The sequence below is a fragment of the Blennius ocellaris genome (assembly GCF_963422515.1).
Source record: "Blennius ocellaris genome assembly, chromosome: 3".
In the NCBI taxonomy this organism is placed as follows: domain Eukaryota; kingdom Metazoa; phylum Chordata; class Actinopteri; order Blenniiformes; family Blenniidae; genus Blennius; species Blennius ocellaris.
In genome coordinates, this window is record NC_137652.1 from 20,723,038 (window position 1) to 20,864,743 (window position 141,706).

Here is a 141,706-nt window from a genome sequence, read left to right on the forward strand (position 1 = left end):
TCCTTAGAGAGTTGAGCTCAGAGGTGAAGACTTTCTACTATTTTGGTTTTGGGTTAGGGGGATAGAGGAAAGAAAAGAGTAGGACGGGTCCACTTGCTGCAGACGGATCAGGGCAGGAACGTCCAGCAGCCAACAACGTTTGTCTCCAGAGTGTCATGACTCGTCAGTCCATAGTCTCTTTGGACTTGGTAGTTTTGTAGTTGACACTCGCCGTAATAACAATACAACTTGGTCATCTGTCCATATGAATGTCCTTGTGCCTCCATGATATTTATGGCATATTGTTCCCTGGACGAACGCACGTGTGTGTGGTTGCATTACAAAAAACAAACAACCGTATCAACTTGTGGTCCCACGTGGAAACTACGTCGTTTTGAACGTTTCTGCCGTTGTCGTGTGAACTGACTTCATTTTTCCCAAACTTTGCCGTGTAAACGCAAAACGTCTCTGAAACAAAAAAACAAAAAAGTGTTTTCCCCTTGAAACTTTGTCGCATGAACAAGACCTTTGGGTCTTTGTGCAGCTGTCCTGCGGCCGAATGACATCGAGACGAGCTGATGTGTTTCTGTTGATGTCAATGAAAGAAAAGACTCCCAGCACTCGAGCTTTCTATGCAGCGCTGCATGTTGCTGCGCTGGATAAGTCGCCCTGACCTCAGTTCCAAAAGTGAGTTTTAGCGATCACTGTGAAGTTTCGAGTGTTACCACAATAACAGACTCTCTCTCTCTATGTCTCACTCGGTCGCCCATCGGCATCAAATCCCAGCAGTGAATCATTCGCCACGTTTAACCTTTCTCTGAACTTGTTTGTGTTTGTTGTGCCCTTTTGTGACTAATCCCGTACAAATCAAGAGGTCCAGTTGAAATCAGCTGTTGGAGGAGATAACATGATTTTGATGAAAGAACGGAAAGGAAAAAAAACGTAAACATTACAAATAAATTCTTTGCAGTAATAATAAAAAAAAATTGCTGTGTGTTTCACATATTGAAGAAAAATGATTATCAGCTTAACATGTACTCACTGGCGGATAACATTTAGTTAACTCTTACTAAATAGAGCAATCATCAAATGTCTTTTTTTTTTTTCACATGTCATTGGAGTTGATGGAACAGAAGAAGTGTCTTGTTTTTAGAGCTCAGTCTGGGTCTGCTCTGTTCTCTCAACACTTTAATGTGTCTGTCAGCATTTGATGTGAAGTTTTGTCAAGTTGCTTGTCATTGATGAGGCCTACAGTCTTTCTCGGGGGGGGGGGGGTCTTGGAGGAAAGGGCGGGGGCTTTCTTCAAGAACATGCCACACAGACACATTTCACACAAGTCTCGCCGTTGGCCATCACAGGATCTGCTTATAGACTTAGAAACCAGCATGATGGGTGTTCGTACTTCGCCGTTAACTTGGGTATAGCGGTTGCTGAATCGAGCAAGATGTGCAAAAGACGTTTTACACGATGGAGATGTCTTTAATGTCAGTGACTGTCTTCGACTGGTACAAAGGTTTACCGCAGTATCTCAGCCTGTCATCGTAGAGCTAATGATAGTTGATTGAAGCAGCTGAAAGGCTGTTACTTAAATTGTGTTTGAGCGGTGATTGTCTGCCAGAACTCAAGAGATATTTTTACAAGTGCAGACGAGTATTGGTTCCTCTTCATGAAAATAATTCACATGTACGTCCTGGCACAGTGCAAACCACGGGTGAGAAGAAGAAAAAAGATCGGTTGAATGCTTAGAGGTGGGAGAGAGGATGTGAGGAGGCAAGAAAGTGTGGACGGGAGAGGCAGAATCGAAGAGGTTTGAGAGAACGGAAGTGAAGGAACGAGACAAAACGGGAGCACGGGCACCTTCATCAGGCTTCATCATTTATGCCGACTGGGGGTACGAAGGAAGGACGGAAGGAATGAAAAGAGGAAGTAAATAGTGAAGATTTGTAAGTGGCTGATGGAGAGAAGGAACCAGGAATGAGTGAAAGAGGCTAAGTGGAGGAAAGTGAGCGTGTTTGGGATTGTTGGAAGGAAGAAAGAATGGCAAAGGACCGTGAACAATTGGCGCTTTTAAGAAGGTAGTGTCAGGAGAGAGAGAGAGAGAGAGAACGGGTGATGAAGACAGAAATGAATGACGACGTTTAGGTTAAGGTCGTCCGTGAACGTCTGACAATGGATGGAGGAAGGACGGTGTTGATAGTGTGATGGAGGAGGAAAAAGAAGTGGTGGTGAAGAAAAGAAGGTCACCGCGTGGTAGGTGAAAGCTAAACTGAAGCAAGGTGGAGAGGCAGGGACAAAGGAAGCCAGGAAAAAAAGGTGAGGATGGAAGGCGTTAAGGAGACAGGAAGCGTGCGAAGGTGGTGAACAATAAGTGGCTGCTGCTGTGTGAAGGAAACTATCCACTGACCTGCTCTCTCTCTCTCTCTCCCCCTCCCTCTCCCTCTCTCACTCTCGCTCCCCTTCTCCCTGCCGGTTTCCTTCCAGGCTGACTCACCGCTGAAGCGCCTGAACACAGAAGGAGAAGAAGGAGAAGAAGAAGAAGAAGAGTGAAGGTCTCCGACAACAAGAGTCAGCAGTACTTTGAAAACAGGGAGCGAGAAGGAAGGTGGGCGGGAGAGAAAGAGAGAGAGAGAGAGAGGGGGGGGGAGAAAGGAGGAGAGAACAGCGGGGAGAAGGAGGTCAGGCCGGCAGGGCGAGAGGAGGGAAAAGAAAGTGATAGTAGGAAAGAGAGGGGGGGGGAGCTAAGGAAGACGCTTGGCGGGAAACGGGTGGAGCGGTCTGAGCTCAGGTGAGCGGCGGGCGCTGGTAGGTCGGAGGCCGAGCTGACGGAGCGTCGCGCGCACCCGCCGTCCCCGCTGCTCCTCCGACAGCTGCCCCTTCGCCGTCAGCACACTGGGAGAACCGGCGACGAGGAGAAGCCACCATGAGCGACCAGAACGTCGTCAAGGAAGGCTGGGTCCAGAAGAGAGGTGAGCTCGACGCCACGCGGAGCGGCGATTGGTTGATTCGCAGATCGACGATGTGTGTCGTTGTATATTTCTGGTGCCAAAAAAAAGTCACCCCATGTGATTCGAAAGAACAGCGATGTCACTTGGGGTGAAGGGTAAATATTGATGTTGGTGTAAATGAGGAGCGGATAACGGCATTCTGTCGTGACGAACAAGTCGCCCTTTCCCTCACTGCATCCGGGCAGGAAATGGTCACCGGTCGAAAAGGTGTTGAGATGCATGCTGCCGCCATCATCACGTTTACTTGTTGCTGAACGCTGTGCGGCGACCTGCAGCAGAGGAGCAAGGAAGGAGGATTGTGGTGACCCAGAGAAGGTCACTTTAAATGCAAAAGCTTTTACAATGAGTTTGTTGGGGGGTGGGGGGGAGGGGTCATCGTCCTCCCTCCTACTTCCATTATTCGGATCTGCGCCGTGCATCGCGTGAAACCCGTCTGTGGTCAGCTGCGCCTCGGGGTGGTGGGGCTCCAACCTTTTTTGCACCACAGACCGGCTTTAAACATCATTTTTCTGCGGACTCGCAGGACGGCGCATGAAAAGGCCTTAAACGAGGGTGTACCGACGATCAGAGCGCCAATGGAAGTGAAGTGTTTTCAAAATAAAACTCAGTGCAGACTCACGGAAATTAAAATTTTTTATTCCCTCTTTGCGGCCCGGTACCAAATTATCCACAGACCGGTTGTGGTCCGCAGCCTGGTGGTTGGGACACCCTGGTATAAACTATACATCTGAGAAAACACTGTATTGTACACATCTCAGTTCAAAACCAGTTCAGACGCAACGATATGAAATTGTGTCATATACTAAACTTGTGGCGAGATGCGTGTTCTAAATGGACGTAGAATTTGCTTTTAGATCTACAGTTTGAAGTTTTAACCAACCTTCAAACGGTATTATAATGCAATAGTGTGCCGCAACAATCGCTCCTAAAATCACCTCCAGAAACTTCCGGTGGTTTGTTTTTGGAACAGCGGAGACATGGCGGGAGATGGTACGCGGCACATTTCTTCACCTTCCTTGAGTTTATTCATGGGAATTTCAAGTGCGGCGTCTTTACGTATTGTCTTTGAATAAAGAGCGTCTGTTTTAAATTGAAAGATCTTCTGCAAAGAAAACAATGATAAAGTGGTTTTCAGTTTTCATTTCCTGAGTTTGGCACCCCGGTCTTGGAGGGAACCTCAGCTTTGATCGTAGGTATTTTTATGTGGAGTTTGCATTTTTTTTTTTGTTTAGACGTTCATATGACACCCAGACGTCATGTGATGTCCAGGAAAGACGTACAAAAAAAAATGAATTTAGAGAAAAAATCTCAGGGTATCTATTGCAGACATAAAAGCTACCAAAACAACTTTCCAAATTTACTTGAGTGACGCCAATATAAACATTTTTTTTTTTTTTTATATATATATTTAGAAAGAAATGTATTAATATGGTGGGAGATGTCAGGCTTTCATCTGGAACTACAAACTCTCCTTTCCGGGAGCGAAACTCCCCATTTCACCATCCACGTGTCAGATTTTGTGTTTGTCTCTCAATACTGCATCAAATCTGACCACGACTGCAACCGAAAGCCACTCAAAATTGTTTCCAACCTCTTTTAAAATCTCGAGGTGACTCGTGTGCCTTATTTTCAAACGTAAGGGTTCACCTCGATTTTTCTGAGGTTTGGTCGAATTACACTTTATATCCAAAGTGCTGGTTTGTTTTGGTTATCGCGGGGTGTGTGTGTGTGTGTGTGTGTGTGTGTGTGTGTGTGTGTGTGTGTGTGTGTGTGTGTGTGTGTGTGTGTGTGTGTGTGTGTGTGTGTGTGTGTGTGTGTGTGTGTGTGTGTGTGTGTGTGTGTGTGTGTGTGTGTGTGTGTGTGTGTGTGTGTGTGTGTGTGTGTGTGTGTGTGTGCGTGCGTGCGTGCGTGCGTGCGTGCGTGCGTGCGTGCGTGCGTGCGTGCGCGCAGCCGTCCTGACTGGATACGTGTGTTACATGTATTACGTCACCTTGGTATGACCCAAGTCACACTTTTAATTATTTTACATATTTCAACTCGTAACATTTTTAAAAATCTGATTCTACTTTGTTTTTCAGATACGATAATAGTTTGATACTCTAGTTTAAGTATTACAAATGTGATTCGACTTGTGCTTTATGTCACAATGTTGAAATGATGAAGTGAAATGTAATCCTCTGGCCACATCAAACAAGTGCATCCCTCCGTCTGATTGGTCAGATGGAGGGATGCACTGATAACAATACCAGTATTGGGCATCGGGTCCAATACTGCAGTGAGTTCTTGTACTCATGAAAGAAGCCGTGATGCAACCTGGGGAGAATTACGTGACGTCGCGCATCGCCAATGTCGCCCGCGGGTGCGAGAGAGACCACAAGTGGTTTTGAGAGTCTTCGAATGTTAATTAGAATTGTCGCTACTCGTACATTGGGTTTAGCTGGCCGAAGAAGGGAGTAATGGCCACAACAATGTGGCATAAATATTTGTTTTGTCTATTCCCTTCTTGATCGCTCGTGCTCTCTGACCACAGTCTGCTGCAGAACTTTACTATCTCCTTTAACGTCTTCATCATGGACACTTGCATGTTTAAGAGTGAGGAGGAATTGCTCTCTCGTGTGAAACCGCGAAACATCCATTCTGCAAATGTGTCCACCGACCCAAAAACCGCATAACATTTGGGTAAACTGGTATAAATTAGAGGAAGTGCAGTTATACGAATTAAGAAGTTGGTGTCTTTTCAGTGTCCTCAGAAAGCACAGTTTCCTTTCACGTCCCTCCTACACAGGGAGAGGGCAGATTAATTCACTGCTGAGAGAGGGGGGGGGGGGGGGGGGGGGGGACACCCATTTTCCTCCAGTTGAAAACACCACCCTCAGTCATAAGCGACATGTTTTTATCCGGCTCAGCGTGAATGCAGCCGGGGCCACCGGTGCCCGTCTGAAGAACTGCACCTCCAAACAATGGTTGTTTACCTGCCAGGCGGCGAGCGGAGAAGGGGAGCCTTGCAGGGCTGCAGCCTGGCCTGAGCTGCACTTTGGCTGGTGTGTTTTGTTTCCCACACTTGTGTTTTTTTGTGTGTGTGTGTGTGTGTGTGTGTGTGTGTGTGTGTGTGTGTGTGTGTGTGTGTGTGTGTGTGTGTGTGTGTGTGTGTGTGTGTGTGTGTGTGTGTGTGTGTGTAGCTGGCAGGCAGGCAGGGGGAAGTTTCTCTGTGGCACTATGAGCAGGGAGAGGATGACCTAACACTCCGGTTCCTTCCTCTCCGGCCCCCACAAGTCCCCGAATTGTTTATTGCACCTCCGTATGCTCTTGTAATTCAGCCTTTAACAGCCGTCGCAAGCTGTCTGTGGGGTTCACGCACAGTTCAGGACGGACAGGAAACTGTAATCCAAAAGATCGTAAAGGGCCTTTGCAAGAAATGTTTGCCTTCTGTCATCTTTTTTTTGTTGCTTTTCGAGTGAAATTTCAGCAAATATGTGAACATCATTTATAGTGTTTTTTTTGGTATAAATGTTACTGTCGTCATTATGACAATATGATTATTTTTAGGTTGTTTTTTGAAGTAAAATGTCCACTTCCTGATGGAGTAGGGATGGTATTTCTAACCTTCAGTCTGGATGAGTTCTCCTGCTCCTACTTTTAAATGCTGAGGTATTGCCAGAGGAGAAGGATGTCATTTCTCTCTCTCCTCTCAGATTTGTCGTCACACTGTTGTTCTGAAGTGAGTCATCATGTACCAGGACAGATTTGTCAAAGTTTTGAACTCGTACATCTATGTAAACATAAGTAAATAAGTATTGACCCGTGTGTCTATGCCTCGTCTGCGCTGATAGCATTATTGTGACTCTTCCACATCTCTCCTGAAAATATGTAGTTTAACGTTTGTTATATTCTAGACACAAACTGATGAGTCACTACTGCTGGGAATCAAGACGTCACGGCCGCTGAATAAGAATAATAAGCCCTTGTGTTCAGACAGTGTTCCTCATCAAAAACATGTCTGTGCACAAGCTTTTGGATCTTTTTTTTTCTTTTATTCCCAAGTTTTGGGAAGCTAAAATTAGAAGACAAGAGCTGGTAGTAATCAAGAATAAATCGTAGTCGAATGATTCATAGTTTCCTTATATAGTCTAAAATCTGCACGAGTTGTCAGAGACTACATGTTTAGTCTTTTTTTTTTTTTGGGGGGGGGGGGTTTAGTCTCCTGAGAAACTATCACAGCTTTTTTTTTTTTTTTATCCCTTTAGCATTAATTAAATTATTCATCTGAATCACTAAGGTGTTATCTAAATACAAACAGTACTACAAGTTTACAAGTTGAAATGTTGTTATTTCATGCCAAGAAAGACTGAATGGATTTATGATTTGAATCTGGATTTTTCTTCATAGATAAACATTTTTATCAGCCGACGTATTACTTTTGAAAAAAAATATTCTAAAGTTAATTTTGCTTAACTTAACTAAGCCATGACTCTAATATAACCCTAACCCTGAAGCTAACTGATCCAGGGATGGGCGACTCAGTTTCCCATGAAAATGTAGGAATACTATAGAAAATCAAGCTATACGTTCACTTTAAATTAGCTCAATTAAAAAGTATCTCCTGATTTTAAAAAGCAGCTTGTTACGTGACTTTAATGTCGTCAATTTGGACTCGTCAAAACCGAGCGTACGCACATCTGTACGCACTTTCCTTTCAGAGATCCCAGTCCACCCGGAAGGTCGCGCAGTGCGTATCCTCGTCCTCAAAGCGCCCAGTTGTTAACCATCAATGGTCTACGCAAAGATACAAGTCCAGTTTTATCCGTTTATCAAATGCATAAATTCAATATTTGAACGGGGACTTTGTGTTTTCTCCTGTCACGGTGGAGGTGGAGGCCGAGGGCGACGAGGAGGAGGAGGGGGAGGAGGTCGTTCCGTCTCCACCACCGGTGTTGGCGAGCTTTCATGGCAGCATCAGTTGATATTTTGAGCTCAGGTCTCGGTGTGTTGTGACGCGTCCGCTACTTTTTCTTATCAAAAATAGCATCTGTGTTCTAAGAAACGTTTGCCATTTGCTTGTTGGTTTTGACGGACCGGATTGGAGCCTCTGCGGGCTGGTTTTGGCACACGGGGCTTACGTTTGACGATTCTGCTCTGAATAAAACTGGACACCGTCAAAATGAGTGCGAAGCAGCCGTGTTGCATGAAAATTCTACAAGTTGAAGAAAAGACATTTTCGAACATTTGCACTAAATTTTAAATAAAAAAGCGGGGGGAAAAATTCTTCTATACTTTGATTTAATGAGACGCAGCTCTATTAATGTAACCCTTCCCCTAATATATCCTGAACACTAATAACTGTGTCTCTTCGCAGGCGAGTACATCAAGAACTGGCGACCGCGCTACTTTCTCCTGAAGTCAGACGGCTCCTTCATCGGGTACAAGGACAAACCGCAGGACTCTGACCTGGCCTACCCGCTCAACAACTTTTCTGTAGCAAGTAAGAGGCGAAACCAATTGTCGTGACGCGTGGCGGCGCACCGGGCAGTCACCCGCCCCGCTTCAAATCCGTCTCCCTGTTGCGCCCTCCAGAATGTCAGCTGATGAAGACGGAGCGGCCCAAGCCCAACACCTTCATCATCCGCTGCCTGCAGTGGACCACCGTAATCGAGAGGACTTTCCACGTGGACACTCCCGACGAGAGGTGCGCCTTCCTTCGCCTTCCTCCGGGGGTTTCGAGAAGTCTTCGGTGTCGTGGAGCATTAGGATAAAGTGTTTCCACAGCCTGTTGGGGGGGAAAACGTGGAAAGAATAGAGGTTGATGAGTTCAGAGTCCTTGGTTATCCATTATGGAGGTTATCCGTTATATAGGCAGTCGAAGGGATCCACAGTGTAAACATCTGTTTACATAACATTGTTCTCAAGTGAAAAGGACAAACTGCGGCTGTGTTTTCTCTGCTTCATTTATAACCACAGTTCTCGTTTCAGTCGGTGACCTATTGCAGGGTGAAAAAATCTAACCGAAACCAAAACTATGCTGCTTCCGATCATCCTTCGATTGTGAAATGATGACTTTTGTTGTTCTATTTAATGGAGAGATCAAGCAACATCGGAATGAGGTTTAATCTGATTCAAACTTATGAAATAATGTCACAGATGCAGCATGCGGACGATAAAAGAAGAGAAAAAGCGAAAATTTCTCCCAAGAATGCCCCAAAAATAGAGAAATAAAAGTTGTTGTTTTTTTTTTTGTAATGATGAAGACATAGTTTTAACTTGAGATCACTAACTTTAAGGACTGTGATGTGATGGTGCCAGCGGCGTCTGTACAAACCCACACACAGATCATCATTCACGTTGGGGTGTTTGTGATTAAAAAGGCTGCAGATTGAAGGCCGGATCACCGCGCTGGAATATAAAGTTGAGTGTCGGAGCGTGGCGGGTTAGGAAATCGGAGAAGTAACAGGTTTTTTTTACAAGACAGCAGTTGAGCCCTGCTGTGAGGTCTGGTTGGGACGCGGTGTCACCGTCTGAAAGACGAGGCCGAGCTGCAAGGAGTCGGAGGGGAAATGCTGAGGTGAGCGGCATGGATTATGGGTCGTACGTAAATGAACCGATCGCAGAGACTGCAGGTTCTTATGATTTGGACGTGTTCTGAGAGGAGAGATGTTGAATATATATATCGGGACAAAATATGATTCAGATGGAGCCGAGAGGACGAGGACGATGTATACAAAAATTTCTTCTCCTAAAAATAGCCAAGAATTTATATTCAAGCGAAGGTGATTTGAAACCTTCGTGGACTGTACTGGATTACAAATGCGAGTCAGCTTGCTCCCTCTGGAGGTTAACGTTTAGCGCGCAGAATCATGTTTTCAGGCTCAACATCTTCCATTAACTGCCTGCAGCCTTTAAACCTTCAACCAAGTAAAGTGGAAGTGAGATTGTTGATACTAAAGGAGCTTAAAGGAGGCCAAAGGGTGTCGCTGTCTTGCATTGCGACAAGCAGCCGTTGAGGTTCATATCGAAATGTTTGAGCTGTTTCATGGACTCCAATATGTGAAGTCAGGTTTTTCTTTTTTTGTTTTTGTTGTTGTTGTTGTTGCTAATATCACAGTAGAAAACATCGCTGTGTGAATGACGGGATGTCCTCTCACAAAACCAGCTGATGTCGTCCCCTTCATCTAAAAAAAAAAAAAAAATTTAAATAAAGAAGCATGTAGCTTGTGTTGAGCTGCGGCCAGCTGTGCTTGCTTCACTTCGCATCATTTATCCGGAGACGGTGTGATCCCCACCCATCGAAAGGTGAAAACGTTACAACAATAACCTCGCAATACCTGCTTCCAATTTCACTTCTCTGACGGCTACAGGAAGGTGAAATTCTTGAAAATGTAGAAATGATATATATACGCTATAATCTTATACCATCCCAAGGTTTTTCCTATTTTCCTCCCTAATACTGTGCTTCAATTTCATGCAGCAATAACTGACAATACTCCTGGAATGGTTTCTTACCAGAGATCCTTAAAGCACCCCGAGAGCAAGACTTTGACACAAGGCGGTGGAGGTCATGGAACTCAAGTGTTGCGTCACTGCAAAGTAAAAATGCTGTCCTTTGGAAGAAACAAATCATCCAATGAGTTCACAGATTGAGTTTGGGCAAAACTGTTGACAAAACAACACTGAAATTAACAGACGTGCACACAAAAGAACAAGCCCCTAGAGTGGTTTAATGTGTGTTTTCCTGAGTGGACCTGAACACAACATGGCACAGTCAACACAGGGAGAAGAAAGACAGGAAGCAGGGGTGTGGAACTGAGACTGGATGCCAAAGTTTGGAACACATTCAAAATGTGTACGTGAAGACCTGGTATCTGATACTGGGAGGTCTGTCGTGATCTCCGTTTAGATCATATCCACCACACCTAAAACAGGAGTGGGTTTTTATTAGATTTGGTGGCGGTAAAAACACAAATCGATGACTTTGGTGTCAGAAACGCTCGTATTGTGCTCACAGCAGGTCATGTAGGGTCAGTTTGATGGGACTCTCCCTCTGCATGGCACGGTTATTCACCACCAACATTGCAAACCATCAGTGGATGGGATTGCTATGAATGGACCGGCCACTTTTAAAAAGAACACCCCTAAAGCAAAGAGGGAGCGTGACGTCGGTCGGTGCAGGGTTTTCACCCGTATCTGGTCTGGATGCAGGGACGAGTGGGCCGAGGCCATCCAGACGGTAGCAGAGTCGCTGGCGAAGCAGGAGGAGGAGGGCATCCTGTGCAGCCCCACCTCTCAGATCGAAATAGTCAACGAGGAGGAGATGGACACCTCCATCAGCCACTACAAACGGAAGGTACGCCTCCGGAAATGGTCTTCTACTCCTCCGTCCCAGTTCAGGAGGATTAATGACGCTGTTTTTTTAAAGAATTTGTGTATTGATCATTTGTCCGAACTTTGAGATTCTGGAGCGCTAACGACCTTCTTCCCATCTCTCTCGCTCTCTCTCTCTCTCTCTCTCTCTCTCTCTCTCTCTCTCTCTCTCTCTCTCTCTCTCTCTCTCTCTCTCTCTCTCTCTCTCTCTCTCTCTCAGACAATGAATGACTTTGACTATCTGAAGCTTCTGGGCAAAGGCACTTTTGGGAAAGTCATTCTGGTGAGGGAGAAGGCGAGCGGCACCTACTACGCCATGAAGATCCTCAAGAAGGAAGTCATTATAGCCAAGGTCCTCCCGCTCATTCTCCGCCTTCGCACTTGTCATATTTACTTGAACCCACTAAGAAAAGGAACATGTTGATTATGTAATCTTAATTGTTTGGGGGTTTTTTTGGAAAGGTTTACCATGTCTCCCATGAGTGTTTACTCTGTTTTACTGTGTTACGACGCTCATCATTTACATCATCTCGGCCGCGGACTCATCTCTCCTCTCGTTCTCTTTGTGGTCGCAGGACGAAGTTGCTCACACGCTCACAGAAAGCAGGGTATTAAAAAACACTCGGCATCCATTCCTAACCGTAAGTACGGCTGTGCAGGCTGCACCAAACCTTACACGCGGACGATTCTGAGTAACAGCTGGAAGGTTGCGCTGGATTCAGAGCGCAAAGCTTCTGCATTGTTTGAAAACCATGGATAAGCACTGCCCGAGTTAAAAAAGGAAAACAAACCAACAACTATATTTATCTATTGCGTTGCAGTCTCTGAAGTACTCATTCCAGACGAAGGACCGGCTGTGCTTTGTAATGGAGTACGTCAATGGAGGAGAGGTAAGAGCCTTCGAAGAAACTTTACATGCTGAGAGATGTTTTATTCAACATGCGGATAATTTTCAAAGAGCAACAACGAGATGTTTTTGAAGGGCTCTGATGTCGAGCAGCCGTCCTTTTTAGTTTATTGATTTCCAGAAGAACTTAAGGGAATTTTGCACATTTTATTCCATGAAAATTCCTTTTAGATTAAAAAAAAAAAAAAAAAAGGAAATTCCACAAAGAATCTTTGGTTAATATTTCAAACCTCAGACAGTGGATATTTTATAGCGACAGAGAACAAAAGAAAAAAATAATACAGATTGGGTTTTGTTGTTAAATGCTGAAAAATAAAAGTGTGATTAAATTGATAAAATAAGTAAATAATCTCTCAGCTAATTCTCTGAATTTGGTGTATTTATGGGAAAACAAAAACAAAGTTCTAGTAATGAACCTCATCTTCTCTGATTGGCCAAAGTGTCAAAGTGAAATTTAATGGATGCGCCTAATTTCACCACTGTACAGACGCAGTAGGCTTCAGTTTACATTTTATAACAACATGTATAATTGCTACACCAGATTCTGACAAATGACTCAATAATAATACATGCAGAACAAATATAACAAGGCCCATGGAGTCGAGTTGTAAACTGTGTAAAACTCTGATCCTATTAGGAACTGTTGCTTCGAAAAGGAACAATTATTCACAATTGAATTCATAAAGAAATGGTGAAGAGAGAGAAAGCTACTGCCACGGTGTACAGTATAGCCTCCTTCCCTTGAAGGACAAGCACAAAAAGTACGATATTCATATCAAAACCTTGAATGATTTTCTGAACATCTTGATCCTTTTTGGAAATGAACTCGTCCTTTGTTCAATAAGAAAGTAGCATCTTCAGCACCTGCTGACTGTCTGAGGAGCAACGCTGAGCTCAGTAACTTGTTCCGTTTTCTAGACGTTTCAAACACGTCTTTTTCTTTTTTCTTTTCCTCTTTTCCAGCTGTTTTTTCACTTGTCAAGAGAACGAGTGTTTTCAGAGGACCGCACTCGTTTCTACGGCGCAGAGATCGTTTCTGCTTTAGACTACTTGCATTCTGCAAAGATCGTCTACCGTGATTTGAAGGTGAATCCATCTCTCTGGCCAGGGTCACACACACACACACACACACACACACACACACACACACACACACACACACACACACACACACACACACACACACACACACACACACACACGGTCTGCCAATGTCCTCCATCCCCTTCATTGTTTATGTGAAACGCGCCACAATGCACGAAGAAGTTTCCTGCCAACTTCATGCAAATGAGATGCATGGGATCGCAAAACTTTCATAAAAGGTCTAAACGAGCCGCGGTGGAACCAAAACGAGGCCAGATCCAGCAACTGCACAGCTTATTTCTCGCCTCAGACGCTTTCAGAAATACTTTTCGCCCAACTTTTGTTCAATAAAAGAGAAGGTTTGTGAGCGAGCCGCCATGCTGGCTTGGGTTTAACTCCAGGAGCAGACGGCCCTGAGTGGCACGTCTCCTCTCGCACAATGTCAACAAGTTAATCTGCAGTGGAAATGGAGCAACGGGGGTCACATTGATGTGTATCAATGTTTGTTTTGATGTTTTTAATGTATTCACTTGGTTGTTTTTTTGGGGGGGGGTCTGTTTGTTTACGTGAAATGGAACGCGATTAATATAGATTAGAAATTACTTTTTAATATAATCGTGATTAATCGTGAACCAAATTATATTTATTTTTTTCCCCTCAATTTCCAGCTGGAGAACCTCATGTTGGACAAAGACGGTCACATTAAGATCACAGACTTTGGGCTTTGCAAAGAAGGCATCACCGACACTGCCACCATGAAGACTTTCTGTGGGACACCGGAGTACCTGGCTCCAGAGGTCAGAGGTCACACACAAACACCTCGGGGGGGGGGGGGGGGGGGGGGTGCTTAGAAATGTTCCCCAAGCAAAGAGGAAAGAAATACTGTCTGTGTGAAACGAGATTCCACATCTGCGCCCGTCTTGCATTTTGTCTCGATGTGACGCAACGAGGAAACGAGTTTCCGTCAAGTTGCTTTCTGTCAACAAAACGTGTAACCGCCAGCTTCCAAAGTGGAAGTGTCTCCAAGAGGCTGTTCCTTCCGAGGAGACACTTCTTCCAACCGCACAGTAGAAGTGAGATTAGCCACTGACGTGCCGATCATGTGGATGCTTGTGGATCTTTTTTCATGAAGGGGGAAATGAAAGTAGATATTGAAATTCCAAAAATAGGAAGGAGTCTGATCTGTCTGTGGTCCGTCTGTCTTGTCAGGTGCTGGAGGACAACGACTACGGCCGGGCGGTGGACTGGTGGGGTCTGGGCGTGGTCACGTACGAGATGATGTGCGGCCGCCTGCCGTTCTACAACCAGGACCACGAGAAGCTGTTCGAGCTCATCCTGATGGAGGAGATCAAGTTCCCCCGGACCCTGTCGGCCGACGCCAAATCGCTGCTCTCGGGCCTGCTGATCAAAGACCCCAACAAACGGTACGCGCGGCGAAGCTACACGCTCACATTAGGGTTGTGCTTTACGTGCATTCACAACAAAAAGACGAAGCATGCAGGCTACATAACCCCGACAATCCCTTTGTGCTCTTTGTACAAGGCAAACGTGTGAGTGTGTGTGTGTGTGTGTGTGTGTGTGTGTGTGTGTGTGTGTGTGTGTGTGCGCGCGTGTGTGTGTGTGTGTCCACTCCACAGCCCAGGGTGCGATGAACCCATATAGACGATGGACGGATTAAATGATCCTAAATGAAAGTGCTCTCCTGCCAACCCGGCTGGCTGGCGGCTGCTGTTAATATTTCCCCGTCTCATTAAGTCGGAGGCGTTTTCTGCTCGTCGAGGCGTCAGAGCTTCACAGAGCGAACTCGTTCACCCCCCCCCCCCCCCCCCCACCCCCCCCTCCCCCGAGTTATTTTAGGATCAGTCGGCAGGTGGATATTCTGGTTCCATTGATGGAGACTTTGTACGAGCGTCATTTGATGTCTGACTTTGACATCTTCTTCTTCTTCTTGTTTCTCCTCTCGGCGTTTGACAGACTGGGCGGCGGACCCGATGATGCGAAGGAGATCATGCGGCACAGTTTCTTTGGCACAATCGACTGGCAGGACGTCTACGACAAGAAGGTGAGAAGCGGGATTTAGCGCGCGAGACGTCATCTTAACTTCAACCGCCCGCTTATTTCGACGGCGCATCTGAGATATTCTGGTATCAGGGTTACCTCGGTTTTTTTTGTGTGTTTTTTTTTTTTTTTTTTTCAAAAGCCGGGATGTAAAATCCAAAATAGAATCGCAATGAAAAGAATTACCTCATCTGTATGTCCATGAAGGCATCTGAACATCATCAGTTTGTTTTTTTTGTTTTTTCTCCCCAACCAGAGGAAGAATAAAAACATGGCGATCCTCTTGATTTACTGAGTCGGATTCAGGGGCAGTTTAACCTCAACTTTAACGTCCAGACCTCCACTGCCCCAGACAAATAAAAAAAACAAACATTACTCATATTATGTAGATCAGGGGTGTCAAACATAAGACCTGTGGGCCAAATCTGGACGGCAGGAGGCTCCAAGTCTGGCCTGCAAGGAGGAACGAGTTGACTTTATGTTGGAACTAATCATTTTCAGTCGTAATTGGTTGGTTTTGCCAACAAAAAAAAAAAGATCTATTCTCAACACCACAACAAAATTTAGTTTAAATTTAAAGCTTATTTTGTCATTATTTTCTCCACTCAAGATTAAATTGGTCTGCAATTGGCCCCTGACCTGCAATGTTTTTTTGTTTTGACACCCCTTGGTGTGGTTTTTGGGAGAATTTGGACCATTTGATCTTCCTCACTATGACACAAACGGTCAACAATTCCAAATAATAGTCAAACTTTTTGATCCACATTATTGTTGACATTAACTTTATTCTTTTATAACTGCTTCACATTTAAATGTATTTGTAATATTTATATAGTCATAGTAAATGTAGATAATTTGATTAAAAAGACACGTTATTGTCATTCAGACTGATGAAATCTGAAATGAGAACGTCCTGGTGTTCAGGTCTGATCCAGTTTCGTCCATGACGATTAACGCTGACTTTTACAAACATCCTCGCTTTGAAAAATACAGAAAGGGACTTTTTTTTTTTTTTTTTAAATAGTATAACTGGTGATAACTGTCATCTAAATTGAAATCAGCAAATAAGTTCATTGTGAACAGAACACTTTAGATACAACATGCAATGTTTTTTTTGTAAAACATTTGCAAACACGCTACAATAACCACACACAGTGTGTGTTGTTGTGATGTGGTTCACAGGTGTGTCTAATCTAATACTAATTGCATTTAATTTTTACATCAGGTTTACTTGTAGTGGGATAGATTTCAAGCAGCACAAACGATTTTGCCGTTTCTCAACTTTTAGTGGCTCACTGCTGTCGCCCAGAGGACAAAAATGTAATTACTTCAGTTTGGCAACAGCAACGCATCCATGTGATCGTTTGTTTCGACCTCCGTTCGTTCTCGTGTTGACACTTTATTTTGATCCCAACAGGGTGTTTTAACCCTCGAAACACAAGCTCACTCCCTTCACACTCCTCCTCTCAACTCCTTCACCCCCACCCCCCCACCCCTCCTTCCTGTGCTTCGTGTGTGTTGCAGCTGGTTCCTCCCTTCCAGCCGCAGGTCAGCTCTGAGACGGACACGCGCTACTTCGACGAAGAGTTCACAGCACAGACCATCACCATCACTCCGCCGGAGAAATGTGAGCAGCTCTCTGTTGTAGGCAGAAGGACGTCAGGCGTGTGTAAAACCAGGAGTGTCGAAAGCTGCAGTTCGACCGCACTTTCTGGTTTTTCGCTGTGGTGAACCCTCCTGTTGTTGTTGTTTACACGCGGCGCTTTGCGCTCGCCGGTTGCTTTGTTAACTGGGTCCGTCGATTGGTCGGCACGCGACACAACATGGCGGTCTTTTTAACGAGATGCAGCCTCTCGGGAACAGGAGGGAGGAGCTCGCCACTGCCGTTCGCCACGACAAAGTTTAAGCCGAGTCTCAGAGGACGACTCGGACGGCCGTCGGGCCGCTCCCGGGTTCTTCGCCGGACGCGTCTCCGAGCCGTTTTCACAACCCCGCCTACATTTTTACCGTATTTGCTGTGGCGGGACCGGAGGCAGAGTTGGGCCTGGGTGCTCTTTGCCATACCGTACACCTCCCGCTCTGCTATGTTTGTTCAGGGACCATCCTGAGTAAAATAGTAATTATAACCTTTCAATTTCAAGTTTCAAGCATATCTTTGTCGTGGCGCAGTTTACAGGATGAAAATGTCAATATTGAATCATCATTTACTTGCCAGTGTGTAATAATTCCCAGTGAAGACAGCAACGTGCCAGGAATCATTAGAAATGTGTCAATCGGTTGAAAACGCCTGGACTGACCTGCGCCTCCGTCTGTGTCCCTGTCCCTGTCCCTGTCCCTGTCCCTGTCCCTGTCCCTGTCCCTGTCCCTGTCCCTCCAGACGACGAGGACGGGATGGATGCGGCCGACAACGAGCGGCGGCCTCACTTCCCTCAGTTCTCGTACTCAGCCAGCGGGCGGGAGTGAGCTCCGGGGCCGCAGACCGCCGGTGTCGTCCCCATCCGTGGCCATCTCGAGGAAAACACGTAGCCATTTTAGAAAAAGAAGAAAAATACCAGTCTCCCCTCTTTTTCTCCTTCTCTGCCTCGTGGCAGCCCGGGGAGAAGTCTTTTTAGGGACTTTAAAAGAGGTTTTTGCACAGTGGGATAGACTCCAGCCGGTCTCCCCACACTAAAAAAAAAAAACAAAAACAAAAAACAAAACAAAACAAAAACGACAAACAAAAAAAAAAAACAAGTCTCCTACATTTTCAGCGCTATTTACTGCAGAAGGCAATGTTTTTGTTATTTATTTTTCTCTCTCCGTCAGTATTAAGTCGTCGTCCCAGGTTTGCGTTCATCTTTTACTCGTTTGTTTATTCTGCCCCCTTGATTTCTCTTCTGATTTTGACGTTTTGCACTTGGTTTGAAAGAGCCGTTTTAGGGAACAAAAAACCAAAAATGTTGCCTTACGTGTGCAGATGTTTCGTATCATACCGACAGGGTGTTTTTTTTTTTGTTTTTTTTTTGTTAAGTTTTTTTTGTTGTTGTTGTTGAGTTGTTTTCTTTCTGGGAGAGGGTGGGTGGGTTTTGGGCTTGCAAAGGGTGATTATAGTGGAGAATAAGTGCATGGCTCGTGGTTGACACATTTGAAAAAAAAAAAAAAAAAAAGACAAAACAAAACAAAAAAAAAAAGCAACCTCTTCCTCATGCATTAGCCATGGCAGCGCACATTCCCGACCCCATGGCGGTGAAGATCAGTCTGAAAACAGTGTGAATGAGTCTGTTGTTACCTCGTTGTCGCTGTGTGAAGATATAGCTTCTTATCTTGTCTGTGAGTGCCCCCACCACCCCACCACCCCGACCCCCACTCCCTCGCGCGCTTTGTTTTGAGGTTTTATTTTCCAAACAGGAAACACTAAAAACTGCCAGAAAACTGCACCGTTCACTCAGGCGCCACAGAGCACAACCGCATCGAAACTCAGCCGAGGCTCCAGCTCTCCACCGCCGGCAGGGGAACCCGGCCCTCCTCCCGTCCTGTCTCCTCTTAGCTGCACCGCCTGGATGGTCACAGGGAGGTGTGTGTGTGTGTGTGTGTGTGTGTGTGTGTGTGTGTGTGTGTGTGTGTGTGTGTGTGTGTGTGTGTGTGTGTGTGTGTGTGTGTGTGTGTGTGTGTGTGTGTGTGCGCGTGCCTATTGTTGTATAACAAACACATCAACTCCTTCCTGGTTCAGACTGCAGCCGCTGCTTTACTCCAAACCCGATCAGATCTCTCAGAAGAACTTCTCTCGTTTGTCGTTTCCCGTCATCCTCTGAGGGAAACGTCACGCCTGCCGCTGTGACCCGTGCTCCTGCAGTGAAGTATTCATTGACGCCTGGCCTCGTGTGCAAAAGTTGGAAACGACACATGATTCGGCCTCGCAGCGAAATCCACCATCGGCCTCTGATGTCATCTGGTGTTACGAAAGGTCTGTGTGGAGAAAAACATTTGACCCGTGACTAAATAAGCCGTTCAGCAAAAACGAAAGAGGTTTTCTAGCCTTTTTATTTACACTTTTCGAAAACGGTGACCGAGATCGTTACGAAATTATGACTAAAGAAGTTTAGCATAAGAATATAGGAAATCCGTGGCCACAAATTGAGTGCAGGCGTCTCTTGAGTCGTGTTTATCATGTCACAGTGGACGTCTTTAGCAAAGGTTGAACTGAAACTTTCAAAGTAAACGGGAACGGTACAGTAATGAGCTCGTTTCACCTTTATTCTCAATCGTGGAGCATTTTCTCGTGGGACCGTAAGGAAGGTGGACGTGCACCTCGTGTTGTGTCGTCCTTCGTTATTTTGACCCCCAGCCTCATTTGCTACGGATCAGCTCATAGGAATCCAACAATTGCAGATAAACGGGTGCACTCGAATCGAAACCACCTCACAGGAAGTGGAAGTAAAATTGCGGTTTCTGTGCAGAATCTGCCACTCGCCGGCACACGCTCATGTTTGGACTTCATGAAGAGAAGAAAAAAAAAAAAACCTCAACCCTTTGATGAGGAGAGAAACTGATCAAATGTGTTGAGTTTGCATCACAGATAGAAACTGGAGGCGTTTTTCGGCGGTTGATTTAAAACCCATGAGAACAGCCGGTCGGAATTTATTTTTTTTATTTGCCGAAGAGTCCCGACGCTTCGTGACGTGGAAAGACGATTTGATTCCTAGAAACAATTGTCGCGCCCAATAAGGATCTCTTGTGGTTACATGTGATGGAAGAGAAACATATCAGAGAGTGACGGAACCCTGAGAGCATTTCAGTCTGAATCCAGAGGAGAAACACACACACACACACACTCTCACTAAAGCAAACTGTATTTATCACAGACGCTATAGCCCAGGCTTCCACCCCCCCCCCCCCCCACCCCCACCCTGCTCATCCCATCAGCATCACGGGGGAAACGTCTCCCCCCACATTCCTGAAACCCACAACTATCAGCCAATCACGTCACAGATCGCAAGACAACTGAGCCGTGTGACCCACACTCGCGTGTGTGTGTGTGGAGACTGTGAGGACTGCCCAAGAAAAACAAAACAAAATGAGTCAAGTCGCCCCGAACTTCTTGATGTAAATATGCAAATGCCTTGTTTTGTCCTCTCGCTCCGGGTCTCTGCAGACGAATCGTTTGGTTTTCCTCCCGCGTGACCGTACTTCAAGTCCGCCGATGAGAATAGTGACCCAAAACAGAAGATTCTAAAAGGGGGGGGCGGGTGGGGAGGAAAAAAGATGGTGTCACAAACTGGACCCCCCCTCTCTGGTTTACTCTCACCCCTCTCTGAATCGACTCCATGGAGACAGACCCCCCCCCTCCCAGCCGCCCCCTACCGTGACAGGAAGTGACTGTCGATGTGGAGTCTGCACTGTCGTTTCCGTTTGCCCTTCACCCTGCTCCGAAAGTTAAAAAAAAAAAAAAAAATACTACAAGTGGGACCATGGTTGACCTTTGGTTGACCTTTTGTTTCTTCAGTGCTGGTTTCATCAGGTTGATCGTATCCCATCATGCCTCACTCCTCCCTTTTTTTTTTTTTTTGTATCATAGTGTTTGTTTTATTTATGTTTGTCATTCTAGGCAGTGTTACCTTGTATGTGGTTAAAAAAAAAAAAAAAGGCACCTCTTGAAAGTTACTGAAGGATGATTATGATGGAGACGACGGTGATGAAGATGATGATGGATGCGTTAACTGAATTCTCTTTTTGTTTTCGTTTTTTTTTTTCTTTTCTTTTCTTTTCTTCTTTATGGATCATTTTTGCTTGTTTGTTTTCTTACCAAAACATTAGGGCAAGAACCCAGTAGTGGACTTGCATTGCCGTGGTAGTATTTATTTTGAATTAAATTAAAAGAAATACATTTCAGGGTTTCTGCTGTTGTGTCTCTTCATTTAAGATCAATGATCAACTCCTAATTTTACACTTAAAGACCAGGGGTGTCGAACACCTTTCAGTTCAGGGCCCAATGTGCAGTCCAGTTTCATCTCGAGTGGGCTGGACCGGTAAACTGGCGCGATAATTACATTTAAATCCAAACCATTAAATTACTAGACGTGTCAACATATAGCCAATTTTTAAGTTCCAGGCTTATGCTTAGACACAGGCTGTGTGTCTGTCCGCCACTGTCTTGGGGAGAAGAGCTTTCCTGTGTTTCAGATTAAATGGTTCCCTTGGTAACTGGTGGCCCTTCAGCCTTTGTCACTTAGTGTGGTCGTATGTGTTGCTAAGAGCAAATACAAAATCATATTCTACAGAATTTATTCAGTATGTCGGTAAACTTGGCACATTTTAATCCCCCTGTGGGAAGGTCAAAGTGATCCTCTACCAGAGGGAGCGGCTATTTCCCCGTGTGATGTCATGAAAGGGAAATCTCGGCTTCTCCTGTATGAGCACACGTTTGCTAAAAAGTGGAGGGAGATGACGACACTTTCTTCACTTCTGCAGCCTCATACACAGGCTTCGGGGACACAGTACTGTTAGGAAACCATTAGCAAGTCAATTTTGCATGATATGGGAACGTCAAGTGAGGGACTTTGAACAAAAACAATCAATACCATTTATAGGCCTGATTATAAGAAACATCAAACATCAGCTTAACTCCACTTCTTTATTGAAGCCATAAACAAAGTTTATCACGTGATTAAACATACAAACTCGACATGGTTTTCACTGCTGCAACAAAAAGAAGTTCTCTATTTTATCCTTGATTTTAACCAAACAAGCAGCTTCTCCTGGTTTCTAAGACGTAATTCCTTAAAGTCGACACAAAGCGATTGAACTAAAAAGACCGTCGTGGTTCAGTTAAACACTGAATCGGCCCTGGTTTCACACAGTCGCACGGCGTGGCTTCACTTCTTGCTGTCTGCTCCTCCACGGGGGTGGGGGGGGGGGGGGGGGGGGTCACTCTGGAATCGCAGGGGGCCAGTCCACATCCACTGACTGAGAAGAGGAAACTCATTTAGTGTTAAAAACCCAAACTCCAGAGAGGTTGGAAGATAAACTGCAGGATGAGAAGAGAAAATGACGTGGCTCTCACCTCCACGTCCAGCTCCAGGATGTCGGTGTCGGTGCTCAGCAGCAGACACAGGTTCGGTGTGGTGCGGCCGAAGTCTCCGTGCACGAACTCTTTGATGTAACTGAGCAGTGAGCATTAAGGGAGGATTTTTTTTAATATATATTTCACACTTCCATCAAGAGACAAACATTCCACACACATTCATATTACATGTACTGTGTTCATTGTAGAAGTACAGTCCATGAAAACGCTTCAGAACAATATAGTAAAAGTTTATTTTGCTGCTTTAAGAATCTGTCTTAACATGTTTTCAACAAATAGAGTTGGTGTTATTACATGTTATCTGCTGTTATTACATGTAAAAATATGTTTGACGCTCCCTGACGTTTCTCCACACGTTTTATGTGTAAAATAATCTCACTTACTAATCAATTATTTCAAAAATGCATTAAAAAAAAAAATATTGACACTACAGAAATCGATGCTTTTTCTGTGTAGAAAACCAAGATCAAACCAATTGTTTTACTTCTATTGGACAAACAAATGGACAATATGATCAAATTCCACTTGTAAGCGGGGGTTTGGAGAGGATACGTCCCGGCCTGCGTCTTCAGTCCCAGGTAGAAATGGTGCGAGTCCCGGAAGCGCGTGTTCATGCTGTGGATGACCCGCTGTCGGACGGCCAGCGCCCGCCGGTGCAGGACCCTCAGGGGGGTCTTCTGGTCCAGAGTCAGGTCCTGGAGAGAGAGAGAGGGCGCCGTTCTCATTGATGACGACGAAACACAGTTTGTAAAATTATTCAAATCAGATTAAACACAACTTCACTGATCGCTTTGAGGAAAGAAAAAAAATACATCAACCCTTTAATAATGAACCTTTACTTCATTTAGAAGAAGTTGCTGCAAGAGCAGAAACTGGCTAATTTGATCTATATAATTCTATTGTTTGTAAGATGAGATACAAGTTTAAGTTTATATTTTCATTTTTCAGCATTTTTACAATGACCCAGGCGTCGATCTTTGAATGAAAGTGTGCAGAAGGAAGAATTTATCTGCTACTTTCACATCAATTCAAAACATCACCAGGCAACTTTACGCAACATTACATCATCAACATAAAGACACGCGATCACCCTTTTTTTTATCTATACAGTGATGCTATTAAGTGATGTAATATTGATATAACATCTTGGTTTTAAATGCAATGGTTGATTTGTTTCATCAGATTGTTTCGCACTGTGGCTCCTAATGCAGTCTTGGACAAGAAGGACGGTGGGACTGCTGGAGGACGAGATCTACAGTTGAAACCAGAAGTTTAAATTTTTCCACCGTCTGATGTTAAATCAGACAAAACTCCTGTTTCCTATCAGTTAGGATTCACAAAACTACTTCTAGTTGCAAGTCTGGAGCAACTTTGTTGTGTATTTGTGTTTGTATCATTTAAGCAAAAAAGCTGCAATGGGATTCTGTGGTTTTTTTTTTTTTTTAATCATATAATCTGTGGCTGTATGAAAGTTTAAATACATTTTGGACGTTATGAAAACGGGAGCGGCGCCGCTTCACAGACCTTGATGTCGTTGATGAAGGTGATGTCTTCCTCCTTGATGGTCTTCTGGGTCCAGACCAGCGCCGTGTAGGACTTGGTCTTCTCCTCCTCGCCCTCCTTCATGCGGCTCATCGCCTCCCTGCAGGTCGACAAGGAGTACTGCACCTCCAGCCCGCCTGCAAATCTGTGTGTGTGCGTGTCTTTTCAACATACCTGTTAACGACCTGCAGGTCTCGCACTTTGATTTTGTCAGACGACGCATTGATGGCCTGAAACGAGACAGACTGTTCATGTCAACTCGAGCTGCACAAACAAACAAACAGAGACAAGTTCTATTTATGGATTCAAGAAACACAAATGAGGGCGATTAGTGTAGAAATGTGTTCCAAACGAAGGATTTATTGATTTGACCTCCTGCAGCTGCTTCATCTGCACTCGGCTGATTCTGGATCTGTGAGGATTCAGTAGCTCCATCGCAAACGGACGACCTTTCAAACAGAAAAACCGTCTTCGGGGGTCAAAAATCACACCTGAACTCTAAAATGAGCTCTAAAATTGAAATTTTAAAAATCTCACCGTTTCCAAGAGTGCGGACGTCGACGTCCTCTCTGCCAGATGAGGAGAAATTAAAACCTGAAACAAAACAAAAGAGATGCTTCGTTTTGTAAAAAAGTGAATAATGTCGATGTATACTATAGATGATATATATATATATATAATATATATATAATATATATATATAATAATAATATAAATATAATAATCACATCAAATTAAATATACATATAGAAATAAACGTATTGCCAGATTTTATGACCTTTACCCAGTACAAGTTTTAGATCTTAAACGTTTATGAGACACGCGAGTCTGATCCGTTTCAACGCGTTCTCATATAAACGGCGTTCATTTTCAACTTCACGGCTTCAAGCCACTCTGGCTCGGAGCTCACCGTCGGCTCTGAAGCTGGACAGGATGGGAGCGGCGATCAGCTCCTCCACCGACGACTCCATCCTCCTCTCCCCGTCGATCAGCCAGGGCGTCTGCGGCAGGCTGCGGCAGAACTTGTTGTACCTGCCTGACCGTACGGCGCAGAGGAGAGGGGAAAGCGTCAGGCTCCCTGCCGGGATTCGCTCGGCCCGCCGACACAAACGGAGTGGGGGGAGGGGGGGGGGGGGGGGGGGGGGGGGATACCTGCTACAAACAGCGACGTGTGGAGACACTGGACGGCCCGACGGCTGCAGCTGCTGCTCGGCGGCGCCGGAGGACAAGGGTATTGCCTGAACACACACAAGACAACGACACCCTTTTAAACAGCACTTCATAGAAAACACCATGGGGGGGGGTTATAGTGAGATACTCGCCTCCGGAATGGGGCGTCAGTTATCTTTTCCAGGGCTTTAACGACGGCCATCCGGGTGAACACAGACTACAGAAACAAAACCACGACACATATTTTGATCCAACGACACAGAAACACTTATTTTAACACATTTCAGGAACGAGAAGAAACCAGAATGGGTTTTTTTTAACTGATGTTCTTCCATTGTCATTCTCATTTATGTCTTTTAAGCTTTCATTCAGTGTGGATTTTTAGGGAGAACGTATTGACTTTTTTTGTTATTTTTTTAGTACGGTTATTACGCTGTCATAGACATATGTGAAAAGAAGAAAGAAAGAAAAACAAGTCAGAGACTTTTACACAAGTCCTCTAGTTTTTGTTGAGTGCTCACCTGTTTGTTCTTGGTGGGCTTGAAGCAGTCAGGACATGTGGACGCTCTGACAAACAGGACAGAAGGTTCGAAAGAGGACGAGTCAGCCAAGAATCAGACGATCTTAATACCCGACAGGACCTGGCATGAATCACTCAGAAACTCTCCGAAAGCAGAGAAATGGGAGGTTTGTACACATACACTGATACATACACAGCTCCCCTTCGCAGTGCAAATTTACAAGATACTTAAAGTTTTCTTTTGAAATATGAGCCCATAAAATCTAAATAGGTTCAGGGTTTTTTTTATTAATCTATCATCACAGAGACGGGAGTTACTATTATCACATTCAAAATGAGGGAAATGGTCAAATGCTTCACCTTCGTTATCCCATGTCGTGTTGTGATCGCTTTTATTCGTAAGAATTGTGAATTCTTTCAGCCTCACAGTGCTGCAACTTTTGTAGAACTGAGGTGGTGCAGAGCGGTGCCAATATGACACGATAAGAATTAAATGTATCATATCTCATACATGCTGAATAATCTTTATGGAATTTGGGTTGCAAATATACTGATTGATGAATATTAGTGAACTGAAGTCTCACTATTGTTTCCGTTTTCAAAATCCTCATTTTAATAACATTAATTCCGAAACATTCAGACGGTTTCAGCATTGATCTCTATGAGAATTTGTAACGTGTGTGGACTGTTTTCTATACAGTAGATATTAAAAAAGTGTACTTTTAAACATTTAAAAGGCATTTTATTGGTAATAATTGAAATGTAAGCATTCTCCTCATATTTGCTTTGCATTTTGACGAGTTGAGGGACGATTTGGACTCACAGGAAGTGGCAGTCTGTGTCCGTGTCTGGGTGTGTGAACTCCACGCCCACCTCAAATGAACTCTGGAATTAAAACACACACCGTCAGAAACTGTTTATATGAGGAATTAAATGTTCACTGACCTGTGGGAAAACCTGTGTGCGTTTACCTTGGTCACCACGGCGACGCCCCCCAGCTCTTTCGCCACCAGGCCCTGCATGCTCCACTTGAAGGCCTCTTTCACCTGGATCACGTCGTCCTTATCGAGCGCCATGCCTTTCTCTCTGGGGGAACAAACAAGTCTTACATGTGGCTTGTTTGTGTGTTGGCAATATACAGCATGTGAACGACAAGTCCATTTTTTTTTTTACCTCACTTCTTTCTTCACATGCAGCCAACAGGAGTGCTGCAAGATTCAAAGAAACACGTTAAAAAAAAAAAACTTCAGCTTGCAGTGCATCCTCATCTGCTAATGATGTTTTTTATGAAAACACTGATTTAATAATGTCAGATCCTTTTGCTTCAGGGACCACATACTAACAATGGCATTTAAACTAATAATAACTACAATTGTAGGTATTAGTATATCACTAACTATCCTTTTACAACACATGACATATTTCTCTGTAAAGCTTTAATGTATTTCTTTTATGTCTTTGTAAAACACTGAATTGCTTTGTGTGGCCATGGTGCTCTATAAATACGTTTGTCCATCTGTGTAGTAATCCTGATCACGTGAACTGACTCAGCACGGAATACAAATTAAAGTGCTCCCCCTGGTGGTCAAATATATGTATTGCCTCTAAAGTCATCATCTCTCAGGGCTGGAAAGTTTCATCTCGCAGGTGGACTGGACTCTCTGGCGGTCAATACGTTTGACACCATTTCTTTACAGATTATAATGTAACCCTTATTCAGTTTTTGTAAGTTTTAAGTTTTTCAGGCGTCTTTTATTTACATTTCAGAAGGCACAACGGATTTCAGTGCGCCGCTGAGCCTCGGCGACCAAAAAATGAATCCTCTCGTGGTTTTAACATGAATAAGACTAAACTGAACCTGAGTTTGCTGCATGTGTGAACTGACACCGACCTCACGGACACACAGCTGAGCAGGCAGAGAGACGGAAAGCACCATCGTGTCAAACTCGTAGTTCTCCGACTTCACCGCTTCGGCTATCTGCGCAAGAAACACACCGGGAAACACCTTGGTGGCCGAACACTGTGATGGTCGGAGACACTTCCAAAAGACGCTCACCTTCGCGGCCTGGGCGGAGTCACACAGCTCCTGCAGCACTCCCAGACAAGCCACGCAGACGTGCGACCCTCCGTCCTTCAGCCCGGCAGCAGGAGGAACAGCAGCGTCGCCTTCAGACTGACCTGGAGACGCGCCGGGCTCCAGTTTGGCTCTTTTACGGGGCGGATCTTCGTGCGTCTCCAATCCGGCTGCAGTGAGCGACTCCGTCTCTGCACAGGTGGATTCTGCTGCTGCGGAGTCTTGGCTGTGAGTCATGTCGGAAATAAAAGCTCGGAGCTCCTTCAGTATTTCCTGTGTAGTAACAAAGAAAGGGACGCATGATTAATCGGGAGGACACGAGTGCACCACGATCAGAAGCTTGACAGAGATGATCTGTTATTCAGTGGAAGATGGTTTTTAAGAAGAACTCATTCTGTTCTATTCTATTCTATTGGGAGGAGAAGTGGAAAAAAAAAACTATTGAAATAATGACAGAAAATTTGGAAGATCAATAATGACATTTACATTGTTATTCACATAGAAGCAAATAAGGAGGCTGGATAAATGAGCAGCAGGAGCAGCAGGACTGCACCACTCCATCTGGGAACTGAAGGGATTTTAAACAGTGGCCTTTCTAAAGCTGCACAATTTTTTGGCTGCCCAGGAGGATTTTGCTGCTTGGAGCCCTAAAAGTTCAACTTGTACGACATTTCTAGACGCAATGAAGCCGGAGCTGTACCTCTCGCGGTTGCCGGTACGGTGCGTGGACGCTGACACAACAGAATCTGAGGACACAGCGAGCACAGCAGCCAGCCAACAGGAGCTTCTGGATGATGGGCTTGTCCTTCTCTTTGAGAGGCAGCATGACTGCAGGCTGCTGGAAGGAGATACAAACATTTAATCAGTCAGTCCAACTTACCTCATCCGCCTCCAGGAAAGAAGCTGATCAAGTTAAAAAAACAACAACTTCAGTGCCACCATTAGGGGTTCAGGATGTTGGAAGTGAGAGGAGCAGTAAATGTCTTTACTACACAAGAGACAAGACAAAAGATGCCGTCAACAATGCCTTCATACATTCTAATATTAAGAATAAAAGTAGCAAAACATCCATATAGCTATGTCAAACATGTGGCTCCCATGATAAAACGTGTCCACAATGTGGGGAAATAAAATCCATAGAATTGGTTTGTTGGTACTCCAGATACCCTTCCTGTCTGAATTTAAACAAAGTTCTTCCACACTCAACACCAAAAAAATAAATAAGACAACATTAGATTTTCAAATAAAAGGGAAATGAAAGAAACATCCGGTTTCTGTCAACATGAACCAACTCCTGATTTTTTATAAAATACTGTGTTGGACATAAAGGTAATTTCCATCAATTCTCTAGTACTTAGTGATCATTAATTCTTGTATTTTTTTTACTATGTACATCCTCAGAAATACACTTAAATATGATCCTCACATTTGCAATTTTTTCAAACACAAATTCGCAAAATCAACCTGCATCATCAACCACATCTCCAATATTTTTGCTTTTCTTATTAGCCACTGATGTCATACATGCTTTTCTTTAGCTTTATTTTGTATGTCCTAACCCAACGTGAGATGTAACACTGCAAACAGCCGCCCACGGTCTGATGGATGCTAAAGCTAAGCTAGCCAACATCCAACTTTTTATGCTTTGGTGAGCAGGTGAGCAAAAGCAACACAGTGAGCGGGAAATAAACACCTAAATCAGCCTACCTGATACAAGGTTGACTATCGGCAAGCATGTGTCGAATGAAAACAGAGCAGTGAGTGAATAAGGAGACCAGAAAGTGTTCAGGTTGTGGAGAGCATGTTCACCCGGAGCGCAGTGCAAAGCAGATACAGACACGGCTAATCAATCCAGCTCAGTGTAATGTGAAAACATTGACATTATTTCCACCAAGAAGAGGCAATATAAGACTTTTTTCATTTATGTATAAATACTATTTCTGACACAGACATTACTACACCTGCTTTAAGTGAAGAAATTGCCATAAATGAAGCCCGTTATCTCGTCAGTCCACTGCTCTGGTCTGGCTGCGTCATCAACATGCTCCTCGCGCGGTGACAGGCGGGTCCTTCTTCTTCCTGCAGCAGCCAGCGCTCTGGAAGCTTCTGTCAAGCTCAAGGCGGCCGAACCTTAATCTGAGTCCATCCGAGCCGGAACCGCCGCGTTTCATCCCCGCGGGTCGTCTCTCCCATCCCAAAGACCCTGAATAACATCATCCACCGATTATAAAGTTAAGATGCCCGAAGCGATGGCGGCTCCCAAAGTCTTAAGCAAAGGATACAAAGGAGGGGCGTATGTGGACCGCGACAAGCCGGCCCAGATCAGGTTCAGTAACATCTCCGCTGCCAAAGGTGAGAAAAAAACTAGATAAAATGTCAAAAACTGCAACTGTGTGTCTCAAAAATCTCCATCCAGTGAAGATCCTGTGTCTCAAACTGGGCTGGGCACCGTTATTCCTCTGTCGCGGCCAACACCTCACCCCGAGCCCCATCCCCAAACCCCGTTGAATAAATTCTCAAATTAACTTTTATCCACTGTTTTGAGCGTTTTCCCACACATTGATGGCAGAAAATAAAGTATTTTCGCCATTTAGCACGGAGGTTAATCTTTTCGGCCTGTAGCACTGCAGCGTCAAACTTATAAAAGTCGTAATATGTATTTGTTGGTGTACCAGTCTTATTGTCTCGAGCGTGGGGATCACACCGCGCAGTCTTTCTTAGAGATGTCTGCAAATCTGCTGGTGGAAATGGAGAATATGTTACACATTGTATAATACCAACATATTTCATTTACACGTGGAAGCATGGAAATGACGATAAAGACCCGGAAACCTTAAATATCTGTACAAATGTGAGTCAATCGTGCCAAATTTGAGTTTGTAAGATGTTCATGACTGGACAGAATCTCAGCATGAGCAAACTTAAAGTGCTGCACACTCTATGACGCTGGGCTCACTTCCTTGAAAATGATTAGTAAAAGTAAAATCCACAAGCCATGTTTAATTAATTCAGGGGAAACGATCTTAATTAGCGAGTATTAGTGATCCAAAGTTTTGCATGAGACTGCAACAGTTATATTGGAATGACAAGTTTTAATTTGAAAATAGTGCTTGTTTTTAGACAATGTGATAGTTGTTGTGAGAGTTTGGATTTTTTTCCACCACAATTCCCCAAAAAAAGCTTGAATGCAAGTATAGATGGTAAATAGAGGATCTTGTAGTTAATACATAGATAGCATGTCAGATGGTTGAGGTAAAAGATATTTTCTTCTACGAATATATCCTATTTTTTGGGAATGATTACAGTTTGCATCTCAGCAGTTTAGACACGACAATCCACTCTTGCGTGTGTAGGAAGTGAAAGCACTACTAACTGGTGTGTGATGCAGTATTTCAGATACTGCATAGTTCAGAGTTTCTTATTGATTTAATCCACTGATTGTTTTCTATCATTTGATAAAAAAAAAAAAGAATTGGCACAACACTTAGCAGAATTGAATTAAACAGGAAAGAACGAGATCAGGATCTTTTCAGTCTTCTATTAAAGTGATGATTCCGAGATAAAGTCCTTGGTGTACACATGTTTATTCAGGCGTAATGTGTCAGCAGTGTCGTCCTTCAATGCAAATGTCACTGCTGTTTGATTTGTTTGTGTTTTGAGGTAAAAGAAGGTTTGAAACGTTTGAGTTGAGACAATCTTCTACTTGTGTGCTTTGCAGCTGTTGCAGACGCCATCAGAACAAGTCTGGGACCAAAAGGCATGGATAAGATGGTCAGTGCAGATATAATTTCCTTTGGGATGACTTACCCTTTTCTTTTTTTTCCCCCTTAAATCTCAGCATCCCAACAGAAGCTGTATTTTCTGTTTGTTTTTTCCCCTTCAGATCCAGGATGAGAAAGGTGACGTGACCATCACCAATGATGGAGCCACAATCCTCAAGCAGATGCAGGTTCTTCACCCTGCAGCCAAAATGGTACTGCGTTTGATATTCAACAACTTGAATGTTTTTGAATGGTTTAAGACCATCCGCTGTTTCTTGGTTATTCAATTCCTTGCGTTTCCTAAACATGGATTGAACCGTGCGTTTCAGCTGGTGGAGCTGTCCAAAGCTCAGGACATCGAGGCCGGCGACGGCACCACGTCCGTGGTGGTGATCGCTGGCGCTCTGCTGGACGCCTGCTCCAAGCTGCTGCAGAAAGGTAAAGAGCTGCCAATGACTGGAAAGGAGATTTAACTCCGGGAGGGGGGGATTAGAGCACGGAGGGAACACAGACACTGACGACAGTAAATGTTGACGAACAAGGAATTGGATTCACAGACGTTGCCTTTTCCACCCATGGCAGCGTATCAGGAAAAAAAAAGTCTTACTTGAGCTTTAGCTCCACCAAAGACCTGATTTGAAGGGAGCTCGCTTTCATGGAAGCATCGCCAATGTCTCAGCTCAGGTGTCAGTGTCGTGTTGTATATGCTACTCTTAAGAAATGTCTTTAAAAGAGTCAAAGTCTTCTAATAGGTTTCAATGATTTGTTTGGCGCTTTGGCCCAGGGGCCTTATGTTCAACACCCCTGATTTTACTGGCCGTACGTCTTGGCGCAGGTATCCACCCCACCACCATCTCGGAGTCCTTCCAGAAGGCCGTGGATAAAGGCGTGGAGGTGCTGGTGTCCATGAGCCGGCCGGTGCAGCTGAGCGACCGTGAGACGCTGCTCAACAGCGCCACCACGTCGCTGTGCTCCAAGGTGGTGTCGCAGTACTCCAGCCTCCTGGCGCCGATGAGCGTGGACGCCGTCATGCGGGTGATCGACCCGGCCACGGCCACCAGCGTCGACCTGCAGGACATCAAGATCATCAAGAAGCTGGGGTGGGTCTCTGAGACAGTCTGCGTTCGTTCAAATATCCTGCGGTGGCGATGTCTTCACGTGGTAATCGGGGGTGTCGCCACTTTCAGGGGAACCATCGACGACTGTGAGCTGGTGGACGGCCTGGTGCTCACCCAGAGGGTGGCCAGCACCGGCACCAGCCGGGTGGAGAAGGCCAAGATCGGCCTGATCCAGTTCTGCCTGTCGCCTCCCAAAACGGACGTGAGTCACGATGAACAAATCAACCGACAACAAACGTCTTCCGTCGGCCTCTCAATGAAGGGGCCACCAGATGACCACCGAGGCTTCGCCACTCCAAGACTGTCGAAATTCGATTAAAAGATGTCGAGAAGACACTTTCTAGACCAGGCTCTCTGAAGCTTCCTGTAAATTTAATGTAGAACAATCTTTTTAATCCTATACCTGTTATCGTTTGCTCATGGCTAAAACTGCTCAAATGTATTTGTTTGTTTTTCATGCCAAAATTGCTATTTAATAGGCTAAAATTGATATAAAAAGGCTGCAAACTGATAAAATTGCTTTAAGAAATACTAGATGTGCTGTTAAAAAAAAGCTAAAACTAAATTGCAAAAAAACCAAAACAGAATAAAGTGTTAGGATGATTAAAAACAAAAATAGCTAAAATGCTACCCTGTCACGAATGCAGCAAAAACGGGTTGGTTAAAATGGCTAATATGATGAGAAAAAAATTGTCAAATGACTTAAACGATCACACTCGCTGAATCTGTTAAAATAAGCTATAAAGCTTAAAACTGCTGAAACGGCTACAAATGCTAAAACTGCATAATGAATGACTTTATTTTGAACATGAACAAAAAAAAAGAATTTTGGGGACAACGCGCTCCATTTTACCAGATATACCAATCTGGCTTTACATGTTTGAAAGGGGGTTGGAAGAAAATAGATTCTAAACTTTAGTGAGACAACAAATGACTTTGTGTGTGATCTCTTATGATTAAACATATTTTGTGGCTCCAAAAAGAATTTGATTTGGCAGTTGCAAGATTAGTCATCGAGGAATTGGTTAACTCCGGATGTCTTATGTGGAGTTTCACAGTATTTGGCACAGATCAACGGATAACTCTAAATGATCAGGTTAATGTTTTTAATGTGGGAGTTGTTTTTTTTTGAAGACCTTTGATTCAGGTTCCTTTATTTCCCATCTCTGCAGATGGACAACCAGATCGTGATCTCCGACTATGCCCAGATGGACCGCGTGCTGCGGGAGGAGCGCGCCTACATCCTCAACCTGGTGAAGCAGGTCAAGAAGGCCGGCTGCAACGTGCTGCTCATCCAGAAGTCCATCCTCAGGTACGTCGGCCGCAAGTCCCATTGACGGACGGTGAAAGGGACGGACGGTAACTCCTCACTGTCTCCTCGCAGAGATGCTCTGAGCGACCTCGCCCTGCACTTCCTCAACAAGATGAAGATCATGGTGGTGAAGGAAATTGAGAGAGAGGACATCGAGTTCATCTGCAAGGTCGGTGAGCTCACGGGTCAACTCGTTTGGCTCGTCAGTTTAAAAGGGGGCAGTTAGAACATACTTTCCCAAATTAAATATCAGTCCTAATGAGTGTAGCGGTCATATTTTAATCATATATAGCATGGAGCAGCTCTACTCTGTGAGCCCTGAAGCGCTTAAGCATGTTGCACAGCTGGAAGTTACGTGGTGCACTTGAACGCATCGTCTTGTGGGCTGTCAGCCCTGAGAGTTCAAACCACAAACGAACATGGTGGCTCGGTCACGAACTCTCTTTTATTACTTAAAACAGGTCGGCGAAAAGTATTTGATTTGAGGTGAGGAATACGCTGTGCAGTTGCTGAATCTGTTTCTCGTTTTGGTCCCATGACAGCTTTTACAAAATGTCCGTAATGCATTTGCATGACGTTGGCTGGGTTCATCGTTATGCAAATGAGCTGAGAGCAGCTCCGGGGCGATGCACTGCGTCTCGCATCAACAATGAATAGGGAACTCGAAATTGACGCATCTTGTGGACACGTGATTTTGACAGGCCAACGCATCCTTCAACTTGGAATTATAGTAGAACAGCGTCTGTAATATTCTGGTTTAACATTACCTGCATATCAAATATCAACGCGTATCCAATACCGTGCCTCCCTAGTAACAACCTGTTGATGTGTGTGACGCCATTAAACTTTCGTGCCAAAACGATCAGACCAGACTTGCAGCATTGATGCAACAATACTGGATATTTACACACTGAAGTTGCCATTTTTTGTCACCTCTACACAATTTAGTTTTGCTCAAAGTTTCTAAAATGTGTCATTATGTTAACAACAGAAACAAAGAATATTGATGTAAACATCAAGTCTGACCTCTTTGTGAAAAGCTAGACAACTAAGTGAAGTAAATAAAGCGTTTGGTGTCCGTCAGACTATCGGAACCAAGCCCATCGCCCACATCGACCACTTCACCCCCGAGCTGCTGGGAACAGCGGAGCTGGTCGAGGAGGTCAACCTGGACGGATCCGGAAAACTGATCAAGGTGAGAGCAACGCCTTCGCCTCTGTGCCCCTCGCGGGTTCGCTTTAAAAATGCGTCGCGATTTCTAATGTGGCTCATGTGCGCCGGCGCAGATCACAGGCTGCAGCAGTCCCGGGAAGACAGTGAGCATTGTGGTGCGAGGCTCCAACAAGCTGGTGATCGAGGAGGCCGAGCGCTCCATCCATGACGCCCTGTGTGTCATCCGCTGCCTGGTCAAGAAGAGGTCAGTGCAGCGCCCCTCAGATTGCGGCACTCGCGCGCACACACACACACACACACACGCACCCTCTGACAAAGGCGCTCTTGCATCTGTCCACCGTGCCGGAGCGTAACGAACAGAGGAACAGCAATGCTTGAACGCTCCCCTCTACTCACTCCTGACTGCTCCTGCTGTTTGGATGGAGAGCTTTCACACACATCTTTGAAAAAGAAGGCTTATTGTCACACACACACAAAAAAAATAATAATGATGGACTTGCATTGTGGTTTAATGTCTTGCAATCAACAGTTTACCTTCTTTTCAGGACCCCAGGTCAGGGATGGCTGCTGTCCTCTGATTTGTAAATCAAATGGGTCATTTTTGTGAAACCTATGAATACGTATAAAACATTTTAAGGGATTGAGATTCTTAAATTGCATTGCTATCATCAAGGATGATATTAGATTCATCTCAAATTGTATCGAAACCGAATATTCTGCTACTATCTGGCCAACAGGAAATGAATCATACAAGGAATTAGTGAACAGATCAGTGATTGGCTAAGAATGAGTTCCACCAGTGAGAATGGCCATTTCACTGTCAGACGATAGGAAATCCTTTGGACAAAGAATTATGAGGGGGAAATTGTGAAAACGGCTCTTTTGGTCATAAAGGTTTCCGACCACCTTATCGCGGCCAGACACACAGGTCACAGTCTCGCGATTCTTATTGGTGCCTTGTTGTTTCTCCAGTGACTGACAGATGTACTGAGGTGGTGTTCATGTCTTCGTCGCTGTCCCGTCTCTCAGGGCCCTCATCGCCGGCGGTGGCGCTCCAGAGATCGAGCTGGCCGTCCGCCTGGCCGAGCACTCGCGCACTCTGGCCGGCATGGAGGCCTACTGCGTGCGGGCGTACGCCGACGCGCTGGAGGTGATCCCCTCCACGCTCGCTGAAAACGCCGGGCTGAACCCCATCTCCACGGTGACGGAGCTCCGCAACAGACACGCCCAGGGAGACAAAGTGGCCGGCATCAATGTCCGCAAGGTTGGCGAACCCGCTTTATGCTCCTCCTGAAAGAGCACTTCATGGAATCGGTGTCATCACAGAGTCTGTTTATTACATGTTTGATTTTCTGGCTCATTTGAAGTCACATGACTGCAGTTGTGAGATGATTGCTTTGTATTGTCTTGAGCTTTTTCCATGAAACCAGTATTGAAGAGACTGACTGTGTGTGTGTGAACAGGGAGGAATCTCCAACATCCTGGAGGAGCTGGTGGTTCAGCCTCTGCTGGTCTCCATCAGCGCTCTGACGCTGGCCACAGAGACGGTCCGCAGCATCCTCAAGATCGACGACGTGGTGAGACCCCACAACCACAAATGGCCCAAAAATAGTTCAAATGTTTCAGTAGACTTCAGCCAATGCTGATTGTCCCGTTTGCTTTTCTTCATCGTCTTCCAGGTGAACACCCGTTAAGTCTGTCCAGTGAGTCCCGTCAGTAAGCCTGTTCTGTTCGTACTGCGAGGAGTCGGAGAACCGTCGACGTCAGTCTGCTCAGATTCCAACTAAAGTTGTTACGTTGCATAATTTAAATAAAAGCGGCTTGTTTTTTGTTGACACTCCAGCTCCCTTTGCTGTCTTTCTTTTCCTACAAAACCAGGTTTTCTCGATCATTTTGAATGTTTTACATCTCAGAACACTTTGAGTTGCGAGTTACACATGTTCATTTTGAAACATTTCATCATTATAATAAGAATAGAAATGTAAGATACACGACTGCTCAATTACAATAGTAAAAACAATATGCTTTAAATTTTTCTCAAACTGAGGTCGTTATGTCCGGCCCTAAAGAAGAAAGGTTAAAGTTCAGCGCTCATCTTGGCTCCATGGTACTCGGAACATCAAATCAGGCCAGAACTCTGGGTGTGATTCTCAACTCAAACCTGAAATTCAACAACCATATTAAGACATTAAAAACAAAGGCTCACAACCATCAAGAAAATATTTGAAGAATTAAAGGATTTCTGATTGACAGAAACTTGATGCAGTCATTCTCAGCAGGTGACGGTGTTTTTACAGGAAAACTGAAAATCTGTCGGATGTGTGCAGCTCATCGAGAGTCGTCAACACAAAGGGTGGAGCACATTACACCTGAGCCTCAACCTCTCCACTAGTGTGTCAAAGTATCCACTTCAAAGTCTCTGTCTGTAACACTTCCAATGATCTCGGCCCTGAATACCACTCAGGTTTACTGGTAGGATGTCAAACATTCAGACCTCCGAGATCCTCAGGAAAATATTTTTTTTTATTCATGTATTATTTGCTCCGAATTAAGTTTGGAAAGAAAAAAAGAAAATTACATTTAAAAAATGTATTCCTATTTTTATTTTTTTTCATTCGTATATTTATTTAATATTACACTTTAATTAGTTTAAACTTCCGGGGGAGTTTGAACCTGCGTGACGTCACTTCCTTCACAACCAAACTTGCTCCGTTCCTACGGAGCGACCTGCTCCACTCTTTAAACAGACAGCGGCACTACACTCTCTTCTCTTACCCAGTCTTATGGCTTTGTTGTTAGTCCAGCTGGACTCGGGGTGAGTGAAGTCATGTCGAATGCTCACCGGACTAATGTTTTGGTGACTTCGTGTCTGAAGACCCCGGTAGACCCGCACACCAAGGTGCCGCTCGCCTCCTACGAGCGGGACGGAGCGCTGCCCTACACGGCCGCGGCTCACATGGACAACCGGGACTACGAGAAGGAGGTAAACGCTGGGGAAAGAAAAAAAAATAAACTAATTTAATGTTGTTTAATCACCCAGAAAGCCCGTTTTACTTTATAAGTTAATTTGTATCTGACACTAAATTACTGCAGTGTTTCTACATTTACTGAAAGGACAATAAAATTAACATTATCTTGCATTTTTTTGGAATGACAAAATAACATTTGCTTTGTGACCATAAACAACGTTTTGAGACAAAAACAATTAATGAAACATGAACTGCTGCTGCTGAGATCTACCGGGTATTAAAGCTTGCATGTAAATACAGTTTAATTTAATTAATTAAAGGTGATTTCGTTCATCAATCTGTCCTATTCCCCTTCTAGATTCATTATTTGTTGTCTTTTTGATGTAAAAGTGCAACTTTCCATAATTGTATTACATTTGTCAAACAGATCAGGTAGATTTTCTCATTATATCAGCAGGCTGTCTGACAGTTTCAGGTCATTCCATGAGGTGGAAGGGATTTGATCTGTACAACTTGTTGACCTGCCTATTCTGGGACTTCCTTCTTGACTAGATTACCAGGCTTCCCATTCAGTTTGTAATCCCACGCACTCCTCACTTATCCCCGAGACAACACTGCCATGCTTTTTTGCAGGGACTTGTGTGAAGCTCTCAATGAATGAAGACATGATATTGTGAGCAGGGTAATGGAGGCAGACGCTTGATGCACTTGTGGGGACGTTAGTTTAGCTCTTCATGGTAAGCCAGCCTCCTGTGCTTCACCATATGGCCCATGTGGCTGGTCTGGCTGGATAATAGGCTTATTCCTGGAGGAGTTTGAATGGTGGAGCCAAGCAGAGCTGCTCCATTACAGAAAGCATGACGGCTAAATCAACTTTGGACTAAACTTAAAGGTAAAATGTAATATGTTGTTGTACAAATTCCAGAAAAACCCACGATTGCGAAGTAATGCATGCAATGTGATCGTAAAGATGTTTATATTTGGGGTTCGTAAGTCATAATACCACTTTAAGCCAGTAGATCAGAAGTGTCAAACACGTTTTAGTTCAGAGGCCACATACAGCCTCATTCTGAGTGGACCGGAATTGTAAAATAGTTCAATAATAACCTTTATATTGAACTGTAAAGTTTATATTTGTTGTGACGCAGAGTTTACAGTGCGAATGTCTCTACTTTATTCAAAACAACAATTAGTACAGAAAATGACTACAATCTCAACCAATTTTATTGAAACCTTCAAGTACAAAATACAATGAAATGTCTTAAAAACTTTTCCTGTAGCTGGTGTATTATGGTTTTTTTTTACAAACTCCCCCTGACAGCATGGCTTTGAGGCTAGTTTGTTAGCAACAAGGCTGCTCGCTTTCATGGCCACGCCACGACACCTCAGGTATGGTCTCGGTGTTGTGTTGTGTAATCTTAAGAGATCTGTTTTCTAAACAAGATGGTGTGATGAGTTTCTGTAGTGTCTTCAATCCACCAGGAGGGGAAAAAAGAAGTAATTGACTGAAACTGTTGACACTTGCAACTCAAGGAAGCCTGAAAGTCGACTGAGTGATAGACATCACTCACCACTCGCAGTGGCCATAACCTTATTGTTACCTGTTGTACCTTTACGGTCAACCTACCTTTGGACCAGAGCTCTGTCTGCTCTGTAGTTACCCCTACTACTTTTGCAAATGTCAAGGAAAATCTGATAAGACACGTTCTACACTCCAGAACAATTTGGTCAACTGCCTCATGCTTTTATTTTGGAGACTTGTTTTGTTTTGGTGAGAGTGGGTGTGGGTGTGTTCGCCAATGTTCGGCTTCCACTGTCATGTTATTCCATGTCATTGAAGAGAGGGGGGGTCCACACATCTTTGTCTCCACGAATAAAACGCTGGAAATGCAAGTTCTATACTGACTTCATTCAGAGTAGGGTAGTACAGTATAACATGCATCCTTTCAGATCAGCATCGCATTAGTTTCTACACAAATATGTGATAAATTACCGTTGAAGTTCCAGTTCCATGCTGACAGCTTTTTGTCACCCTCTCAGCTGGAGTATGAAGACTCGGGGTCAGATTTCTATGACGAGGACTGTCTTGGGAGTGGCGGCCCTCACCTGACCCGCAACTACAGTTTGGCAGGAGGCCGCTTCGATCTGAGTGAAATCTTCTTCTCCAACGAGGAGTACTACAGCAAGCTGGAGGAGCTGAAGAAGGCCCACTTGCGCACCATGGCTGAGCTGGAGAGCATGTACCGGCAAAAGCTACAGCTCAAGGCCATGGAGCCTCTGGATGTGACTGCACTGGACTCGGGGCTTAGGTGGGTGGCTTCCCGTCAAGATTGTGCTCTGTATCCGTTTTGTTTCAACAATATTATTGCCGTTGTGGAAAGAGGCACTGGCAATGCACACAATTTATACTGAAATTAAAAACAAGAGAGCAATGGAACACCTGTACCTCATCCTCTTTGTTCTCCATAGTGCAGGGGCCTTCAAGTTGCAACTCTGCAGCCAAATGTAGCTCTGCAGCTGCTCTAAATTGGCTTTGGGAAGCTTTCAAAATATGTCATGTAAATAAACATTTTACCATTCTCATTTTAATTGCATTACACACTGATTTGTTTTAGTCGGTCAAAGAAAAAAAGTAATAATACAGGAAAAATTGTCCAAATATATTGATTAAAATTCCAAGTACAGCTTTTTTTTAGGAGAAAGAAAAGAAGGTTCTCAGTCTTGAAAGCTCTCACACAAAGAATTGGACTGAAAACAGACCATCAGCAACTCCAATGAATCTTACAAACTTTCAATGGCTAGATGTTTTTACTGGTTGGTGCTTTGAAATCAATGAGTTTAACTCGTTGGTTTCCTTTTCCCTTCACTGCCTGTCTTGTTTTGTCAGATTCACGTGGGAGAATGCCAGCCCAGCAGCTTCTCGTCAGCTCAGGAAGTCTCACTCTGCTGTTGAGCTGAGGTGGGCTTCCAGACAATCCGACTCTTCAGATGAAGACGAAGCCACCAGCAACTATGTGGAGAAAGGCCTTCTTTTCTCACCCAAAGAGCACATCAAGAACATGTGGAGAGACTTCAAGGTGTCCCCTTACCGTCACCACATGTCCTCCTCGCTGCATAGCCTCCCAGGAGAAGCCAGGAGACACCAAATGAGATGGGGAAAGAAGCGGCGGGAGGATGTAGACAGCGAGCTGAGCCACTGGAAACACAGAGTGACCGTCCCAAAGCCATTCCAGATGACGCTGCGCGAGGCCGAGAGGCAGAAGCATGGCGTAAAGACGCGATCGGAGATGGAACAGGAGAACGCAGAGCTGCGGCGGCAACTCGAGGATCTCACAGAGTGTCAGAGGAAGTTTCGTGCGAGCCCTGTACCCGCACACGTCCACCTCCCACTTTACGAAGAGCTGCAGGAACGGAACGAGGAGCGGCGGCGGACCATGAGAGATCGAGAAGAGCAGCATTTCCGAACGGTTCAAAAGCCCTTCAGCTTCTTGGAGAGGGAACGACGGAAGAAGGAGCAGAAGCAGCTGTGCCAAATGCCATCTAACCAGGAAAAGGTCAGACCCTTCAAAGCCAAGCCTGTTCCCAAGTCCGTGTATGCAGCAGCTTCAGGCGAACGCATGAAAGAGGAGCAGCTGTATCGATCCATCAAGATCCAGATGAGGGCTCAGGAGCTGCTTCACAGTGCGTCCATGCCTCCCAGCATGCTCACACGGCGACTCAGCGATCGCAAGAAGACTAAAGATGGGGAAGCCGCGTCTTCGGGGGATGACTGCTACTCACACCGGCCGCAGATCAACAAAGAGGTGCCTGATTTCGAAGCCAGTTACCGGCGCTTCCAGAAGCACATGGAGAAGCGGAAGGAGGTGAAGCCCACCACTGCCTGTGAGCCCTTCGAGCTGAGGACCTCGCAGATCCCTTCAAACAGAGAGCGCATCCTGGCAGACATAGAGAAGGACCAGGGCAGCCCTCGCTTGCTGCGTTGGCCCCACATCGGCTCCAAGTCGGCCCGGACACCAAACTCGAGCCTCTGTTCTTCCCTCTCGGGAAGTCTGGAGGTCCTTCCTGCAAAAGAGACTGACGCCACAAAGAAACGTCACGAGGCTGTGAGGTACCTCTCTAGGAACACGGAAGCTTCCATCTTGTTAGACGAGCTAGAATCCTTCAGTGTCGTTTCTACAGGTAGAGAACATAACTGTTGATTTTGGCTTTTAAACTCCTTTAAGACTGCTGTGGTGTTGATTCCTTTTACCCAACATCCTTTGCAAGTGTCCTTGTGACCTACCCTTCACCCCAAAACTGTCACATAGCAAAACTGCTGCACTTGTACACTCAACTACCTGGCCACTCCCCCCGAAAGCCCCTCCTCCAACCCGTCATCCGTGACTCGGTTTTCTCCGTGAGTAGAAAGGCGCTGCAGGAGAGGAAGCAGGCAGAGGAGGATGAGGAGCGCTGGAGAGACAGGCAGAAGCAGAGGGAGAGGACGCTGCAGAGGGTCGTTGTGAAACGTGCCGAGGCTCATGACCCCCACCTGGCTCTGTCGCAGACCAACCACAGCAAACTCAAAGAGTTCAGGTACAGAAAAGCTTCTATCTCCTCATATCCTTCTGATATGTTTTTATTTATTTATTTACTTGCATTATGCATTCTTTTTCTACATTCTAAGACAACCTGTTGGCTGTACAGTCATGTTTCATACCATACACTGTGAATTAGGAAACAATAGTGCTCATTGTGATGAATTTTATTGCAGTGGTACATACAGCAGCGTCTGAACCTCAGCCTTCAATACGAGGCTTTGAGTGATGAAGTGATCCATGTGATTCATGTTCTCTACAGAAAACAAGACCTTCAGCGCAAGAGGGAATACCAGCAGGAGATCAAGGAGATGCGTGAGCGAGTGAAGGGGAGGCCGCTGCTGCTGGAGCAGGTGGCACAGGTGAATGTCACCAGACTTGCATGGAAACCCACATTCAGATGGTTCAAAAATGACAATTGACACTTTCACAAGCAAATACCATGTATCTGAATGCAATGCAACTGTCATTTTTACTTAAAACGATTGCTCCCGATCTAGTCTGAAATCGGTTTAAAATAGAGAAAGAACTAAAACATCATTATTGGCTAAAATCCGGTGTCGGGGCCAGTACTTCACAGCTCCGATCAGCCTGTCACTGATCACACTTACTGCGCTCTCACCACAGAGGAATGCCAGACAGACTGCAGTGAAGCGCTATCACAAAACCCTGCACAGATGTGACGTGACTGAGGAGTTCATCAGCAGCAAAGCAGCACCGTCAAGATTCAAAGCTGCTCAGTCCAGCGACGGCAGGCAGAGGTAAACACGCCACATGTTAGTCACGCACATCGTCACTGTGACGCGTACAATGGTGGGAGTAATGCCTGATGAAATAAAACATCTGTACTTTAGTCATTAGCTGGTGATTGATTTTTTTTTTTGGAATCAGTAACACAGACGCAACAGTTTATGTTTCGCTGTGCTCATCCCTTTTTGTACCTTCTTTTGATTAGTGACCAGGAGGAAGCAGGCATGGCGTACGTCTCCTACAGAAAGGTCTTCCTCAATGATGAGGATGTGGATGACCGTCCAGGAGAGAGAGAGGAGGAGGAGAGTGACGGGGCCTTGAGGAACCGAGAAGACGGTGAGGACACCGGCGGCAGACGCTCACGCGAGGAGCGCCACAATGATGGTCGCCACTATTCTGATGAGAGCGACCACTACTCAGACGATCATGAGAATTACTCTGATGACAGTGAACACGATGCCGACACTAAACAGCAGGAAGCAGGAGAGTGATGTCATCAAACACCATTGCAGACTTCTGTATGGAAACTCACTTAGATAAATGTAAATCTATAGTATCAGTAATGAGCTAAGAGGAAGATGCTTCTTGTTTGAATTTTAACCTGGTACAGCTCTCTAAAGTTGGAAGATTTCTGGGTTAAAAATGAATGTTACAATCAAGGTGATGATGCTGTTTCTGGTATCAGTTTGTGGCTTTGCTGCTTTAATAAAAACTGCACTGTAGTACACATTTACTGGACACACTACTGTGATGACAGTCATTGCACTGTAGACATTTTTTTGCATTCATCATTCTCGTATGCTTCACCAGATTCAGTGTTGCAGGGTGTTTGAGACAGACTATCTAATACACACCCACAGTACAAGCGTTTGAGAAGAGAATAAACACTGAAAGAAGGCCCGCTGGCTTCCATACTTGTCTCCTTTCATGGAAATAAAGGTCGAACTAGAAGTATACAAACTGGATCAGCCAGAGGAATGGAAGTTTTTGGATTATGCTTGTCCGATTCTTCACTCCAGACCTGTCCGCCTTGTTCGAGCCTAACTGGAGCCTATTGCTCCGGATAACATAGTTCTGAGGGTCCAGAGACCACAAAGCCCTACAGAACAAGCCAGTCTGCAAGATGATCTAATCTGACCAAACCACCAAGCAAATGGTAAAAATGTCAATGAAAACAGGTTTTTTTTAAACAAATTTCTAAAGAGTTTCGGACATAACACAACACTGAGACCCGAGCTGAGATATGTGTTGAGTTGTTAAAAACATGTACAATGCAACAGCTATAGGAGAAGTTGGTTTGACATTTCGCAGTATTGTGCACCAGAATGTTACATTAAAATTGTCTTTTTGTTATGATTGCATTCACTTTCAGTAGTAATTGTTTGGTTTTGTGAAAATATCGACATTTTCATCACATATACTGTGTGTCACAACAAAGAAAAACTTTAAAGATCAGATTTAAAGATTGTTGTGGCACAATCTTACCGGTCCATTCAACCCGAAATGCAATTGGACTGTATGTGGCCCCTGAACTAAAATCTGTTTTGACATCCCTGATCTATTGAATTCCAATAGTGAGCTTGGTTGCCAGCATCCCTCAGTTGGATTAAAGCACTATAGAAGATGGATGATTGAAGAAATCGTTGTTTGTTTACACCCTTCCAGACCCTGCTACAATAAACTGGTATAATTTGGAGTCACAATTTATTTTGGCCAGTGGAGATGAAACAATATTCTACCTCCACTGTAGATAATAAACTGTGAGCCTGCTTGAGTACAGTTCAGTGGTATCTGCACTCAATTCTAAAGAGAACGCTCTGCATTCACATGAAATGATCCACGTGTTTTCTGTTGTTAATATCCCAACAACAAGAACCAACTCTAGCACATAGTAAATGTGTAGCACAACATTAATAGGCCAGAATTCAGTTTTGGATATCTTCATCTGCATTTTGTTTCTGTTATGTATCCAAATGTGTTCAATAGAAAATAATGTTTTGCTCTCTGTTTTATGGTGTAGACACTTGTGTTGTTTGGAAAGAAAACTCTGAAATAACTGTTTCATTGACACTATGTCCTTGATTTTGCCTCATGAACCAAACAACAATAAATTAACTTATTCAAAAACTAGTCTCTCGCTGAAGTTGATTCAATTCAATTCAACTTAATTTATATAACCCCAAATACAAGAAAGAAATTTCAGGGCACTCTTACAGAGAAAAATCCAACAAATGTATTACATGTTAATGAAAGAAAGAGTCACTATGTGAAATTAGACAATGGTTTTAAATAATGTCTTTTTACTTTGCCTTTGAGATTGGTTTAGATTCTAAGAACAAACCTAAAACATTTTTTACATATGCTACACACAGATATGAGTGCAAAAATCACTTTATAGACACACACATATTATTACACACACACTTGTTGTATGTGTTTCTTGTTTATAATTTTCTTTAACAGTCCATCATACAGTTAATGTGCATGCCATAGTAATATTATTAAGCTCCTCACAGTCATCGTTTTGACATTTTTAATAATTCAACAATATGCATATCTAACATCTCAGCAGACACTTCAAGTGTAGTATTTCTATTAGTATTATATTAAAACTAAGTTAAAACATAATCCAGGGTGGCTCACAGCCTATTTCCCACCTGTTTGACCCGTTGCGCTCCTACAGGTGTATCAGACAAACAGACTCAGAAACAATATCTGTGTCACAGCCATAACTGGGTTAAATTCACACATTCATTCATCCACACACATTCTGCACATCACAACACATTATTTCTTGTACTCCACTATATTTGGTTCTTGTTCATTTGCACTGTGAGAAATGCTGCATGTGCAGCTCTCCATAATGACAGCTATTCTATTCTATTCAATTCTATTCAATTCTATTCAATTCTATTCAATTCTATTCAATTCAATTCTATTTTATTCTATTCTATTCTATTCTAATTAAACTCATTAAACGTCACACTGGCGGCACCATAGAGGGAGGGACTGGATTTGATTGACAGCTGCATGGAGCGTGTTGTGAATAGTGACGTCATGAACAGTAGAGCCAATGAGCTGCGGGTTGGGCGGATACACAGTCCAAATTTTAGGCGGCGCGCGGCGGGCCGAAGCACCGAGAATGAATATCCCGGTCTCAACCGGTTTCAACCGGTCCGTGGTTGGAAGCATGAGCTGAGAGGAAGAGCACACTGCACGCATTAAAACATCTCTGCTGTCCAACTGTGTGTGCGAAGAGAAACAGAAATAAACGCAGATTATTTCACTTCGTGGTTATGACCCGGAGTAGCGCTCAGTGAAAGTGTGCAGTTAGCCCAGCCGAAGCGTTACATTAGCCAGCATTGACTTTTCCATTAGCATGCTAGGCTGCTATTAGCAGGAGTCGGAGACTATCACTGGTAGCCGAAGTGAGGAATGTCTAGTGTTTGAGGACGGGAGACAATAGGATGTGGTAACCCGCGCAAGGCTTTTTAATACACCTCCAAGCGACGTTAAGTATACGAAGTCCGGGGCATCTTTTAGTGGGCAGCGACTCGAGTCCTCCACATTAGCCTGTGCTAACAGTCAGGTGCATCGTAACGTAACCGAGTGCAATGAGATAGCGCTGCACGGTTTCCTACGAGTCCGGGGGATTGTAATCTCGTTTTTAATTTCAAGTCTCGTCGAAGGAGCCACTATTTGTTTTCGACCAGCGGCCAACACTTACAAGGTAAGTCGTTAACCTAACTTATCCACCGTGCGCCAACGTTAGCATCCACGTTAGCATCCATGTGTGGACTAACTGCGTTCACCAAACGTGACTCTGATTTATACAAGGCGGAAACTGGTAACCTGTTTCCACCACTGCTAACTTAATGTATTTGCTCCTGATGGTCACAAAGCCGGTGAATCGGTGAACTTATTTTGAAGTTAGCTTTGTGTAATCGTTGGCCCAGAGGGGGCGCTGTTTCACTTTTGTATGGTTTGCTTCAGTGCTGTCATATTAAACCACGAGGGCAGTGTGGATGGACAAGTTCAACTCGTTTCCGACTGACTGGCTTCCATTAATTATTACAATTCTCGTGTCCATTACAGCATTTTTTCATTGCTGTGAAATATGGAATACAGCTGATCTCCCACGTGCTAATTGTGTTTTAAAAAATTTGGCTTGTGTCCATGCGTGATCAAATAATCTGTTCCCCTTCTTCCTCCCCCCAGAATCTCTATGCCCGCAGAAATGACGATGTTGGCAGATCACCCAGCCAGGCAGCTGCTGGACTTCACTCAGAAACTGGACATCAACCTGCTGGACAATGTTGTCAACTCCATGTACCATGACATTGGATCCCAGGTGGGGAATGCGTCTCTCGAGCTTGAGCAACTTGTATTGGGACTGGCATGGACCTGATCAAAAGCAGTGGTTTTTAAAATATAGTCAGTTTTCTCAGAGGGTTCATCAATATTATCGCAATGAGATCGGAGTGTTTTTGTTCACACATGCTGTGAAGTTGTAAAAATATACTGGATACTTAAAGCTCCTATATTATGCGTAATTCACTTTATAATGGGTACATTTTAGTGTTTTCATAGCATGGGTATGAGGTCTCAGAAATGAAGAAGATCTGACATCTCCCTCACTTGCTTGCTCTACTTTTGAGTAAATGTGTGCTCATGCAGGACATTCAGAGATTTTCCGTGATGTCATGCAGGGAAATAACCACTCCCTCTGGTATTGGGTACTCACTTTGACCCTTCGCACAGGGAGATAAAAACCTGCCAACGATTACTGACATGCTGAATAAATTCAGCATGTCATTCATCTATGAAAAACCACAACAGTTGTTTGTACAGTTAGCATGAGCCAGCATTAGCTACTTGGTCGTAACTGTAGCAACACATACAACCAAGCTAAGTAACATATTGTTTTTAACTAACCATTCTGAAACATCCTCAAGAGTCTCAACCTCTTCAGGAGCGTCTGCTTTGGCTAAGATTCTGCTTCAAACTGTTAGAAAAGCAGGATTTCTATGAGCCATATGGATTAACCCACTGTTAAATGTTGGCGCATGGTCAGGAGAACGGCGTGTTCTCAGTAGAGCCACGAGAGGGACTTTTAAACTGGATGAGATTCAGGACCGTGGCCGAATTTGGGGAAATGCAGTCTGAATACATTGTTGTTGGGACCTCTGACGACACCAATGTGAAATTGTTGAAACACTATAATATTGGAGCTGTTACGATTTGTTGCCTGTCTATTTTCTCCGTCGACCTCTTTTAGCAACGGGTTGCCCAGGAGGTGCTCACCAGCCTGAAGGACCACCCAGATGCTTGGACGAGGGTAGACACCATCCTGGAGTTCTCTCAGAACATGAAAACTAAAGTAGGATGTTTTCTTTTACCTTGTAATAAGAGACAAGATCACTCAAGTTTCATCTAAACGCTCGGCTCGTCTTTTAAATTTCATGGCAGTAATATATTTCACAACTATCTCTTTGGCCTTTTTACTCTGTAAGGTGACCTCAAAGGCACCTTCAAATAAAATGTATTTTATTATAATATTGATGACCGTTATTATCATAAAGACTCAGAACTTTTCGTCATGTCATATACGTGAACACCAAGTAACATAACCCCAGCTGAGATGTTGCACTGTGTTGTTGAACCATTTACCTGTTCTTTTGTTTAATGATTACAAACTAATTCTTTATCATGGGACAAAACACACAGACCTAATCTAAGAATGCAGAGTAGAAACGACGCTCATCTGAGCCATGTTTTTCAGGAGTACTTTGAATAATAATTTATGTCTCGGCTCTCTGCAAATTGACACAGTTTATAATCTCTTGGGATAGTAAATTCCCCGGCCCCACTTCAGTTGCTTCTGTCCTAAAGTTTCTCAAATGTGTTGCCGCTGTTAATTCATAAAGCAATCCACTGTTACATGTTTCTATATTTGATTTAAAATCTCTAAAAATGTGAAAAAAAATGCTGTTTTCCCCCATTTTTTTTGTGTCAGTATTACGCACTGCAGATCCTGGAGTCAGTCATCAAAACACGGTGGAAGATTCTCCCAAGAAATCAGTGTGAAGGTAACAAACAAAGCCCAACAGTTCTATACACGCATTACTCTTGTGGAAACATTCCTTTATACCTTTTTGTTTCATTTTCCAGGAATCAAGAAGTATGTCGTGGGGCTGATTATTAAAACGTCTTCTGATCCTACAAACATGGAGGTGAGCTGACTTGTGTCTCGGGTGTTTGTGGTACTTCTTCAGTCTTAGTGGAGCTTTTTGGCTGTATTTCCACTGTCACTGTGACGTGACCTAATTCTGATTAAAGCTGCTTTTGGACAGTTCAGCAGGAAAAAGAAGCCTCCATTCGGATATTTGGAGATCTGATACAGGCCTCGTTCATATTTGGAAATAAATCCCGATATGTGCCGATGCGACCGTGTAACGACAACATTGAATCTTCTTAACCTCGTTCTTTTAACGTCATCTAATCTGCAGTGTAAGTGGGCCTTTAGTCAGTCTGACTGTTTGTTTTGCAGAAGGAGGGAGTTTATATCTCCAAACTCAACATGATCCTCGTACAGGTAAGTGAACACTTGACGGTCAGGAGAATTGCCGACGCAAAGCGATGCAGCCAGAGCGCCACTCAGCCTCTCTCCTCTCCGGTTTAGGTTCTGAAGCAAGAATGGCCCAAACACTGGCCCACCTTCATCAGCGACATCGTGGGGGCGAGTCGCACCAGCGAGAGCCTCTGTCAGAACAACATGATCATCCTCAAGCTGCTCAGCGAGGAGGTTTTCGACTTCTCCAGTGGCCAGATGACCCAAGTGAAAGCGAAGCACCTCAAAGACAGGTACTTGACCAATGACTTCTTATGTGGATAAAATAGTGACCACGTTTTTCTTTATCTGTTCGAAGATGTACGTACATCAAATGTGCATTTTTTTGTCAGTTTAAATAAGGCGTGTTCATCTACTTTCTAGTTTGACAGCTTCCATAACTGCGTGCTTTTTATTACAGGGTCACTCACACAACCCCCTTCATTTTGAATATTTTTATTATTATTTTTATTTTATTATACTTTGCCTCAGAAAATGACGAGGTTTGCTTGGCTGTTTTCATAATAAGACCTCTTTCTAAACATCTGATTCATTCATAAACAATCTAACACTTTCACTCACTTGATTCATTGAATTGTCACATGTTGTAATGTGCTATAATTAACCCCTTCTTTTTAACATTAAGCCTGGACTTGCTTAATGAAGTCCACTTGCCCGTAGGATGAGAAACGGGGCTAATCCAAAGTGTCCGGCTCTTCGTTCAGCTCTGATCTCTGCTCTTCGTTTTCCAGCATGTGCAACGAGTTCTCCCAAATATTCCAGCTCTGCCAGTTTGTGATGGTAAGACAAGGTTGACACCAGGTCTCACATTTCTTGTACCTTCCTCTGAAGGAAGAAATCAATCAAACCCTCAAATGACTTTTCCGTGTAGGAAAACTCCCAGAATGCCCCTCTGGTCCACGCCACGCTGGAGACACTACTTCGCTTCCTCAACTGGATCCCTTTAGGTTACATCTTTGAGACGAAGCTCATCAGCACACTCGTCTTTAAGGTAATGAATATTATTTAGCGTTCTAGTGCATAAAAACTCTCGAAATACATCTGAATTGTTAAAATAGTCCTATCGACACCATATGCTTCACTTATTGTATATACTGTAATGTATTCTAATCTTAATTTTGGTTGGTTTTCTTTTTTTCTTGTAAATATTGCATTGTTTATACAGAAATGGTTGACTTTCACTCATACAATGACTCAAAAAAAACTTCTAATGCGTTGACAGAAATATTTCATGTATTTATTTAGTGGCGATTAATGATTTTCACTGTGCCGTATGTTCATAATAGAACAAGTAAAACTGCTAAAGTTGAGCCAGAGATCAGTGGAGACAAAAGTGTGTTGTAAGAGATTGAAATGATCTGTGTTTGTAAAGTTTGAGCAGCAGCTATTGGGAAATACATGTGGCTGCTTGACAAGTTCTGTAATCTGTGTGAGTCAGAAAACTAATGCATTTAGCAGCGAGGCTACCGTTAGCTTTGGACCTGGATATATAAGCATAGCCTGGTGATAAATGCAGAGCAGCTCTGAACAGTCACAGAATGTGTCAGGTTGATTGAATTCTTTCCGATTGAGAGATCGGTTCGATGTGCAGGTTCATATATGCTTCAACCATATCCGATTCAGTCAGTGGCTCAATCCCATAATGCTTTGCTCAGATGTTGACCTTTTGCGCAGTACCCATTTCAGAACCAGGTTCAAAGTTCAGTGTGATCAGGAGAGGATAATTGTGTTTGGGGGCGGTGTTGTCTTCTGAATATTAATTACAACAAAGAGCAGCTCAATGTAACACTTTATTTCTTCACTAGTAAAGACAAGTAACTGGTAACTTGGCTGTAAGAGACAGATGTTTACAATGAGTCGCTTGACAGGGTGGGATTATAATACATTAAAGTACAGACCACAGTGGTGAATTAAAGTACAATGGAATCCTCTTATAAACCCATAGGATTCATTTTAGCCGTTACGTTTTCATGTGGAATTGTTTTCTCTGTAAATGTGCCCCCAAATGACTGTTGTATTAGGGAGTACATGACGTTGCATGGAAAGTTGAATTGAATTACATGTTGGCTAACGAGAACCTTAATTCAACTTGTCTTTCAGTTCTTGAACGTGCCAATGTTCCGCAACGTCACGCTGAAATGTCTGACGGAGATTGCCGGAGTGAGCGTCAACCAGTACGAGGAGCAGTTTGTCAACCTGTTTACCCTCACCATGTGCCAGCTGAAGCAGGTAACACAGTTAAGGGGAACTTTAATGCCAGATAGCGGAGCTGTATGTGTACAGGTCTTTCAAATGGCCCAAAACATCTGCTTTAAAAAAAAACCTTTTTGAAATCTGGGAGATTCAAAAACACAACTGAGATTCTTTTGTTGCCGTAATGAATTTTCAGTCCGCCTGGACAGGCACTTTTCTCATGAAGATGGGGTAAATGTCTCCCCCTCCCTGCAGCTGCTGGGAAATGATTCTCGTGCAGTATTAGTATTGTGCAAGGTTTGAAGCTTCCTGAGAAGATGTGACAAGTCATGTCCTCACAAGAAGAAAAGTACATGATTTCTATTGAACAGAGCCTTAAATCTGATCAGATCTTATTGAACTGTTTGTTCTTCATTTGTGAGTTAGTAATGAGACAGAAGTCCACCTTGTATGGAGAGTAGTGTTTCGTGGTTTAAAATAAACTTGTACCTTTTTTCCTCAAACCCACAAGATTTAATGTAAAGTAACTATGTGAAATGATGTTTAAAACTGATTGAAGAAGGTGAACTTCAGAGGGTTTGTGGTGTTTTGTTTTATTTTTTGTCAGATGCTGCCTTTGACCACAAACATCCGAGTGGCCTACTCTAATGGGAAGGACGACGAGCAGAACTTCATTCAGAACCTCAGCCTGTTCCTCTGCACTTTCCTCAAAGAGCATGGCCAGCTCATCGAGAAAAGACCAAACCTGCGGGAGACACTCATGGAGGTGAGACCACATGCTCCCCGCCGACCTGTCCAAACATCTGCAGATCGACTTTTCGTTAAAATATCACATTAAAGGTAACCTCAGCAGGCACATCTGTTCACAAAGAGGGTCCTGGAATGAGCCGTAGCTGCTGTCGAGTAAACGTTTTTTTTCCCCCCTCCTCTTTGTGTCTTGTGTGTCCTTGCAAAGGTGTAATCACATTTGGAAGCAGTTTTAGTTGGACGGGCAAATCCTTCCTGTGGCTTTGTCCACTCAAACAAGTACAGATCCTCATTTCAGGAGGAGTGGAAATAGCGTCCACCTACTATGGAGCCATGTCACCAAGTCAGGCCAGATCCATGTCTGCTGTGGTTATGAGAACCAATGATTATCTCGGTGGGAAGCCGTGGATAAATAGTAAGAATAAACTCCGATGTGTAGAGGGAGAAGAGAAGCAAGAAGACACTGTTTTTAAAAACATCAGAGTACGTTGCAATTGGGTTTAGGAGAAATGTCCACATTTTGGCAAAAAAGACACAAAAATACCCTACTTAGATGTTAATTTATGTTGACTCGTCTACATCGTGCATTGATACAAGGAAAGATTATTCTGTTGTGAAAACACGGCGTGCACTGAAGTGTTTTCCTGCTCCGCCACCATCTTGGGATACATTTACACCGCATGCTGTTTGCACTACAAACACAAAGAGCCTCAAAGCCTTATAACGAGTGGAACATTTCTTCTCTGTGTTTTTACTTATATTTCCAAGGTTTTCAGGGATTTGATGACATGACCCAAACTAATTGATGCCAATAAATGATCTTTAATTTGAACACAGAAGAGTTCACATTGTTGGTGATGACATTTTCTCCAGTTGGACCTTTTGTGTTCTGTTTGAAAGAAAACTACATTTGAAGACGGTTAAAATAAAAATAAAAAATGTTCTGAATGCTGGTAGCAGATGTAATGAGCACATTTTCTTTCGACTTCAGGCCCTTCACTTCATGCTGCTGGTGTCTGAGGTGGAGGAGACGGAGATCTTCAAGATCTGCCTGGAGTACTGGAACCACTTGGCAGCAGAGCTCTACAGGGAGAGTCCCTTCTCCACCTCCAGCACGCCGCTGCTCTCCGATGTGCCCCCGCGCAGGCACCTCTACCTGCCTGTACTCTCTCAGGTCAGCCCTCGTCTATCACATTCGTCGGCTTTCACTTTGTATCTCCATTGTGCCAGGGAGTGTTTAGTGTCTCTATCAACGATTCGCTCTTCTCTTTCTGCAGGTGCGTTTGCTGATGGTGAGCCGCATGGCCAAACCGGAGGAGGTGCTGGTGGTGGAGAACGACCAGGGTGAGGTGGTCCGGGAGTTCATGAAGGACACTGATGCCATCAACCTATACAAGAACATGAGGGAAACACTCGGTAAGCTGGGCCAAATTCTGTGCTTTAGTCTCTAGACCAGCTGTTTTTTTTTTTTATATATATAATTAAGGATTTCCTGCTATAAAGACAGAATAAAGCTGCATACTGCCAAGGAGTTACATCTTATACTGTCCATCCTAACTTAGATTTGTGTCTTGGTGGTTTTATTGGGTTCTGCAGTCCATTCCTTCTATTTCTCTTCAAATTGTGCTTCGTGTAATCAGACACGGGTCACTTTTCACATCGTATATATTTCTTCTACAATCTCTATCCAATGATTCTGACAAGGAGGGTTCACCCCCAACAACAATTTCTCGTGATTGCTTTCTTTCCAGCTATCAACAGTATTTCTAAGAAGTAATTCAGCCTTCTTAACATTATCTTTGATAAGTGACACAGATGTAGTACCAGATAATCAGCTTTCGCGTGCCATCATGTACATTTTCCCCCCAAATATTTTGATTTCACATTTTAAAACCGGTACAAGTAATTTCTCTGCTTCCTCCTCTTGTGTGCAGTATACCTGACTCATCTGGACTACGCCGACACTGAACGCATCATGACCGAGAAGCTCCACAACCAGGTGAACGGCACGGAGTGGTCTTGGAGGAACCTGAACATGCTCTGCTGGGCCATCGGGTCCATCAGTGGAGCCATGCACGAGGAAGACGAGAAGAGGTTCCTGGTGACCGTCATCAAGGTACAATTAACTCGCCACAGCATTTAAAAAAATTTTTTTAAGAGCAGCAGATATTGGTTCCCTCAGAGTGGTAAGGGACACGTCCACTGTGTGTGTGTGTGTGTGTTCTCCACTCAGGACCTGCTGGGCCTCTGTGAACAGAAAAGGGGCAAAGACAACAAAGCTATAATAGCGTCCAACATCATGTACATCGTGGGGCAGTACCCTCGATTTCTGCGGGCGCATTGGAAGTTCCTCAAAACGGTCGTCAACAAGCTGTTTGAGTTCATGCACGGTAAGAAAAGGTCTCACCTCTGACCCAAACGAGACTTGTACACAAATGGTAAATATACAAGATAAAAAGGCAAATAGCCACCTGCACATTTCTTTTAAATCAAACCAATCTGATAAGTTACAGCCACAGGCGTCGCGTTCCCTGGAGATTGCTGCCTTTTAAAGTAGCCTCGTATGCGTTTTTTTTTATAGAAATCGTGGCATGTAAAACTACTAGCAGTAGTACTACTCTATTAATATCCATTTATAGTAGTTTGTCATTGACATACACATTTTCTAGCTTGCACAAGCTCCGCAGCAAGTTTGACGTCATTCACCAGTGCAGCCAGCAGGAAAATTGGCGCCTCAGCGGCACAAACTCTCACAAGTTTGGTTACAACTCACGAGAAAGGATGACAACAGGGCAACTTAAAGTGGATATTTCATCACACAGAGAAAATGCGACCAATATGCCGAGACGATTTGCTCACACAGCAGCGGATACCTTTGAATGACTTTCGCAGTTTTTTTCATCCCCTCCAGAGTGAATCTCGACCCAGCAGAAGTGTTGGCATGTCCTCTTCTGTTAATACTGCAGGATTTGCTTCTCAGTGAGAATTGACAAAAAAAACGGATCATTAAGCAGAATCAAAAATTCACATCATGTGCTAAAGGACAACTGTGAATACACACGTTTTAGCAACATAAATTGTTAAAAGCTTGTCATGGTGTGATTTTTTTTTTCTTCTTCTGCACAACATGATTAGTTGAAGTTCATGTAGTACAAAATCTCAGGGGAAATAAAAATCCCCGTTCTGCCGTTTTGTGGCTGCTGCTTTTACCTGAATTGTGGCGAGCTCGTGAACGATTGGCTTTCTCTGCGGCCGTGTTGCACAGAGACTCACGACGGCGTGCAGGACATGGCCTGCGACACCTTCATCAAGATCGCCCAGAAGTGCCGGCGGCACTTTGTCCAGGTGCAGGTGGGGGAGGTGATGCCTTTCATCGACGAGATCCTCCACAACATCAACACCATCATCTGTGACCTGCAGCCCCAACAGGTTAGTCCCACGCTCTGTCGGCATCACAACAGTCACGTGAGCTCAAGTGGTGATGCCGTGTAAATCTCGTAGCTGTTGGCGAACCAAACGGCATTGCGATTGGATGAAAAGCGAGTGCCTGTCTAACCCTTCCGTTTGTGTGAAGGTTCACACGTTTTACGAGGCGGTGGGCTACATGATCGGAGCGCAGACTGAGCAGGCCGTTCAGGAGCTTCTAATAGAGAAGTACATGCTTCTGCCTAATCAGGTGTGGGACAGCATCATCCAACAGGCCACCAAGGTACGGAGAGCGCGATGGCAACCTTCTAATCATGTGAAAGTGCCACGATGCAGAACGTCGCCCAGCGAATATGTTGGTTGCTTTCCTACGTCATGTGCCTTTGTTGTGCAGAACGTGGACATCCTGAAGGATGCAGAAACGGTGCGTCAGCTGGGCAGCATCCTCAAGACAAACGTCAGAGCCTGCAAAGCCGTCGGCCATCCCTTCGTGGTCCAGCTGGGACGAATTTACCTGGACATGCTCAACGTCTACAAATGCCTCAGTGAAAACATCTCTTCAGCTGTTCAGACCAACGGTCAGCTGCTTCTATTTATACGCATGTTGCACAAGAAATAAGTCGGCAAAGTTTCGTACTCTTGCCCTCCTGCTCATCGTCCAGTTTAAAGTTAATGTGGTTAATATGGAAGGAAACAACCAGGCTTTTCCAGTGGGAGAAGACGTGTTGGCAAGAAGCCTCGTTACAAAGAAGAAAAGGTCTCCCAAACACTATTTTGTTTTAGTGTGTTTACATGGTTTAGGGGTGACCTTACCATGCAGCAATTCAAACATTTCATCACATTTTTTATTCTAGATTTATTGGCAGATACACAATGTCTTACAAACATACACTGCAAACTGTTTTTCAATTTTGTAAACAGACAGACGTGCAATGAGCATGTAAAAATAAGGAAAAAAAATATAACATAGCATTTAATGTCTGATCTGTATGGGCTGATGAACTCAATCCACTCGTTCCAACATTTATCCAGCGTGTTTTGAGTCTCTGAAGCAAATGTTTATTTCTCCATAACAAACTTATCGTGTGCATCATATTGAAAAAACCTTTTTGCTGGAAACACAAATGTAATACTCAAACATTCAATTAAAAAAAAAAAAAAAAAATCCTTCATTGGGGAAAATCACATCTAAGTTCAAGTGAGGAAAAGTAGTGTTGGTCAGGTGTCGAGCGTCTGAGCCCAGATTGGACTGCCAGTGGATCCACTGCATCTTACAAGGTTTAATAATTTACATTTAATGGAGATGTAAGTGGAATAAAGAGTAGAACTCCCTCTTCACAAGATGCACGGGATGCATCGTGTGTCTGTGAGAGAGTATGTCATCCACTCGTACTAATTTTGATCTGAACAGGTGAAATGGTGACCAAGCAGCCTCTGATCAGGAGCATGAGGACAGTAAAGAGAGAGACATTGAAGCTGATATCAGGCTGGGTCAGTCGCTCCAACGACCCTCAGATGGTGAGTCTCGGCTCGTTTTGATTTTCACATGTAAGAATTCCCTGAAAGGCTCCAGCTGCATGACAAAATGATAAAGATGTTTGAAGATCTGTTCCTAATGTAGGAATCTTGTTCTCTGGATTTTGATTGGGATCTTGAGTTCAGATGATTCACATTGAACACTGACGCTAACACATTTCATTTTGCGGTGTGGCTCAGGTGGGCGAGAACTTTGTGCCCCCCCTGCTGGAAGCGGTCCTCATCGACTACCAGAGGAACGTCCCCGCCGCCCGTGAGCCAGAAGTCCTCAGCACCATGGCAACCATTGTCAACAAGCTGGGAGTCCACATCACTGCCGAAATTCCCAAGATCTTTGACGCCGTCTTCGAGTGCACTTTAAATATGATCAACAAGGTCCGTGTGAGGCGTTCCAGCTGCGTTGCCATGAGAACGGCGTCAAATTACTGCTCACAATGCTGAACTTCTCGTTTGCTTCTTCTGCCGCCAGGACTTCGAGGAATTCCCAGAACACAGAACTCATTTCTTCTATCTCCTCCAAGCTGCCACCTCACAGTGCTTCCCAGCCTTCCTCTCCATCGTCCCGACACAATTCAAGCTGATCCTGGACTCGATCATCTGGGCCTTCAAGCACACCATGAGGAACGTGGCTGACACAGGTCAGGACCGCCTTCAGACCAACATCAAGCTTTTCACTCCTATACAGAGATCTCTAATCTGAGCTGCCAGAATAATTCAGTCTGAAGTATTTTAATACTTAGATGTGCCTTAAGTTGATTAGATTTTTAATGACCAATTCCGTCCAAGTAATGGTCTCGCGTCAGATTTGGAGCTGACAAATGTATGTGAGCAATGAATTACAATTGTTTCTGAAACATATTGAAGTGTGGCACTACTTCACTTTTTCATATGGAGATTGAAGAGGCTTTCGTCTGCTTTTTCTTGTTTTAGTTTCAAATGTAAGAGTCTTGGTTTCAAATTTAAAGCCAAGTTAAGCAATGTTTGATTAGTTTTTTTTTTTTGTAGTTTAATCTGCAAACTTTTGTAAATTATTGAATTAAGTATGGTAAGGCAAGCTTTTTTTTTTTCTCGCACCATTCAGACACTAGGAAATAGAAGAAATCCTTTAAAAGAAAACGGTTCAGAAAAAGAGAATAAGTAGAACTTTATTAAAATAATTAAAAGCTTTCATTTATATATACTATTTATATTGTTTTAAGGTCTGATATTGTCTGTCCATCAGGAAATTGTTGTCCCAGTAATTTGATATGGAGTAAATATGACAGCAGTAGAAAACGTGAAAATAGAACATGAACTCAAAGTAAATTCTTGCACCTTTTCCATCAAACATAAATGTTACAAATGTCCACATGCTCCTTGTTTTTAGTATAAAAGTTCAGAACTCGGTCTCGGTCATCGATTTCTTGTTGCTAACATTTCTCGCACATGTGAATGTTTCTTGCAGGTCTTCAGATTCTGTACACGCTGCTGCAAAACGTGTCCGCAGAGGAAGCCGCCGCCCAGAGCTTCTACCAGACGTACTTCTGTGACATCCTGCAGCACATCTTCTCCGTGGTCACCGACACTTCACACACTGCAGGTAAAACACACACTCTGCTGCCTGCAGGAGCGTCTGTCAGCACTGCTTGACCCACATGAGCTGCGTTTTCCAAACACGGTGATAAAATGATGAAACCGATTGGCTCCCTGTACCTCTCCTGCAGGTCTGACCATGCACGCCACCATCTTGGCCTACATGTTCAACTTGGTGGAGGAGGGGAAGGTGAGCGTCGCTCTCAGCGCCGCCAGCCCCGCCAACAACCAGGCCCACGTCCAGGAGTACATCGCCAACCTGCTAAAGACGGCGTTCCCGCATCTACAGGAGTGAGTAGGCTTCAGGCTGCACGGCAGGATTAATTCCTACGTTTCCGGGTATTTAGCAGCTCCTCATGAAACGGGCTTGAAGATTGATCACGGGAGAATGTCACTGACGTTCTCATTGAAGACAAACCAGCTTGAACAGATTATAATTCATTCATCAAGCATCGTACAATGTTCTAACCAAGTCCATTGAGATCAGACCTATTTGAAATAAAGGGCACACTAAATTAGCACATCCCAGATCTCAATTAATGAAATAGTACAGTTGAAAGTCTTTATTCAATATGTAGTAGTAGGAGAGCGCGTTGCGAACAAAATAACATACAAATGATCAATGCCAATCAAAATTATTATCCCGTGGCGGTCTGGATTTGGAATCTTACTCGAAATAAATATGGAGAATCACGTTGCAGGCTGATCCAACGTTGGTCAAAAATCCCTCGAACACAAGTCAACTTCAGTGTCGTCCACCAAACGCAAAAAAAAAATCGTCTCCGAAGCTAACTGGATGTCTCGTTTCCAGCGCTCAGGTGAAGGTGTTTGTGACGGGCCTCTTCAGCTTGAACCAGGACATCCCAGCCTTTAAGGAGCACCTGAGGGACTTCCTCGTGCAGATCAAAGTGAGTAATGAGGAACCGGTGATGGGGTCTGAGAACTCGATGAGAAATTATTTACAGAATTGGCAGAATTTAAAAAGGGATCAGTTTATCTGAAGAAACCAGAGAAGCTGTTGGGGCGATGTGTAGCTGAAGTCATCTGGGATTGACGAGATAATGCAACATAAGAAAATACAAAAAAAGTACAGAGTATGGAGGTGTTGGGCTGTAAGGGGACTCCTTTTACCACCGCATTGGTTTGTTCCTTCCCCAGGAGTTTGCCGGCGAGGACACCACAGACCTGTTTCTGGAGGAGAGGGAGTCGGCCCTGCGCCAGGCCCAGGAGGAGAAACACAAGCTGCAGATGTCTGTGCCCGGCATCCTCAACCCCCACGAGCTGCCCGAGGAGATGTGTGACTGAGGCAGCGGCTCCGAAGGAGGGAAAAGGTCAAAAGGGACGAAGGACGCTTCCCGTTCATCAGTGGTTTTCTTCTCGATTCTTTGTGTGTGTGTGTGTGTGTGTGTGTGTGTGTGTGTGTGTGTGTGTGTGTGTGTGTGTGTGTGTGTGTGTGTGTGTGTGTGTGTGTGTGTGTGTGTGTGTGTGTGTGTGTGTGTGTGTGTGTGTGTGTGTGTGTGTGTGTGTGTGTGTGTGTGTGTGTGTGTGTGTGTGTCTGGAAATAGAAGGAGGAGCCACAGGAAGGACCCCAGCACTCGGTTGTATGTCGACCAAATCCATGTCAATATGTAAATGAGGACAACCCCCCCCCCCGGCCCTCAGCACTGTTTTGTGTTTTCCAAGTTTATTTTATACAAAGGTATTTTTTGTCACATGCCATCTTTTTTGTTGAGTGGTTGCTCTGAAAGCTTTAATGGCACAGAAGTTTTTGCACCTGCATGGAGTTGAAATGATTAAAATTTCTTTTGAGTCCCTCTTCAGTCCACCTCCTCTCCCATTTGTTTATATGTAATATAAAGTATTGAGAGTCTCGCCGTTACTGGACACGCAGCTCTGGGTTCCGAGGTGCTCGAGGCGGTCTGTTCGGACTCGCTCGCTTATACTCTGTTGTCTTGTTTTCGGTTTGTGTGTTTGTTTCTTTTCTCCTACCGAGTCTCAGCTGCAGCTGCTCCGCTGGTGAGCGAGGACGAAGGCTGTGTGCATTACAACCTGTTTGTAAAGTTGTCTTAGTACTCTGAGAATATAAAGTTGGCTATTTTTACATGACGGTCTGTACAAGTCTGTTCTTTCTCACAGCTTCCGGGACAGGGAGTTTTCTTCGACTGCACCCAAAGTAAGCAAATGTGCACTTGGTAGCTTCTTGCCAATACCTCATAAGGCAATGTGTTAAACCAGATCAGAGGATTCATGCAGCCTCAGTAAGAAAAAAAAAAAACATCAACTCCAAACGTTTCCCTTTGTTGCAGCCAAAGGAGCATAAGATGAAAATATTACATTTAAATATCTTGGTATACCCATGCAAGTAAAAAATTTTTTTCAAGAAATGGTTTCTGCACATTTTCTATTCGTTACTATAATTTGATGTTTGCATTTAGCTGCAGCTAGAAATATACAAAGGAAAAAAAGGAAAAACATTTTTTTTTCTGACAGCCGTTTCCTTTAAGACTAATTATGAGCCGTTTGATTTTGATATTGATGCCAGCTTTCACTGGCCAGTGTTCTGTTATCCCTATTAAAACAGTGCCATGTCCAGTGAATAGATTAAAATTAATAGTATTTTTAGTGTAATTTATATCAGTCTTTATTCATAAATTGTTTCAAACAATAAATTCTAGTACAACCCCCATTACCCTTGTGTAATAAACGATCAGGCTGAGAACGGGGAGCAATTGCAATGATGCAAGTTCTTCAAACGGGACGCAGCCACTGAGACAAACTGACTAGATGGGTTGAAGAGCTCAGCCTGGCAGACGCAATGGTCATGTCTGGACTTTGTTCAAAGGTGATGCAACGTCGTAAGAACTGGACGAGGGACTCCCGAAAAGACCCGATGTTGCTCCGAATCGAGGGCGGTTGATGGGATTCCCTTCTCACTGCCACATTGTCCACAACAGCAGTTGTCCTACTTGTTTGCCCTGCAGGGATAAAAAGGAGTTCCGAGAAACCATTGTGGAATGTATTGAGAAATTCACTACTAGGGCCATTTTGTAGCAATGTGAGGCTGCTGTGCATGAGTGGGGGGAAAAGCATTGGGGAAATGAACATTGATTATAAAAAGTACTTGTGTCACTTTGTCCCAATCTGTAGTTTTTCACCTGCCTCAATGATGTGCTAAATTACGTATTGAGTGACAAGGTTCTGCTACCTGGGAGCCCAAAGTTGGATTGGAAATGTTGAATCAGATCTGGAAACCCTGGAGAACACAGGATTTCCGATTTCCTGATGTACCTTAAGGTGGATTTATCACTATGGCTGGACATTCTTGATTGCTTGTGAAAATGCTGCTTATCAACTACAGTAGTATGAAACAATGTTTCAGAACTGTTGGTCAAAAAAAATTGTCTGTCTGAATACGTTACTTAGTTTGGTGGTATGATTAATGCTGACTTTAATGGAGCTTACAGCTTTTCATATACTGAATAAACTGAATTTATTCATTATATCTATATTGAATTTATTATTATTATTATTATTATTATTATTATTATTATTAACAGCCTCAGAGTGTCTGAGGATACAAATTCTGCTCCTTGGACAAAGGTAGTTCTACAAGTAAGGGAAGCGGTGTATCTGATAAAGTGGTTAATAACCGCTTTATTTAACTTGTTGCCTGTTTGTAATAAGGTATATACCTTATTACAAACAGGCAACAAGTTAAATAAAGCGGTATTGGCATGTCGATATTTTGTGTAAAAATAAAATAAAAGTATGCGTGCTGATTAAAAAAAAAAAGAAGGTTCTAGGTTGTTATACCTGTTTTATCGAACAGTTTTTCAGTTTGCCCTTGAAAAGGTTGTTCACGTCACGTTACTGTGAGATATCGCGAGAAGACGGAGAAAGACGAACCCTCGAAGGAGACGCGGCGGAAACAGCCGAACGGTGTCCACGCCGTGTGTCTCCTCCTCCTCCCTCCCCCTCCTTTTTCAACATGGCTGCTGTGTCTACTGTCTCAAGTAACGCTCAGATTGGAGACTGACTCGATTTCCACCTTTCAGTGCCTCCGAACTTTCTGTCTTTATCGGCTCGGCGTGGATGCAAACCACCGTCTCGTCGCTGCCGTGTCCCCCGCTTCCCTTCAGGGGGGATAACCTTCACCAATCACTCCCTCCACTGGGCCTTTTTTTTTTTTTTTTTTTTTTTTTTTACTCCCCCAAAACAACCAACTGGCAGCCAACAACGGTATCCAGGGCAATGGTTTGAGTGGGTGCACACAGTTCTCCCTTCTTCATGAACGATGTGTGAAAACTGCGCCGAGCTGGTGGAGGTTTTAAATGAAAGTAAGTAAAACCAGTGTTTGAGTTGCACGGTGCAGGACGAGCTGCTGGTTGTTAGCACGGAGCACGTTAGCTCGGCGGCTAGCTCCAATATAACCGACTTTCCCCCGGTCGGGCTCGCCCCGCAGGGGTAGACACCGAGGGCAGCGACACGGTGGCGGCGGAGACCGTGTCGCTGCGTGTCTTGCACTCGATGTCAGTTGTTTTTTTTTTTTTGGTGTGCTAGTGTCGGTTTCATGTTGATGCTTGAACGCCGTTTCCCCCCCTCGAGCCAGTCCGGGGCCTGTCTGTCAAACACTCCTCACACAAACTCCAGCCTCCGGCTCGGAGCAAACCTCCCCGGATCGCTGGATTTAAATTTTTTTTAATTTTTTTTTATTATTATTATCCGTGACATTACAGCCGTGTGTGTGAAAAACCTAAGTACCGGTGAACTGTGCAGAGACGGGGACGTTTTGTAGCGATTTGTCGTTATTTGAACGCGTCGTGATTAAAAAAAAAAAAAAAAAAGAAAGAAAAGGATTTTGTAAGTGGGTTAGCGAGCGGAGCTAGCAGGCGGACTTTGTTTGATGTGTTTGTCAGGTCAGTGTGCTGGCTGTCCGCTCCGCTGCCTCCCATTGTTACTCTGCCCAACAGGGCCTGCTGAGAACCAGTAACACACTCACGGTCAGCAGAGACACACACACGTACACGTACACACACATAGGACGGTGTTGTGTGTGTGTGTGTGTGTGTGTGTGTGTGTGTGTGTGTGTGTGTGTTTAGAGCTGGATGTTACTCAAAGCTAGCAGCTACGAAGCTAACCCGGAGAATTAACGCGGAGATTATTGTCATTTAGCGCCGCGGAAACGTTTGGCAGCTGCCGTGTTGCCTTTTGACAGGTGTGTTTCACACACATTACAAACTCCCACTTAGTCAAGGTGATGAATTAAATCTAAATTTAGCCACGAAGTCGACGTCCACCCCCCCCTCCATCTCATCCACAGCTAACTGGAGCCCACATTGTAAATACAAGGCTGCATCGAGTGCTAAAACTTAGCCGATGGTCCAGGAGAGCGATCGAGGCCTTGTTTTATTTTCGGATTGTCTGAAATGTCCCAGTTGAGCAAAATGGATAGAGCAGTCAAAACAAATATATTTGCACGAGTGAGAATCTCTTTGTCGTTCTCATGCAAGTGTCCAGTCCATTGTTTAGACACTGAGATGTGGGGTGGAAAGCTTCTGCTCTGTTGGAATCTACTGCACCTGACTCGCTTTTATTTTAAAGTATAAATCAGGGTGTCAGACATGAGGATTGGGCCCCAAAAGCATTGCACACGAAGTATCTGGTATACTAAGTCGAAGCATTGTTAAAGAGGAAAATAAATGTACACTAAAGTGGCTGCTACATTAACACCTGACTGTGATCCTTAACCCTTGTCTTGTTCAGTTTCAATCTTTTCAGCACAGTCTCACATGGGACTTTGTTATATTTCCTTTTGACGTACTGTATTAACAACCTACCAATTCAGTACCAATAGTACCAATTCAGATACTTCATAAATCCCTAATTCATACTCCATATGCCAACAATGTTAAAAGAGTATGGCTCAACACTATGCGCACCTACAGTACACAGAGGGTAGTATAGTGACCGAGTTTGCCGATGAGAGCATCAGCCATATTAAGCTCGTAGCGTCACTGGTGTGTGAGTACCAAAACGCTTTAGCATGTAGCATCCTGGAGGTACGGGCTGAGCAGTCAAACTAATGAGCGACATCCAGTGTTTCTGATTCACTGGTTTCCCTGTGAACTGGTGACCAACTCCCTCGTTGCTGCTAAAACAGCAGATGTTAGAACAATCCATAAGCTGTTTGGGCGAAAGCGATTTGACCACGTTTACAATTCTCTTCTGAGGTGCTGTAGCTTTTGTGAGTCTTATTTCAACATCTGATGTTGCTTGCAGCAATAAGGGACACTAAAGGTGTTCAGTCACAACATAACAGCGTAACCAGTTATTCTTAAACACCGGGTAACAGTGCTGATCCAAATGTCTGTGGTGATTTAAGTTGTCGGTGTTGCAAAAAGTACCTTTCACCTCCTCTTGGTGTTTTTGCTGGTCATAGTCTTACTTTTGTCATTCTCATTAATAATGGTCTCCAAACCGCTGACATTGTTTATGCTCTCTTGGTCCGTTCATCTTGTACATGGGTGATGTTTCTGATGCAGGTTGTCTCGTATTATTCGCTGGGTTGGACCTGAACGCTTTTGCGAGTACTTCCTGTGGTGTCCGACCCGATACTGGTATTGATATGTATGCATCTTCACACATTTATAATGGTGAATCTCAAATCATAGGTACAAATTTCGCAATCATCAAAGTGATCGGCACATATTGTCATCGGGCCTCTTTTTTTAAAAACTTTTTCCAGGTTTCCCACTTAAATTAATTCTACCACTTAAAACAATTCTCATTAACACAACACACATGGTCACATCACAAGTCTGATACTTTCATGACGTGTAGAAATTTTGTTCGTGCACAGCTGTGTGATCAGTTTTGCAGCTCTGCTTCGAGCTCAAAGAAAAGCAACAATCCCTCCAAATTCAGTTCTCATACACAAAATTACTATTATACCCTCAACTAATGACCAACTACACTCATGCTTAATGGTGCTAATCTCAAAGCTATCATTATCTCACTTGTCTACCTCCTGTTTGTAGCTGCAGCACTGCGGGCATTGCCTGTTTTTTTTTTAATACATTTTTTTTTTTTGGATTGGTTGAGTTTCCCACCGTGACGACAGTGGACAAAGCGAGAGGTGTTGAAATAAGCTGAGAAAACTCCACAGTCTTCTTAGCAGATGGATCAACGATGCAGCTAAAGCTCGCATTAAAGTAACATTGTTGCATCGCGCCAACATGCATAATAGAAGTTTGAAGGCCTGTGACTTGGAGGCAACCCAAGCAAAGTCGGGACTATTCCAGTTAATTGTGTCGAATGAAATACGGCCGTCGGTCAGTGCAAAAGAAACTTTCCCCTGAAACCATAACCTCGGATGTTTCAGATCCCATCTTGCCTTTTCATTTGACTCTTTGGGGGAAGCCTTAACATTCTTTAGTATTTCTTCTTTCACATTAAAAACCTTCAGTTTAACCTTGATTTCCTGAGTCTGAATGTTGCAGGGACCTCTGTTGACCGTCCTGTTGCTCACTGCTTGGCTCGGCCTAAACATAGTGAACATCAGGCGTCGGTGCATTTTACCATTTATACTAACTGTTTATTACTGCGATATGAATTGCTGCGATAACACTGGTTTTGGTGTCTGTGATTTGTGATTGGTTTATGCTGTAATGTTAAAATAACCCTGAAGTATTTTTGTGATCTTCATATTTCAAATGCTGACGTCCCGATGATGGTCAATTTTGCGATATTTCGTGCAACTCTAAACATTACTAATATCGTACGGTAATGTTGAGTATTGTGATTACGTGATTCTTGATAGTTGCAAACCTAATTAATTGCGGTGCACCGATACCACTTTTTTTTTTTAATAGGACAAGTACCAGTACTAACCTTTAGCTACCTGCTGGTATTGGTTCTTATTAAATGTCATTAAGTCTAATTTATACTCAGTACATAAACGATGCGCGACGAATAAGTCGTGACGTCGCGTAAGACTTGCCAGGTGGCATCGGAGAGCTCTCCCAAGTACGAGTACCCCATGCGGTATCCGACCTGATACTGGTCCCCGCGTCAGTTCCTTCCTAATATTTAAGTAGCGCAGCGAGCCTGCACAGTGCATGGAAACATTTATCACCCTTCAGTCTTTTGTGATATACATCATTTAAATTGTATACGTTTCCAAACTTCATTTAGTTTGTCCACAGGTTTTTTTTTAAGTATTAAGTCTTCATGGAAATGTAAGTGTGATTCATGCACTTACCTTAGTGTCGCACAGTTCTGGACTGTAAGCCGCTACTTTTTTTCACGCGCTTTGAACCCTGCGACGTAAACCGACGCGGCTAATTTATGGATTTTTAACGGGTTAACGAGATTGATGCCGCCACATTCTTTTTCTGCCTGTATCTGCTCCGGTTTGAGCGCCACTGCTTCTCCCAAAATTTCCCCTCAAAGGGATATTTCCGTCTTGCTGACCTCATCTCGCGATTGTTGTCGTCACGTGCAACTCCATGCGGTCCGGTCTTGACTGCAGGAGCTGACAGCAGCCCTGAGTGATGCGTTCAGGTGCGGCGTCACGTGACCCTGACCTGATCTCTATGGCCGAGCAGTCGTCCGCCTCAGAGGAAAATCTTTATCCTCACAATCACAATCGGCAAATAACGGATAAAATACTTAATCAACAAAGATGAAACCCTCAGTGTTTGTTTACTTTTGCTGTAATTTATTTGCCTTCTTACTTGTGTGCTCTCTCTCTCGCTCTCTCTCTCTTGCAGTGTAATTCATGCATTGTTACAACGTGGACGCCTACCGCTTCTAGACAAGTGCGGCCTATACATATCCACATTTTTTTTTTTTCTTTTTTAATTTGGTGGGTGTGGCGTATATAATCAGGTGCGCTCGATAGTCCAGATCAATGGAAGTTCTGAAGGTTCTGAGTTCTGGAGTTTAGTGAATCATGCAGCTGTCGGTTGATGTCTGCCTCTGTCATTAAACTGTTGGTTTACTCACCGCAGGGTGAGTAAGAGATTTGGCTTCGTGTGGTGTCTTTTTGCTCGTCTCAACAAACCTGTGGGAAACTCCAAACCCATTCCAGCCACCGGAACATTGTTTTTCCACTGTCCGTTTGTAAGAGTCTGTTTCATTCAGTAACGTCCAGCAGCTCACAGCCTCGGGCCTTGTGATCGCTGCAATTAGAAACCTGGACTGTGTGGTGGATTTGTGGGAGGCTGGAGTGTGTGTCCAGTGCCTCGCCTGGCCAAACTGTTTGCGCTCACGTCTGTAGTTTGAATATATTGTCTTTTAAAACACGAGCTCCAATGAGGTAGGAAAAGCTCCCGAGTCTTTCTTGGGTCTTTCACATCATGGGAGTTGACTGTAGAGGATTAAACATGGAGGAAGCAGTTCATCTTTTTGAAAAATTAAAGCTCAAACAAATATTGAGTTTGATTTAATCTGCATTAGGCGGTTATTGGCAAGATTTCCTTCTGGCCGCAACTGGGAATTTGCGCCCGGCTCACCCAGGAGTCCAGGCTCGTCATTGTGATTTTTCTTAAAGACGGAATAGAAAAGCCACTTTGATAAATTCTAAATTGGAAGGATTTAATGAGTAGAAAACCAAATCTGCTGCACATGCAAGGTAAAAAAAAGATTGACAGTCTTTTAATTTCTTACACAGCCCTTGTTCTGCCGAAAGGAGAAATGCATATTAACTCAAGATTACAAGTATAGCTAATCTTTACTGGACCATTACTTTTTTTTTGTGTTTACTGCTGTGGTACATTAGGTTTTCTGAACTTTTCTAAGAAAAAGTTTGGTAAATAACCACTGCAGTACGTTTCATTCATTTGGTACGATATCTCACAATGTAATTGTCACGTGGATACTAAGCAGCAATAAATTATAGTTCCATGTAATCTGCATTCAGGCTCGCCGTGTCAAAATATTTGACTGGGCAGATGGAGCCCATTTCTCTGAATTATTCTTACATTATTTCTCACCTGATGCCAACAAACTAGAAGTCAGAAGCACAAAAATGACTAAAAACAACAAACTGTTCCACTTCTGAATAGTGGAAGCTGCAGATGGGTGTGATTTAAAAAAAACAACCAAAAAAAACAAACATTCTGCATTTGTCTGTGCTTAAAATTGGCTCCAACAAGCGAGAGTTCTGCCAAAGTTGGGTACTTCAGAGTTTATCACAAGTCATATGATAAACTTGTAGAGGATTAAACATGGAGGAAGCAGTATTAGTAGTATAGTATACTCACGATACTGTAGTATACTGTAGTACTGTAGTGTAGTATACTCACGATACTGCACATTATCGCATGTTTAATATTGTGCAGCTCCGAATTTATCTGCATCACAAACCTAAGAGTTGGTCAAGAAGGAGCTCAAATGACAAACTTATCATTTCTACACAACATTATGAGTGAATAACACTTGATTTCTACGTCAGGGCACCTGTGAGTGGGTGGGATGTATCCCAACAAGCAAAGGGAACATTTTGTCCTCGGGAGTTGATTTTGGAAGTAGAAAAAAAAAAAAAGAAATGTGCAAATCTTGTGTGCCCAAGTTTTACATCAGCTGAATCGCAGCATCTCCAAGACGAGCCGCTGTCGTTCAACCTGCTGCTGGTAGAAAGACGATGACGTCATAGTGGTGAAGGTGATCTGTACAGTATTAAGGAGATTGTTGTATTGTTATGGCTGATCTGTGAACAGAATGAATGGCTTTCACATGCAATGGACAGCTGATGAAACTCGGATGCTTCGTGCATGAATTAATAATGGCAAAATAAGAATAAGCTATATTTAATTGTATAATTGGAATTTTCTTGACAGAAACTAAAAAAAACCAAAACAAAATGCTGACGTTCATAAATGTTATTTTGACCACGCAGCCTGAGTAACCAGGTACAAAACGCGCATTGGCAGTTGGCCAAAAGGCGCAAAAGCATTGCAAATGTGCTAAAACAGTAACATACATCTGTTTGGAAGCAAAACTCGGGCATAATGAGGAATAAGGATCGTTGCAGCCTCACGACTGTCATGAGTTCCACTCTTAATAGCATTTGTTTCAGTTAATTTTCATTGTTGCTTATGTTGGTTTCCTTTTTTTGATGGTTCCATATTCGTAAGCGACACTGATCACCTTAAAAGTGGAACAGGTTTCATGTGTTGTCCTTAAAATGCGTTTCTGGGATGACGAGTCGATAGAAGGGTCAAAGTTTTTAATTCACATTGCTACATGTGTACAGAGTTTATATATTCGAAACTTTCCCAAGCTTCTTAAAACAGTTCATTCAATATTGTGAATAAAACAACAGTAAAAACAAAAGCTGGAGCCGATGCAGTTCTGCATTTAGTTTCTTAATTGTTAGGAATCTTTCAATAAATTGATTATTGCATTTTCTGGACGAGAAGTCAAATTTTGACGAAAAAATGATGTGCAGAGAGAAAAAAAAACACATGGCAATGTCCAAATGTAACTGCATCTTCAGTAATGCCTGCCAAAAAGCCCCCCCAAAAAATAGCTATTGCATGTTTTGAGTCATACCAAAGAATGGAGTCGAGAATCTCGTGGGTTTATGGTTCAATGCGTCTCCTCACAGCGTTTTTATCTTTTTGTAATTTATTGATCTTTTAAACCGGATTCCCAGAGTTTCCTGCGACCGTCGAGATCAAAGCGGCTCTCAGAACGTCGTCCGATTCATTTTAAAGGAGTGTATTGAATGATGGCGCATTCACCAGTTCACGGTGCGGCGTTGAACCGGCAGCTGTGACTGCTCCGTCAACGTGACTGGCAGCTCCATGTGCTGTGTCAGTCGGTGACCTGTGAACCCGCGTTGCAGCTGCAGTGTGTGTGTGTGTGTGTGTGGAATCCGCTCAGTTGTGTTCAAATCCACGTGATTTCCCCAAAAATGTGACGACCGTGTGTAAACTGAATGCATTGTGAGACAAAACACTATTCCCGTTTGTTTGCGTATCAGGATTCTTGATTTGCGCCGTGTGTTTCACAGTCATACTGTCATCGAGATTTGTTGTAGAAAAAAAAAAAAACCCAGCAGGATGCTGTTTTTAAATTTGGTCCCCTGTGACTCTAAGCTGGAGAGTTTTATAGGCAGACGTGACCTTTGACCTGTCATGTAGGCTAATTGTGCGGCGAGCACAGTACTTGGATACACGGCGTGATGCATCATCCATGTGGATTATTGTTTTTCCTTCCAAAAGTTACTTGTAGCATTTTTCTATTGCAAAGCATATTTGTGAAACATGTTGCAGATTACGACGCAAGATGGAGGATTTTGTGTATATTTTGTGTAGTATGCATCAGTCTAATGTGAAGCCAATATAAAATGACTTTTCACTCGATTGTGTTGATTACACGTTATACTTCATCAATGGAAAGGGCAAAAACATGGAAAAAAGATGTAGTCATCTTGCCAGGCCACGTGGTGGCGCTGTGTTTTTGTAATGAAATCATCCACATTTCAGCGTTCCAGAAAAGTTTTCTCCTGTTTACATCGAGATAGAGTGTTTTTGAAAAGTTCCACCTTGGGAGCTGTTTAAAAAAAAAAAAAAATAGCATTTGCGACCTCAGATTCAGTCAATAAACATTGTCATTAAATGGCCCCTTTTAAAAATGGGAACCTTCAAGATGAAAGGTCTTCTCTCGTTTCTTTATTTACTTACTATCTACAAGTTGTTTCTAGGCTGAGGTGGTTGCCGTCATAGAAATACACAAATCATGTCAACAGAATTCTTTAAAACTACTTAAATCATACAGGAGTTGTGTTTTTTCCCACTTTCTTTACCTCTTCTGGCTGCAGGTCACCATCGCAGCTTGTTTCCACATCGCTTATCAATCGGAACACTTGAACGTCCGATCTTCACCTTTTTTTTCTCCTCTCTGTATTCTTCAATAATGTCCTTTTCATCCACACCCGGAGCCATTTTGGACGATGCTTCCTTTCACACACACACGGAGATTTGGTTGTGTTACTTCTGTTAACTTATCTGCAGAGCAACGCCCTGCTTCCACTTATCTGCACAACAATGATGCAGAATAACGGTGCAAAGGCCTGGAAGTGTGATCACACTATGAAATGTGTCCTCTTTCTCCTCCTCGTGTGTTTTTTTTTTTTTTTTTTTTGGTCCACGCTGAGCTGTCGCACAATGTCGGTCAATGAAAAAAAACATAACTTATTACTGCCACTGGCGAAGATGTCGAATCTGCTGATGCCCTGAAATGGATTTGTGAATGTTTATTGTCCATTGCGTGTTTTTTTTTTTTGCTCCAAAAATTGAGGTCAGCGATTTTATTTTATTTATTTATTTTTTTTTTTTGCAGAGAATCGGGATTTCCCCAAACTGGGTGGGACTGATAAAGATCTTTAAAGGCCAGAACAATAACAGTAACTTCAGGCCAACATTCTGGTGCCGTGTAATGATTTTTTTTTTTAGTACGGACGCCTCCAGACTCGATGTCCACCTTCTTTAAACAACGCAACACTTGTTGAGAGAGGAAAAGATCAGACAAGCAGGAATGGGAACCATTTTAAACTCACTCTCTCTCTCGATTGCTCTTTAACATTGAGCATTTTTTTTGACTTACAGGTGTTTTCACTTGATCCGAAAATAACTTTGGTTGTGCACTCTTGCATAGGAAGTCCTGATATTTCTATCAGAGATCAAGAAAAAAAAAAAGACTTATTCGGTTGATCCTCACTTTCATAGCTCTCATCAAAGTGTCAGCAAAAGCAACCGGTACCTCTTATTCTCATACTGTAAAGATGCAGCGCAAGCACATTTGTATTATTCATCAGGCAGGACCCCCCGGGTTGGAGTCGGTGGTCTTGAATAATGCAGACCAACAGTTGGTGGAGAGAAATGTTTGCTTTGAGGAGGTGATGGACAAGCAGTCTGAGGAACTTGGAAGGAAACATTGAAGGCTTATCGTTCACTATAAGCTGAGAAATAAATTGACCGAAGGCTCTTGAACAGCTGCTGCTGGACAGGATGATCAAACACGTACATCTGGACTGGGGGAAAAATACTACGTTTTTTTTACACCAGTGTAACAGTTTTTGACAGATGCGACTTATAGTACGGAGAATACGCTCTGATGTGCAATCAATGTGAGGATGTACACGTGTTTTTCACATGACCTTTGGCTTGAATAACGGTGTGAGGGGGCGATCTGAAAGTCCCCTTAAGAAAACACACACACACACACACAATACTAAAAGATCCCATTTATTATCCCAATAATTCAAACTCCTGCTGAATGTGAATGCTTTTTTTTCCTTCTTTTTTTTTTTAACACATTTATATTGTGAACATTTTCCCGCTGATGCCGATCTTTCTCCAGTGGAAAAACAATAGTGGTGTATGTAACCACCGACCTGTTGATAATGACGGGAATTTAACTTCCTGACCTGGAGGCAGAAAGCAGCTCAGAACTACTTAAACAGCCACGGAGGGGGGGAAACAAGTGAATGCAGCAGAAAAGGAAGTTCACCACCAGTGCATCAGACACTTTTTTGAGCCTGTTTGGGGTATTGAAGGTTGAAGCCCACATTCCAATCTGCTGCTTTCCGGTCTCTGTTTGGATGATGATCTTTGGTCTGTTAACAAGCATGAAATGAAATTTCCACCGCTGGAATATACGTTTTTCCAATCTTACCGTCAAGTTACATCCTTGTGAAATTTTAATTCCGTTATATGACATTTTCCTAAATAAACTGGAGCCCAGAAGGTTCAGGGTTTCTTTTTCAAATGACGATTTCAATTCCAAGGTAGTTGATCGGCGGCTGACGGTGTTTCTTGTGTCTCTCCTCAGTATCGGATGCAGACGGCAGTGAAGGAGGCTTCCAGTTGAAGAAGGAACATGCTCTACGGGTGCTCGGCTACATCAGCTCCTGGACTCAGAGGTCAGTGCTGCTTCCTCTGACAGCTGTTAGTGGGATCTAACAGCAGCAGCAGTGGGTTAGGAGTTGAAACTGGAGTGGAGTTCTTATGGATTTCAGTGGTCGGTGTTTTATTAAAAGAAAGCAAAAGAATCGAATGGTTAAACATTGTGGCAAATGCTTTATTTGTGCTCCTGCAGCTCGCGACAGATGCAGTTTGCTCGGTCCGGCTAGTAAACTCTTGACTGTCCAATCAGATGGCGGGAATACGCTGATGTTACCATATGCCTGCTCGAAGGCCCTAATAGCCCCCAACTCAAAACTTGACTGGTTGAAGCAACAGATTGATCAGCATATATTTTATGTTGCAGGCCTGCAGAACTGATTTTTTTTTAAAGCATCCAGGCAGATTTCTTTGACCCCGGCAACAAATGATGGCTGACATGTAATTAGTTAAAAGCTTTAACATGAAACTACATGTCTAGAAACAGCCTTGCCAGGGGAGAAGCTATGAGAGGTAGAGAACAGGCAATTTGGAATTATTCAATATGTATTCGTGGACAACATAATTAACATCCGTTTGTTTACATCATGTCTCGTCTCACTGCAAGACCATCTGATCGTTTTCATCGTAGTCGACGTTTCAGTTTTGCAGACTATTGCCGTGTTGTGAAGCTCCTCACTTGCGCTCGTTTGTGTCTCCAGGCAATGTCTCTGCTGCTTCAAGGAGTACAAGCATCTGGAGGTCTTCAATCAGCTGGTCTACGCCCTCATCAACCTGGTCATCGCTCAGATCAGCAGCCTGAGAGACCGACTCTGCAGCGTCCAGGGCCACACGCACAAAGGCCCCGGGGTGGGAGCCGAGTGGAGCGGCGGCGGCGAACCCACAGCCAGCACCCTCCCCCAGCCGCCCTCGCCCGGCGAGGACGAACCTGTGAATGTTGAAAGAGACTCTGCAGAGGAGGATGCCGACACGCCCGAGAACACAAACCCAGGACCGGATCAGGCGGCCAGGCAACTGGCCGAAGCACAAGCGGAAGCAGCGGCACCAGGAGACGCTGCCACCGAGGCTGGAGGGAGTGGCGCCGAAGGCGGCGGCGGCGACAGCCAGGATCCCTTCAGCTCTTGGAGCACGGAGGAGAGAGAGAAACTGTTGCTGTGTGCTGCCAAGATCTTCCAGATCCAGTTCCCCCTCTACACGGCCTACAAACACAACACGCACCCCACTATAGAGGTACGAGCCACTGAGTCGTCTGTCCATATGAATGTCCTTTTACTCGCCATCGTTAATGTTTATAGCGTATCTGTGCATGCATGTGTGGTTCTATTACTAATACAAACAGCACCATCTAGTGGCCCAACATGCCATTTCATAGTTTTCAGTATTTTTGCTCTTGCTGCGTAAACTGACATCATTTTCAAAACGTTGCCTTAAGTTATTTTGACGGAAGTGTGGTGAGCCTTGAGTTTACCTTTTTACCTCTTCATAGTGTTTAAAAGTGTAAAAATTCATAAAAAAATGTTGTGATTGTAATGGCGTCATGGCTTTTTGGAGCAACAGTTAGCTGTGGGGTAAATCCAGCTAGCTCCTTCTTCACTACATGGAATGAAGTGTCCTGCGACACCAAAACCATGGACGTCACAAACTATTCATGTTGATCATTGTGCCAGTGTTTTTAAAATGTATTACTTTGTCACTTAATTTTTATTTTGCTACTGTAAAAATGAGATACGATGTGATTGGCAGCTATGGAGTTATGTTTACAGTAGTAGCTTCATCCAGTGAAGTGATCAGTATTGGTTGATTTATGATTCCTTCACAGTCCACTAGAAATACAAAGATGACTAGTACTTAAAAGCCTCTTTGATTCAAAGATCCCGGGAAGAATTTGGAGCATTTGGAACAAAGGTTTAGAAGCTCTTCTCTTTTTAACAATGACAAACTTAAGTCTTGGGCAGGAACACGTTCACTCAGAAATTAGCCAGCTTGATTTCAAGCCCTACTGTTTTAAAGATCCTACAACTTTGTTTGCCTCTGTTTCTTGTTTTGCAGGACATATCTGCTCACGAAAGCAACATCCTGGGCTCATTCTGTGACATGAATGTAAGAAACCTCTTCCAACCTCAGTCTGCAAGGTGTTCTGTTCTTCACGCATGTTGTTCGCCTGTTAATCTTTGCACCCTGACTCAACATGTTCATACATGGATCCATGTACGTTTTTGTGTGGTTAGTTAATCAGTTATTTTCACTGCTTTGAGCAGGCGTTAATGATAGACCAACTTCGGCATAGAATAATAGCACGTCATTTCTGTAACACATCAACTTTTTTTTTCCCTTTGGAGCCTAATCTAGTCGAATCGAATCTAATCGGTTCTAATGTTGGTTTTGCTAAACATTACCGTGAAATCTGGGCCAACGTTTTTTTACTGCCACAAAAATTCTCATTTTCAAACCAAACGTTAATCCTCATTAGCGTGGCTCCGTTCCACCTCCGTCAGCAGCTACTGAGACAAACTAACTTGTTGACACTCTGGGCTCTCTGCTCCTGCAGTTCGAACCAAACAAAGATGGCGGCTACGGTCGCAAACTTTCTCGTTTATTACTAAAACGGCAGTAAAAGTGTCTCTGAAAACATTTGTGTGGACAAACAAGCCGTGCAGTTGATTAACCGCATTGAACTGAACGGTCGATGTGATGTGTTGGCGACCAGGACGTGGAGGTGCCGCTGCACCTGCTGCGCTACGTCTGCCTTTTCTGCGGAAAGCACGGCCTCTCCCTGATGAAGGAGTGCTTCGAATCGGGCACTCCGGAGAACCTCCCCTTCCCCATCGCACACGCCTTCATCACCATCGTCTCCAACGTGAGTCTCGTCCGACAAGGAACGGCCGCAATTAAAACCTACTGCTTTTATTTAAACTTATCGAAATCACAAGCACACTTATACGACTCACAAAAAGTTTCGGTTGAAGCCAAATATCTACATATAGATACGCATACATACATGGAAACTTATATTACATATATGCTCAAGGTGTACACAAATATACCTGCAGACAAATGGAAATTTTTTTGTATACACACGCAATGAAATGTTAAAAGAAATCCTATGTATATGAACAAATGAATGGAATATTAAATGCATGGCGTGTTTGGTAAATGCCGAGTTTATATTGTGAGGAGGCAGCCTGAGACCTGCGTTTCTTTCTGCCTCGAGGATTGAGATGCAGGTGATCGTTTCCTCTTCAAACCAAACCTGTCGCTTTCAAACAGCCCCACTTTGTGTCTTCACCGGCGTGACTTTAATGTTTTGTTAACGACCGTGCGTCTGCTCTCAGATCCGAATATGGCTTCACATCCCTGCCGTCATGCAACACATCATCCCCTTCCGCACCTACGTGATCCGGTGAGTTCACACAGAAGTGTGTGTTTTTTGGGTTTTTTTTTTCTTGAGGGAACAAAGCAGGTTCATTGTTACTTTTTTCAGCTGCTGGTTTCCACAGGATGCTCCATGTGTGTTTTTATACAAAACAAACAAGGGGGGGAAAAACAGATCTTTAACACATTATTAATTAGTTAAAAGTAAAAAAAAAATTTCGGAATTGTGCGACAATATTGCAATATTGGAGAACCTGCACTGAAAGAAAATACAACATTTGAAGCCTGTTCAGCTCATCTCGATCGCAGATCTTCAAAATTAGATAATTCCTTCAGTGCAACGCGCGGCTTCCTGTCTTTGTTTCAGTTTACTGAAAAGAGGCCATTTTCCTCAACACTTCCCGTCTCTGACGGCACAGATTTAGGTCCACATATCCACCGAAATCTGAAAACCTCTCAGTAACACTCATTCAGCACTCAAATCAATCTTCCTTCATTTATATGCTGCTGCTTTCATGCAGGTTGCTGCAAAGTGCTTCAGCAGACTATTTGACATGTGGCAATGAGGTGAGCATTTCAGAAGTAAATATGAGACAAAGGAGACGCCCGGAAATGTTGACCGAGTTGATATTAAAACTGGATTAAATGTATAGGCGATGATAAAAGTCAGATAATCAATGTGTGCATTAGAATTGAATCACGACGAATAAAGATTCAAGAGGAACAAAATCAGCTAAAATACCACAAAAATGAAATATGTAAATTTCTTTTTGGAGGTGAAGTGTGGGGAATTATAAATGAATTGAAGCTCATCGTAGCCTGAAATGCTTTGTCGAGCTGTAAACATTATTCGACGCGACTGATCAAAGCTCGGCCGTCGTTTGGGAGGAAACCAGACGTGGCCGATTCTGCCCCTGAGCTCACTCTTTCTCTGTTTGTCTCACTCATTCAGTGGGTAAACCGACACCGCTCTCTCGCTCCCCCCCCGAAAATACCAAAGTACCACTCTTTAGTTGCTAGGAAGAGCTTCTGTCGCCATAGCAACAGTTGCCAGCCGTCCTCCCCACGTGACGGCAGGGAGATGCTTGCATGTGACGCAGGTGGGCTCCGGCTGCCTCTGGGCTCCGGCTGCCTCTGCCCTTTCCTTTCTCACTTGAGCGGCGGCGACGACCTGTGGCCGGATCGCAGCAATGCCACCGGAACGTGTTTCTCCACTCTTGGCTTTGATTTGATCTGTACGCCGCCAGAAAATCCTGCACACGTGAGACCCAAACGCAAATTCATCAACAAAGAACTGCAGTGTGGATGCAACAGGAATTCATATCGCGGTGAAACTGCATATCTTTGTTCCTCCGGCTGTTCTTGCAGGGTTTTACCACTGCAGATCCTCCATCTTCCCCAACAACCCCTGGCTCCTCTGCTGTTCCACTAACTGGGGAGCTTCGTTAAAAAAAGAAAAGAAAAAGAAAATAAATAAATATTAAGGCTGCCAGATCCATTGACGTGTGGAACTCATTGAAAAGCGTTTGTTTTTGCTCAATAAGAAGGCCGATGAAATGAGCAGGGTGGAGTCCTGGAGCTTAAAGACAACACATTTTATCAATAAAACTGTATAAAAGAAATGAAAGCAACAAAGAAAGACTTGATAAATTTAATGTTGTAGTTAAATAATTGTATTTAAAAACATATCTACTGTGACTGTGTGCAAATTACAAGTAAAAATTTTTTTATTAGTGATTCATAAAACTATTTGGTTTGCACCATGTTACTATCATATGAATATTTACTGTAAATTACTTCCATGTGTATCTGAGGCTAATCAGCCATTATGAGAGGAGGCTGCAATGTGTGAACTCGGTGATGGGACACAGTTTGGTCCCGACTGCTAACAGGAAGTCAAACAGGGAAGTTTAAGTGCCACTGAGTTCTTTCTTTTTTTGTTTTTTACGTTATTCTGGGAGCCTGTGTCTTTATGAGGTGAAGCGTAAAGATTAGATTATCCCCCCCCATATCTTTTTTTCTGCTGGATTTTTGGTGCACAACTCCACCTTTGGGAGCACGTACACACAAAGCACATTGAAATGTGACACAGATTTGGGGGTTTTGGTTGGGGAGGAAAAAAAAGAAAAAGGAGAGGATTCTAGTTGGCAGCAAGTGACAGACACACACAAAACTTCCATCAGAAATGTTGTCGTTTATCTATTGCTGAGTGATCAGTTGTCACATTGAGCCCTTCTTGCCGCCAAAATCTAAATATACTTTTGTGCACTAAATAAACTGCACAAAATAAATATTCAAGAATGAATTAAAACAAATACACAGGTGGCGCAGCTCCTCTCTGGATGTTGGATGTGATTGGCTGTTGTGTCACGTGATGGTAAAATGAAAGATGAGATGGAAGGAGGCGACGGTCACACTGCAGCGCAGAGAAACAATCCATCCCGTTAGACTGGTGACGATCATATCAATCAGTTGGGTTTTCCAAGATAGTAAGCCATCTGTTTAAATAAAAAAAAAAAAATGCTGAAAGTGTATTGGAGAGAGAGAGGAAAAAAAAAAAAAAATATATATACACACACATACAAAATAATTTGTTATTATAACAGCTTCCTTGTTCAAATGCTTGGAGGCGTTTCAGCCCAGTTCACGTCTCGGCAGCTCATCTTTCAAGCAGCAAAAAAAACACAAAACCCCACAACCACATTGCAGCAATTCCCTCCTCCCCGGCAATGAAAGATCTGGAAATCACAGCCTCAGTTCGTGGAGAATGAATGAGTCAGCAAGCTCGGTGTGGTTCATCTCACGTCTCGACCGTCACCTACACACATTGTAGAGGGGAAACAAATAAATCGGATAACTTGAAAATTAAGTCTCAAACACTTGACCAGAGCAGGACACTGAGCTTAATATTTCTGTCAATGGGTGAGTAACCGTTGGCTGCCGTCTGCAGGTACCTGTGCAAGCTGTCGGATCAGGAGCTGCGGCAGAGCGCCGCACGCAACATGGCCGACCTGATGTGGAGCACGGTGAAGGAGCCACTGGACAGCGCTCTGTGCTTCGACAAGGAGAGCCTGGACCTGGCCTTCAAGTACTTCATGTCCCCCACCCTCACCATGAGGTTGGCCGGACTCAGCCAGATCACCGTGAGTCACTTACTTTTTATATATGTGAACATAAACTGTGTTTAGTTGAATTTAAGTTTTAGTGGTTTTAACAGGTTGTTTTTTTTTTCTCTTTTTGAAGCAGTCGTATGTTTCATTTTTGTTTTTATTTTAAAGATGTTTTGGCATTCCCCCCCCCCGCCAATTTTGTGGTTTTAGCCATTTTTCCCCTTTTTAACCAATTTTGTTGTGCCTTTTTTAAAAGCCCTTTTATGCTAAGAGTTAAAAGTCCTTTTGAAAATGACCGTGTATAAATAAATGTATGTATGAAATGAAAATGAGATAAAATGTTTCTTTTGGGTGTAGTTTTGCGAGGCTTCAGAGGGCCACTCGCCGCAGGTAGTAAATCTCTGCCCTATCAGCAAACGGCTCCTCAAAATCAGACCCGTTCTGTTGTCCTGAGTACATTTTGTTTTCCTACATATGCGGCCTGATCTTGCCACCAGGCAGCACTGTCCAACCGCAGCTATCCCTGTTAAACTGTTACGTTTCTGGCTCCTAAACTCCACTTATGGATTTTGTCTTATCGGAATCTAACTCTGGTTATTTATCGCCACACAGGATTGCATGTGAACTCTGATATTGTGTCATAATAGTTGTTTATCGTAGTGATGCGATGTTTCCTGATGTCGATTGATGTTCCCACATCATAGAGTGACGGCTTCTCAGCGTCTCTCGTGATAGAAAATTAACTGATTCTGGGACGTTTGGTGAAATCGTCATTTAACCACAGTCATGGTGAAACTTGTTTGTTTTTTTTCCAGAATCAGCTCCACACCTTCAACGACGTCTGCAACAATGAGTCCCTGGTGTCGGACACAGAAACGTAAGTCAACTCGAATGAACCGGCAGCCTGAAAACTGACTTTCAAGAGTCTTCAATCCAGCCACCAGACCAGAAAACAAATTGTAAAAATATATAATCTACACTATACTACTATACTCTGTGCCACAACAATCTAAATTTAAAGGTTACTATGTCACCAGCTCCTGTTCTTGGAAAAAAAAAATAATAATTTGATTAAGTTAATAAAAGATTAGCAGATCACCTTCAGCCAAGTAATTTTTGATTTATTCATTTAGGTACAGGGATTGTTTCATGTTCTGTGAAGGTGCAAAGCGCACTTTCATTATGCTTACAACCACAATGGTGAACTATTCCAAAACATTTCACGCCTTTAGTTATTGTCCAAACGTTCTGAGAATATTAAAGAGTTTACAGTTTTGTCTTTAAAGATGTTACAGGGAATGAATGTGGTTTACATCGGGTCAGAAGTGTTACTGCTACAAACGTATATTGTTTTATGTATTGAACTATACTTTCACAAAATTTAAGTGAAAATTACTCGGAAGCGTTGTGGTTGAGTTTTTTTTTTTTTTTGAGCATGTGCAGTTTGTTCACTGACTGAGGGTCTAATTGTTCCTCATCTTTTCAGATCCATAGCAAAGGAACTAGCCGATTGGCTGATCCACAACAATGTGGTAGAACACATATTCGGGCCGAATTTGCACATCGAGGTGAGACCTTCAAGTTATTTGACCGTAAACGGTGTGTCCGTTCATTTATCACAAAGCAGCCTTATGTTTTATAATTACATTTGGCTGCGACTATGAATTTTATTCTCTTATTTTCTCTTGTCAAGTACCGCAGCAGTAGAACCCTTAGCCGTCATCTGTACGCGCTGAATAATGCAACCCCGTATGTGTGTTTTCCAGATCATTAAGCAGTGCCAAGTGATCCTGAATTTCTTGGCTGCCGAAGGCCGACTCAGCACGCAGCACGTAGACTGTATTTGGGCCGCAGCTCAGGTGAGAGCAGAGACGCTGCACAGATCTATTCACCTCCATCATCAGTCTGCTCGGTTCCTCGGTTTCAGCAGCTGTTGATGCTCAACTTTCCAATCACATGAAAGGTTCCCCATTGAATTCTCCACTGGTTTAAAGAAAGAAAAAAAAAAACATACTTTCTGAATGTCACAGTTTGTGCTTTATGGGTTTTTATTTTCAGATGTTTCATTAATTAAAGCTATTAACTGTTGTTTTACTTCAGTGCCTCACGGCCTTGTAAGCCGTCACTTGAACAGGTAGAGAGCATTTACAAAGTAAAAAAAACTGAATTTGCTTCACAAAGACTTTAATTAATCAAATGACTGAGAAAGCCGCAGACAGCTTTGTCACTGCCTGATTCATATATCGCAATCTTTTTTTTAAAGTGTGACTCCACTTTTTTTTTTTTTAATCACACCCGACAGAGACGGGGGGAGAATGAAGATGAGCTTTACAGACCCACAATACGCACATTTTAATGGAACATAACAGGGTGAAATGAACCAGAACGAGTCTTTAAATGCACTCCTCATGAAAGCAGCGGTGTTGACTGACTGGATTCAGTTCAGTTTGTTCCCACAGCTTTTTAAGGTGACGCAGAGGGGGAATAATCTTAATAGATCTAATTCCTCAGATAGAATTTATAGCTCTCATACAGATCCTTTAAAATGTGTCCTGACTAAATGATTTCTTTTTGTTTTCAGTTGAAACACTGCAGCCGCTACATCCACGACCTTTTCCCATCGCTCATTAAGAATCTGGACCCAGTGCCTCTCCGCCACGTCCTCAACCTGGTGTCAGGCCTGCACCCAAGCGCCCACACTGAGCAGGTACGCAGTGACAAAAACCTCTTTCCACTGGGAGTAGTTGTGACAGCCGCTGCTCTCCGATTGAATGCAACCTCCTCCTTCCAGACCCTGTATCTGGCCTCCATGCTGATCAAGGCTCTGTGGAACAACGCTCTCACTGCCAAGGCTCAGCTCTCCAAGCAGAGCTCCTTCGCCTCCCTGCTGAACACAAACCTCCCCATGGGAAACAAGAAAGGTCAGCAGGCAACTTGCTCTGTGTCAAACTCCTCCCCTGTCAAACATATACTTTATATAAGGTTAAAGGACTTGAATATCAGTTTTTGTAGCTTCGTTGATTGAACCGATAATATGGAGAGTAGCAGTAAAACAAAGGTGCAGTGATGAACAGTATCCATCCTGTTAATCACGACACTTTTGACCTCAGTTTTAACTGTTATTTTATCAAACAGGTGTCCATGTTTTGTTTGGGTTTTTGTAAATAGTATTAAATGAACCTGTTGTTCATCCTTTTGCGATACCTTGTATTACTGTTGGATGTGCCCCCAGGTTTTTGCATCTTAACTTACTTCAGTAATATAGAAAAAAACAACCAAATTGTCTCCAGCTGTAATATTTCTCTCCGGAGATGAAAATGTTTGTCCGAGTCTGGGTAGTTCGTAGTTGGATGCTAATGGCTCATTTGCGTTTGGGGCGTAGCCAAAGTATAATCTCTCCTCTTTCTTTCATCACAAACCAAAAACAAATATTTTTCCCCTGCTCGTATTAGATTATTTCAGTATATTGAATATATTGACCTGTTAGTCCATATCCAGGCCAGAAGCTGGATCATTATGTTTGTCTTCTCTGTTTGATGGTCCCCGGGTTTATTTAGTTTCTTGTTTATTCCCTGTGCTCTCAGGCTCGCCGGCTGCCAGCCCGGACAGCAGCGACAACAGTGACACTCAGCACAGCGGCGGCAGTGACATGGAGATGGACGACCAGATGATGACCGGCAGCAAGCGGAACCAACAGAGGCTCTCTGACACGGAGGTAACGCTCGAGTCGTGTAAAGCGACAGCGCAGAGTTTTATTAAGGAAACAATATTTTCATCATCTGAGAGGTTTTGTTCTGCGCTCCATTAGGAGTCGATGCAGGGGAGCTCGGACGAGACGGCGAACAGCGTGGAGGAAGGCAGCAGCGGGCCGGGCAGCAGCAGCGGACGCAGCGAGGCCTCCAGCAACGAAGCCGCCTCCAGCCGGGCCAGCCAGTCAGCCGGCAGCCCCGGCAGCGAGATGCACTCCGACGACATGGCGGACAGCGAGGCCTTAAAGGAGGAGGAGGACGACGACGAAGAAGAGGACGACGAGGAGGACGACGACGATGACGATGAGGAGGAAGATGAGGGGAACCGGTTAGCCGCCGAGGGCGGCCAGCAGAAGGAGCCCCACGAGCAGACGGAGTCCAGAAAGAGGAAGGCGGGCGAAGCCCTGGGCGAGGGGCCGAGTCAGGAGGCGGGGCCCAGTGGGACAGGGGGAGGAGTCAAGCCAAAGGTCCTGCCTTTTAACCCGGAGACCTCTGCCGTCATGGTGGCGTCGGCGTCGTTAGAGGGCCGGATGAGGATGTTGGACGCGTGCTCCGCATCGTCGTCCGCTCGGCCCGAAGGGGCGGAGCCACAGCAGCAGCTCCCGGACATTGGCCCCTCCCAGATGGTCCAGGGGCCTCAGGAGCCCCCCTGTCTGCCACGGCCCGGGGACTTCCTCGGGGAAGCCATGGGCAGCGAGCTCTTTAACTGCCGCCGTTTCATTGGGCCCCAGCACCACCACCACCACCACCATCATCACCACCACCATCACGAAGGGTGAGACCGTCCTGTCGTCTCAATCCTCAAAACCTGAAATCTCACATACGCATCGGAAGCTGCAGTTTTTGTTAGTACAACAAAAACTACAGAAATGTATATCGACTGTTGGCTTCTGTTTGAGGGTGAAATATGTACTATGGCTCCAGATCCTTTTTTTTTTTTTGGCAAAGTGAGTAAAAAATAAAAAACAAAGAGGCCACGACCATACTAAGGATTTTACTAACTATTCACAGCAAATGACAAATTAAACAAATAGTGTTTTGATAAAGTGTCTAAACCTCTTCCTCCCCTCAGTGCCATGGTGGAGGACATGCTGAGCGCCGACGACGTCAGCTGCAGCAGCTCACAGGTGAGCGCCAAGTCGGAGAAGAACATGGCCGACTTCGACGGGGAGGAGTCGGGCTGCGAGGAGGAGCTGGTGCAGATCAACTCCCACGCGGAGCTCAGCTCCCACCTGCAGCAGCACCTCCCCAACCTGGCCTCCATCTACCACGAGCACCTCGTGCAAGGTGAGCCGCTGTTGATTTTTCCGAACCTGAGTCATAAGTGTAATTATAAGGCAGGGCAGCTGATTATCTGTGGACACGCTGTTCCTGTGCAGGCCCGGCCGTTCATAAGCATCAGTACTCCAGCAGCCACGCCGTGACCGACATCAACCTGGATAACGTTTGTAAGAAGGGCAACACGCTGCTGTGGGACCTGGTGCAGGACGAAGACGCGGTACGACGACGACTCACGCAGTCGCGCACGTTTGAACCCGTTGGCTTCGAAGCTCGACACGCAGCGGCGACTCCAGTTTGTTCGACCGCCGCCTGACCTCGCCTTCATTTTGCTCTTGTGTCCAGATCCACCTGTCCGAAGGTCTGATTAACGAAGCGGAGAAACTGCTCTGCTCACTCGTCTGCTGGTTCACCGACAGGCAGATACGAATGCGCTTTATCGAAGGTTGCCTTGACAACTTAGCCCACCATCGGTACGAGTGTCCCACCCCGAGTCTCTCTCCACAACTACAGACAAACACGAGACACAAAATAAACTCTTTGTCCTTTCTTTTTCTATTTTGTCCTTTTTTCTTTTTTTTTGCACTTGTCCCTCAATTTTGGACTCTCTTACTTTATTTGTACTTTTGCATCGTTTATGTTTTCTCTTCATTATTCCTCTTTTTCTACTCGTCTTTCTACTTCCAATTATTACACGTGGACTTCGACTGCAACTACTTCCACTTGTATTTCTTATATTTCATCTTCTATTTCCAAGAATAACATTTAAGAAATGAATTTATGTGTCAGATGTTAATTCTTACTGTTGCTTCCAGACACTTAGGTTTAACCCCCTCTCCTTTCTTCCTCAGGTCTGTTGTGGTTTCTTTGCGTTTACTCCCCAAACTTTTTGGCACTTTCCAGCAGTTTGGCTCCAGCTACGACACTCACTGGATCACCATGTAAGAAACCACTCATCTGTTATGTTATAGACTGCTTCACCACAATTAATTGTACATGAAGCCGGGGGAAAGAAAACAATCCACTTTGTCTGTATATTGTTTTAAACCTTCCAGCAGTTTTTTTTATCCTCACTTTTTTTTTCTGTGTTTAAAACTTGTCTAACGTCCTCATTCGAGCTGTGCAGACAGGGATTCCTCACAGCAAATTATTCTGGCTTCATTTGTTCTGATTTACTTTCCGATTCTCTCAGGTGGGCTGAGAAGGAGCTGCACATGATGAAACTCTTCTTCGACAACCTGCAACACTACATCCAGGAAGTGCGTGAGCACCGGCACAAGTTTGCACTGTGAGTCCTTATGTGTGGCTTATTCTGCTTTCCTGCAGCGTCGTTGCTCAGTTTTAACAAATCTGCTCCCGTCGACATGTTTCTGTTGGGCTTTGTTGACCTCGTACTTCCTGTTGCAGGTACAGCCATAGTGCAGAGGTCCAGGTCCGTCTGCAGTTCCTCACGTGCGTCTTCTCAACACTGGGATCCCCCGATCACTTCAGTGAGCTTTTTTTTTTTTTTTTTCTCCTTCATTCGGATATTTGATCCCGGTGCACATTGGGTCCAGTCAGCTGGAAACAGTATCAAGTTTCTTAGGAGTGCCTCGATTCTGGTATCAAGTCTGAAAGTGATCCAATATTGCCGCTTTACCACAGCATGACCTGACTTCAGCCGTTCAGTGGAGCTGGTAGATTAGAATTATACAATAACTACTATTGTTATTACTACTTTTATTGATATTTTCATATATTGTCTTCACAATATTCACATTTACTCACTTTGGTATTGATGTTTTTGCCACGAATACACGAGCACCTTTTAAGTTCATTACATCAAACTAATTATCCAACTTTGTTAGAATATCGATTAAAACTAATGAAAGTGCCTCACTATCAGTGCCATTGAAACAGGTTTAGACTCTACAACAGCTGTAAACATCAGCGGAGCAGTAATGTTGTTATGGGTAATTATGGCCAACGATTCTATAAATTCTGAGATAAATTTTAGAATTCACTTGCATAACTGCCTGTAATTCCTTTATTGTTTAAGTTTTTTGTTTTTTTTCTCAGCGTCTGATAGCTTGTTTAGAAGTGGATTGATTACAATTGTCCAGCATAAACATATTTACCGAACCAGTGTTTTCTTTAGTTTTACACTCTAAAACAAATAGCGGAAGTGTTTTCAGGTTGACCTTTCAGATCTAGAGAAACGGTGAATGAAATGGTCACACTGTGAATATTAAAACCGTTTCCTGTAGAAACTTCTGAGCCGCAAAACAGAAATTGCTCTAAAAAAACCACAAAAACAGCTTTACAGTTTTTTTTTTTCTTCTCTCGGCAAAGCCAAGCATAGTTGTAGTTCCCAAAGAAAATCCTATTTGACTGCAGTTTGGGGCCAAGTTGTGAATGAATGCAGGTTTGGATTTTGGGGCGGTCTTTGGGGAACAATGTTGAAATGGAGCTCATTATGCAACCAGAGCTGCTCCACTGAGGACAATGCTCCCTCTGTCTCACTGAGAGACAAAAGCCGGAGATGAAATAATAAGGGTTCGGAGTTTTTCCAGTTCATTTAACCCCGGTTCAACAGCCACAGCATATTTTAGAGTCTGCAATGTAGAATATTACAAAACACCAGTGGGGCGGTGAGGAGAGTTTATTCTGTCATATGTTAGAAAGCTTGTTTTTAATAACGAGGAAGTTGAAATTCATTTTGGTAGAAATTTTTTGAATGAACAAATATCAGCTAAGATGTAATTATGGTTGTGTGAGAAGTTTGAATAAATATTGTTTAGTGTGCCTCAGGCATAAAGCGCTGAGTACCAAGACTGTTCTTGGCAAGATACGTCATGATTTTTCTTCTTCTTCCTTTTATATTCATTCAAACTGTCGTCTGAAGATCAACTGGAATTCTGTGAACACGAGTTTAGTGAAATTCTAACAGAACAGGAGGCCTTCAGAGCATACTAATGCTAACTTTTAGTTTTCATTACTGAAGGAGACAGCAGTGCTCCAACCACTCCAATGCTGTGACAGGACTGACTGGAGCTGCGTATTACCATGTTGCTGTCAAGAGGAAGAGACATTACAGTCGCTTGATAAAACAGTGCTCACGTTTGTGTCCCACAAAGTGCTGCCGGAGTCTTTTGTTTGGTTGAACGGGTCTCTGACGGTGGTTTTTTTTGTGCGTCTGCCTCTCTTGTCAGGACTGAGTCTGGAGCAGGTGGACATCCTGTGGCACTGCCTGGTGGAGGATGCTGAATGTTACGACGACGCGCTGCACTGGTTCCTCAATCAGGTGCGCAGCAAGGACCAACACGCTATGGGCATGGAGACCTACAAACACCTCTTCTTGGAGAAGGTACGAAACGTGTTGGATGTTTATTATTGCGTTGAAGGTCTAAAAGTCACTACAACATATAAAAAGGCACCAAAGTCACAAATGTGGTAAAGTCTTTAATTTTTTTTTTTAGCTACTCATAGCTACTGTCCTCCTAAAATGTATTTTATTACCAGATTCAATTGTTAGTATCATCAGATTCATCAATGGCGAGGTTTTTTTTTGGGGGGGGGGGGTAAATATGAAGGAGTGTATCATTGTCATATCAAGCTGCATCGTTTGTTTCCTGCTTAACAAACGTGTTTTGTGTGTGGTCAGATGCCTCAGCTGAAGCCGGAGACCATCAGCATGACGGGGCTCAATCTCTTCCAGCACCTCTGTAACCTGGCCCGCCTTGCAACCAGCGCACTGGACAACGCCTCCAGCTGCGAGGTGCAAAAAACCCCCTAAACATCTCCTCAAAGTTGGCCCAAACCTGTCGGGTTTGATTTGGATGCTTCATATATGTCTGTGTGTGCGTTTCCAGCTGTGTGGGATGGACCAGCTGTGGGGCATCGCTCTCAGAGCTCAGTCTGCCGACATCAGCCGTGCTGCCATCCAGTACATCAACTCCTACTACATCAATGGTCCGTGTCTTTCTTTTCTAAAAGCTCCTCCAACATTATAGGATAGTTGAACTGTTTTCTGAATAATGAGACTAAAACTGATTATGTTCCCTTCATCCCCTCCTATTTTCGACCTCAGAATTGGCCTGTAAATGATCATTAAGGTGAATGATGTTGCTTAGTTTCTGAACTGTCCTCATCGTGTCTCCAGCTGGGAAGACGGGCCTGGAGAAGGAGCAAGAGTTCATCCGGAAGTGCATGGAGAGCCTCCTGATGGCCTCGGCCAACCTCGAGAAAGACTCTCACTCCAGCCTGACCAGCATCGAGCGAGGGCTGCTCATGCTCAAAACACACCTGGAGGCCTTCCGACGCAGGTGACCACACACTCCGTCGCAGGGGGGGGGGACCGGTGTGCTCAAGACGAGGTCAAACAAAAGGCTGATGCCGGTGTTGTGGCTCCTCCTCAGGTTTGCCTACCACCTGCGACAGTGGCAGATCGAGGGCACGGGGATCAGCAGCCACCTGAAGGCTCTGAGCGACAAGCAGTCGCTGCCGCTCCGGATCGTCTGCCAGCCCGCCGGTCTGCCGGACAAGGTGCCGCATCGTCACGTGACCACCACCAGAAACACAGCACGACTTTAACGCCACTGCCTGAGACGCATTACGAACTACTTTCTTCTTATTCATACTTTATCTCAGTTCATTTGTTGCCGTTTCTTCTCATCATTAGTTTGATATAAAATTTTCCCCTCAAAATGATCTTTCCCCCACTAACTGGTGCAATTTCATAATGATTGAATCAGTCATTAGACACAATGTGCCGCCAGCTCAGCTAATGCTAGCATTATGATAATACAACCTGAGATCGATTCGGATTTAAATGTCCCCCTCAACTCGACTTTATTTCTGGAGCACTTTAAGGACAAAGTTGACCCAAAGTGCTGTACATCAATAGAAAGTTTTGCAGATACACTCGTATTCGTTGTTCTGTAGACGGGGCCTTAGACGAGTTTCAAGCTTTTCCTGAATTTAAATGAGCTGCTTTGACTCCAGCAGAGTTCCAACAAACACTAAATACAAAAAGAAACGTCCTCTTAGGCCCCGTTTACACGACAACAAATACAAGTGTATCCACAAAACTTTCTTCACGTTAGGGGGGGTCCATTTACACGGCACCAGTGTGCGAATCCACTGTATCCACAAATTTTTTTTTATCCCAGCTCCTAAGGTGGAAAGATTCTTTCGCGGTTGCTAATCCCTCTTGAAGGATTGCATCTGCTTGACTCTTTCGAGAACTTGATGTGTTAATCAGTGGTTGTGTTTTCTTTTTTCTCCTGTGCAGATGACCATTGAGATGTATCCCAGCGACCAGGTTGCAGACCTGCGTGCCGAAGTGACCCACTGGTACGAGAACCTGCAGAAGGAGCAGATGAACCAGCAGGCTCAGCTGCAGGAGTTTGGCCAGAGTGGCCGGCAGCCAGGAGACTTCCCAGGTAACCCTCGCTGTACGAGCTTGATCGAAAGTCACCGTTCTCTGAGAGCATGCGCATTAAAGGCCGAGTGAAATGTATAACACTACTTTGCAAAAAACGATAGCTGGGCTACTACTTATAAGGTTTCTCCGACTCTGCCCCACCACTGTTGTCGCATAACAAAGTTATTTGAATTTTGAATCTCCAGCCGAGGAAGTCGGGGGAATCCTTCTTCGTGTGCATGACGTCAAGAGTTGTGCAGATCTCGATCTGTTGTGTTTATATTGGCTTGCGTTGTTTCCCTCTTAAATATCGAAATTTTAACAGTGTTTTGAAGTTCTAGTCGGCGTTTTATGAGCCTTGACGAAAGGTTGAGCATGGAAGAGACCCGAGAGAGAAGAAAAGGAGCACAGGCGGCGGGAGCGGCTAGCCGTTAGTTTGCGTGGCTAGCCGCTAGCTCGGGCGGCTAGTAGACGATCAAGTAATACCTGGACTCATCTTCGGTGATTCCGCGCAGTCGGAAAAGTGCTTCGACGTGATCCACGAAGCCGGGTCGTTCTGCCAAAAGTCAGGACGCCTCAAAGCCGCGGTGAAAACTGCCGGGTGCTGAGGCGCGGACGAAACGTCTTCTGCTTCCTCAAACATGTTCCAGACGGGGTCACCAATGGCAGAACGACCAATTCTGTGTCTTCTTCATCAATCACTGGGTTTGAAATGCCCGATGATGATGAAATATCGTTAAATTCAGCCTCTTCGTCGTCAAAACTCTGATCCGCCATAATGTAAACACAACTTGGGCGTGTGTACATCCCGTGACGTCACTCTATTATTGTCAGAAGCTCCGCCGAGCAGCGAAAATAGCGCTGTTTATCGGCCATTTTCTCGCAGATTGCCGTGTTTTAACATTTTACCCTTGGGCCAGTTGGCATAAAAATGTCCCTAGAAGCGATAGCCAGAGTGTTTTGGAGGTCGAATTTTTATTTCACTAGGACTTTAACCAACATGTTGTGTCCCGCAGGGGGTCTGATGGGACCGGTCAGGATGATCTCCTCCGGCCATGAGCTCACCACAGACTACGACGAGAAGACTCTCCATGAGCTTGGCTTTAAAGACATGCAGGTAACTGTCGGCCGTCCTTCGGTTTCTCGAGCAAACCACCGAAAGTGTGTTTTTTTTAATCGTGTCCCCCATGTCAGAGGAATTATGAGGAGTCGTGCCTGAGTTGTGTCGGCGCCGTCTGCTTCCAGATGGTGTTCGTCTCTCTGGGAGCTCCACGCAGGGAGAGGAAGGGCGAGGGGGTCCAGCTGCCCGCCTCGTGCCTGCCTCCCCCTCAGAAGGAGCACATCCCCATGCTGCTGCTGCTCCAGGAGCCCCACCTCACCACGCTCTTTGACCTGCTGGAGATGCTGGCCTGCTTCAAACCTCCAAGCCCCAACACCGAGAAGGTCCACGAGAGCCCCGAGGTTTGTGTCCGCGTCAGAGCAATCGCATAAAGGTGGCCTGTAATTTACTGCCGCTGCTGGTTCATACCGTCACCCACAAGGATCAGAAGTAGATCACCAAGGTCACATTGCAAATAATATCACGATACAAATGTGACAGCCACCACAGATACGATAGTCAACAACAAAAATATGAAGGCCACCGAACAAATATAAAATCCACAACTTGACTATAAAAAGAAAGACTTCAGTATAGAAGCCTCTAAGAGCCACAAAATGAATATAAAAGCCACCGCACAAATAAAATAAAAAAGCCACAAATTGAAGCTGCAACTTGAATATTAAAGCTGCGACATAAATCTAAAAGCAAACAAACAACAAAAAAATTCCTTGAATCCAAAAGCCAACAATTACAAAAGAAAGGCACAGAACAGGCTAAAAGCACTATTTGAATGTATCTCTGTTTCATCACTACCTGAGTTTACTGTGCGACTTATTCCCCCCCCCCCCCCCACAGAGTGCACGGTGCGAGGAGCTTCACCTTCACGCAGAGAACCTTTCTCGCCGGGTCTGGGAGCTCCTCATGCTCCTCCCCACATGTCCCAAGATGCTGCAGGCCTTCCAGAGCATCTCCGACGACACGGTGAGTAAAAACCTTCTCATCGGCCTGCTGCTGGGTCCTCAAACACTCATCTTTGTAACTGTGTGTGTGTGTGTGTGTGTGTGTGTGTGTGTGTGTGTGTGTGTGTGTGTGTGTGTGTGTGTGTGTGTGTGTGTGTGTGTGTGTGTGTGTGTGTGTGTGTGTGTGTGTGTGTGTGTGTGTGTGTGTGTGTGTGTGTGTGTGTGTGTGTGTGTGTGTGTGTGTGTGTGTGTGTGTGTCAGAGTGGAGATGGTCTCTGCTGGAAGGAGCTGCTGAAGATTAAAAGTCCCCACAAGCTGCTGTACGCACTGGAGATCATCGAGGCTCTGGGCAAACCCAACAGGCGGATCCACAGAGAGTCGACCGTGAGACAGATGTTCAATCACATTTCACACAGTTCTGCACTTTTTTAGACAAGTTTGACATCAAAACATTGGAAACTGTCCCAGGTGAAAGGTTTAAAAGCCTTTCTGATGAAGATATGATGACGATTTGTGTCTTTTCTGGGAATCAAGCTATGGATTGCTTTCAGTTATAAAATAGCTGCAGTAGCTCTGCGCTAACTTTTAAGAAAAGCTGTAAAATACACAACAGTGAAGGTTTATAGTTTAGAGTGATGAGAAAAATAATGATTTCATGATTTTTTTTGTAATTAAATACTAAATTATATATTTTATATTTAATGTAATAATAATAGTTATTGCATTAAGAATACCTTATTTAATTGTAATTGTATTTATATTTGATTAATATTTTGACATTTAAATATTCAGTATTGATTTTTAAATGAATATGTGTATTGAATTTTTGTGTATTATATTATAGGTTATTCTTGGCTTCAGTCTATTCACATTTGGCTCTTTTAAAGTACAATATATTTGTGAATGTTTTATATGAAGTATTTTCAGTTATGTTAAACTATTTATTCATATTAAACGTAAACTGGATCAGAATAAAACTGATCACATCCAAGCTTCATGTTGATCTTTATATAAATCTGCATTTTCTCTTCTAAAGTGAGCTTTTGCTTATGATTCGAAAGATTATATTTAAATCAGTCGTCACAATGTCTTTATTTCATGTGTGGCTGTCAGGCCACTACATTTCAAGCATTTTTTTCTTTTCTTTTTCTTTTGATCAGCAGATCAAGCCGTAGAACACAAAAACTGTGATAAAGGTTCTGATTATGATCAATTGTGATGTTTTTGGTCACTGTGTTGCGTGTGCTTCCAGGGCAGCTACAGTGACTTGTACCCAGACTCTGATGACTCCAGCGAGGACCAGATAGAAAACAGCAAGAACACGTGGAGCTGCAAGGTGCAACAGAGCACAAGCCTGCAACTAAAACCAAGCAATTAAAAAAAAAAAATCGTACTCTTTAATCAACATTTGAGTTGTTTATTTCATTACCTTTCAGTTTGTTTCGTCGGGCGGTCTGCAGCTTCTCCTGGAGATCTTCAACTCGGGCATCCTTGAACCCAAAGACCAGGAGTCCTGGACTGTGGTACAAGAGCCCGATGATGCACAAACAGACTTTTAGTTGAATAACAAAGCTTAGTTAGCCGTGGGAGGAAATATTAAAACCTGGTTTAAAAACCAACAATTTAAGAGTAGCTAAAGCAGTCGCAGACCAGATAGGAAGACTTCACAGATATTTAAAATTAATTAAAAGTATGAACATTTAGAACTAGAATTTTTTTGGGGGGAAAAAATCCCATTAGATCCCTTGAGCAATTAAATGAACCCTCCATGAGAAAAGGCACCATATTTGTTGACTTCCGACATTTCCTTGTATCTTAAGACTCACTTCATGAATTAATACTATTACAGAACCAATCATATTTTTGATTTAAAAAAACCAAACTGATTGTGAAAGGTTTTTTTTTAGACACCAGGTGAGGATTTAAGTCTATTTATAAATTTAACAAAAATGTAGAAATGTTTTTGTTCATATTTTTATCACATATTATGAACATTTAACTGTTAAGACCGACTCTAAATGTCACAAACATAGACAAGTAGATTTTAGAGTGTTGAAATTCCCACTTTCTTAATATTTTATTAATTATCCAATAAAGCATTAAAATGATAAGGAGGTCATATTCCAATGGAGACAAATGGTGATGGCAGCGTGGTTCAAGGTGTGTGTGTGTGTGTGTGTGTGTGTGTGTGTGTGTGTGTGTGTGTGTGTGTGTGTGTGTGTGTGTGTGTGTGTGTGTGTGTGTGTGTGTGTGTGTGTGTGTGAGAAAACTCTTTCGTACATGTTGAATTGTTCTCCTTGTTTGATGTGAACCTGCCGGTTCAGATTGCAATGAGTGTTGACGGTGCTGCTCTGTGTGCAGTGGCTGCTGGACTGCCTGGCCTGCCTCCTGAAGCTCATCTGCCAGTTCGCCGTGGACCCTGCAGACCTGGACCTGGCCTACCACGACGTCTTCTCCTGGTCCGGCCTCGCCGACAGCCAGCGGAAGAGGGCGTGGCCGGGAAAGTCCCGCAAGTCCACGGTGGACCACGGGAAGGGTCTGCACATCCCGCGGCTGACAGAGGTGAGGTTTACCCCACGCGCACAGCGATCCCGGTCGGCAGCGGGAGATTCTGAAAGTCCATCATCATCAGCTCACGTGTGTCTCCTGCAGGTGTTCCTCAGTCTGGTTCAAGGCACCAACCTCATCCAGCGCCTCATTAACGTGGCCTACACCTACGACAACCTCGCACACAGGTGGGCAATGCAGGAATCCTCTGCGAGAAGCGGTTTCATGTTTCTGAGCGGAGTCCTGAGAGTTGACACGCTTTGTTTTGTTTGTTTTTTTTGTTTGGCAGAGTTCTTAAAGCTCAGTCTGACCACAGGTCTCGACACGAAGGTGAGAACCAAATCCGTGGGTTTCACGCACAAAACTGTTGATTTTGTTTTAACGAGACTGTGGGATGACGCTCGGGTTTGCTTCCCCCGCAGTGACGCACTACTCCATGTGGCTGCTGGTAAGCTGGGCTCACTGCTCGTCCACGGTCAAGTCCAGCCTGGCCGACAGCGACCACCTCCACGACTGGCTGAAAAAACTCACCCTGCTGGTGCCTGAGGTGAGCCGCTCAGACCTCAGTGCAGATTGACGCAAAATCTACCTTTTTGGCAAATGATGCAATTAACACGTTACGGTTTTCAAGCTTTTTTTTGACACCATGAGTAAAGCTGTCTCTTTATACATCAATATTTTTGCACTGTGACCACCAATTTTAAGTTGCTCTACAAGAATCTACTTTAAATTAAAAAATTAGGACCCAGTTTTAGTTTTTTGATGTACAACTCGAATACGATGTCAATACCTCTCTGAAGGGAATTTGCCATTACGCACTCAAAACCATGCATTTCCTGCTTTTACATTTCGCAGAACATACCAGGGTTTGTTCACAGCTTTTTCGATCCAATTTCCTCCTGAATCTCTTTGCAAAACTTTCAGTTTTGGATAATCCCTAAATATGTGATTGTGGTCTCCTTATTGTGCCACAGTTTCTCCAACATAAATCAGTTCTTTCATTCTACATGATTGTTGTTTAATGTCTCATGCTTCACTGCTCACGTACAAAGCTCCAAAGCACGACTTTTTCAAGCATATATTTAGAGAGTAAATAACGTGACAAATGGGCCAAACTTTCATCGTAAGCAATTTTAATGTAATGTGTTGCATGACCATTGTTTGAATCTTCCAAAGTTCAGATGTTCTGATGTTTGTCTTTTTTCCCCCAGAGGAAATCTTTTCATTTTGGGAACGCGAAGCCTTAAATTCAAAGCTCTGTTGGATCAGTGGATCATTGAGCTGATATCTATAAGTCGTTGAATGAATACGCAGGTATACCGATCACGGTTGTGAATTTGCCGACGTGTTGCTGTTGTTCCAGCCGGCAGTGAGGCACGAGGCGTGTAACGGCCTGTACAAGCTGTCTCTGTCTGGTCTGGAGGGGGGAGAGTCCATCAACAGATCCTTCCTGCTGCTCGCCGCCTCCACTCTGCTAAAGTTTCTGCCTGATGCACAAGCTCTCAAACCACTGAGGGTGAGTCTCGCTCTCACTCACACACATCTGCTATAGAAGTAAACAAAAAAACCCAACCCTTCCTGCAGGCTACACTCTGTGTCGGTCGTCCTCCGGGACAATGATTCGATTCAATTTGAGCTTTGCTACACTGAATCCAGTTTGTTTCTGCAAGACATTGTCCCACCAGTGGGATTGATGCTGGAGACACTGGGACACCTCCAGTCCTGCTTTATTGTGTGAAGCTGCAGGGTAGCAGCTTTTTTGCTCAAAAAAGAGGCTTTCCTTCAATCGTAGCACTTTTGCAGTCTGTAACACCCGTCAGTTATGCTTTAATCATATTTTGCATCGCGAGTGTGTGAGCCCCGAAACTCTTTTCGCACGGAGGACGGCCCACAGTTGCATGCTGCACCTGAACGCGTCTCAGGGCTGTCTGCTCCTTGAGTTCAAACAAAATCAATATTGCAGCTCGGCCACAAGCGTTCTCTTTTTTTTTTTAACTGAAACAATTCAGCCATAAATGTTTTTCGACAACATTCGAGACGAGAAATAATCGATGCAGCTGCTGAATCTGTCCTGGTCTTTGATTCTCCTACCGCCTTGATTAGATTATACTTCTTACCAAACTTTTATGAAAGTTTTGTCAGGCTCACTGTACCTCATTACCTTAAAGTTGGCTGGATTCAACTTTATGAAAACGCGCAGTTTTAGCTTTTGATCAGCAACTTTTAAAAACAAGCTGATAAAACAAAACGGTCATGCTGCTATTCTATTTATCATGTATGCGCTGAAGGCAGAATAACCAGCCCCAGCTTGTCCTGTATTGTAAGAACCAACATCTCCTCTGAACCAGATTGAACAGTAGAAACAGAAATGTCAAAGCTACAAAGCGTTATGTTTCAACAACTGGTCCATTGAGTCTCCCGATTCCTTGAAGGCCACCAGGTGTTTTTAACCGTTGTGTGTATTTGCAGGTGGAGGACTATGAGGAGGAGCCTCTCCTGCGGACTGGCTGCAAGGAATACTTCTGGCTGCTCTGCAAACTCATCGACAACATCCACGTCAAAGACGCCAGCCAGGTGGGATCGCCCAGCCGCAACACTTGCGCTTGTTTCCCCCCCCTCGATGCTGTATTGAGCTGCTGCTAGCATTGATCTGTTTGAACTCACAGAAGGTCTCTCCCTCTCTGTCGCTGGCCGGCTCCATGCAGACCACGCTGCTGGACCTGGACGCTCTCGCCCGGCACCTGGCAGACTGCATCAGGAGGTCAGACCTGTCACCAGCTAGCATGCACCCCATCCACGGGCAATAGGACATTGGGAGAGGTTTTCCACGTTGTACTTGGCGCTGCACTTCTTTCAATTAGATGATTTTAGGGCGAATCGGGACAAATTTCTCCACATTTTTAAAATGTAACGAAACATAAAAATGTTTTTAAATAGATTTGCAGTGGTTCAGCTATGAAGTCTGTTACTCAATCAATTATGAAACTTAAGTCGTTTCGTCCGTATAAAAAGAAAGACGTTGCGGTACATCATAGCACCGCCACAGCCCCCCCCCCCCCCCACCCCCCGGTGTGATCGTTGCATTTCTCTGTCCGCCAGCCGGGAGATCCTGGACCAGCAGGACGGGACCATCGAGGACGACGGGCTGACGGGGCTCCTGCGTCTCGCCACCAGCGTCCTCAAACACAAGCCTCCGTTCAAGTTCTCGCGCGAGGGCCAGGAGTTCCTGCGCGACGTCCACAACCTCCTCTTCCTGCTCCCCAGCCTGGCCGACCGCGCTCAGCCCAAGTGCAAATCGCACGCCGCCCGGGCCGCCGCCTACGACCTGCTGGTGGAGACGGTGAAGGGCTCGGTGGAAAACTACCGGCTGCTCCACAACTGGGTGATGTCGCAGCACATGCAGGGTGAGGACAAGCGGCTCTTTCACTTTATCGCCAGTTTCTTTACATTCAGATTGAGTTTTTTTTTTTTCACTTTGTGTGAACACTGGACATTTAAAAAAAAAATTTTTTTTACATGTTGTGTCCTGAGCTCAATGTGCTTACATCGCTAAACGTGGTATTTTTAATACTTCAATACTTGAGCTAAACAACAGATTTAAATTTCACAGAAAAGTTTTGCGTTTCTCTGTTGAAGAAAAACAACGACTCCATGTTGTAGTTTGTGTTCTGCTGCGCTCATTCTTCACTTGCACTCCACCGATTTGTTTGCAACTCTCGCAAAGCTCTTTTTAACACAAGAGACCGAGAGCCTGTCCAGAGAATGACGTCGATCCGTCACATGGTGCAGTGCGTGTTTTCAGAACCCGAAAGTGTTTTATTGTGCGAACATTTGATGTTTGGATGGGCAAGGGCGCACATATGCGGAAAACTTTGTCATTTTTTTTTAATAATGTTGTGACAGATCTAATCTAAAAGGCTGTAATTTTCGTTGTTTTTTTATTTAAAAAGAAAAAGAAGGAATTGACACCAGCAGCTGCTTACTTATTTAGCACGGCAGCTTTGTGACGATTCTCTATAACTCCATCCAGATTAGAGCTTTTTGTCAGCTGAGCTCATGCAAGATTTATAGTGTATGACAAATCTTTCAGTCGTCTGAGGTATATGATGTATGTTGTCATGGGGAAACGTTGCAATTTATGCACCGATACTTGATAACAAACGTCTTCATGTTTCCTCCTCCAGCCTCTCACGCCCCGTACAAGTGGGACTACTGGCCGCACGACGACGTCCGGGCTGAGTGCCGCTTTGTGGGCCTGACCAACCTGGGAGCCACCTGCTACCTGGCGTCCACCATCCAGCAGCTCTACATGATCCCCGAGGCGCGCCAGGCTGTTTTCACTGCCAAGGTCAGTCCCAGCAGAGCAGGCAGGGGAACCGAGGGCTGTAGGAAAACACTGAGTTCTCATTCTGTGTGTGTGTGTGTGTGTGTGTGTACGCAGTACGCTGAGGATATCAAACACAAGACCACTCTGCTTGAGCTGCAGAAGATGTTCACATATCTCATGGTGAGTTTCAGATTCATGCCTTCAGCGTTTTCTCTTTATTTATGCATTATGATAAGCCATAGAATGCGTAAAGAAATGATTAATTCCGGGAATTCGTCACGTCCACCTTCTCTCACGTGCTTTTAACAATATTTCGTAACTGTTGATGCTTGTCTCATCTAATTTTGTGTTCAGGAGAGCGAGAGGAAAGCGTACAACCCCCGGCCGTTCTGCAAAACCTACACCATGGACAAACAGCCGTTGAACACTGGCGAGCAGAAGGACATGACAGAGTTCTTCACCGACCTCATCACCAAGATCGAGGAGATGTCCCAGGAGCTGGTAAACACACACACACACACACACACACACACACACACACACACACACACACACACACACACACACACACACACACACACACACACACACACACACACACACACACACACACACACACACACACACACACACACACACACACACACACACACACACACACACACCTCTACCTGCTGCATGTTACACTAGTGCTCCGTCTGTGCCACAGCAATATGTGCAGTGTGTTTCACGTGGTTTCCTTTTTTAATCAACATCTGTGTTTTCATTGTCAATGTTTAAAATGACAGATGGTGGATGTTGTCCCAAGCCTTTAAAACGCGTCATTTGTACATCTTATTACTGTTTAGTGAAAACACGGACATTTAAACCCAGTATATACAACTGACACAAGTTCATTTTGTGAACTAATTACATTAATAAATTTATATTTATTATATTATATTTTATACAAATTATGTTGGCTTTAAGTGTGACTCTTCTATAATTGAATGTACTTTTTCTGTTGTTGCAGAAAAACACAGTGAAAACTCTGTTTGGAGGCGTCATTACCAACAACGTGGTGTCTTTGGTGAGTCTGAGGGAATTACAGGAGCTGGAAATGAGAAATATTACTCATTTATTTAGCTTTTTTTTAATAGTTATATACTGTCTTTTGTTACCACATATATTTAAGGTGCACAAACATTTTCTAATTTTCCTGAAGAAATTATGAGAAATATTCCTCGTTCATTTTACTGTAAACTACCATGTCACTGCAAGCTGGAGTGCAGAACAGTTTTACTTGTTAAAGTATTTCCTTCTGTTACCTGCTCGGATCTGATTGTTTTTTTTGTTTTAATTTTTTTTATTTTGCAGGACTGTGACCACGTCAGTCAGACCGCAGAAGAGTTTTACACAGTACGATGTCAAGTGGCTGATATGAAGAACATCTACGTGAGTATTTTTGGAAGAAAGATTTCAAATGATCTGTGCTACAACAGCGGACAAACATGTGAAATGTAGACTTTTGAAAGGCAAAACTGCATGTTTTTAAAATGTTTATGCCAGTTTCTGTTAGTTATTCGTCTCCTTCATGCTACTTTTCATTACACAGTGAGAAGAAAGTTTTCATTCATCCAAAAACATCAGTACTTTTTGGCTTCATGCATGATATGTCCCCATTTAAAGAAATGTCACCATGATACAGTATAAAATATCTAATCTAAATGTATTTCATGTGCTGATTAATATTCATGATGTTGTCAGCCCAAAGTCTGAGAGTAATTATGATGATTAAAAAAAACAACTTACAGAAAGCAGAGAAATTGAGCTCTGTGTTTGTATACTACTAATTAAATTGGCTCATGTCTTCTATAATGCAAGTATCTAATTAGACAGTATTCACAATGTGAAAGCTATATTGGTGAAAGTTGAAGCTGAAGCAAATACTTATACTAGATTTTATTTTGATAATTCTACAGACATAAAATGAAATTAATGTAATGTAATTAATGAATGAAAGTAAATCAAACCATCGTTGTCATCAGACGCTGAAATGTCATTAAATGTTGTTTCTTCACTGAGCGTGCAGATGTTTCCCCTTGTCTCACGGCTCTCTGTCCTCCTCCAGGAGTCTCTGGACGAGGTGACCATCAAGGACACTCTGGAGGGCGACAACATGTACACCTGCTCGCAGTGTGGGAAGAAGGTGCGAGCGGAGAAAAGGTAAGTCCGACCATACAAAAACTGCAAAGTTCCAGCGCGGAGGAACCGAACGTATTGGCGTGTGACCTCGGTCTCCTCGCGCAGAGCGTGCTTCAAGAAGCTGCCGCGCATCCTCAGCTTCAACACCATGAGGTACACCTTCAACATGGTGACCATGATGAAGGAGAAGGTCAACACGCACTTCTCCTTCCCGCTGCGCCTCGACATGACGCCGTACACCGAGGATTTGCTCATGGGCAAAGGAGAGCGCAAAGAGGGTTTGTGGGCTTTTGTTTTTTTACACCAAAAATTAAGTAGTTCTTGAAGTGCTCCTATTACAGAGGAATGACATCAGTCAGTTTTGGGTTGTTTTTTTTGCCTGTTCAAACCATTTTGATGATATGTTGCAGGTTTTCGGGAAGAGGGTGAGGCCAAGGTGACAGAGAGCTACGAGTACGACCTGATCGGCGTCACTGTGCACACGGGCACAGCGGACGGAGGCCATTACTACAGCTTCATCAGAGACATCGTCAACCCGCACGCCTACAAGAACAACAAATGGTGAGTGCCACTTTTGAGGCAGGGGTCTTCAATTCCGGGCCTGGAGGGCCGGTGTCCTGCATGGTTTTCGGTTTCTTCCAGTTGCAACACTCCCGAATGCAAGAAAGGGGGCTCGTTACTTGGCTTTTTTTACGAGCTCGATGATGACATCGACATCAGATTTGAGGTGTGTTGAAGCTGGGAGAGAGATAAAACGTGCAGGACACCGGTCCTCGACTCCTGGAATGGAAGACCCCTTGCTTTAAGGCCTGAAATGTCCAGAAATCAGACGGACACGTCCACATCTCAGATTCGGGTCATTTCACAATGTAATTTAGAAGCACCCTCATACGGAATGTTTCTCAAAGTGATGTTTCTCTGATCATATCGTGGAATTGCATTGTATTCAGTGAGTGGAAATTAAAGATTAGGTATTGAAGTAATTGTCCTGTCTGTCTCTTTGATGTTGGTCTGGTGATTTTTGCGATGTCGTTTCATGTGTACCGAGACGTTTTCTTGTAAGTTTGCTGCGGGCCACACTTTGAGCGACGACATGAAGTTTGCAGATTGTCTAATGAAAACAAGCTGAGTGGCAGCTTAAGATGCAAGTCGACGTGACTGCGCAAGGATAAAACGTCATCCATTCACGAAAAAGAAACAAGCGAAGCATGTAAAGGAGCCCTCGCTTTTTGGCATTGGAAATGTTCGGAGAGAACTCCTCAAAAAGCTTTTGCTTGCATCCGACATCCTTTTTCTACATGTTTTGCCATTTTTAGGTGCAAAGCATCTATTTGGGTTGAGCTCCAGTGTGGCGCTGATCAGTACATCTTTTCATTGGTCAGTCAGTTGACAGAGGTCACCGCAGCGTTACGATCATCCCAAATTTCTGGCTCTGAATTTGTCATTGGTGGCAAGACTATGACGACAGCCGTCCTTGAACTGGTCTCACAATGCGACAGAGTGATTTAGAACCAAGACCAAAGACATCGCCACCGTTTTCTCATAGTTGTCATCTTTTGTTTTCCACGGCCGAGAATTGCAATGCATGTCGCGAATCAGAGGCATTAATGGTCTGTGAGTGTAGGAATGGTGTAAATGCAGAGGCTTGGTTTTGAAACACCCATTCTGTCTGCTTCCTGCAGGTACTTGTTCAACGATGCCGAGGTGAAGCCCTTCGACTCGGCCCAGCTGGCCTCCGAGTGCTTCGGTGGAGAGATGACGGTACGAGCCACCACGCAGGAAAGAGAAAAAAAAAGAATCTTATCAAATCACACTGCGGGACATATTTGATCTCAACTTCTTTGTTCATCTTTCAGACGAAAACCTATGACTCCGTCACTGACAAGTTTATGGACTTCTCATTCGAGAAGGTGAGGAGAATCTTCTGCTTTCTTGATTTACTTTGCGGAAATGACAGAGTGAGACTGTTTGTGTTTGTGCTTTCAGACACACAGTGCCTACATGCTCTTCTATAAGAGAGTGGAGCTGGAGGAGGAGAATGGAAAGGACTTTAACTTTGATGTCTCTCCTGATCTACTTGAGGTGCGAGAGGTTTTTTTGTCTTTCTCATTTAAATGCATTCACAAAGACGGTCACATCCTTAAATATGTTCCTTTGTGTGTTTCAGTGGATCTGGCATGATAACATGCAGTTCCTCCAGGATAAAAACATATTTGAACACACTTACTTTGGGTGAGTAGGAAGTGTTGATGTTTTTTTTTATAGAATAAACTCAATCATGTATTTGTCCTCAAGTTTGTTTTTTGTGTTTTGTTTGGTTCAGGTTCATGTGGCAGCTCTGTAGCAGCATCCCCAGCACTCTACCCGACCCCAAAGCTGTTTCCCTCATGACTGCTAAGGTAACCAATATGACTTAAGAGATTAGCTTTTTCAATTTTTACCAGTCTTATTTAAAACATTTCACACACTAAAATAAAAAAAAAAAAAAAGACTTGTCTTATAACATGAAGTTTTAATATTCCAATAGTTGAACAAGGTGTTTTTCAATTTTTACCACTTTTTTTTTTTTTTTTATATTGAAATTATTTAGTATGCGTTTGTTGTTCTGTCCACATTGTAAAAGTGTGAAGCAACTGCAGTTACGCAACCGTGAACATTCAACGGCTTCCAACGGCAAACGTGCTTATGTACCGCGATACCACTTTTTACTGGATGAGTACCGGGGTTAACCTTTAGCTACTTGCCAATACCGAGTACCTCATTCATACTCCTTATGCATGAGGTTCAGTTAGTTGACGAGGGTCACAGCAGCGTCACGCCCCGTCGTACTTACCAGTTTGTATCGGTGATATTTTTCCTAACATCAGCGCGTCCCTACTTATTCATATAATTTTCAGACAACTGTTGTATTTTAACCTAATATTTGCTGCAGTTAGCTCAGCTTCCAGTATGACTGATGAACATGGAACTAAATCACAAGAAGAGAAAGAGTGATAAAAAAATGTATGAACCAATCATAGTTTTTCTCTTTTTGTTGAAGCACAAACTCAGTCCAGCCTAATTACATAATCTATTGCCTTTTCTGCTGACTTTACTTCAAGCTCAATCTTGGATTCATATTGAGAACATGGATCACATAGATCATAATTATGATTGAAAACTCATGTATTATTCCAGGCTGCGCTCACATGTTTTTGTTTTTGTTTTTTTTTCTCACTTGCAGCTCAGCACATCCTTTGTCCTTGAGACGTTCATTCATTCTAAGGAGAAGGTACTGCGCTCCCACCTTGCTTTTACTCACTGCACATGGATTTGACGGTTCCATATGACTGGTGTTTGTCCTCACTGCTCCCCCTCCCTCCCTCCCTCCTTCCTCCAGCCCACCATGCTGCAGTGGATAGAACTTCTGACCAAACAGTTCAACAACAGCCAGGCTGCCTGCGAGGTTTGCGCTTCAGCACTGGTTTCCTCACTCAAGACCGCCCCGCAGTTTGTTCAGCTGGTGGCTGATGGGATGTTTCTTCTGTTTTAGTGGTTTTTGGATCGAATGGCTGATGACAACTGGTGGCCCATGCAGATCCTCATAAAGTGCCCCAATCAGATAGTCAGACAGGTCGGTCAATAACACACACACACACACAAAGAAATTATTTGTCGATGTGTGAGAACGCTATTTTATATCGTCTCTTGTGCCTGTGTATTCCAGATGTTCCAGAGGTTGTGTATCCATGTGATCCAGAGGCTGCGGCCGGTTCATGCTCATCTCTACCTGCAGCCCGGCATGGAGGACGGGTGAGTCACCTCCGAGGAAAAGAGACTACAAGTTAACAAAATGAATAATTGTGATGTTTTATCAGATCATCATATGAGGAAACTCATTTCATATACCCACTTGTCTACTCGGGTATCTGAAACCGTTGTACTTCTTTACCCGAGGTTTAGCTCATCTGAAAGAACTTTTTTTTTAATTGAAAAAAAGGTCATTACAAGGTGATGTCGGATTTGTGCCGTTTGCGGTGTGCAGCACAAACAGTGCGGGAGTTGTGTTGTTGAAATCAGACGGCGACAGAGATCCAGAGAGGAGCTCCTTGTCACTCAGGGCCTCTGTCACACCGAGCTCTGGGAAAGATGTGTGGCTCTACATGATCAATGTACAGGCTGTGTCAGATTCAGCCTGTAGGTCACCTGCGGTCAGGTGTCGCTCTCCCAACTTGTCCACCTGTGTGTGTTCAGCTCCGATGACATGGACGGCCCGGTGGAGGACATCGGCAGCCGGTCCTGCGTCACTCGCTTTGTTAAGACGCTCCTGTCCATCATGGAGCACGGTGTCAAACCGCACAGCAAACACCTGACGGAGTACTTTGCCTTTCTCTACGAGTTCGCCAAGATGGGAGAGGAGGAGGTCAGTCACTTCTGCAGCAGGCCCAGAGCTTTACTCTGAAAGTCTCCGCTTCCATCAGATGAAGCGACCATGTGGAAACATTTCAGGGGACTTCAAACCAAACTGATTGTTTTTATTGTGTCTGCAGAGCCAGTTTTTGTTGTCACTACAAGCCATATCCATCATGGTGCATTTCTACATGGGAACCAAAGGCCCCGAGAATGTAAGTTTACAAAGGACAGTTTTCATTTTCATTTTATTTGCATTCCGCACTGATTTTCAAAAATGAAATGTTTTGTAAAAACAGAAATGATACAAAATGTCATTAATTTTCGTAATCCGCTCTTGGAGAAAATTAATTAGTGGTGACCTTTCAATGGTTTTTTTTTTTTTCCCAAAACTGATAAATGGTTGCAGTTTGATTTTCTTTGCACTTACAGCAAAGATAACATTGGTAACAAAGTGTACTGACATTGTTGGAACAATTGCTTATCTTTAGTGTTATGGCACATATAATCATGTCAAGTTACTGCTCTTATCACTGAACACTTGGTGGCTAAAACCACACAAGAGAATTCTAAGATGACAGAGTGAAAGTGACAGCTAGAGAGTTATTTTACATGCCACAGTCATTTAGGAATATTTTCTTGTGAGTATGCAGTTTCTATAATAATGACGTGCAGCCTGACGTGTTTGAGGTGCATCATTTGTGTAAATGGTTCGCGCCCTCCCGTCAGCCTCAGGTGGAGGTGCTGTCGGAGGAGGAGGGGGAGGAGGAGGACGAGGAGGAGGACATCTTGTCGCTGGCGGAGGAGAAATACCGCCCTGCAGCTCTGGAGAAGATGATCGCCCTCATCGCTCTGCTGGTGGAGCAGTCTCGCTCCGAGAGGTGAGCAAGCCTCCCCGCACACAAGCTGCCCCTCGCCCGCTTCAGCCTGAAGCTCAAAAAAACTCTCTCTGCTCTGTCCAGACACCTGACTCTTTCCCAGAGCGACATGGCAGCGCTGACCGGCGGGAAAGGCTTCCCCTTCCTGTTCCAGCACATCAGAGATGGCATCAACATCCGGCAGACCTGCAATCTTATCTTCAGCCTCTGTCGCTACAACAACCGGCTGGCCGAACACGTACGTTTAAATGAAATGTCACGGGTTCAGACTCTGCCGTTATTCTGTCTATCTGAGTGTGGAAATAATGTGATCGGTGTGCTTCACTCCACAGATCGTTTCCATGCTCTTCACCTCCATCGCAAAGCTCACGCCCGAGGTAAGCAGCTCTGAGACGAGCTGGAGGTTCCGGGGGCACTTCTGGTTTCACGGTCTGCTCGGCCATTCTGATCTTTACAATATCTCCAACACACCTGAACCAATTTATGTAGCATCTTCATTTAAATATTCCACGCATGTCCGCAATACAGCAAAACTTAATAAATAAGAAACTAACAGATGTATTGATGCCAATACCGTGAAGGGCTATGAGGACCTGTGCAGGGAATTTAATGACACTATACAGGAGGATTATTGTAGGAAAACAACAAATACAAAAGGCATCATTTTTATTTTTATTTTGTTTAATGTAATCAAGCAGCTGCTTATTTAAGTGTAATAATAATACAGATTTTGTTTCCTCACTTCAACTGCTGTAACAAAGGAGCCACTGCACCCAGAAGAGACTTTTAAATGCAGTTATATCATGAGTTTACCATCTTTATCAATACAGTGCTTTGGGGAGAGTTAACACTTAATATTGGAACTCTTTTGTAAATAAATTGGACTTAAAAAATGAATTGTATTTAAAATCTCTCTCGTATTTAAAAAAAAAAAAAGTATTTTGTTGTCAAAGCTTAATAACTTAAGCAATGATCATACAGCTCTTGTTCTGTTTTTGCTGACCAGTATTCAGCTCATAGCCTTGTATTTTAAAGTGAGTTTTAGTAATTACGTAACCAGCGACAAGCACAATACATTTCCAATGTACTGTTCTTCTCTGCGGTGTGACTAGATAGTGAAGGAATGAAAAGTGACTCCGTCCTCTGCTTCCTCCCATCAGGCCGCCAACCCGTTCTTCAAACTGTTAACAATGTTGATGGAGTTTGCGGGCGGCCCACCGGGGATGCCCTCCTTCGCTTCTTATATCCTGCAGAGGATCTGGGAGGTAAGAGGAGTGGCGAACATTGGGTCTGATGCGCTCACGAGACAGCCTCTCCTGCTTATAATGCAACACACTGACCTATAAAAGTCACGTTTTGTTCACTGTTTTCTATGAAAATATTTAACAGTACAAAAAAACAAAAAAAAAACAAAGCGGTGTGAAGCTGATATTTGAGCTCCTCCTGTGTGCTTCTCCGTCAGGTGATCGAGTACAACCCCTCACAGTGTCTGGACTGGCTGGCTGTGCAGACTCCCAGGAACAAGCTGGCCCACAGCTGGGTGCTGCAGAACATGGAGAACTGGGTGGAGCGCTTCCTGCTGGCACACAACTACCCCCGAGTCCGCACATGTAAGGACCGCCCAGACTCGAAACATTAACACACTGTGCTGCATTTTATTGAATGACGAGTTGATTGATTTGATTGTTTTCTTGGCTGTTGATGCTGTAGATCAGGGGTGTCAAAGATCTTGAGTGGGCTGGACCTGTACAATAGTGCCACAGTCACCTTTAAATTTAAACTATTTTTTTCTTTCTTTGTTCTGGCACAAAGTATATGTGATGAACATGTTGGTATTTTCACAAAACCGAACAATTTCTACTGAAAATGACTACAATCGCAACATAAAGCAGATTTTAATGAACACTTCTGGCATCGCTGTGGCATTATGGTTGTTGTTACACCCTGACAGCAGAACTGAGGCTAATGCTAGTTTTCTAGCTTTCATGGCAGCAGCACTAATATCTCAACATTGTATTGTGTCCACTACGCTAAAGATATCTTAAAAGAAATGCACAAAAAAAACCCTCAAAGCATTGTTTTGTTTGACATTTTTCCAATTTGCTTGGTGGTTTGGCTGGATTGTTATTTGATTGATATTTGAAGTAAAATGGGATTCTATTATATGTTGACTTGAACTTGTATGTTTTCTGATTATATGAGCTCAAAGACTGATGAACTAAGATTACTTATGGTTAGTTTGAGCATGTCTGTAAAAGAACTCTTGCTTTCTGATTTGGGAATAACTCAGTGCGTAAAGCAAGAAGTCACGGTCTGCTCTTCCTCTTCCCAGCGGCGGCGTACCTCCTGGTCTCCCTCATCCCCAGTAACTCCTTCCGCCAGATGTTTCGTTCCACGCGTTCGCTCCACCTGCCGACCCGGGAGCTGCCGCTGTCCCCCGACACCACTGTGGTTCTGCACCAAGTCTACAACCTGCTGCTGGGGCTGCTGGGACGCGCCAAGCTGTACGTGGACGCCAGCGTCCACGGCACCACCAAGCTGGTGCAGTACTTCAGCTTCATGACCTACTGCCTCATCTCCAAGACGGAGAAGCTCATGTTCTCCGGATATTTCATGGACCTCTGGAACCTCTTCCAGGTGTTTATCGGTCTCTTATTCATCGGGATTAGAAATCCGGTCTTTTTTAAATTGCGTATTGGAAATGATCCGTCATCTGCCTTCTGCCGCATTGTAACCTCCTGGACGTTTCCTCAGCCCAAACTGTCGGAGCCGGCCATCGCCACCAACCACAACAAGCAGGCGCTGCTGTCCTTCTGGTACAACGTGTGCGTGGACTGTGCGGAGAACGTGCGGCTGGTGGTGCAGAACCCCGTGGTGACCAAGAACATCGCCTTCAACTACATCCTGGCCGACCACGACGACCAGGAGGTGGTGCTCTTCAACCGCGGCATGCTGCCCGCCTACTACGGCATCCTGCGCATGTGCTGCGAGCAGTCGCCCGCCTTCACTCGCCAGCTGGCCTCGCACCAGAACATCCAGTGGGCCTTCAAGAACCTGACGCCGCACGCCAGCCAGTACCCGGGGGTGAGTGGAGAGTCGGGCGAAGCAGATCCGGCCTTCGCTTTTGTCGACGGGACGCGGTTAGATCAGGGCCCTGCTGCCTCCGTGTCACTTTTCACCAAATCAAATTTAAGCTTGAACTGCAAAACATGTTTAACCTTTAAAATGATGAAAGTTCCTTGTGTCGATTGGATATGCAAACAAAAATGTGTATTCATGGAATTTCAATTACAGTTTAGAATAGGAAATATTTCATTACGTTTTCAGCTGTTTATGGACCCGAGCGTGGCAATTTTACCTTATGTATTCCCTTTGAATTTTTTTTTTATTTATTATAAAGAAGTTTTTGACATTTGAGCTATTTAAACTTTATTCGTATATCACTTTTCATGCAGATATTAATCAAATGAACTTCTGTATGAAACGCGCACCACAACATTATGAAAGCAGACACTCGAAACAAAACATTTTGTCTGACACTGATTATTGAAATTGTGTGTGTGTGTGTGTGTGTGTGTGTGTGTGTGTGTGTGTGTGTGTGTGTGTGTGTGTGTGTGTGTGTGTGTGTGTGTGTGCGTGTGCGTGCGTGTGCGCGTGCGCGTGTGCGTATTAGGCTGTGGAGGAGCTCTTCAACTTGATGCAGCTGTTTGTGGCTCAGCGAGCCGACATGAGAGAAGAAGAAGTGGAGGATGTTAAACAATTTAAGAAGACCACCATCAGCTGCTACCTGCGCTGCCTCGACGGACGCTCCTGCTGGACCACTCTTATCAGGTTGGCACACACACACACACACACACACACACACACACACACACACACACACACACACACACACACACACACACACACACTGTGAACAGAGCTGTATCCTGGTTATGCGAAGTTGGACTACAGAGCTGAAGGACTGTCCTCTCTGCTCTTCCTCTCAGTGCCTTTAGAGTTCTGCTGGAGAACGATGAAGATCGACTGCTGGTGGTCTTCAACAGAGGACTCATCCTCATGACCGAGGTAAGAATCGGTTCTCTCCTCAAAATAAAGATTTCTCTCTTAACTTGTTCCTGTCATGGAATCATGACAATCACATGAGGTAGCTAAAGGATAATAGATTGTGTGACGCTTGATTTACAGACTGATTGCAATAAAACGTCGTTGTCAGAAGCGTCTCAATAAGAGCTTCCTGGTCGTTAAGAGTCGCTGAGTGTCCCTCTGTGTCCCGCAGTCCTTCAACACTCTGCACATGATGTACCACGAAGCAACGGCATGCCACGTCACTGGAGACCTGGTGGAGCTGCTCTCCATCTTCCTGTCTGTCCTGAAAGCCACGCGGCCATACCTGCAGCGCAAAGGTCAGACCAGCATAAAACCTGAAAGTAGCTTTCCATATATTAAAGCAAAGAGACTCTGGCTGGATTCAAGAAGGTAAAATCTGAATCTGCTGCTTGGTGGAGGAATTCTTGGTGCTTGAGTTCCACTTGAGCTGTATTTAATGTTCTTTCAGATGCATTTCTTGGTGAAAACGGAATGAATATTTAGGCCGCAAGTCATGAATGATGACATGAGTTTGATGTGTGATCTCATCAGCTGGCTGCTGCTCTGGATTTTGCTCCTGTCAGATCGCTTCCATGCTTCTCATTTATTTACTGTGTTCACTATTTATGTGACAAAATAAGCTTGAGGGATTTGATGACATTAGAGACACAATGTAAAGAAAATCCGATCAGCCTGGTGGCACAGCCGCCCCCATTAACCCTCTGGGGCCGATTGACGCTCTGCAGCGTCAAAATCACATGACCGTTTGAAAAGGCAGTAGCGTCACAGCACAGCGTCATCTGGTCCAGTGTTTCAATCCGTGTCGAAAGTGCAGATATAAAACTACAAGCTCGTTTTTAAATGATGTTGATAGCCCAAGTAAAAGCGGAGATATGAGGAAAACTGTGTCCGTGTTTTTCCGCGACATTTTAGTGCGCGTCAGGTGCAGAAGACCGGTCAGGAGTGAAAGTGAAAGTAACGGAGCAGCAAAAAAAAACAACACTTGTAATGTGCCAGTATACCTTTCACTCATTGGTTGAGAAGAAGAGCCCATGTCCAATCAAAAGTTTCCATAGTGGGAGGTGTCATTTTGTTTAGTTCACCCGTGAAAAAGTAAACAGAGAGACGGAGACAGCGATGAGTGAGTTGAGATTTATATCAGAGAAAAAGCGACTATTATCATGATTTGACCATGTAGTGAGTGTGTAGTTAGTGTGTAGTTAGTGTGTAGTGAGTGTGTAGTGAGTGAGATTAGAGTGTTTTTTAGTTTCAAGTGAACTCTTTTTTTTTTTCTATCAAAACAATGACGCGCCTTATGAACGTCAATCAGGCGCTCCGACTTTTTTTTTTTTTTGAAGGAGAAGAGCATCGAGTCTGACATTGAGTTTGAGAGTGATTCTGATGGCAATATTGAACACCTCAGCTTATTTTTGTTAGAGGGGAGTGAGGTGTCCCCCAGACCAGGAGACCTGTCCCCCACCCCTGTCCCCATCATTCCAGCTCCACCACAACAGCCAAAGGCTAAAATGTAAAAATTGCCTGCAGGAACACAAGAAAAGTAAAAACACTTCATGGAAATGCCATGTGTGATGTGCCCCTCTGTGTTGTGTTGGACAGAGTCTGTTTTTTTGAGTGGCACAAATAATTTGTCTTCACCTGACATTATATGTGTGACCTTTTGCAAATAGTTTTACAAAAACGCCTGAGGCAGTGCTTCTATTTCACTGTAAATATCTGTATATAATTGTTTTTTCAGTCCTGTTTTGATACATTTTAGTTAATTATAGTTTAGATTTACTTTACAAGTAAACAAAATGATTCGTTAACCATGTCTGTGAATTTTATAGTCAATAAATCTATGTTTTTACCACCCGAATTTGTAATTTTATGGTGTTTTTAGATCCACTGTTTTAATACAGTATGCCAAAGTGATGAAAATACTTCAGAAATGCATTTATGAGGTTGTCCTGAACAAAATGACACCAAAAAAGGCAGGGTTTAAGAATTTTATATCTGAGATATAAAGGAAAAATCAATTGTAGTGAAAAACGGCACAAAATGCTTCAGGCCCCAGAGGGTTAACACATGTCGAATACATGAACACGGCCCGTTTCCAATCTCAAAATATCTTGAGTGCTCGAGTCCTTTTTCCTGCTCACATTGTCCAAAAGCAGATTCGATTCATGCCACACAAGAGCAAAACATCAGAATTGGTCCACACTGACTGTAAATGCATTGGATTGCGTCCTTCAGTTGGCCCTGACACGTTTCTCTCCCCTCCTCTCTCAGATGTGAAGCAGGCGCTGATCCAGTGGCAGGAGAGGATCGACTTTGCTCACAAGCTGCTCACACTTCTCAACTCCTACAGCCCCCCCGAGCTCCGCAACGCCTGCCTGGGTAACCCCCTCCACAGCTCCACGCCCCCTGCGTGACTCCTCAAGCTGTGACTCTTCGCTAAGACAAAGGCTTCGTTTTGTCCCCCCCTCTCCTCTCTCTCAGATGTACTGAAGGAGCTGGTTCTGCTCAGTCCACATGACTTCTTGCACACCCTGGTCCCGTTCCTGCAGCACAACCACTGCACGTACCACCACAGCAACATCCCCAGTGAGTACCTTCCTCCCCCTCTCGTAGTTTTCAGAATCGGCGATGAAGAAAGTTTGGAGGGACTCACCTGACGCCTCTGTCTGTCCACAGTGTCCTTTGGACCCTACCTGCCCTGTCGGGAGAACATCAAGCTTATGGGCGCCAAAAACAACATCCGGCCCCCGAGACCGGAGCTCAACATGTGTCTGCTGCCGTCGCTGGTGGAGAGCGGCAAGGTAACGCTGCTCCGAGCTCCGGCAGGCTGATGCGTTTTAAAGCTGCCTTTTCCATTCCTGTTCACCTTATTTAATATTTATATATATATATATATATATCAAAAAATAACTCTTTTCATTCAGTTCATTCAGCATTCAAATTCATCCGCGCGTGTGTCTGTCCCGACAGGGCAAGGACGAGGTGTACGACCGAATGCTGCTGGATTACTTCCTCTCCTACCACCAGTTCATTCACCTCTTGTGTCGCGTCGCCATCAACTGCGAGAAATTCACCGACACGCTCGTCAAACTGAGTACAGACGCTTTGTCTTTGTCTTTCCAATGAGCACGTCCCGACACACGGAGCAGCCTGCAGCGTGTCTGTGTTGACTCTCCCGTGTCCTCCTCAGGTGTGTTGATAGCATACGAAGGACTCCCGCTTCATCTCGCGCTCTTCCCAAAACTCTGGACCGAACTGTGTCAGTCTCAGGTACGGCTGTTTCCTTGCAACGGTTCGACCCACAGAAGGTCCACGTGTTGGGGGGAGTTTTGTTTCTCATGGTTTGCGTGTCTTTTTCAGTCCGTTCTGGCTAAAACCTGCGTGAAGCTCCTGTGTGAGGATCCGGCCTTCAGCGAGTACATCAAGTGCATCCTCATGGATGAGCGGACATTCCTCAACAACAACGTGGCCTACTCCTTCCTCACCTGCTTTCTGCACAAGGTACAACTGCTGCTCTGACAACACGGTCACTCCGGACGACTCGTATGTGCAGAGCAGGGAGTTCAATCTTCCTTCATCCACAGTCGTCACAATTTAAAACGGTCAATGCTCCTCTAATTGGCTCAAAACCACAAATGATGATTTCTGAATACTCCGGCCACGGCGGAGAGTTTGAAAAAACGATTCCTCCATTTGCACCTGAAGAGGGGAAGACAGCGATTTCTGCTTCTTGTTATACTGCCCCCTACAGGTTTGACTTGCTCATGGTGGCTCTGAACCAGGAGTATATGCAGGAACATTTTGGGGGGGAAATGTCCGTTTTTATAATAATAACTGTCCCAGAAGTAAAGCCTTTAGTCAGTGGTGTAAAGATGCATCGCGAGGACATTAAAAATTGATACTAACTTGTGAATAATTAAATTGGTAGAATAAAAAAAAAATAAGCATTGCGATGCAAGCAGAGCGTGTAATCTAGTTTTGACTATTGTTTTTGAGCATAGACACTTCCCTTCCTTGAAAAGCGTCCCATGTTGCTATGTCCTACGTCTCGTGCACGGCCTCGTCTGCCGGACGACTCGCCTGGAAACGACGTTAAAAAAAAAAAAAAACCCACCTCAAAGGATTGCGTTTCCCCCTGGAGGTGGTGATGTTCTGCCGGTGACCCGCTCCTCTCTGCCTCAGGTCCCGGTGCTGTCCGGTCCCAGCTGCTCCAACCTCATCGGTGTCCTGGTGACCAACCTGCTGACGGAGCAGAGCAGCCTCCAGCCCGAACTGGCCGCCCACCGCCAGGAGCTCAACAAGACCAGCGGCCTGCTCAACGCCGTACGAACACGTTCACCAACACCCGCTTACGCCAGCGCCCCGTCTTCTCGCCTCTCACTGTTGTGTCCCTCCGTCTCTGTGCCGCCGCCTCAGGACCTGCGGGTGTTGGTGCTGCTGCTGTCGGTGCAGCCTCCCCAGGCCGTCGACTCGGCGCTGTGCCCCGCTCTGCAGGAGCTGCTGGCTCGCTGTCGACTCTGCCTGCAGCAGCGCAGCGCTCTGGAGCTGGAGGCCAAGGACCTCAAGACCAAAGGTACCGAGCAACTCACTCGCTCACTCACTCGCTCCTTTTGAATGGACATGAATCAATGTAGAAAGTTCTCATGCTACAACATCAAGATTTGAAAGTGTTTCAGCCACATCAACATGACTGATAGAAGCAGGCCCCTGGCCAAGTGGGGGCCCTAAGCAGGATTTTATTTTGGGGCCCCCCTTCCAATAACATAATAATAATAATCAATTACAATTACTAACGAATCAAATGAACAGCCTCTATCAACAGTGGAACAAGAACTTTACAGATGCACACGTCTGAAAAAGCTTTGTGGCATAAACAGTTTATGCCAGTTTTTTCTTTTTTATGTCAACAACATCCCCACATTCAAGTGAAGCACGAGCCTCTTCTTGTTTGGACTTTTTCTTTCTTTTGCGAGCTCCCGAATCTTATTGACGTTTGGAAGCCATCTCTCTCTCTCTCTCGCTCTCGCTCTCTCTCTCTCTACCTGTAAACAACTGCCTGCCGGCCCATCTTACCGCTGATTGGTCAGATGCTGACACTTCGCGCTTTCAATCATTGCGTCTCTTTTTTTCTCTCTCTCTCTCCTGCCTCAGGATGACTTGGTGGTGGTGCTCTATGCGCCTCTCGGCAAAATGCACGCGCATCCTTTGTGCATTTGCAGAGAATGATGATACTTTATTGATCCAGAGGGAAATTCAATTCACTTGCGCAAAATGGGGCCCCCCATGGATCGCGGGGCCCTACGCACAGCGCTTGTTCTGCGTGTAGGGAGGGGCGGGCCTGGATAGAAGTTTTGTCCCAGTAATCTTGATGCAGCAAAAGTCATTGTCATAGTTTAACTTGATCAGCCACGTTACATAATGGCCACATGCACCACATGCAGCATGTCGGTATTTTTTTTAAGCTAAAGCAGATTCGACGTGGGCGGTTGGTGCTGGTTTCACTCTTGCCGGGCTGCTTGTGGCTCCTTTCACTTTGAGCTCCGGTTGTTGTTGTTGTTGTTGTCGTCGTGCTCATTCTTCCTCGTTTGTGTTTGTCAGCTGACGACGAAGGTGTGACTCCGGTGAAGCGGCGGCGGGTGAGCAGCGGCGAGGACCGAGCGGGAGACGCGGCCGCGCCGCTCTGCGTGCCGTCCACCTCCTCGGCCCTCCCGCCGTGCGGCGAGGCGAAGCCCGATCACCAGGAGGCCATGACGCCCACCAGCACCTCGGACACGGAGACGCGGGACTCGTCCTCGCTGATCGACCCCGGCACGGAGCAGGACCCGCCCTCGCCCGACCCCACCCCCGCCGCACACCTGGACTCCTCGCCCAAGGAGGAGAAGATGGAGGCGTCCTCGTCGTCGTCCTCCTCCTTCTCCTCCTCCTCCTCGTCCTCTCTGCTGCACGAGGCGGGGGAGGGGTTTGCGCAGGGGGAGGAGCCGGAGCCGCGGCCACACATGTCGACCGCCGAGGAACAGGAGGAGGCGGCGGAGCAGCAGCAGCAGGAGGCGCGGAGGGCCGACGGAGGCGAGGAGGGGAAGGAAGACGAGGCGGGCCCAAACCCAGCCGGCAGCGGCTTGGCCCCGCCCCTCTCGGAGGACGGCGCCTTCCCCTCTGCGCTCGGGTTGGTGGGCGAGGGGCCCGACGGCTGCAGTGGCCCCGCCTCCACGTCGCAGACGTTCCCGAACGCCGCCCCCCCACCCGACATGCTGGACATGCTGCACAGGACTGTGGAAGCCACCATCGCCATAGTTACAAAACTGTCTGTCAAAGGCCCGCACCCGTCATGACATCATCGCCTCCCTGCCGCCATGACAACCGCCTCTCACCACAGTCATTTCCTTTAATTTTTACCCTTTTTTTTTTTTTCTTCTTTCGTTTTGAAGATGTGAATTGTGCTCAGAGTGGACGTGTTTCACTTCCTCCTCCTGCTGTTTCTGTGCTGCTGTCGGTTGCCTTCTGCTGATGTTCCTCCAGCTTCGTGCCGTTTCGCTCTCTGAAATTCCCGACGCCACGCACGGCCGACCCCCTCATTCAACGCGTAAAGATGAAAAACAGAAAAAGTCGTACAAGCTACAGCATTTCTTTTTCTTTTTTTTTTTTTCAAAGGGCAAAAAAAAAAAAGTTGTTTTTTTTTCTTTTTGTGTTTTATACTGATTCAAATTTTTTTTTGTTTTAGAAAGTGATTTTATTTGAGGTTTGCTGTAACGGGAAAAGGTTTACAGAACTTTTGTCTCCTATGTAATTTAATTTTATTGCATTTTTATTGTGTATAAAATGGTTATTCTCTGTGCCAGTTTTGTACTTTATAAACGAGGCAAAGGAAAAGTTGCCTTGAGTTTTTCTGTGGTTCAATAATCCAGAAACTAAGTTTACCTGTAAATTAAGAGAACCACAAGAAACTTGATTCTGTAAAGAATCCTCTCTAGTCATTGCCTGAAGGTGTATATGAAAACTATATAAATATATATATAAATATCTTTATATATATATATATGAACATTTAAGAGTGGTGCTTTATTTGACTTTGGTTGAAATAAAGCCCCCCCCCCCCCCCCCCCCCCATGTTGGACCAGCCGGAGCTTTTATTTTATTTACTGAATTTCATTCCATACTCTTGTTTATTTTGGCTTCTTCTGCTGTGTTCTGATTTATTTTAATAGAGAATAAATTAATAAAAAAAGACCTGTTTTAATATGAAGAACTGTTAGCTGTCGTCATGCAAAACGAACCCTGGGAGGATCCGTCAGCAGCCTGGTGAGTGGACGCCAATGGAGTAGTGAGTGCACCACTAAAGCTAAAAAAAATAAATAAATCTACATCAAGCTGTGGCTAAACCAAAGCACTCCAAGGTTTTTTTTTCAAAGCCACAAGGAAACGCCATCAGTGATGGAGAGCATTGATTCACTGTTGGGACACAAGAGGAGGAATCAGGTGGCAGGAAAGTCCGATTAAATCCTAAAATCTTTACTGTGGAACTCAATTTGTTGTTCAACAGTCGAAATAATAATGCAGAAAGCTCGGAAATTCCCAAAGGTTCAGATACTTTTTCTTGCCGCTATATCTTTGCTTTTATTTGATGGAGACCAACAAACAGACGGAATGAATACAGTTACATTTGATATGAATTTAATTAAATCGGTAGAAAGAATTTTTTTTATTTGTGGTCGAGACATCGTGCAGCGAAAATGAGGCTGGTGTCCAAATATGAATTCTGGCAGACAGACCAGCTGTTTTGAAGGATCAGGAAAATATGTTTTTTTGTGATTTTATTTTGCACAAATATTTTTTTTTTTTTATGAAAATGAAAACAAGCATAAATTGTCACATTCAAATGTTTAAAATGGAAGTATGAAATATATAAATATGAAAAGTACTCGATCGCAACACATTCCTGATCTCCTTAATCGGGAGTGAATATTTGAAAATGTCATACAAAATCATTTGGTAAACAGAATTAGGACGGTTTGAAAAAAAGGGTGTGATTTAGGCGCTGCTGTGCTGGAAGTTTTCCTGCTTCGGGTCAGAGAGAGGAGCTGCTTTCATGACTCCTTCTGTCCTGTGAAAACGTCACAGCTTTGTGGTCTGTCCCGTCCCCGGCTCTCTGTCCGTCCCCGGCTCTCTGTCCGTCCCCGGCTCTCCTCTCCTCTGATCGCGTTGGTTCCTGCGGAAACAAATCCTCCCCATCATCAGCACACCACGTTTCCACCACCGCATCTCCGTTCAGCCGTTTTGAGTTCCAGGTCATTTCATATTTTTTTTACCTCTTTGGGAGTTTTGGACAGCCTCAGACTCCTGTTGCTGCAACGGAAAATACTGTAAATACAGTTTTAACAACACGCTGAGAAAAAAATTGCGACGCGCTTTTAGGGTGACTTACCTGTAACCTTCAACACGGGCGTCGTCGTCAAAGTGTTTCTTCAGAGAGTCTCCCTCGTGTTTCTCCCTCCTCTTGAACCTGACGGCAGGAACCGGTTGATTAGAGAGAGTTTCCTGACTGGAGTCACACTGCAGCAGCACCAGTGTATCTCACACACACACACACACACACACACACACACACACACACACACGCAAGCCTAGAGTCACCATTTAATCTCAAAATCATGTTTTTGGACTGCCGACACCGGTCGTAAATAAACTACATGTGTTTCCACTGATTTTGCTTTTTACCTTTTTTTTCCCTTACTGAGCAAGTAAACACCTGTAGAAGACATCCGAGACAAGTTGATCTCACCAGCGTCTGTCCAGGTGGTAATCTAGACATCAGCCAGATGGAGTTGCCAAGTGATGTTGATTTTAATTAAGTACTGACATGAATTAATTAGTACTAAGTAATTAAAGAATTTAGTAATCAATACTATGTGCTAGTATTTAAGTTGAATCGGTATTCTGTTAATACACGTAGTTTTACTCGTCCTTTCAAACAGCATAGCATTAATACACCCCTCTCGTTTTGCCCAGAATGAATGAATTCCTATAGGAAGACGACCTCTGATCCACAGCCTCCCGGGATAATAATAATAATAATAATAATAATCTACAGTGATATGAGAGATCATGAAGACTAATCAGAAAGAAAAGGCTTCACACACTCTCATTCGGACACGAGAACTCAAGAGAAACACAGAAGGAAAACATGAAAACGCCGCAAGTCCGACTCAGACTTGAATCCCTTCGATGTGAGGCAACGCCACGGAAACATGAGGAATATTATTGAATGTTTTTGATATTAGAGCATTTTTGTCCACTAGAGAGCAGCAGTGTTAAACTTGTGTCAGTGTCTTGAACTCCAGAAATAATATAATCACATGGTCGCTCTTTCTGTTCCCCTCATCTTCTAGTTGACAGTTCTACAAACAGACTTAATAAGGAAATTCAACTTTTTGTAAACTGGTTCAATAGATTCTTATCCCACAACATAATAATTCTCACCAGTTTACTGGGACTTTGCAGTTCTGTACGCGGATGTTGAAGAAGGTACTATTGCATCGTGCATATTAAATATGTTTATACTTGTAGTATATAACCAAAGTATATAACCAATCATTTGACAGTTTTTTTTTTTTTTTTTTTAATGTCATGGTTACAGCTGGTTTAATGACTTCTTTTTGGAAACGGATCAAGCTAAACACGACCGACATTTTCAGGATGTACAGTAAGTATGTGTTTCACAGTTGGCCTCCAAACACGCATCCAGACAGTTTAAAGAACGACGTCCTCACCGAATGATCAAGACGACAGTAACGATCAATCCCAGGATGCTCAGGGCCAACAAGACGCCAAGAGCAATGACTGCGGCCTGGTTGGAGGCGGCGATCTCAGGCTCCGTTTCAACTTCGAAGTGAGTGTCGTCCTCAAACAGCTCAGCCAGCTTTTTGTTCACGACGGCCGACCGTTCCTGCAGCTTCCTGATGAGATCAGCACACAAAAAAAGTCCAAGGCCATGAACGTCGGCAACTTGTTGTTGAGTCTGTGTGGCGATATTAAACCAGAACCTTAATAGAATATGTTCTTTATGTTCTTGCGCCAATTTCAACTAGATGCAACTGCATCATGGTTTGTTTTTTTGTTTTTTTTCTAGGATCATACGTTGGTCGGCAGTTTCCAGCAGCAACATCCCAGAAGAAAAGCAGTTTGTTCACTTTTGTGTTTATGTGTCATCAGACCACAAGCAGAATCAGAAATGGGTTTATTGCCAGGTATAGTTAACACAATACGATGAATTTGTTCTTATGAGATTGGTGCAACACAATAGAGCAGTAAACGAGGTAAAAAAAATTTAAAGTACAAGAAGACGGGGAAAAAAATCCCAATGCAAACATAATGAGTTAGATATGTTGCTTGAATCGAATGCATCAGGGCTCCATCTGATTGATCAATGTTTACTTGGAAACTGTGTTTTGCAACAAATCCACCGCTAATGTTGACATCGCAATGACGATGAGTTGCGATCTCATTCTCTTTAAACTGACTTCAAGTCATGGAAGTTGGTACATTTATCGTCTTTCTCAAACAATCAATAGGTGTTGTTGACCGTAGACACTAGCGACTATAGAGTGAGTCTTACTCTGTGACTTCTCCAGCAGGAACGACCTCGTCGTCGTCCTCAGCGAAGAAACTGACCACAGTCTTCACAGCGTCTCTCGTCGTTCGGGGCACAGATTTTCTGTCCATCGCGCCAGAGACATGAACGATGGTCACAGTCCATTCAAGTGCTTCTCCTAAAGAACTGAAGAATGGAAAAAAAAAAAAAAACATCATCAGATCAGCAATAAGGGAGATTAATGTGAAACAATTGTAATCTTAAAAGTAATGTTTTACTCTTCCAGCTTGGAACGCTTTTTCTCCACAGTATTAGCGTGCTGATTCAGAGTGATCGTCACTACATCGCTGCCGCTCCCACTTTCCTCAACTGCCACCTGGGAGCAGAAGAGAGTGATTTTAGGATTTAAAAAAAAAAAAAACCCCAATGCATTCACTCCGGTTCAGTTTTTTTTTTTTTTTTTTTTTTTTTTTTTATGTGAAGAACAAATCAAAATGTAAGAATATCTCCGGCTCCCAAATTAAACAAACAAATCAATATTCAAAATGTCACAAACTTTTAAATCAAGGTGTTTGACAAGTGCATGTGTCTGACATATATCAGTATAATGGACATCTGCGGTTAACTGGTTCATTCCAAATCAACTGAATGAAGAGCTGCCAATGCAAAATAAAAGGGAACTTCTTACTTTTGACAAAATGTGGCTCATGAACTTTTTTTTGTTTCCTTCAAATGTCTGGCCCGTTGGTGATACACAATGAATAAGCCGTCGTATACCTGCTTTGACACTCACTTTCACCCGCGTCGTAGCAAACAGTCCATGAGGATCCGCGGCCTTCACCTCCACCTCCACCTCCGCATCTAGACCTGCTGCTGAGACCACATACAGCAGACCCGAGTTGGGCTCCACGTCAAAGTGGGAAGTGTCCCCTAACACGCTGTACATCAGATTTTCAGTATCTCCAACGTCAGGGTCTGAAGCCTGGAAGAGGTCACATTATAATTAAAAACACATCTTTTCTATACAAGAATGTCGCTGAACTCTACTTGAAGGGATTATTTTCTTTAATCAGACATGACGATAAGGAGTCAGAGTGCCAGCACCACAAGAACAGGATAACATCAACATGTAATAGCTATATAACTATAAAGCCGATCACCGGTAATAATTAGATGTCCTGATTTATATTTAGAAGAAATGTTGATATTACCCAGTGAGTAAAAACTTCACACCCCCATCTGTCACTTTATCTCCGCCGTAGATAAACGGCTCCACTGGTACCGAAGCAGACTTTGATCAAGCCCATATAGTGATAAATTTGTTGACACAGGACTGTGTAGCGCTAATGCTATTTATGTAAAGAACAAACGTCACGGCTGATCTGATGTCAGGAGTACATGTGGAAGCTACTTTGAACAGATGACGTTCTGCTTTTGGTTCAGCCACAGTGTACATTTTGTTTTTTTTCCATTGTCTTGCCACAACAACAACAAAAAAAAATATTTTTCTCTAAAGGTAAAGGAGGAAATGTCACAGGTCGAGGATTTAATTTGTAGTTGGGAGATTGTTAGTCTGAGGGCGACTTGGGTTCTTTGCAGCAGAGAAGTTGAGGGAGACAGAGATGTCTAGTATTCTTTGCGCTCCATATTACTGATTAGCCAAGAGTCAATATCAACACCTAATAAATGCATGCAGGAAACTCAATATTAATATCCACGACGACAGGTGGACTGTTTTTCTCACCCAGACTTTCTTTTCCAGTCTTTTACCCATCAAAGTCGCCTGTACAGCCTTGTCACAATTCCACAGTGAGAAACTAAGTCTACTACTACAAGAAGAGAAGTTTGGATTCCTGTTCAAAACTTTGAGACTTGTCCTGTAAGCTGATGTCAATACAGTATGTGTATATACAATTTTAACAGCACTAGTATATACATTACACATGGGTCTTTATTGCAAATCAGAATTTACTACTAAACATATTTGTCATCCAGTGTGGATAAAAAAAAAAAAAAAAAAGGCTGACGGTGGGGCGGACGTACAGGAATGTTAACCACTAATAATTATTCAAATATGAAAATAAATGTTGTTTCGTGGAAAAAACAACATTACCACTGCCATTGTTCACATTTAAAAGTGTAAATAGATTCAGGTTATAACCTAAAAAGTAGAAAATGTTTCGTGTCTAGTAACTTCTGCCACAGACTGAACGGGAAAGAAGATGGATCCAACAAACGTCTGTTTGTTATTATAACATTTGTTTCCCTGAAGTTATCAATCCAAACACCTTCATTGAACTGGCCCAACCTGATTCCAGCCAACATAGAGCCAAGTCGAGTTTATGATTTTAATAACTCATTCTTTATAGGACATTGGTCAACATAATGACATTACCATGGTGAAATGGTGTCTCTCAGATGTTTGTGACGTGTTTTACTGCTGTTCACTGACTCATTAACCCGCCGTCATGAATGGGGTTGACTGATCGAAGTTCACTGATATCTCTCCTCGCTGTAACGGCTCCAGTCCTCGGAGACGAGATAAACACTGTATAATCCCAACCACGGGAAACCGATAAAAGCTGGGTGTTCTTACCTTGACGTGGATGATGGGGGTTTTATACGGGGCGATGCTGAGCACGGAGGCTTTGTAATTCTCATCGGGAAACTCTGGAGGCTCGTTCACATTCTTCACCTGAATCCTCACCTGAAAGAGAAGAAGATAGCGGACGACACTCAGAACAAACCGGGAAATGAACCGTCCCAGGAACAGAGATTTAAGTGATTCGGTTCCTTCTGCCAAATGTTTTATTCAGTCATTTCATATCAGATCCTAAACAAGACTGTAAAGCTTCTAACATATTAAAACAAATCTGAAAATATCAAGGTCATATCCAAAATAGTTGGCAGTAGGAGCAGTAGCAGTATGACTGCACATTTGATTATTGACTACTGTTTAGTCCTGTAAGTGCTTCACACTTAAAAAACGTCTTTCTGATCACCCAGCTGAAAAAATGATCAAACATGCCAGTGCTTTGTCAACTCATGCCAAACACAAACTACGAAACAAAAGACACGTCACAAATTATGAAAATATAAGGGATTAACAGTTTTGAGCAAATGTATAAAAAAAAAAAGAGAGAACGAGGCTCGGTTTGAAAAGGTTAAAGCTTTGCAATGTTTCTGGGTTGATGGTCCTTTGGAAGAGTCTAATCTAACCTTGAATCGTATCGTTGTGTTGTAACAGAGTCTGTTGAGGCTGTTTTATGAAGATGTGCTTGTTGCTTTTTGTCTTTGGAGGCAGGAAGGGCAAACAGAGAAGATACAACATTGGACCACTGAAGGAGAACAGGACCAGGGACCATCTTGGCTGTCTTTATAGTCTTTTAGATTAGGATTGAAAAGAAGGGGATGGCGGCGGACCTCTTCGCGTAGACGCTCCTCGAAGGTGGCATCCGTTCTCCTAGTTCTGTGTGTGTGTGTGTGTGCGCTCTGACTACGTATGTGCGTGAATGGCGCCATTACCAATTTGACGACACCACAGTGCTAACCTGAACTATAGCCTGCTTCTATCAAAAATGACTCAGTCAGACCAGGCGGCAAATGTTTTTTTTCCCCCAAACGTTACCAGTGCCACTGCCGACGTGGGCGGGCTCCGAGTGTCCACCGCCTCGACGTCCAGGAAGTACCACTCCTGCTCTTCTTTGTCCAGCATCGCTTCGGTCACAATGTCTCCGTTGGCTTTGACAGAGAACACGTCCGCGTGTGTTTTCACTGCGTAGACGACGTCGTAAAGGTCGCTCCCCGACGAGGCCCGGACCCTCCCCACCACCGACCCCTCCGCCTGGTTCTCCGGCTGGCTGAAGTCGTACGAGGAGTTCAAGAAGGCCACGTTCTCCACCAAACTGGCCAGCCTCAGATTCACCACGACGGGAACTTTGAGACATTTAAAACAACACATGAACACGACACGGATGGGGTGTTTCCGTTTCACCCTGTTGGGGGGTTGGATTGATCGAACTGACCTGTGGAGTTTAGAGGAGGCTTCCCGTGGTCTGTGGCCATCGCGGTCAGCTGCAGTGTGGTGTCCTCCGTCAAATAAGAAAGGTCAGAAGCCAGAGTTACCTCACCGGTCTCACTGTTTAAGGCCAGATATGGAGAGCTCCCTGCAGAGAAACTATGGCAGAGAAGAAAAAAAAAACACACTTTCACTCTTACTTCCTCAACCCGGCAAAAAGTTATCCTTTGGTTCATACATTATTTGAATAGTTTTGAACTCCACAAGGTCATTGACTTTTATAGTTTTGTATTGTAAAAATAATACATCGGTGTGAACGGGAAAACCAACATTGTGGACGATTCTTACTGCTCTTTTTTTTTTTTTTTTCCCCAGAGTTACCAGTCGTCGTAATGAACTAGGATATGTGTTTCCCCATATGTCCCCACAGTAAGTTAGATTAGGTAAAACCAGTGAATTACAGGGCATTTAAAGGGATTTCTGGTCTAACATGTCTTCGACTTTGGACTGAGACGCTTCTGGTTTGTTTTGGACACGTTCTATGTGAGGTTTCCAGCAAATTCTGTCAGCAATAATAATAACCCTGGTGTGGTAACCAGGTGCTGCTGGTGTCTTGAGCTGACCTGTAGGCGATGAGCGAGTTGTTCCCCTCGTCTGGGTCGGTGGCCGACAGGGTCAGCAGCAGCTTCCCTTTCTCTGCGTCCTTGAGCAAGATGCTGCTGACGTAGCTGCGGGAAGTAAACTCGGGTCTGTTGTCATTGACATCCAGCAGGCTCACTCTGATTGTTGTGATATTCTGGTGAGCAAAGGGCAGTTTTCATGAGGACTGGGAATAAATAGGTTGTTACTGAGGATCAGTCTAATGATATTTTTAAAGTGTCTTTTGTTTGTTTAGCCTTGGATAAAGCCTGATTTGTCACACAGGAGTAACGTGTACATAATATCTCATGATCGGTATGACCTCTACACAGTATCCATGTCTGATTTCAGGATTTATCTGTTTTGTCATGTCCTTCGGATCCACTGTGAAATGTTTTCACAACGTACCGGCAGTTCAAACTCCATAAGCAGCAGAAAACCATGAAAGTCTAAACTTTGTTATCAACCTAACAAACATATCAAGTCAAGGGAATAAAGGGAAAGTCCATAATTAATGTAATGTGACGTAATGTAATAAAACCTTTATTTAAAAATGTTGTCGCACAATAAAACTAGCAATTGTTTGGTTGCCAGTTTTATCAGGTGGTGTTAACCAATAATATACTGTATTTTATATTTATAAGTGCATAATTTCACCATTAGATATCTTATAAGACTGAAACACATCTTGCAGTTATGCACATTAGGGTTCAGTTTTACGATATACTATATTACACAATATCATATGACATTTCTTATATTTTTACAAATATACAACATGTCCAGTGACATGTGATTTGTTCACGGTTTTCTGAATATCTTTAAAAGAAAACCCCTTTTACACTTTTAATCAAACAACACAAAAACCCATACTGTGTCATTTAATCATTTTAATAAGTGTTTCATTGTAAGCTGCGTGGTCTTACCTCCATCTGTGGGCTGCCTTTGTCTGCAGCTCGAACAAGCAGCTCATAGGTTTGCCTTGTCTCGCGATCCAGCGGGCCAACAGCCAGCAGCATCCCGTCCTGCAACACAAGATAGAATATCATAAACGTATTGCAAGATACAATAAGTAGGAAGTGGCAGTTTCTCTGTCTGTTAGAAGGGTTTTCTCTCCATCCTTTATAATGATCTACCACCGGTCGCATATTCTTGTCATGTGGGTTTCAGGATACTTTGTGCTGCTTCTCAGTGTGAAAACTGTCTTCGTGCGTATCCAATGTGGTCTGACGAACACGTCAACTTTAAATAAAAGTTCACTTTAAGGTTGCATGACTTTCATTTGTATGAAGAAATGTTGTTGCTTAAAGATAAATGAGAAAATATCCCATAACTGTGTCATTTCCTTTGCATATAGACTCATCAGTGTTGATTAGCCAGTGTAGGATACAAGAGCATTTTCTATGTCAAATACGCATTTTAAATAACACGTCTCAACAAAATGACTTTGATTACGATTGTGACATAAAGTGCTATAAAAAGCCTGTTTTAGTCATTAAATGTGTGGTTTTAATTGAAGCAACCAGCTATAAAACACAGTGAAACCACAGTCACTAAGGAAAAACAAAACAAAACAAAACAAAACAAAACTGCAGAGGTTGAAAATATTCCCACATTCAAGTCACCTCTCTGAATCTGAAAATTGGGTGTGGAGACGACAGGGAGAGCGTGACCTCTCCGTTGGCGCCGAGGTCAGCGTCCGTGGCTACGATTGTGAAAACCTCTCCCGGGGTCTCCTCTGAGTAGCCGCCCTCGGGTAGCTGCAGGGGGTCGGGGATGTCGGGGAACTGTGGTGCGTTGTCATTGTAGTCCAGGATGGTGATGTTGAGCTGAGCTGTGGATCTGAGGCCAGCAACCGGTTGATCCACAGCTACAACCTACAGATGAAGGCAAACATATGAAGTGAAGTGAGAGAAAGAAAAATCTCCCAAGAGTTTCAAGAAGCGAATCAGCTGGTGTTAAATTACAATGCTCAGTGCTACATAATGACAAGCGCATATTAATGCCAGAGCACGAGGTAAAAATCTCTGGCTACATGAAGTAACTTGGCTTGTTAGTGTGTAAAGAATTATTGAAGAAAAAAAAAAAAGAACATGGAAATTGAAACTAATTTGGATCCATTTTAGAATATTATTTACCTATTTTAGGGATCAGTGCGATGATACAGTGACTGAATGATGTCTGTCCATCTGTCTATCTATCTGTGTCTGTCTAGTGTAAAAGAATATTCTTTTTTTTTGCCAGTTCTTTGAAGTTTGGTTAATTTTATTAATTCTAAACCCACAAAAGTGTTTAACAAATCAAAAATAGTCTGGATTTCCTTTCCTGGTGGTGCATCAGGTTTTGACTTTGAGTGGATCCATACGGAGGTTTGAATCCAAACTAGACAGAAATAGTTCCTGCCTTAAGAAATAGTCAAAACTATGGAGTGATTGGTAAAGACTTGCTGTGGCCAAACTTGTGGAACAAAAGAAAATAGGAAGGAGCGACCGGAGGACTTCAGCTTGATGTACTTTGTAGAGCTTTTATACAAACAAAGGACGTGTTCAGGGAAAGTAGAAAAAACAACTGTATTATGTCAAATTAAATGTGACAAACTGTATTCTCCATATCCTCAGTCACACTTTCTTGTTGTTTTTGACCTGCCATGTGACTTAAATCAAGAAGTGACTTATATATCAAAATATACCAGCACATTTAATCCGGAAGCACCAAAGTAAAAATATGAAGCAATGAAATGTACTGCACAAAACAGTGACAGGGCATCATTAAGAGTTAAGAGTGTGTGAGAATCTTTTGAGGGACTGGAGAAAAGCTGAGCAACTGTTACCGTGATGAAATAAGAAAAGAAGGGTAATTGTCAGCTCAAAGCACGACAACCAGAGCTGAAGATCACATTTACAAATGTGTTTTTTTAAACTTGATGATGCATTTTAAACACATGTAACTGATCCTCAGGTGTGACTTAATAGTCCAGAAAATACGCAAAGTAAAAAGCAGTGTGAATAGATCTAATAGAAGCAAATTGGACACAATCATGGTCGTACCTCAAAAACATAGCGATCTGTTTTCTCTCTGTCTAAAGTAACATTATTCCTCAGAGACACAACACCCTGTTTGGAAATGTCAAACGTGTCGCTGGTGTGGAGGAAGTAGCCATTGGAAAATCCCCCCTGAAAAACAAGACACATTATTGCAAATATTTCTGTTTTCATATTATATTATGATTTTCAATATTTTACAATGCTGAAAAACATAAATTTGCTACAGGTACACTGAGCCATGGAAGATCATGAACAAATAGAATAAAACTTAGAGAGAAAAAACCCCCATTCAAAACAGATGTAGAAAAACCCCCCAGAAATAAACTGAATTGTTTTGAACAATATGCTGAGTCGATTTAGCTCACCTCGTCCCTGTCGGTGACTTCCAGAGTCAAAATGGACGCACCGCTGGCCAGGTTCTCAGTGACGGACTCATGGTAGCTTTCCTGACTGAACTCAGGTTTGTTGTTGTTCACGTCCTTTACCTTCACTACCACCGAGCTGTTTCCCACCAGGGCAGGAGTCCCCCCATCAGAGGCTTGAACCGTCAGAGAGTAGACCTTCACCTTGCTGTAGTCCAGAGGCTGGCTCAGCTGCAGGGCTCCACTGGAAGAGTTCAGTACAAACGTCGCGAGGCCAGACGACGGGCTTTGTTGGAGAATACTATAAGCGACTAATCCGTTAACACCTTCGTCTGGATCGAGAGCTGACAAGGTGAGCAAGGTTTCCCCAACGGCCTTTGTTTCCAATACTTCGAGCTGATACTCGACTTCGGAGAACTTTGGTGCGTTGTCGTTGACGTCAGATACTCGGATCAGCAGGGTGGCGGTGGCCGACCGAGCTGGACGACCCTGATCTTCAGCCAACACCAGGAAGTTGTATTCAGACTGTGTCTCTCTGTCGAGTCCAACAGCCACACTGACCGTCCCAGACACAGGATGAACAGAAAACCTGCCCTCGCCTCCTCTCAGAGAGTACCTGATGTCCCGGTTGATGCCGCTGTCTTTGTCTGTCGCCGCAACCACAAGGACACTGGAGCCTACGACTGCGTCCTCAGGGACGGCTTTTGTGACAGAATCCGGTGCAAAAACAGGACTGTTGTCATTAATGTCTGTGACCTGAACCTCCACTGTGGCGCTGTCGCTGCTGATGCCGTTAGATATTGTGATTTCCACAGAGTAGCTGTGTGGGCCGTCGTCAAAATCAAGCTTCGTCGCTGTGGTAAATTCACCAGTGGCGGCGATGTTGAACGTATCCGCATGTGTCACGATTTGCAGTCTAACGGGAGTTTCAGTAGCAACTGCAAGGAAATCAACCTGAAATCATAAAGAATATCACAGTCATTCACAAAATACTCCAGTGAGTACCAAGACACAAAGACATTTAATGACAGACTGACAGAGAGTTGTTAAAAAAAACAAAACCATCTCAGTTTAAAAAAATAAATATTAATGATAATAATACAATAGATACCTTCAGGATCACAACTCCTGGATCTTGCTCCTCTTTAACAGTGCCTCGGTACACCTTCTGCAAAAACTGAGGGTTTGAGTTACCGGGAGCAAGAATCATCACCAGCGCTGAGGAGACGAGGGATTTGATGCCCCCTAGAAGAGAGGTGGACACGGACATCGTGACAGATATATTCGTGGAGCAGCTGGCTAACTTGAATTTAACAAAGCAGCTGCAGTCGCCATCATTTTGTGGCGTCGTTTTGGAGATTCCACGCTTGTTCCAAGTGTGTCTCAATGAACCGACAGTCCATATTCAGACCAACGGGACCACTCCACTCAATATCTCTTCATATTTGTTATGTAATGTCACAAAAAAGTTGCCATTATAGGAGCCTTCTATCTAGTCAATCCATGATTTTTCATCAAGAACCTGTCACATTCATTTATTTTTATTTAGATGGAAACAGTAAAATACATACTGATCTTTAGATTCAAATGCTCCTGATATTACAGTGATGAATCCAATTGAATCGTTCTGAGGTAACAGTTTTTATTTCTTTTTAGTTCGGCACACTCCACATTCTACAACAGCTTCGACTGATGACAAAGTGTCAAAGACTATTTCATATGGTATGCTTGAATAGTGTAGAAGTTGTACTTTTTGGTGGGATGCTATTGGTTTCTATATGTTAAATGTATATTTGACTGGTTTTATGATGATAAAACATTGCTAAAAAGTTCTCAGTGATTTCACAAACTGAAATCTGCATTTTGTTTGCCCACACAGAAGGGGAGGCCATCAATATTCTTCAGAGATCATCTTTAAATTTTGATCACATTTTGATTTTTTTAATTGTTGACAGTTTTTTTGTTTTTTTAAGTGCATTCTGTTAAATATATAAACCAGAACATAATCACAGCAGCTTAGAGGATTTCTGATCTCGTGCTGACTTTCAAGTGATCAATAATGCAGGAAAAAAAAAAGTTAAAAAAAGATTATTCATATTTACCATCTCTGGCTGACACATAGAGAGGGAACTCCAAAATCCTATTCTCCTGTAGAGTTATAGTTTTAGCCAGAGAGATCTGTCCATTGCTCGCATTGATTGAGAAATATCCGTTGTCATTTCCGAAGTCAATGGAGTATGTGACCTGTCCATTCACACCCTCATCTGGGTCGTCTGCATGAACCTTTGAATTACATTTAATACAAATCACAGTCTTAAGTCTAAAGATAAACAAAGACCATAGTGGACAATTAATTGATTTCGCTCACTTTAGCTGAATTTCGATCAGTTTAAAAACAGAAATACAGATGAATAGCAGTAAAGCCAGGATGTGTTTCCACCAAATATATTAAATATTTGCATGTGGAGAAAGAGAAATCAATCCTGAGAAACACCTTGAAAAACCTTAAAACACATTTATGTCTTTTGGGCAAGTAGTTCATTTTTTGATCAGTGCCAGTGAGTTGTCAAAAATCAACATTGGAGTTCACCCATATGAAACGTTTGAAGGCCTATCATGCACGCAAGGATGTTTACTAATCCTGTAAACCAATAGATAAAGAAGTGCAGCTTCGCAGGTGGATTCCACTCCATCGACAGCAGCGTCCTGCAGAGTTTTGGCTTGAATCTCAATTAAAACAGATGAACTTGTGACCTCGTCCCTGGTCAGATGGCTAACTCATATGTTTGCTCAACAGAAGGGTGTGTCGAGATAGTTTTGAAAGTGTGAAGAAAATGAGCCGTTGTGTAATCTTAGTATGACAATGTGATTTATAAACAAGATTCGTAAGGACGCATTACTGTGTCCCATGCACATCGTGAAAACAACCACGGCTCATATAAATCTATTTCTTTAGGAATAAAGTGTGTTTTTGAAACATGGGGTTTAAATATATGGAACATGGTAAAAAAACAAAAAAAACAATAACTTTTGGTATAACAATAGGTGAGGCTCAAACTTGGATATCGTGCTGCCCATTTTTCACAGGGTGATGTTATTGTCAAATTAAGTTTCAAATCTACATATATTGACATGATATATCCAATTCAACTGTGTTGCTTTTTGTTTTGATAAAAACTTTACAATAGGGACTCAAATTGAGCGAAAAAGCAACAACGTACTGTCGCATTTGCATGCATATTTGATGTGAAACAGTAAAGACTAGCTACTAACCTGGACCACCAGCATTCCCTCTGTCTGATTTGCAAACACTTTTGCCTCGAAGCGGTTGCTGGTGAATGTGGGACTGTTGTCGTTTTCATCCCGGAGAGTCACGCTAACCTGCACTGTTGTAGCAGGGTTGGGCGGGTCTCTTGCTTCGATCTTCAAATTCAACAAAGTACCACGTTAGACAGAAGTCGATCTTGAAATATCACAGTGTCCTCCAGTAATAAAATAGAGGCTTTTTAAGTAACAATCAGCTTTAATCATCACATATTATTCATTCAGCTCAAGTGGTGCGTTCAAGCACCCTTCAAGACCATAAAATAACCCGAACCCGAGGATCTACCGTCAACTGCTCCAATACGATTCCTCACCTCAAAAATAACTTTGAAGTCACGCTCATTATAAAAACACACACTTGTTCTCAATCAAACTCAAATGCATTGAGATGCCGGTCCTACTGCCAGAAAAAGACGGCGAAAAACCAAGCATGCATAAACCTGCTGCTTCAAATGATCCTTGACACATTTATTTAAAAAACAAATGTTGTTGAGTGCTTTTAGGAAATTCCCATTAATTGTTTTAGGATATAAATCAATATAATCTTTCTTTGATTCTGTTTCAACCTGTGTTTAATCGAATCTGTAGTTTTACCTGAAATGTGAGTCTTTCTATGGTCTCTCTGTCCAGAGCAGTGGAGTTTTTCACTTTCACTGTACCGTCAGGCGTGACGTGGAAAGGTGCAGATTCTGGAAGGATATGCAGAGTTCCCACAAACCCTTCCTGGAAAAAAAAAAAAAAGCACCAGGGAAGGTGAGAAAGCTAATCCGAGAGCATAAAAGATTTGAAACACGTGAGCTGTAAGAGTGAGTTTATTGGAGAAACCTGCCTGATCCAGATCAGTGACATGAGCTGTGAACAGAATGGTGTCGACGAGAGAATTTTCTGGAAGTGTTACAGAGTAGTCGGGCCGGTCAAACTCCGGACTGTTGTCATTCACATCTTCAACTGTGACGAGCACCACGGCGTCAGCTGTTTTGTAACTGTCGTCGCTTTGGGCTGCCTGGAATGAGTGAGAACAGGACATTATGAAAGGAAAACAGTGAGGAAGAATTTTGAATGGTGTTTGTTTTTTTTGTTTTTTTTCTGTTTAGTTTGCCGTTGAAGAATTATCAACACAAACTAGTGAGAAGAAGCCAGCCTCCATATTCCGATGTCAGGATGACACACGTTACCTTGATGCTGACAGAGATCACGTTGCTGGTCATCTCCTCTCGGTCAATGGCAGTCCGCACTGACAGAACTCCAATGTTTGCGTTAATATTAAAGTTTCCTTCATACCTCTCAGGGGACACTAAACAAACAAGGATCACAGTGATATTTAAAAGTTGTTGTTTTTTTTCATCTTCCTGTACTCAAATGCTTGAGTTAAACTGTGAACCTTTTCAGAGTAAGTGGGAATGTACCGGCAGCGATGCTATAGGTCACAGTCATGTTGATGCCAGTGTCTCCATCCTGGGCCTTTATAGCGTCTGGATGAGTTATTATCGAAGGCCGGACCTGAAATAGATGACACGGAAAGTGTGATCAAATTTGAAAGCAAATCTAACCTCAAAATAAAAGTGAACAGCGCTGTAGTCTGCAAGCTTTGTGTTCCTAAAATGTCAGCTGTCGGGTTGTCTTCCGGTATTTAAGGTGGGAGACTCACCTCATTTTCTTGGATAACAGCTTGATACGGACTGTGGCTGAAATAAGGATTCAGATTATCAAAGTCTTCAACGTAGATCACCACAGAAGCAGTGTCATTCAGTCCACCAACATCCTGCGGACAAACCAACCATGTCAAACACTTCCCAAGCACAGACTAGAAAGCTCAATTTTTTTTTTTAAAGGTGTCATGGGGTGTGTACTCACCCGGGCAGTCACAACAAAGCTGTACTCTTTCAATAAGTTGTAGTTCAAACGTTTCTTCAGAACGAATATTCCACTGGTAAACGTAAAGTCTGCTGGAGTTGGTTCCTTAGGAAAGACAGCAGTTATTATATTTCTCTACAAAATATTGTTGATCATCTTTCTTTTTCTATAAGTTCAAAGTGGAAGTTGTTTACTCTTCATTTTATCTTCTTTCTTTTTTTTCAATCTCCATCATAACTCAATTAGAGAGAAATTCAGTTTTAGAATCTGCTTACAATGACAGATGTTTGTGATCACTGACCTCATAATTGATTAAATTAAAGAAAATGTCAAACTGCTTTTACACACATGTGAAAGTCCATCTACGAACTGGATGATTTAGCCAGATCACGCTCATTATTGTGGAGTGCTTTCCAAATTGTGATAAAAACGGTGGGAGGAGTTTTTGCTTATAGCACAATTCACAATATCTGAAAACAGTAGTGTTGTTTTTATGACAACTTGTATTTGCTGACTTAAAAAAAAAAAACTATGGACAATATTGGGTCCAATTCTGCTCAAAGTACTCATACTCAGGAAACGCTCCTAGATATAACTCGGCAAACGTTATATTGTGACGCTTCCTTGTTCAGGGAACGGAACAAATAATGAGGTCAACGTCTACCACATAAAACAAACGGTTATAAATTAACTTGGTGCTTGTTGGCATGAAATGAAACAATCGCTGGAGCTTTTCCACAAAATGAAACTTACGATTGAATATGTCACTCGGTTGTTTGTGGGGCTGCTGTCTTTATCCACGGCTTCCACTTTGAGGACTTCTGAGTTCACACTGTGTGCCTGGGAGAGAAAGGGAATAGCATTCACGAATGAACAAAAATACTTATATGGCCAGTTCAAAAAGAAATAGGTGGAAAATGTATCATTAGAGTGGTGGATTAACTTTTTCTCTTTTTGGGACGATTGTTAAACAGGTTTTTCACGAGAAAATCCACAGCCCATGTTTCAGTTAGCCTGACCGCACACAGTTGAGTAATAAAACCAGAGACAAGTTCCAACTGTCATAGTAGCTTTTGATCAGCTGAGTGAAATAACAACTTGATTTTCACTTTGATTTTCACTTTGGGGCAAGCTCTAACAGTGTGACTCTTCTGTGTGACTTTAATCATTTGTTTTCTCAGGATAGTTTTAGTTTAAACAAATCAATTGACCTGTTCTCACCTTCGCCTTTAGAAAGTAAAAATATTCATGGCACGTTGCTGTGGCTCAAAATGCAATATTAGTTTCTTTCACATCAACAGAAATATATGATTTATAACACATTTGTCAAACTCAAAGCCCACCAGTCAAATCCAGCACCCCATTGCATTTTTTTATGGACATCAGGAAATTAAAATGCACATTGAATTTGCTGAGAAGTGACATTAAACTTAATTTATCCAAATACACGTTGATATTGTGACCATCAAAATGAAAATGAAAAGCAAAAACATGTTTATGCCAAAATTTCATCTGAGCGACTTCTGCTAAATTATGCCCCCAAATAAAACATCCTCCTAAAATTAAAAGACAGACAACAATCACAAAAGTAGTTCGCTTATATGGTATATTTCTTTTTTCTGATCTTTGACAGTGATGTGGCTCATAATCAAGAGCTTTTGTTTAAGTCATTCACATTTTAATAACAGAGAAATGTACTTTACACAAAGGATTAATGAAGTCATATGCAGAGACAGAACATTTTTACAAGTGTTATTTGATGTCATGTTATATACATGTACAAGTACAATGGTGATGTGACCCATGATGAAAATGAGTTTTAGAAGATCTAAAGTCCCTCCTTATGAAAGGAAACAGTGACTTACTTCAGAGATCGTTGTGTTGTACGCACTCTGTTTAAATACTGGTCTGTTGTCATTGAGGTCATTGAGTTTCAGCATCCGAGTATTGTTATACTGTGAAGGTACAAACATCACCGTAAACCTTTAGCTTTGCATAAATCCTGAAATGATGTAAAAAAAAAAGCCTGGGATTTCACTCACCTTGATATCACCATCACACATGACAGAGTAATACAAGGTGCTGTCTCTCTGTAAGATACAATGAACTTTAGATCAGAGGGAAGCAGCCAAAACCTCAAAGAAAAAAAAAGGCAAATGTCGAGGCAATATAAAGCATGAAATGAAAATCTTATGTTTACTGCTGATGGCACAATGGACAAACTGACACTAACCAATGAGTCTGCATCCAGCGGCTTCTTGGTGCGAACAGTCGCACTCTCTTCCCCGAGAGTGAAGCTCAGCTCGAGGAACTCCAGGTGGGTCGGGAATATGTAGGGCACCAGCTTCACGTTGTTTCCTGATACGATGCCATTGAACAGCTCCACATCTCCTGCAAGTACCATGTGTGGAAGTTGTGAAAAATTCAGACACTTGCTGATTGTTGCTACAAATGTGCCCCGTTGCTTCTCCATCCATCCATCCATCCATCTCAGGTAACTATGGACAAGGGCAGGTACACCTGGACAGGTGGGGACAGGTGGGGACAGGGTACAACCTGGACAGGTGGGGACATACAAACTGGACAGGTCGCCAGTCCATCATAGATTTATTCTTCATTATGAGACTTTTAAATCATGTGAAATAGGAAGGATGCAACGTAAGTACAGGTTAATGGATGTAGCGAGCGTCAGATAATCATTTTTGGCATTAAAATGATTTGAAAGCAATGTCATTATAACTTTACCTGAATATCCTTCATCCACAGGGCCAAGAGTCACATCTGCTGATACACTCGTACAATTTATTTTGGAAGTACCTTCAGAACCAGAAAAAAACACCATCAGATTAGACAACCTAAAAGCATTCAAGCACATTATCTTACAGCAGCGGTCCCCAAACTATGACCCGCCTCCACATTTGGCCTTGCCCCTGAACAATACCAGACACACATTTAGATTTTTTTTTTCATATACAGTAAGGGCTCGACATTTCGGCTTGCCCGAACGTCTTGGGCTAGTAAAAGCTTTGCTCGGCCAAGTGAATCATCTACCCAGTTTGCCCGAATGGGCTAGTGTTTGTTTTTTTGTTTTTGTTTTTTTTGGGGGGGGGCGTTATTTTGACGTTCTTTCGGCAAAAGTCACTTGGTATCGCCAACAATTCATGCTAACGCGGGGCGCCGCCATTTCTCGCACCGAGAGTGTGATCACATGATTCTCGCGTGAGCGCCGATGGCAGCATGAGAAAGAAGTCTGACGCCGATAGCGGCCGCTATTTTCTTCCCGATTCGCGATCCCCATTCAAGGTCAGTGACGCTGCATCCTACCTGGAACACATGCATTTTGATTGGATTACGTCGCGTAATTCCCCGGGATTCCCTCGGGGAAACTCCTCGTCGTCCGCCATTTTCAATTTTTAACTTCCGTAAACATCCAGATCGTCACCCGAACGTATTAAAAACCAACTCGAATTCAACACATGAAAACAACTTCGACCAAAACAACATATCTTATGATTATTTTGACTTTCTAATCCCTAAGTTTCATAACTTTTTATGGTTCAGAAAAAAGTTGAGTGAGCAGGAAGAGGAAGAGGAACAGGGACAGGATTTCATCTGTTTTTGACCAACATAATAGAGAAAAGACTTTTTTTCTGTGGAAAAACTCAGAGATGGTTATTTGGTTATTGTTTATTTCATAAATAGTGTTATTATTTATTTCATGACTTTTTTTTCTGTGAAGAACCCAGAAAGGCTTATTTGGTTATGCGTGGCTTTCTGGAAAACAATACATTTTTACATTTAGGCACTTCTGCGATCGTCACACTTTCTCTGTTACAGTCTGACCCCGGCCCCCATCAGAGAAGGGAAAAGTCATGTGTCCCCCACAAGAAAAAGTTTTGGGACCCCTGTCTTACAGCACAGACCATTCATTAAGGTATGTAATTTCTGCTTTCACAATTGTAAAGTATTTATTTATGATCAACAGATGGACCTCTGGAATTGAAAAAGTCACACTAAAATGTGAATGACAGTAAAATCTTTTAAACAAACTGTCTAATTGACTTAATGTAATTTGATTCATTCTGGTGAGATGTATGTGGGACATTTTTGTGAAATACATGACCCAAAAACATTATGGATCTGACAACAATGTCCAGATTGTGCAAATATTGATTGTGTATCCACTTCTTTCACATTCCAATTATCGATCCAGATCTCTGGAATACCTGCTTCCTGCATTCAAGTTTGGGTTTGTAACAGTCAGAGTTTTTCCAGCGAAAAACAGAAAGAAAGTAATTTGAACAAGTTGCCAGTGAATTGCCAGGTAAATACAGATATGGACAATCACACACACAGTATGGGGAAATAATATTTACCAAAAAACAAACAAACAAGTTGAAACTGAGGAAAAACAACACACATCCACAAACTCAGAAAGGATTTGACATGGATCTTCTTGCTGTGCCCACTATACCACTGTACCACCTTCAAAATAATTCGATTAAAACTAGTTATTGCTTTTAAGTCCAAAATGGAAACGCTCGCATTGATTCACATGTAAAGCAATGCCTGATTAATATGACCACAAATTCTAAACACTAAAGTCTGGACAAAGGATGAGGATGGACGAAAGTGTGGGAGGGGGCACCATGTAAAATCTTCCTGAGAGCTCCACATTTGGTTAAGCCAGTTCTGGTTTCACAAATATCTAGCAACACATATGGGATGAAAACAAAGATCTCTGCTTTGTCATAATGGATATGTTATTTTACACACTCCCAACAAATGCAATACAGATATTATGAACAATATTTCAAACAAGTAGGTTTGAAGTACAAAGTAAAAAAAAAAAAAAACAGTAAATGTGGTATGAACCATGAAAACCTGATTCGTTATGTGTCGTCATTGCAATTTCCATTCCAAAAATGCCAGGGTAAACCGTGAACAGAAACGGGAAAGAGTGTGAGGAAAATCTATGTTTTCAGAACCGGACTTACCGATTGGACTTGCAGAAATGACATACACACAGGCGGCGACACCCAGGAGCAGGAAAGTGGACGCAGGTCCACCAGTGTTCATATTGGCTCGGTTGTGTCTCCTGGACACTGTGACGATCACCTGAATCACAGCAGCTGAAAACCACCTGCACTTTACTCTGCCCACCTGCGGAGCAATCATGTTTTTATGACCGGCTGTAAAGTGTTTGACCGATATTGCATGGGTTTTATTTCGCCGTGAATCTATTAATCTCTATCCAAAGGGAGTGTTTGTCCCATGATAAAGGTACTGCCTCAGTTTACGTGAATTTTGACCCTCTTCCCACTTTCATGTGACTTTTCTTTTATTGTGTATTTCTTTAGTGGGTTATCATATCTATGTGGAGCATTATAAAAAAAAAAAAAAAGTGTTTCTGTTTTGTTGATAAGAGATCTTTCCAGTCAACCACAAAACAATACCTAGTCATGAGGAAGTGCAGTTCATGAAACAGATCGAGGACAGGCCCAGTCCAAAAAGATTCAGTTCACATTAAACAATACGACAAAGAAACCTGGGGGAGCATTTGAGTGCTGGAATAATCGACATAACACCTTTAATTTTCACATTGTGTCCAACAGCCTCAATGAGATCAATCAAATGTTAGATGTAGAGGTGAGTCCACCTGCGATTGGCTGAGAGCAAAAAGAGGTGGGTTTTTTTCCAGGATACTATTTATCAGTTATCGGATATCTTTAGTTCCTGGTTCCAATAAGCCGCAAAAACACAAGGGCAGGAGAATAAAGTTACCCTGCAACATCAGTAGAAACAGTAATAGATAATGACAAAGAAAACGTTATTTAATTTTTGACGCAATCTGTGCCAGTTTTTTCAGCTTCACTGCCCCTCCAACCAACCAAAACAATCCACCCGGCATCTAAAATGCATGACTGGAGTTACCTTGTCATTCAGTTTATACACGTAGTCATCTTGCCTCATTCTTTAGACTCATGATGTTGCTGGACTGAGACCAGACCAACTGCTTATTGGGGAAGTATTTTCTCAGAACGTTTGAT

At 43.7% G+C, this 141,706-nt stretch overlaps 6 protein-coding genes across 9 annotated transcripts; 5 read left to right on the forward strand and 1 right to left on the reverse strand.

The window, feature by feature from the left end:
- The first annotated feature begins 2,687 nt into the window (after positions 1 to 2,687).
- akt3b (v-akt murine thymoma viral oncogene homolog 3b) lies at positions 2,688 to 18,427 on the forward strand. 2 transcript variants are annotated; one of them, XM_080519960.1, is made up of 13 exons: positions 2,688 to 2,945; positions 8,338 to 8,463; positions 8,556 to 8,667; positions 11,175 to 11,319; positions 11,557 to 11,688; positions 11,912 to 11,977; positions 12,158 to 12,226; positions 13,207 to 13,329; positions 13,995 to 14,123; positions 14,536 to 14,750; positions 15,301 to 15,388; positions 16,909 to 17,011; positions 17,762 to 18,427. In XM_080519960.1, exons 1-13 carry the CDS (start codon positions 2,900 to 2,902, stop codon positions 17,845 to 17,847), a joined length of 1,440 nt encoding a protein of 479 aa, XP_080376086.1. In that variant the 5' UTR covers positions 2,688 to 2,899; the 3' UTR covers positions 17,848 to 18,427. The 2 variants fall into 2 exon arrangements, with proteins under 2 accessions (XP_080376086.1, XP_080376087.1); XM_080519961.1 differs by lacking the exon at positions 11,912 to 11,977.
- A 3,563-nt stretch (positions 18,428 to 21,990) lies between these two features.
- Positions 21,991 to 29,564, reverse strand: pus10 (pseudouridine synthase 10). Of its 2 annotated transcripts, none has more exons than XM_080520863.1 (18): positions 29,458 to 29,564; positions 28,451 to 28,588; positions 27,733 to 28,023; positions 27,568 to 27,654; positions 26,850 to 26,884; positions 26,648 to 26,762; positions 26,500 to 26,561; positions 25,678 to 25,723; positions 25,309 to 25,373; positions 25,139 to 25,224; positions 24,897 to 25,022; positions 24,524 to 24,580; positions 24,359 to 24,435; positions 24,161 to 24,216; positions 23,969 to 24,086; positions 22,997 to 23,139; positions 22,424 to 22,523; positions 21,991 to 22,326 (listed from the first exon to the last, which is right to left on the reverse strand). In XM_080520863.1, the coding sequence occupies exons 2-18, from the start codon at positions 28,574 to 28,576 to the stop codon at positions 22,288 to 22,290; spliced, it is 1,629 nt and encodes a 542-aa protein (XP_080376989.1). In that variant the 5' UTR covers positions 28,577 to 28,588; positions 29,458 to 29,564; the 3' UTR covers positions 21,991 to 22,287. The 2 variants fall into 2 exon arrangements, with proteins under 2 accessions (XP_080376989.1, XP_080376990.1); XM_080520864.1 differs by having other exon boundaries at positions 28,451 to 28,585; positions 29,458 to 29,560.
- A 253-nt stretch (positions 29,565 to 29,817) lies between these two features.
- Positions 29,818 to 36,956, forward strand: cct4 (chaperonin containing TCP1, subunit 4 (delta)). The gene is made up of 13 exons (XM_080494229.1): positions 29,818 to 30,102; positions 31,469 to 31,521; positions 31,634 to 31,723; positions 31,841 to 31,949; positions 32,347 to 32,611; positions 32,699 to 32,831; positions 33,802 to 33,941; positions 34,014 to 34,110; positions 35,026 to 35,136; positions 35,228 to 35,358; positions 36,144 to 36,378; positions 36,578 to 36,691; positions 36,794 to 36,956. Exons 1-13 carry the CDS (start codon positions 29,988 to 29,990, stop codon positions 36,806 to 36,808), a joined length of 1,608 nt encoding a protein of 535 aa, XP_080350355.1. The 5' UTR covers positions 29,818 to 29,987; the 3' UTR covers positions 36,809 to 36,956.
- Positions 36,957 to 37,941: 985 nt separating this feature from the next.
- fam161a (FAM161 centrosomal protein A) lies at positions 37,942 to 43,898 on the forward strand (the record flags this gene model as incomplete). Its single annotated transcript, XM_080515976.1, has 7 exons — positions 37,942 to 38,097; positions 40,124 to 40,392; positions 40,971 to 42,191; positions 42,488 to 42,655; positions 42,920 to 43,019; positions 43,285 to 43,418; positions 43,613 to 43,898. The coding sequence occupies 7 exons, from the start codon at positions 37,942 to 37,944 to the stop codon at positions 43,896 to 43,898; spliced, it is 2,334 nt and encodes a 777-aa protein (XP_080372102.1).
- A 2,703-nt stretch (positions 43,899 to 46,601) lies between these two features.
- xpo1a (exportin 1 a) lies at positions 46,602 to 60,924 on the forward strand. Its single transcript, XM_080494296.1, has 25 exons — positions 46,602 to 47,137; positions 47,626 to 47,758; positions 48,686 to 48,787; positions 49,424 to 49,496; positions 49,579 to 49,640; positions 49,958 to 50,002; positions 50,090 to 50,271; positions 50,770 to 50,818; positions 50,910 to 51,029; positions 52,139 to 52,267; positions 52,839 to 52,997; positions 53,970 to 54,152; positions 54,256 to 54,394; positions 54,913 to 55,094; positions 55,212 to 55,368; positions 56,244 to 56,407; positions 56,553 to 56,687; positions 56,799 to 56,982; positions 57,816 to 57,922; positions 58,121 to 58,315; positions 58,410 to 58,578; positions 59,385 to 59,519; positions 59,644 to 59,803; positions 60,324 to 60,420; positions 60,671 to 60,924. The coding sequence occupies exons 2-25, from the start codon at positions 47,633 to 47,635 to the stop codon at positions 60,815 to 60,817; spliced, it is 3,201 nt and encodes a 1,066-aa protein (XP_080350422.1). The 5' UTR covers positions 46,602 to 47,137; positions 47,626 to 47,632; the 3' UTR covers positions 60,818 to 60,924.
- Positions 60,925 to 63,725: 2,801 nt separating this feature from the next.
- Positions 63,726 to 118,999, forward strand: usp34 (ubiquitin specific peptidase 34). Of its 2 annotated transcripts, XM_080520343.1 has the most exons (78): positions 63,726 to 63,849; positions 74,354 to 74,444; positions 75,126 to 75,654; positions 76,474 to 76,524; positions 77,132 to 77,281; positions 77,757 to 77,824; positions 80,747 to 80,939; positions 81,722 to 81,783; positions 82,393 to 82,474; positions 82,673 to 82,765; positions 83,488 to 83,613; positions 83,698 to 83,827; positions 84,491 to 84,621; positions 84,715 to 85,430; positions 85,728 to 85,942; positions 86,035 to 86,153; positions 86,279 to 86,406; positions 86,785 to 86,874; positions 87,126 to 87,221; positions 87,341 to 87,423; positions 89,125 to 89,279; positions 89,577 to 89,690; positions 89,785 to 89,884; positions 90,075 to 90,237; positions 90,331 to 90,457; positions 91,206 to 91,356; positions 92,354 to 92,454; positions 92,583 to 92,798; positions 93,295 to 93,420; positions 93,660 to 93,782; positions 94,651 to 94,734; positions 94,835 to 94,921; positions 95,760 to 95,960; positions 96,051 to 96,133; positions 96,235 to 96,275; positions 96,368 to 96,492; positions 97,309 to 97,461; positions 98,415 to 98,519; positions 98,651 to 98,706; positions 99,045 to 99,349; positions 100,130 to 100,293; positions 100,387 to 100,452; positions 100,627 to 100,773; positions 101,285 to 101,341; positions 101,629 to 101,706; positions 102,383 to 102,477; positions 102,562 to 102,734; positions 102,867 to 103,017; positions 104,139 to 104,217; positions 104,313 to 104,366; positions 104,443 to 104,538; positions 104,624 to 104,688; positions 104,780 to 104,855; positions 105,680 to 105,727; positions 105,836 to 105,901; positions 105,989 to 106,069; positions 106,163 to 106,248; positions 106,690 to 106,858; positions 106,986 to 107,060; positions 107,575 to 107,726; positions 107,808 to 107,961; positions 108,056 to 108,100; positions 108,884 to 108,988; positions 109,186 to 109,333; positions 110,056 to 110,360; positions 110,478 to 110,807; positions 111,397 to 111,554; positions 111,713 to 111,791; positions 112,003 to 112,129; positions 114,102 to 114,209; positions 114,312 to 114,416; positions 114,507 to 114,631; positions 114,801 to 114,924; positions 115,021 to 115,100; positions 115,191 to 115,331; positions 116,013 to 116,153; positions 116,247 to 116,403; positions 117,429 to 118,999. In XM_080520343.1, exons 1-78 carry the CDS (start codon positions 63,807 to 63,809, stop codon positions 118,157 to 118,159), a joined length of 10,953 nt encoding a protein of 3,650 aa, XP_080376469.1. In that variant the 5' UTR covers positions 63,726 to 63,806; the 3' UTR covers positions 118,160 to 118,999. The 2 variants fall into 2 exon arrangements, with proteins under 2 accessions (XP_080376469.1, XP_080376468.1); XM_080520342.1 differs by lacking the exons at positions 63,726 to 63,849; positions 74,354 to 74,444; positions 75,126 to 75,654; positions 76,474 to 76,524; positions 77,132 to 77,281 and having other exon boundaries at positions 77,768 to 77,824; positions 98,612 to 98,706.
- The last annotated feature ends 22,707 nt before the right edge of the window (positions 119,000 to 141,706 follow it).

Excerpts from the sequence above, each read along its gene's own strand:
- akt3b (XM_080519960.1), top strand. The coding sequence starts at position 2,900 with ATGAGCGACCAGAACGTCGTCAAGGAAGGCTGGGTCCAGAAGAGAG. Across the intron at positions 13,330-13,994 it reads TCGTCTACCGTGATTTGAAG|CTGGAGAACCTCATGTTGGA; the intron begins GTGAATCCATCT and ends CTCAATTTCCAG. Across the intron at positions 17,012-17,761 it reads CATCACTCCGCCGGAGAAAT|ACGACGAGGACGGGATGGAT; the intron begins GTGAGCAGCTCT and ends CTGTCCCTCCAG.
- xpo1a (XM_080494296.1), top strand. The coding sequence starts at position 47,633 with ATGCCCGCAGAAATGACGATGTTGGCAGATCACCCAGCCAGGCAGCTG. Across the intron at positions 55,369-56,243 it reads GCTGTTTGAGTTCATGCACG|AGACTCACGACGGCGTGCAG; the intron begins GTAAGAAAAGGT and ends CGTGTTGCACAG. Across the intron at positions 59,520-59,643 it reads CGACACTTCACACACTGCAG|GTCTGACCATGCACGCCACC; the intron begins GTAAAACACACA and ends CCTCTCCTGCAG.
- cct4 (XM_080494229.1), top strand. The coding sequence starts at position 29,988 with ATGCCCGAAGCGATGGCGGCTCCCAAAGTCTTAAGCAAAGGATACAAA. Across the intron at positions 31,522-31,633 it reads CAAAAGGCATGGATAAGATG|ATCCAGGATGAGAAAGGTGA; the intron begins GTCAGTGCAGAT and ends TTTCCCCTTCAG. Across the intron at positions 34,111-35,025 it reads ACATCGAGTTCATCTGCAAG|ACTATCGGAACCAAGCCCAT; the intron begins GTCGGTGAGCTC and ends GGTGTCCGTCAG.
- pus10 (XM_080520863.1), bottom strand. The coding sequence starts at position 28,576 with ATGCTGCCTCTCAAAGAGAAGGACAAGCCCATCATCCAGAAGCTCCTG. Across the intron at positions 24,581-24,896 it reads GTCCAGCTTCAGAGCCGACG|GTTTTAATTTCTCCTCATCT; the intron begins GTGAGCTCCGAG and ends GTTTTGTTTCAG. Across the intron at positions 22,524-22,996 it reads CTGAAGACGCAGGCCGGGAC|TTACATCAAAGAGTTCGTGC; the intron begins GTATCCTCTCCA and ends CTCACTGCTCAG.
- usp34 (XM_080520343.1), top strand. The coding sequence starts at position 63,807 with ATGTGTGAAAACTGCGCCGAGCTGGTGGAGGTTTTAAATGAAA. Across the intron at positions 100,453-100,626 it reads AGATGTTCACATATCTCATG|GAGAGCGAGAGGAAAGCGTA; the intron begins GTGAGTTTCAGA and ends TTTTGTGTTCAG. Across the intron at positions 110,808-111,396 it reads ACGCCAGCCAGTACCCGGGG|GCTGTGGAGGAGCTCTTCAA; the intron begins GTGAGTGGAGAG and ends TGTGCGTATTAG.